This window comes from Brassica rapa, chromosome A05 (genome assembly GCF_000309985.2).
Source record: "Brassica rapa cultivar Chiifu-401-42 chromosome A05, CAAS_Brap_v3.01, whole genome shotgun sequence".
NCBI lineage: Eukaryota > Viridiplantae > Streptophyta > Magnoliopsida > Brassicales > Brassicaceae > Brassica > Brassica rapa.
Genome location: NC_024799.2, coordinates 8406072 through 8516750, shown reverse-complemented (window position 1 = coordinate 8516750; position 110679 = coordinate 8406072). Strand labels below are relative to the sequence as shown.

Below are 110679 nucleotides of genomic sequence, written 5' to 3'. Positions count from 1 at the left end.
AAATCTTCAAAGAACCGGCACAACCCAATATACTTTCGGGTTCGGGTCCCAATCGGTTTTTCGGTTTAAAAGTACCTGATTTTTACCTATTTTAGAACTAAAACATGAGTAAAATCGGTTCTTCAATTTTAAAATATCTGATTTGTACCTATTTTGTAACCAAAAGTTAAGTAAAATCGATTCAAAAATAAGGAACATCAACCTTGATCATTCAAAATCAAACGAAAAGTAAACATATTTACTGATAAAAAGAAAACCAAATAAATAAAAGCATAAAACGAAAACCAAGTTCTCATGAAATGAGAAACATTGTTTAACGAAAACAAAATCTAAATCTAAATACTTAAAGATTCAACGGCCAACTTCAACCATCAACCTTCATGCAATAGAACCACCAACATTCATGTAATAGAACCACCAACCTTCATGTAATAGATAAGTATTTTAGATGTTCAATATTTCTTAGTGTATTTTGGATACATATTAGGAATTGAGATCATGTTTGGTATAAGATCTTTTCGAGGTTTTAAATGTTTCGGGTTCTATCGGATATCCATTTAGATTCGGGTTCGGTTCGGATAATACCCATAACCCAAAATACCGCAAAACAAGATCCATTCGGTATTTACATCGGGTTCGGATTCATGTTTATCGGATCGGATTCAGTTCGGGTTATCGGATTCGGTTTATTTGCCCAGGCCTAATTTGCACCTATTAAAATATACCTAATGGATAATAAACTTTTTAAAGTCAATAATACATTTTTAACCCAACTAAAAAATCAATAATGCATTTCTAACCCAGCTAAAATTGGATATTGCAATGCATAACTACAATTACCTACTTTTCATGTAATGAAAAAGTCTTAGGTTATCTCAAAACATACCATGGTATTTGGCAGGATGAGCCCATCTCTCCCTACATCTCCATCTTGTGTAGTAAAATCTTCTATGGACTGTGTAAGGAATCTCAGTTTAATGGCTCTATGACATAAATCAGAGTTGCTGGAAAATGTCCACGCATTAACCACTTATTATTCACTGATGACACCATATTTTTCAGAGATCCAGTCTTTAAAGCTATCTGACCCTGAAAACATACTATTAAAGTATGAGAAAGCATCTGGTCAGATGATAAATACTTGTAAGTCATCAATCTTTTTTAGGCGCCAAAACTCCACTGGAGAATAGAATCCGTGTCAAACAAACTCTAGGTATTGAAAAAAGTGTAGGCAAATATCTAGGCTTGTTAACCAAGCGCTCATAGCTTGGTGGTAAAGGAGGTACAGCTGTACTGTCCGCCACCCAGGTTTGAGTTTTGGCCACAACGGATTTAACATCTCTTCCGTTGGGGTGCTGGACCCCTTTCGGGAGAATAGTTAGGAATGTGGCTGCTCAGATACCAGAGTTATCAAAAAAAAAAAAAAAATCTAGGCTTGTCGAAGCATTTTGGCAGAAAAAGAAATTTATTTGCATTAATTGTAGATCGAATTAAACATAAGGCTGTCATCTGGTCCTCCATGTCTTGCTTATTACTTTATAATAGATTTACGCAATGGACTCAACAAGGGATCTCCAACACTTCAACAAGGTGTTTCTGGGAAAACTTTCCTCGAAAATCCTTACAAAGCCTACTTGTCTGCTATCCTGGCCACATATATATATACCATTATTTTGGATATTAAAATAGATTTACGCAATGGACTCATATATGTGTCTCCACATGATAAAGTGTAGTGAAGAAGTATATTAAAATACTTTGGAATTCAGGTTGATTAACAATCCAAGTTTATCTGTCACTAGACTATCATGGCGTGGTTATATTTAAATGTATAACTACATTAACTTTTAGTTAAAAATATAATTTATTTATTCTAAGTTTGTATAAAATTATAAAAATTATGTACAGTTTAATATGAGTATTTTCTTAGGTGAACTAAAATTAAAAAAAAAAATGAATTAATAGACCCACATTATTAGTAATTTATTTAATTAAAAAGGTTTACAGCTGATTTTCTTTTAATAAATTCAATTGAAATAAGATAATTCATAGTTTTTATATACAGTCTCGTCTTAGCAAATTTAAACTATATCTTATAATAAAATTTATGTTAATGTGTTAGTTCAATCGGTCTTATTCTTTTTAAAATCATGATTTACTTAATTTTAAAAATAAAATATATACTTATTTTCAAAACAAAAATATTTTAATTGGTTTTATTAAAATGCAATTTTAGAATTAATATGTAGGTGTCTCTTTTCAATTTTTTTTTGAATGATCTAAATATTTTATGAGCTGTGACCAAGTTTAATATAACAATTAAAAATTTATTCTGATGAATATATGGAAGTATATTTTCAAAGTAGAAAATTTTCTTAAATTTAAAATAATTCAGCTAATTAAATAAAATAGAATATTATTCAAATAAAAATAACACCTAACAACATCTCTATACATATAGTGTAAATGCGAAAATAATATGTTATTTCACACTATGTCTACTATAACTAATTATTGGACAAGAAAGATAAAAGCTTATTATATTAAAATACGTGTTTCAATTTTTAGAAAACATATCTTAATAAGAAAAAGTGACTATGATTTAGGTAGATATAAATATGGCTTTTATGATGCAAATAGTCATAACACAAGTAAGGACTATACACCTGTAAATGTTTTATTTAATTACACAAATGTAAGACATATTTTTCTAGTGATAACAATGTATTATTTGCTTATATGTGGACGTGGCATCTTGATTAAGTGCGTAAATTGTTTAGCTATTTAATTAATGAATAAATTTGTTGGGATTTTAAGACAAATGAATAAACCAGTATCCTTTTTTTTGAAACACTAATAAATCTGTTATCTGTTATTTAAGAATATTCTCTTATTTAATTAGTGTTTTTTGTAAATTAATTAATTATATTAAGATAAAATATAAAAATGACATAGCATCGTAATTAACTTAAAAACTAATGGCAAAATCCTAGTACTGAATATTGAGATATTGGTATGCTTGAATAGTTTTATGAGGCATAGTTTAGTTTTTAGAATTTAGAGTTCATATTTAGATGATATGTGATGTTGTCAGAACATGTTGGTATATAGAATGTATAGTTTATAAATAATATTATGGGTTTTATTTTAGTTAGGGAAAAATTATTTTTATAGAGCAAACAATGATAACTATGTCCCTGTAGACTAATCTCATATACTTTATGTCACATTAGGCTATTTATTTTCAAAATGACAATAATGCCCTTAAAATTGTAATTTTTAAATATAATAAATAATGTGTTCGATCAAGCGGGATCGATCGATCCGAAATTACAAGGTCGAACGGATCAATCGATCCTGATCATTATACAGAACAAAAGACGCGGAGCATATACTGATCGACCTGGTCCATTTCACTCGATCGCCAAATATCGATTTCATAAATTATAGACCGATCGATCCGTGGAAGCATAGATATGAATCATGGTAGAAATAATGTGAAAGTTTTATGAAAATTTTGTGAATAATCAGTGAAATATAGAAAATGGCGTGAGAAGAAGGTTACCACTTTTTTTTTCTTTTTTTTTTGTTTTTTTCAAATCATTTTTTCAAAATATTAAAGTGAATTTCCAAATATTTTCTTTCCATATTTTTAGAAACTGGTTTCTTATCTAAAAAATACAACTAATATGTAGAAATATGTTTCTATAGGTTTTTAGAATTAAAGTAATGTGTAGATTTTGATTTTTATATGTTTTAGATTTACAGTAAATATGTAGAAGTCGGTTTTTATGTGTTTTAGATTTATATTAATGTGTAGATTTTGATTTTTAAAGATTTTAGATCGGTAGGTTAAGCGCAGAATGTGTATTCTAAATATTTTTAGAATACTTTTATTTACGTAGATCATGTATTTTAAACATTGTAGATTTAATGAAAAAAATGGATTTCTTTTTCTACTTCGTAGAATGTCATTTCTACTTTATTTAGAACATAATCTGAAAATTATGATTTAAACATTTTTAGAACTGAAAAAATATCACTAAGTTCATATAGGTATTTTATCAATAGTTACTATTTTTTCATTTTTTTTGTTTGTAAAACTATTTATTAAATTTATTTTCAAAAAATTAAACGTATTTTAGACAAAAATGACAAAAAATAGATATTAATCTAAAAGAAAATAGTTATCATTTTTTTGCTCTAATTAAACAATTTTTCCTTTTAGTTTTAGGAGTTCAAAACCTGATTTTTTTGGGGCTTGAAAAGGTTATTGTGATATAACCATATTCGTTTGGTCAACGCGCTTTTGGGTATTACCATAACTAATCAAACCGATGTGTTGGCCCTTGGAGGGCCACATCTTCTCGTTTGTCCGAGATAAGACATGTAGACGCGTATTATGTGGGCAAATCCAAAATGAATGAAAATTTTGTCAACAGTTTTTTAGGAAGATTACCGTACATATATTTTTTAATTGCAACGATGAACGACCCATATACAAGTACGTAGGTCTTCTTTCGCAGTTTATGGGGATGATATTATAAAATATTGAGACTATAGATTTACATTGAGTTACAGAACTGATCAATTATTAGTTCCAAAAAAAAAAAAAGAATTGATCAATTACATGTATTTGGTCCGGTTTTACGGTAAACTATAACCAAAGGACGTCGAGTGGTTTAGCTTGGGTTAAAGGTTGAAGAAAGAAGACTCCCTTTTGAGTGAGTTTGAAAAAAAGAAAAACACTCTGTTGAGGGAGGGTTTGGTTGTGCATAAAACATGTCGTTTTAATTTTAACTGTTACGCTTCTTCTTGTAGAGAATTGTTGAATCTTGTAGTTGAGACGTAAGGATCACTCAAAACGTGAACATGTAGATCATCGAGTCGTTTTCTGGACTTTGTTTCTTGTAATAAAGAAAACCAAAACCAAAACCAGTAGTTCGAGTCTTAGTCCATCTCCAACAAAACACCAAAACACCAAATTTGGTGTAATTTTATCTTCAACAATATATTAAATTTGACACCATTCCACCAAATTTGGTGTAACACTATTCATCACACCAAAATTTTAAAATACATATTTAATATGTTTCATTTAAAAATATAGTTTAATTACTATCAAATTTGTAATTAAACATAAATATATTGTATTATTTTTATTTTAAATTTATTTTCACATTTGCTGTAATAATATTCATCACACAAAATTTCTAAAATACATTTTAATATGTTTCATTTAATAATATAGATCAATTACTATAAATTTGTAATTAAAAATAAATAATATTATATAATTTTTATTTTTAATTTATTTTCATATAATTAAAAATTTAATTTATTTTATTATTATATTCATAAATTAGTAAATAACTATTACTATTTATCACTTACAAATAACAAAATATAAATATAATATAGATTTAACATAATTATTATTTATCAATTACAAATAATAAAAATATAAAAGTTTTAAAAATGAAAACATCAAATAATATATTAATATTGCTTTCGGTGTAAGATTTGGTGTTATTGTTGGAGATGATAAAAACAAAATTGATACCAAAACACCAAATTTGGTATTGTTTGTTGGAGATGCCCTTAGAGATCGACATTTACAGTTTCAATAGGTGAAGTCTGAACGACTGTATCAGAACATGTTGTAGAATCAATGTCTCACACGCACACGTCAGTACAAAAAAAGATCAGTTTAAATCATTTTTTAATATTTGCATTGTTTATAAATGGTGTAAAAGAAATTTACATCACTTATATAAGTGACTGTGACTCTAAAAATGGTGATGCAAATAATATATATCATTTTATTAATAATTGATGTAAAAAATAATAACATTTTTAATGATTTATTTTAAATGATGTAAGAATATATCATTTGCAAGAAATGATATCTTAATCGATTTAGTTAAGTGATGTTAGTATTAGTATCAACTAAACTGACCGATAACTTCTATTTTCCATTTGAATCTTTTGCATTCTGGAGCAAGTGTAGGAGGCATGCTGTAGTCAGCTTCCAGATGTGGTAAATCTTCTGGTTGTTGTGTTTCTGAATCCATGAAATCCATAGTCCTAAAATGATTGAAATTCAGGAAAATAAGAATCATGATTCAACTATAATATATTTTAAACACAGAAAACGTTAAACCTGAATCAGTAAGTTACGCTACCTTGAGTAGAAGCTTTAGCTTCTGTTCTCTAATAGAACTTCCACGGTTTTCTGAGAGAGAAGATTGTTTAGGATTTTACACTACAAGAAAAAATCGTTTTCATAGCACTAGAGTATAGCGTTTTTTGTCTTTCTGCTACGGTTAATATACCCCTTAATTTTAGATAGCGTTTGTATATTTGAAAACGCTATGATAGAATGATATATTCGGAAACGCTATGATAACCTATTTTTAATAGCATAATATAATGAAATGCTATATTTAGCTTTTTGAATCCCTAAACCCTAAACAAGTTTTTAATCCCTAAACTATAAAACACAACTTAAAACTCTAATATTCTCATACTATAACTTTAGATCTTAAACATAAACTCGAAATTTACTCTTTTTAATATTAATATATAACTTTCAAAATACAAGCCTTAAATCTCCAATCAAACCCTAACAATATAATCCCTAAACCACATACTTTAACATATATCATAAGAACATTAAACCTCAAACTTTAAATAAAATATAATTTTTATAATATATATCTCAGACTATGTATAATATTTCAAATTTACATTATACAATTCAAAAATAAAAATAAAATCATTAAATAAAAAACAACACAAAAAGATGATTATAGATAAATGAACATAAATTCTTATTAGTTTTATTTTGGGTCTTTGATTAGTTTTGATCCAAAGGCTAAAAATCACTCTTTTGTGAGCTTCCTCCTTCGTTTTTATTGGTCCATTCTTCAAAATTTGGATTAATATTTCTGACCATTGATTATTTGTAATCCAATGGCCAAGAATTCATCTTTTTATTTTCCTTCTTCTCGATCTCTTCCTCTCTGTATCATTCCCTTCATCTCCCTCACTGTCTCAAACACACACACACACACACGATTCATGTAACACACATCTCCTTTCTCTGTAACACTCTCCTCACACACACACGAGTCTGAAGGTGGAGTCCCCCTTTCGCCACCGTCTCTCTCACCACCACTGGTCACCTCTCTCTCTCTCTCTCTATTTCTCTTTTAAATCTGGTTTTCTGTTCTCGTTGAAAGTGAGGAAGAAATGGAGAAGCGATGGAGAAGCTGGTGGTCGTGAGGAGAGGTGGTGGTCATGGGGCTTGCGGCGAGGAGGCGACGGAGAAGCGGGTGGTCGGAGCAGAGTGGTGGTCATGGGGCTTGCGGCGAGGAACGGAGAAGTTCTTGAGGAGGCTGGCTCAAGAAGATTAGGTTTTGATTAGGTTTAATTAAAACTAGATTTTGACCCGCGCAGGCGCGCGGGTGTATATTTTGAAAAATATGTTGATATTTGTTTTTCATGTAATTATTAAGGTTTTACAAAATGAATCCAAAGAACAGAACCGATACCGATCCGAAAATATAGTACCAAACCCGAACATAAATTGATTAAATATTCGAATTATTCAAAATTTTGTTATTTAGAGAACCAAATCTGATCCGAACCGAAGTATTCGGGTACCCGAATTTATCTAAAAATAGATTTATATACTTATATATATATTAATTATTTTTAGATTTAACGTATATAAAACATTAAGAATGATACTTTTAAATTGGTTTAAATACTTGAAAATATATATATAGATAGTCAAAAGTAAATATCTGCAATAGTTAAAGTATACTCAAATCACCAAAAATACTTAAAATAATTATTGATTCCGTATCCAAAATTTTAAATCAAACCAATTGATATGTTAAGCTTAGGTATTCTGACATATGTTATTCAAATTTATAGGTAATATATTATTTTATTTATAGATTTTGAGAAATTTAAAATAGATAATGATTTAAAACTTTAAAAATAATTTAAATGGGTTATCCAAACGCGAACCAAACCCGCAAAGATCCGAATCAAACTCAAACCAAAATTTAGAAACATCCTAAGAGGGCTTAAATCTTTGACTCCGAAAACCCGAAACACAAACCGATCAGAATCAAACCCGTATGGGTGCCCGAAATCTCATCCCTATTCATTATTATATATCGTATACTGTCATCATATAATTAATTGTATTTTATACGTACCATCATATAAGTAATCATATAATTAATAGTATTTTATACGTATCATCATATAAATAATTACATATATTATATTTATAAAACTTAATAGGAAATATAAAAACGATAATTTGAGTTGGTATTTCAAATTGGGCTTTGTATTGTATTTTTATTATATATATTGACAACATTTTTGTATAATGGTTATTGAAAAATAGTTTAGTAAAAATCCATTTTTGAATATATGTATTAGTTTTTAATCAATTTTTGATATAAATCAACTTTAAACTATTATTTTGATTTGAAATATGTGTATAAAGTTTAAATTTTGTTTTATGGTTAGTTTAGAAAAGAAAAAGTTTTAGGCGATTAGATTGACCCGTTTTCGTATATTTTAAATCTCGCCCAGATAGATAGTTTTTTATAATATGATGGACTTTTAATTTTTCTTAAAAACATAAGCCCATTACTTTTTTTTTCTTAATACTACTATCCTTGTTTCCAAACAAAATTAATTTTTTTTTTAAAAGACTACAATTTATGTTTCCAAACACTCCAAATTTTTTTAATAGTCCTATTCAAGTCTCCAAACACTCCAATTTTGTACCTGAGTTTTAATAAGATAGATTAGGTTAGATTAGATTTAATTTTTAAAACATTTGGTTTAGTGTTAAGTGTAAACCGATTCTTATCTTCTATCAAATGTAATTTATAATGTTTAATAAAAAATAATTTATTATGTTTTTAATTATTAAACCTACAAATAAATAAATTTTAAATAAATAAATTTTAAATAATTAATTCTAAAATAAATAATTTAATGTAAATAATAACAGTAAAGATATGCAATTAAAACATATTTAATTGCATACAGAAAAACGCTATAATATATAACAATAAGATAGCAATGCAAAAAACCGCTATCTAATGTGTTTGACCTATTATGACGGGCGATGATACAACATTTCATAAACCGTTATCATATCGTTAGATAGCGTTTTCCGTCTGCTAAGAAAAACTTTTTTTCTTGTAGTGTTAGATAACAAATCATGTAGTTGCTATATATTAAAAACAGTTGTTTTAAAGAGTTTTTTACACCATACGATAATTTCTAAGTTTTTATTACATAATATGGCAGTTTCAGCTACTAGAACAGTTTATTTTGGTTGTTTACTTTGATGTTCTCAACTAAAATCAAACCAAGTTACATTTTCTAATCATCTTCTCTTTCCTGACTTTCTTCTTCATTCATCTCGTTCTTTCTTTTTATTTAAATAGAAAATTGATTTTAGAAAACTTAATGTTCTTCAACCCCTCTACAACATAAATCTATCATCTTTTGATTTTTTTTTCATATGTTTTCTTCTCCCAATTTAGATAAGTCAGTTATAAAAAAACCAGTAAATCATGAGTCACACAGTAATGAAGATTGCATGTTAAAAATAATATAATATTTATAATATTTGTAACTTCTGGAGGTAAAAATACAAAATATAATGAAGATTGCATGTTAAAAATCAATGGTGGCTTTGAGATATATTTGCAGGAAAATCAGAAACCCTAATACGAAGAGGATGATATTATTACAACATTGCCGCTCATTGAAAAAAAAACTTAAGTTAAATTTAAATGATACAAATGTTAATTGAACGAGAAACTAAGAAGACTAGAAACAAGCCCTTTACCATTGCACTTACTTGTACACTCTCACATAAACAATATATTAATTGTACACATTCACTTAATTATACAGGAAAATTTAATTGTATTATAAAACTTAATTGTACACATTCACAAAAACACTATATTACGTATAAATGAACAAGATTATAGAGTAGGATTATAATCCTACAGATGCCTAATAAGTTGAAAGTAGCTCGACTTAAGGTTTTTATTCAGGTAATTAGGATTATAATCCTACAGATGCCTAATAAGTTGTATGCATGATGTTATAGAGCTCAACACTTATAAACAAACATTTAGGCTCTTGTTTTCTAGGTTTTTCTAATGACCAGTGTCGATCGATGATTCTAGAAGAATATCGATCAATACACTTGTTGCAACGTCGACCGATTATTTGATTAAAATATCGATCGATGCTTTTGGTCAAAGCATTAATGTGCGGGTTGAATGTGCTCACTAAGCTTCCTAGATCAGCTCTCGCCTTACTCTAACAATCTTAGCTCAGTTAGGATGGATTTAGGGTGAGATGCAAGCTATCGCTTTTGTCTACAACTCCTAGGGCAAGTTCTAGGTAGCTAATCTAGAAGCAGGCATTAATGACAATCCTAAAGATGAGTATCACAACTTAGCAATCTATAGTTGGGGCTAATCCCTCATAACCTATTGACACCCTAAATCTAACAAATATAGCTACTCAGACATGGCTAAGCAATTCATAACAGCAATAAGGTATAAAAACTGCATAGATAAATAAATAGATATCAACGGAGTTCCAATCACAAATATCTTTGGATCTTCTCTCCAATCTACTAAAAATCTTAAAAAACCTTTGCTATGAAAATAGTAAAACAAGAAAGCACACTTTATCTCTAACATGTTGGCAAAGCTTATATAATTAGGTTAAAACTCGTCAGAGGTAATATTGTAAATTGGTGAAGACTTGGGCTCTAAGTCGGCTGAGACCAAACGGGCTTTCTGCGCGTTTCGCTGTCGATCAATGTCATGATGTGAACATCGATCGATTATTCCTCTTCAATGTCGACCTAAGATCGTGCTTGATGGTCATCTCGGATGCTTACTCCAAATATCTCCAAAATGCTCCAAAATCATCATTTTCTTCCAAATCACTCATGATCCTATAATTAGACTCTATAATATAATAAATAGTAGTTAAAATACTTATAAACCATGGATAAAAGTGGATCAAATCCATAGTCTATCGCAGCCATATCTCAACCATCCCTTATTTATAGATTTGACGGAGAAGAAACAAAGAGGTCAGGATCGTTACAGAGTTTAAGGTGGTTATCAGTTATTTCCTAATTTTACGAATCATTCAACTTCAGGGAATGTGAAGAGATGAGAACAGAAACTTTGAAGATTTAGAAAAACGGAGACGGTGAGTTCATCTGTGGAAGAGGGAAAGCGATGACGCCCCAGTCAACTAAAGTAGAAAACACTGCGTTTTCATGTTTTTCTTTTCAATCATACCAAACACTGAGAACTGACCAACAATTATTTCCTTATTTATCGAACCAAACACTGAGAACTGACCAACAATTATTTCCTTAGACTCAAACCAAACAAATCAGTCGCCCAAAAAAACTAAATGTACGCGGACGTCACTATCATTAAAAAATGCATATGTAGACACTTTCAAAAGAGAGGAAAGTGTCATATTATGTATACTAGAGTTTTTTACTGCGCTACGCGCGGTTTATATATTTTAAATTGTTAACTTATTATTTTGACAAAAATGTAAATTTCTTTTTTTGAGTTTGTAATTTTTAAAAATGTTTTACCCGTTAAATAATTTTCTTTATTTTTTGTTATTTTTACAGTAAATTTGGAGTAGGATTTGTTAATTATTTTACTAAGTATCATATATATATTTACATATTACACAATAAGATTATAATTTTTGAAACTAAAAAATAAGTAGCATAACTAACACACTATATGTGAACAGTTAGTTTGATTTTATTTTAGCTTCGATGACCTTATACGTGGTATGATGTATATTCTTTTGTATTTTATTTTTTTTGTTAATTTTTATTTTTATTTGAAATAGTATTTATATAATTGTTAAAGCAAAATCTTGTTAATGGTGTTATGACAATTACTAATTTTTCTACATTGTTTTAATTAATTTTAAAATTATATGGTATATGACTAATATTTTTTGTCATATGATATATGACTAATTAATCTAAGTTTTTGATCTTTATATATTTTAGAATTTATGTTCGTTAACAATATGATTGTCCTTTCCACTCTTTGGTCTTCAATAAATATATATATATTCATCATATATAGTTAGCTGCATAATGTGAACCTACAATAAATTTAAATATAAAATCTTCATTTTTCTTCCGAACAACATTAAATCTTCATTTATGTTACATATTTTTTTTTATTATGTATCTACCTAAGTGTGTAAGTTAATCTCCACCTTCGTTCCGCCTCTCTATTTTGGAGCTTTATTCTTTGATGTGTATTTTACCATTTACAGTAGAAATTCTATAAGTTAATATTCAAAAATTAATAATTTCTATAAATTAATAAATTTCGTTGGTTCTAATTTGGACTGGTTCAAAATTTTACACAAATCGATAAATAATAAGATAATAACTTTGTATAAAATTTTATGTAAATATATGGTTCCATTAAGTTTATAAATTAATAATTTGTATGTATACATAATTTATATAAGTAAGAACCTATTATTATATTGTTTGTATTATATTCACAATGAAATTAATATATTTTTTTTATACTTAATATATTTTTGATGAGATTTAGTAATAGTATACCTAAAACCACATTTAAGTTCTATACAATATATATATATAGACCAAATAATATAATAAAATTAATATAAATGTCAAATTTTAAAAAATGAGAATTAATGTCTATACACTAAAATCAACTATTTTTCTTATCTTAGAATAAATATATCTTAAAATAAAAATCTAAATAAAAAAACTTTTGTAAATTAATATCTCTATAAATTAATAAAATTTTAAAGTTTCAACATTATTAATTTATAGAGGTTCTACTGTATATGTTTTATTCATTTTATATATGTTTAATTATAATAATTTCTGTATATCTCTATATGTTTTATTAATTAGTTATTGCTGTCTTCAGTTTATCCTTTTGGTTTTGTAACTTGGCAGTTTTTTTATATTTGTGATATAAATTTTGATAGATTTTTCGTTTTATAAATGTTAATCACTACCCAATGATTTTTAAGTTTATATTGATAGTGATTTTACATTCTTAGGACACTATTTTGTTAGTTAAAATATTTACATGATTTCCTAAAAATTTTCTAAATTCAGTTTCATGCATATGAAAGTTTTATTTTACAAAATTTCACTTAAATAAATTTAACTTAGATATTAAAATAATTTTAATCTGAATTTTTCTTGCTGCTAGTAATTTAATATTGATTTTAACTTTATTCTGATAATTTTTTTTTCTGAAAATTTCATACTTTTAAAATGTTTTATGTTAGTCTAAAGATCTATTTTTAGTGGTTGAAAGGAATAAAACTTATCGTGTACCAAATCAACAATCAAGCATTTGGTTTTTTTCTCAACTCAGAAAAAGTGATGTACACATCTGTCATCTTCCGATCGTAATCATATAAATGCTGATTTTATTATTTTAGCATTAGAAATAACAATTTCAAGAACATATGTATAAGCATAAACATTCTTTTGCTTGTGAGCTTGTGAAAATAATCGAACATTGTAAAGGTCGTAGTAGTGGAGAGCAAAGAGGGATCAACAATAATCCAAGCTTCCTACAGTGCCGGCCGTTGGGTAAGCTAAGGGATTGTATTAGATAAATATTTCAGCCGATTATCTCATACATATGAGGTTCTGATAATGAACCATGGACTGGAACATACTCGTAAGGTGATACATTTGCAGAAGTTTGTGGGGGAGTTAATAATCTTATCACTGATATTCACATGAGACTTAGGTATGTAGCTCCTCACGCTGCCACAATAGACGGAGCTTCTGATTGGAGGATTGTACTTGGCTTGTACTGCCTTTCGGGTTGTTTGTTTATGAGCAGTGTTTGTGACAGACTTCTTTTGACGTAATTGTTGAAGCTGCACCAAAGTTAAGAGACCTAGTGATTAACCAAGGCAATCAAGCAACCATGTTATCAATTGTTCCTTCTTAGCTATGAACTTAGGCGAAAAGCTGTCATGACAGAAAACATATTATACTTGCTGATGGTTTATAAGAAGGAAGTGAAACAGTATATTCCTCAATGACATTAATCAATAAAATGCAAGTTCAACCAAAACGTAAGAGTAACCCTTTAGTACCCAGTAGCGATTGGATCAACACAATTCTGTTTTCTTAAATAAGTTCCATTTCTAATTTTCTTTATTGCTCCATATACTTTTGCACCCTATGTACTTTTGCACCCATTTTCTTTATTCATCTGCTCAATTTAGAAGAAGTGCCTTATTCAGTGGAGCGCAACATTTACGCTCAAATCCCATTGTATGACAACCAAAAACTATAAATGGAATACCACTGTATATCTACCAAAGTTACAGTCAGATCTCTGCAACCTCTATTGGTGACATTCTTATCATGTATAGACAATTTATGAAGCAGACATATGAGGATGCCTTATGAAATTATTCTTCTCCTTGATTAAGCCCACCTGACTCCGCTTGGTCACAGTCTCAGGCTTTGCAGGCTGAAAAAAAAACATAAATTGGAACATAAGAAACACACAATCTTTGTCACAGAAATATGATTTACAGCACAACTCAATTTACAATATAAATCATATTTCAATCGATCTGATAGTACATCTGATAGTACAAAGAGCCTCAGTTCGAATCATAACATATTTTCTCTCCATATACAGACGAAAGTGCAGGCCCAAAATAAATAAACAGACTTCAATTTTACAATAACAACTAGTATTAGCTCCCATGCTATGCATGGGTCAATTTCATTGTTTTCTAAATTATCTGATCAAAACTTAATAACTAAAAAACATCAAAACAAATTATTATTTTAGTTACCTATTCACTGTAATAGATAAACCAAGAAATATAAAATCTCACTTATATAAGTCAATATCAACATGATTGTTTTTTACTTTAAAAGTTATATGAATTAGAATCTGTTCTCATTTTTTTCTCAATATTTCTAGTAAAAAAACCAAGAAATATATAATTCCTATTCAAATGGCCTTTCAACAAATCTAAGAAGTTGTCGTATATCAGTGTCATGGAAACCATGCAAAATATGATCATTCGTTAGGACAAAAAAGTTAGTAAATACTATAATATACCTGTAATTTTAGTTTGCTGATAGTTTTCTCAATAAAGCGTTGGAGTTTCTCTCTTTTTACATTTTTCAGTTTCTGCATCAATCAATACTAATTAGTAATAGGATACGATCTCTTCAAGCATATAAACGTTAGAAAAAACCAGAATAGAGATTTTTGAAAGGGAGCAAAATAGAAAGTAACTTTTTCATATTTTCAGAATATAAGCTTGATCTTTTGAAGAAAACCTTGAATGCGAAAAGTGACACTTGATTAAAGGCCGTAGAAGAAAATAGATGAAGCAAGAGCATAAAAATGACACAAATTAACTATTTACCTCTGGGAAGAATCAATCCATACCCACATCAGATTTGTGATTAGAGAAAGAGACAAAATGTGTCAGTTAACAATCGGTCATTGGATAACTTCAAAAAGTATTTAAAGGAAATAGAGATAGTTATTAGGAGAGTGAGTGGTGATCATGGAGTTTAGAAAGAGGAACTGCTCCGCAAAATGGAATGATAATATTTTTGATTTTTGTCTCTTGCGTAAATATTTTTGTTTTGCATTTTTTCATTTTTGTTTTTGTATTTAAACTCTTTTATTTCTTGATCTATGTGGCAAAATATTATTGGTGTAGTGACTTGTGATTTAGTATATAAGAGATATGAACTTACAGTTATTTGGCGTAACAGAATTGAGCAAACTCAACTGTAAACATATTTGTTGCTGCACTACTCCCAGATTTTCTACTTCGAAGATTTCGCATATTCAATTAATAATTTTATTGGATTGAACCCGATGGTATGAATAACAGTGTGTTAATTTAACAGCAGGTGTCGGGATTAGTAGCAGAAAATATGAAAATAAAGAGTAAGAGGGTCAGCAAACAGATGATCAACGAAGGAACTTGTGAGTATCTGTTCGAAGGATGTCAACTGAAGTTCAGCTTCGCCCCCCCTAAGCCTGGGACAACAGCCTTGAAGATTAGAGAAGCCAGAGCCATCTCGTATATTTTGACGTTTTCTTTGATTGATGCATGGGATTTCTTTTGGTGGCCCTGTGGAGTGTGTTAGAGATAAACATGAAGTTAACTTAGAGAAGAAGTTAAAGCAATCCTAATGTATTTAGGAAAGTTACTTCCTAAGAGTTTAGGAAATATGGAAACATTAATCTCTATATATAGTATATCCAAGAGTGTTGCATAACATATAAGTTTTAGAGATTGAGATTGAGAACTTAAGTTTTGAGAAATTTCTTAAGTTAATAAAGAAGAGTTTCTTTATATTGAGTTCATATATAATCTAAGGCTTATATTTGGTATCAGAGAAAAATCGATCAAGAGACATGGGTGATTTGGTTACTACAACGGTTAAGAAGGATGGCGGATCATCCTCTATCAGTTGCCCGATGCTGACGGCAACGAACTACACCGTGTGGTCAATTCGAATGAAGCTCTTACTTAGGGTTCATAAGGTATGGGAGATAATTGAGAATGAATCTGCTGAGAGCGACAAGAATGATATTGCGACGGCTCTTCAGTTTCAGTCCATCCCGGAAACAATGATCTTACAAACTGGAGGACTCGACACCGCAAGGAAAGTATGGGATGCGATCAAAACTCGTTATGTGGGAGCTGATAGAGTTCGAGAGGCGCGACTACAAACCCTAATGACTGAATTCGACCGCTTAAAGATGAAGGACACTGATAAGATTGATGACTTTCTGGCCAAGCTATCAGAATTATCATCAAAGTCAGCTGCATTAGGCGAAAGTATGGATGAATCAAAGCTCGTGAAGAAGTTCTTATCGTGTTTACCACGTAAGAAGTACATTCACATCATTGCCTCCATAGAACAGATGTTGTATTTGAAGACTACAAGCTTCGAAGACATTGTAGGTCGTCTGAAAACATACGAAGAACGTATTCATGATGAAGAAGAAGATACACAGGAGAGTCAAAGCAAACTCATGTACGCTAATTCAGAACAACAAACACAACGCGAGTATGGAGAATACAGAGGGCGTGGTCGAGGTTGCCGATATTATGGGACAGTCGAGACGCGACGAAGATCACTTGTTACAGATGTGATAAAATATGACACTTTGCAGCCTCATGTCCTGATAGATTACTCAAATTACAAGAGACAACTGAGAGTAGGGATGGAGACGAGACCCAAGAAGCCGATAGGCTCATGATGCATGAAATCGTTTACCTCAATGAACGTAATGTGAATCTCAAAGAATTTGAATCCAGTACCGATGGCGATAGAATATGGTATTTAGAGAACTGAGCCAGCAATCACATGACTGGAAATCGAAGCTACTTCAACTCTATCGACGAAACAATCACTGGAAAGGTTCGGTTTGGAGATGAATCAAGAATAGACATTCAAAGGATCTATTTTGTTTATAAGTCAAGACGGGAAAAGAAAAATTCTTGCAGATGTCTACTTCATCCCAGCACTTAAGAGTAATATCATCATTCTCGGACAGGCCATGGAATCGGGATGTGACGTAAGGATGAAAGAGAACTACCTGACCTTACACGATAAGGATGGTAATATGATTGTGAAAGCCTCAAGAGCAAGGAATCGATTATACAAAGTGGTGATGGAGATAGAATAATCAAAGTGCCTACAAACCCAACTACAATGTGAATTCTCTGTCTGGCATGCACGTCTAGGACACCTTGGAAACAATGCTATGAAAACCATGGTAAGAGAGGAGCTCGTTACCGGACTCCCTCAGTTGAAAGTCGAGAAAGACACATGTGAATCTTGCTTGCGTGCAAAGCAAACAAGGCGACCCTTTCAAACTTCAACCTCATATCGTGCATCTACAATCCTGGAGATCGTACACGCTGATCTCTGCGGGCCAATAACACCACCCACTGCAGGAAGAAGCAGATATATATATTTGTGCTCATAGACGATCACTCGCATTACATGTGGTCTATTCTCTTGAAAGAGAAGGGAGAAGCTTTCGACAAATTTGTGCGGTTTAAGAAGATTGTGGAACAGGAGACCGGTGCAACCATTAAGACATTGAGAACAGATAGAGGGGGAGAGTTCACAAGCTCAGAGTTTCGAGATTTCTGCGAAGTATCAGGCATACAAAGACACCTAACCGCCCCATACACGCCATAACAGAACGGAGTAGTAGAGAGACGTAACCGAACCTTGTTAGAGATGACAAGGAGCATCTTAACTCACATGCAAGTGCCAAACTACCTATGGGGAGAAGCGGTAAGACACTCAACCTATCTCATAAACCGATTAGCGACGAAAACATTGAGCAGTCAAACCCCGTATGAAGCGTTCAAGAAAAGAAACCTAATATCCAACATCTGCGAGTGTTTGGATGTATTGTGCATGCTAAAATAGAGTCAAAGAGCTTGAGAAAAGTGGATAGTAGGTCTCGCACTCTAGTACACCTCGGGACCGAGCCCGGCTCTAAAGCATATAGGCTATTTGATCCCAGATAACAATGAATATTCGTGAGCAGAGACGTAGTATTTGAAGAAGATAAAACATGAGAATGGAACAAAACTGGTAGTGAAGAAGCCAAGAACACAAAAACACTTACAGTTACGTTTGGAGAGTATGGGAATCAAGGACTTGAGGAATCAAGCAACATTTAACCTAGTAGCAGTGTTGTGCACGAAGATGGAGTCGAGGAAGATAAGCACAACTCTCAAGAGGAAACCGATGAAGAAACAGAGCATTACCAACCTCGAAGGTCAAACATAATCAGTAAAACACCTGCTTATCTCGATGATTATATCCTTCTTGCAGAAGAGGAAGGAGAGCGTCTCTTACTTCTGTTAAACGAAGAACCGTGGGATTTCGAAAGCGCAATGGAAGAGAAGGTATGGCGTGATGCCTGTGAAGAAGATATCAAATCGATTGTGAAGAACAAGACATGGGATCTCGTTGATCTTCCACCAGGAGCCAAACCAATTGGTTTAAAGTGGATTTTCAAGATCAAACGGAACGCAGACGGGAGAATCAACAAACATAAATCGAGACTAGTAGCAAAAGGATATATTCAACGTCATGGTATTGACTTCGAGGAAGTCTTCGCACCAGTTGCGCGCATTGAAACTGTTAGGTTCATTATTGCTCTAGCTGCATCAAATGGATGGGAAATCCATCACTTAGATGTCAAGACCGCTTTCCTCCTTGGAGAAATAAAAGAGGAGGTATATGTCAAGCAACCTGAGGGCTTTGAGGTAGAAGGAGAAGAAGATAAGGTATATAAACTTAATAAAGCCTTGTATGGTCTGAGACAAGCCCCTAGGGCATGGAACGAGAAGCTCAACAAAGTTCTTGGACAGCTGAAGTTTACGAGATGTTCGAAAGAACCTGCATTGTACCGCAAGCAAGAGGAAAATCGTTGTCTTCTCGTGGCCGTATATGTTGACGATCTTCTGATAACTGGTGCTGATCAGGGCCTGATATGCGAGTTTAAAAGGGAGATGTCAAGTAACTTTGAGATGAGTGGTCTCGGGCTATTGAGCTACTACCTTGGTATTGAAGTGTATCAAGAAGAAGGGAGGATCACGTTGAATCAGCGAAGATATGCGAACAAGATCCTAAGTGAAGCAGGTATGGCCGAGTGTAATGCCACGCAAACTCCTATGGAATTTGGTCTGAAGGTATCAAAGGCGGCAGATGAAGAGAGCATCGACGAGAAAGACTTTAGACGTAAGATTGGGTGCTTACGCTACCTACTCCACACTCGCCCGTACCTATCATTCAGTGTAGGACTTCTCAGCAGATACATGCATGATCCTAAAGCATCACATGGCGCAGCATTAAAACCCGTTTTGAGATATCTAAAAGGGACGACATCGTTAGGCCTCGTGTACAAGCAAACAAGCGGGATTGTACTCAAGGGATTCAGTGATTCAAACCACAACATCGACGAATATGACGGAAGAAGCACTACAGGCCACATATTCTACCTGAATGATTGTCCAATCACTTGGTGTTCTCAAAAGCAAGAGAATGTGGCTCTGTCATCATGTGAGGCTGAGTTTATGGCTGCAACCGAGGCTGCCAAACAAGCCATATGGCTTCAAGAACTCCTAGAAGAATTTCTTGGAAAAACGAATGAGAAGGTGGTAATATGGCTTGACAACAAATTAGCTATAGCACTCACAAAGAACCCGGTCTTCCATGGTCGCAGCAAGCATATACACAAACGATATCACTTTATCCGAGAGTGCATTGAGAACGAGCTAGTCGACGTCCAACACATACCAGGAGCTGAACAAAAGGCAGATATTCTAACTAAAGCATTAGGAAGAATCAAGTTCAAGGAAATGAAAGATCTTGTGGGAGTTCAAGATGTTGAAGAAGCTAACTTCAAGTTTAAAGGGGAGAATGTTACAGATAAACATGAAGTTAACTTAGAGAAGAAGTTAAAGCAATCCTAATGTATTTAGGAAAGTTACTTCCTAAGAGTTTAGGAAATATGGAAACATTAATCTCTATATATAGTATATGCGAGAGTGTTGCATAACACATGAGTTTTAGAGATTGAGATTGAGAACTTAACTTTTGAGAAGTTTCTTAAGTTAATAAAGAAGAGTTTCTTTATATTGAGTTCATATATAATCTAAGGCTTATAGAGTGGTGAGAATCAAAAAGAGGATAGATAAGTTTGGGGGAAGATAAGGGATGTGAAGAGCTACATTAATTAATTCGATTTGATGAATCATTGTTGTGGATGGGAGCCTTTATACGGCGACTTGGAACGTGCGGTGAGGTTAGGATAACAGTAGACGAAGAGACGGGACACCGCCTGTAGATAGAAGATAAGTTTGTTCGTAAATTTTTGTGGGTTGAGAATGGGCTTATGTTACACAAACAATACTTAAAAAACTCGGGCCTGAAAAATGCATACGGATTGGTTTTGCTTTGTCCAATTTGTAAAGGACGTGGAGTTTAAGCAAACGTGGCAACTCATAAGTGGTGTGAATTAAATGCCGACGTGGAGGGCCTCCTTGATGAGGATATTTTCTTTTTAGTTATTGTATGATGATATGATTTATATAAATAAATAATTTAAAATACAATCACTATTTTTGTGATACATTTTAAGTGATTTAATATGCACTTCTTTTGTAGTGCGTATACAGTGTTTTTTCAGCCAATTTTTGATATGAAAAGCCCATCAAAACGATATAGATAACGAAAAGGAGGAGGAGGAGAATTTTATTTATATTCTCTAACAAAAAAGGCGACGATAATGGCGATTTTCTAGGGTCTCAAATATGTTTCATGGATGGGATCCTGGTACTGATGGGGAAATTGGGATTTGCAGGGAGATCTTTCTTCCTTTCGCGATCGGCAGGGTATGGAATCAAGATGGATTTGTGGTGATACGGATTTTGGGAGTTATGGAGGTTCAATTGGGTAATGATTTCGGATCGGTGGAAATCTGGAATTGGGAGACTCAATCATGGAAGATTCGAGGTAAGGCTCTTGTTATCTTCACAACGAGAACCTTCCTTCTCCTAGTGGGGGATTTTTTTTTCTATAAGTCGATTCTGTGACTATGGAGTTTGGAAAGTCTGGATTTGGGTTTTCAATACTGATGGAAAGTTGGAAACTTTGATTTCGTTAAGCAATCGGATGATTACGATTTTACGAATCAAGTGGAATGGAGGGGTTATTTATGGCCTAGATTTCAAGATCAATATCGATTCGAGTTTGTATCAATATATAAGGGAATGGGTCTTGAGCTATAGATTCATATTTTCAAAGTTCTTTTTTTCTATCTTACGAAACTGGTGGGTGCTTATTCCTTTTCTGGCGACTATGAATCAGGGTCAACTTGTGGGAAAGGGGGGCGTTTCAACGACTGGAGAAGGGGTCCGCAAAAAGCTGAAGGTTTCTGTTCCCCACTTTGACAACTCTGATTTGATCAAGAGTTATGCTATGACCTTGATTGGGCGGTGCATGAACCCGGAGAAACAAAAGATTGGTGCGCTATTGGTGATGATTCCGAAGATATGGAAGGTGGAGGAGAGGGTGACGGGTGCAGATTTGGGAAAGGGGATGTTCCAGTTCCATTTTGAGAAGGAGGAGGACATTGAAGCGGTTTTGGAGTCACAACCATACCATTTTGATTACTGGATGATCTCAGTGGCTCGGTGGCAGCCAAGAATGTCAAGAACTTTCCCATCAGAAATTCCTTTTTGGATCAAAGTGGAGGGTCTCCCAACAGAGTTCTGGTCAACACCAGCATTTCAGAGCATCGGAGATGCGAGTGGCGAGACAACGGACGTGGATTTGGACTATGGAAAGATGCGTGTCGTGGTTGATGGCTTTAAGGAGCTAACATTGGAGACAACTGTGGAGTTCAAAGGGGGAGAATTTTATGATGAGGAAGAGGTGTCGGTTTCTCTTAAATACGAGAAACTGTTTGGCTTCTGTAAACTCTGTTTTAGTCTCTGTCACGAGGAAGATCTATGCCCACTGAATCCAAAGAGCACAGAGAAGAAGAAAGATATCAGAGATGAGCCGGTGGGCAGGAGAGAGGATCGAGCCAGGAGCTACAGAGGGGTTGTGATTAATGGTGAATGTTAGGGTTAAAAACGGTTACGACAAATTTAATATCCAAAACATCCGAGGAAGAAAGTAAGAATTTCTCCGAAGAGTACTTTTCGAAAATAGACTCTTTCTTACGAAAAAGCTTTACGGAAGAAAGAATCGAGATGTCCGACGAAGGCTCGAAACAGGTCGCTACGTAGCGACCAAGCTCGAGTCAAAGCTCGGTCGCTACGTAGCGACCGAGCGACCGTCCCGCTCGGTCGCTACGTAGCGACCGAGCTCAGCCAAGCTCGGTCGCTACGTAGCGACCGAGCGATCGTCCCGCTCGGTCGCTACGTAGCGACCGAGCTCGAGCCAAAGCTCGGTCGCTACGTAGCGACCGAGCACTCGTCTCGCTCGGTCGCTACGTAGCGACCGGGCTCGAGCCAAAGTTTGGTCGCTGTGTAGCGATTGAACCTTTCCGAACATCGATACGACACCAGTCCTTGCATTCTCGTCAAACCTTCGAATGCTATCTCCCGAAGACCGTAGCAAGCTCAGTCCATGTTTCCCGCTATTCTAATTCATCGATCAAACTTCGCGGATTAGAAACCGCGGAAAACTCGTAGTAAACGTGTCGAGTCGGAAGACGGCCCAAAGGGACCTAAAACACGACTCGAGGCCCATCCTACGATTTTTCCTAACCAAAAGCCCGTGAACCACAGCATGGTTCACGCTTGGCCCACGAGAAAGGATAAATGTCAAGTTTCCGCGGATAAATACGGAAGTTTTGAAGATAATTGTGAAGATCGGGAAAAATGGAATATCTCCATTTTTACGCTATGACGGCTTAAGGGCAGAAGAGTAAAAGCGTAAACCGACCTTGGAGCTAGTATATAAGGAGTCCTAGGCGAGGAGCAAGGGGAAGAACTTTTTCAGAGCAAACTTAGCACTTAGAGCAATTTAGGCAATTTTCCGTTTTTGTTATTTCGAGCTGCGACTCAATTAGGTTTAGCCGTCTTAGGGTTACTAGAACTAGGAATCTCGCCGACAGCTCTCGAGCCCAGGCTTATACCTTGTTGTAAACGCTCATACGCAAATTCGGAATAAGATCTTCTTTGCTCTCTTTCTCGATTTATTATACTTTATCGTTGTTATTCTCGTGTTCTGATTGCTTGACGTGTGGTAATTAACAGATATCCGGGTCCTCTGGGAAATTAGGGTTTTCCTAGTTTCCTTATTTAAACGGAAATCGACAGTGTGAATTTCGGTTCCCACAGTGAAGAGAATCATCAGGACAAGGGTAAAGATCAGAGGAGTTACCAGGGGAAGGGGAAAGGAAAAATGTATGAGGAAGAGTCACAGTGGGTGCGGGTTCCTGAGAGAGGGCACAAGCGATACTCAACTTACCGTGGCAGCAACAGAGCTGATGAGGGAAACATGAGGTCTCGGAATTCTAGGTGGGAGCAACCTCGGAACCACACGCAAGACGCAAGAGAGAGGGGTCATCGGGGCACACGACGTGAGAGGAGTCCTCGGGAGGAGCCAAAAGAAGAGGGCGAGATACAAGACACGGGTAGTGCTAACAGGGGTGTGACGAGGGAGGGAAATACTTCTGCATCAAACAACCTGCAATTGTCACAACAGGAGGATCGAAGAGGCTATGGCAATGTGGTTAAGGTAATTAGTAAACCCGTGGGCGTGGTGAATAGTGAAATTACTGCAATGGTTTCGGAAAATATTGGTACTGGATTAGAGCTGGCTCAGAAGCAGATAGGAGTTGGTAATGATAGCTTAGTGAATGAGGGTATGGATTTGGAGGAGACAGGGAATCACATTGATGGTGAAGTGGGGCTTATGTGCGATGATGATGGCTTCCAAAATTTAACTGATGGAGAGATGGAGGAACTTACTGGGACACAGGAGGTGGCCTTAGTGGAGGTTGCGGAAGATTCACACGCAAAGGAAGTTGGAGAGAAGGGTACTCAAGCAGGGGAGGATGAAAAGAAGAAAGGAACTCGTAAGTTGTTGCTTAAACAGACAGTCATGGCTGCTGGAACCTCCAAGAAGAAGTTTGTTCAAGCGCTACTTTCACAGAACAAGAGTGTTCAATCTCGACAAGGCAAGCGTCAGGGAGAAGGTATAAGATCGCAGGAGGAAAAGGGTCCCTTACACCCCAAACCAACCTCTTCCAAACCCTTAAATGCGCCCCATGGATAGTAAAATTTATGAAGATTTGAGGAGTGGTTCTTTTGGAGTTTCTGGTTTTTCTTATGTTTGGTCTTTAATAAGCTCTGTGAGCATTTCTTTAAGATTTTATTTTGTGGTTGTTTTGCTTGTTATCTGGCTATGTGGTGGCTATTTGCTATTTGTTTTATCTGGTTATGAGTTTGGTTTATGGAATGATATTGGCTTTTTTGGTTGCTTTGGCTTTGTTTGGATGTGTTCTTGGCTTGGGATGAATGTTAATATTAATTATAAGGTTGGTATGTCTATCGGAAAATGGATAAAATGGACTGAGAGGAATACTATGGTGATGCGTTATGGAAATAGGGGCAAGGAGGATTGGTGTTCGGTGGGGATACATGGGGTCTTCGGGAGATCAATAAGGTTCAACATAATGGATGGACATAAAGCATGTTCTCTGGTCTCATTAAACCAGAAAGAGAGGCTATATTATTCATACAAGATTGGAATTGGTTATCCGGATGGCAATCATTTACGACAGGCTAAGGTATTGATCACACTTTGGTCTCTGAGGAAGGTTGTTGGTACACGGTATACGTGGATGGCAATTCCACGGACTACAGGTCTTTTATTGTATCGAAGGATCAGCCTGAGAGTTTTGGGGAGAGTGACTATATGGGAGAGTATTAAGGTTTTAAAAACATTGGTGCCGTATTTTTGTTTGTTTATTACAGAATGGTGGTTGAGTTTTTCGGATATCATTAAACCCAAATTACATAGCTCTACAGAGTTTTTTTCACATTTTTAAAATGAGAGTGCTTAGTTGGAACTGTCGAGGAATGGGAAGCAAATGGACTACAGCCTATTTAAGGGAGATATGGCATAAATATAAACCGGATTTTTTATTTCTATCGGAAACAAAGCAGGATTTTGAGTTTGTTCAAAAATACCAATCACATTTTGGATTTGATAATTTAGTCACAGTTGACCCAGTAGGGCGGAGTGGTGGTCTGGCGCTTTACTATAATAATGATTATCAAGTTAATGTTTTATATTCAAGTAATCGAATGATAGATATGGAAGCAGTGATGCTGGAAAAAACAGCTTTTTTTACTTTTGTGTATGGGGATCCTGTCAAAGATTTGAGGGAACAAGTGTGGGAACGCTTAACTAGATATGGACTGTCAAGATCGGAACCGTGGTTCATTATTGGTGATCTGAATGAAATTACAGGAAATCATGAAAAGGAGGGTGGAGCTATCAGGAGTGCGGATTCATTTGTACCTTTCAATAATATGATCAGGAATAGTGGATTACTGGAATTTCCGGCAAAAGGTAACAAATTGTCATGGCAAGGGAGACGAGGTAAAGGAAAGGGGGCAGTAATGGTTCGTTGTCGATTAGATCGGGCACTCGCTAATGAGGAATGGCATACGCTATTTTCATGCTCTCATACTGAATATTTAGGGATGGTGGCATCTGATCACAGACCTCTGGTGGCTTTCCTCGATGATAAAGTTCAAAGGAAAAAAGGTCAATTTAGGTTTGATAAGAGATGGGTTGGTCAAGAGGGTTTAATGGAATCAATTACAATGGGATGGTCGAAATATAATGAAGGCAATGCAAATGGCATAGTGGAAAAGATTAGTAATTTTCGTCGCCAAATTGGAAAATGGCGGAAAAATAATCCACCTTATGGAAAGGAAAAAATTGCAGATTTGCAGAAGGCATTAGAGGAGGTACAAACTGATGATACTAGGTCTCAGGAGGATATATTAGAGGTATCCAGGAAGTTACAAGAGGCATATAGGGATGAGGAGGAGTATTGGCACCAAAAAAGTAGAAATATGTGGTACTCATCTGGGGATCTTAATACAAAATTTTACCATGCTTTGACAAAGCAACGAAGAGTACGTAATAGGATTGTAGGACAACATGATGTAGCTGGAAATTGGATTACAGAGGATAATGGTGTCGAAAAGGTAGCGGTAGACTATTTTGAAGAACTTTTTAGTACCACATCTCCATCGGAGTTTGACGATTTTCTTTCGGAAATAACACCGGGGATTACTCCTCAGATAAATCGATGGTTATTGAGGACGGCAACTGAAGCCGAGGTTAGAGAGGCGCTATTCATGATGCATCCAGAAAAAGCACCAGGACCGGATGGTATGACGGCGCTTTTCTTTCAACATTCGTGGCATATTATTAAAAAGGATTTGGTAGAGATGGTGAATAACTTTCTGGTATCGGGTGAAATGGATTCCAGGTTAAATATTACTAATATATGTATGATTCCAAATATAGAAAGGCCTACAAGGATGACGGAGCTGCGACCAATCAGTTTATGTAATGTGGGATATAAAATTATATCGAAGGTTTTGTGTCAACGGTTGAAAGTCTATTTGCCCTCTCTCGTCTCAGAGACTCAATCGGCTTTTGTGGCAGGGCGGTTGATCTCCGACAATATTCTTATAACTCAGGAAATGTTTCATGGATTACGGACAAATAAAGCGTGTCAGGGGAAGTATATGGCAATTAAAACGGATATGAGCAAGGCGTATGATAGGATCGAATGGGATTTTATTAAAGCATTACTGCAGAAGATGGGTTTTCATCAACACTGGATTAAATTAATGATGGAGTGTATATCGTCAGTTCAATATAGGATTCTCCTCAATGGACAACCACGGGGACTCATTGTACCACACAGAGGTTTACGACAAGGAGACCCGTTGTCCCCTTATTTATTTATTCTGTGTACTGAGGCTTTGATTGCCAATATAAGGAAAGCGGAGCGAGGGAAACAATTAACAGGGATTAAGGTAGCTAGAGCTTGCCCATCGATTTCACACTTGTTTTTTGCGGATGATAGTTTGTTTTTCTGCAAGGCTCAAAAGGAGGAATGTCACACTATTCTCAGGATTTTAAAGGAGTATGAGGTAGTTTCTGGGCAATTGATAAATTTCGACAAATCCTCGATTCAATTTGGACACAAAATTGAGGAATCGGTCAGGCAAGAACTAAGAGATATTTTGGGGATTCAGAATTTGGGGGGCGTGGGATCCTATCTAGGATTACCGGAAAATTTAGGGGGTTCCAAGATTCAATTTTTCAGTTTTGTGCAGGATCGTCTAAATAACAGGGTCAATGGTTGGAAGTGATTATTAAGTCAGTGATTACGGCATTGCCGAATCATACGATGTCATGTTACCGTTTACCTAAGGCCATTACACGAAAATTGACGAGTGCGGTAGCACAATTCTGGTGGAGCCCTGGGGGTAGTTCAAGAGGTCTGCATTGGAAATCATGGGATAAAGTATGTGTTAGTAAGGAAGAAGGAGGTTTAGGTTTCAAGGATATAACTGACTTCAATACAGCGATGCTTGGTAAATAGTTATGGAGGCTGATAGAACAGCCAAACACTTTATTCTCTCGCGTTTTCAAGGGGAGGTATTTTCGTCATGCCTCACCTCTTGATCCGATCCGTTCATTCTCCCCGTCATATGGCTGGAGGAGTATTGTATCTGCTAGATCTCTGGTAAGCAAAGGACTAATCAAACGGGTGGGAACAGGATCTTCTATCTCTGTATGGAATGATCTTTGGATCCCAACCACTCGCCCGAGACCAGCCAATAAAAATCAACATAATTTGTATCCCGATCTCACAGTGGATTCACTTATTGACCCCACTACGCGAAGATGGAATTCGCAGGTTCTCCGGGATTTGGTAGATCCTCAGGATGTGGAAATTATAGAAAGAATACCACTGAGCAGGAATCAGATGGTTGATAGAGAAGGATGGCATTTCACAAATAATAGAAAATTTACGGTTAAATCAGGATATCAAGTGGAACGGATCTATCCGGATAGGGAACGATTACCATTATTGGTGGGATCAACAGTTGATGTACTGAAGGTATTTTGTTGGAAAATCCGGTGTCCACCTAAAATAAAGCATTTTCTTTGGCAACTGGTTTCAGGGTGTGTAGCAGTTAAGAAGAATCTGAAGGCGCGAGGGATGCAAGGTGAGATATGTTGTGCAAGATGTGGAGCGGAGGAGGAGTCGATTAATCATGTATTTTTTGAGTGTCCCCCAGCACTTCAGGTTTGGGCTCTTTCAAAGATTCCAACAAATCCAGCCATCTTCCCCACGAGCTCTCTCTTTACGAATATGGATCATCTCTTCTGGCGGGTTATCCCACAGCTGGAGGATCATCAGTTTGCTTGGATATTATGGTATATTTGGAAGGAAGGAATAATAAGGTATTTAGTAATTTGGATATGGATCCTAAGGATACTCTTAAGTTGGCAGAAACGGAAGCAACACTTTGGGCAGAGGCACAGCTGTTGAACGAAAAGAAAACGGACACACACGTACCGGTTACGTCTCTTCCGGCAATTCCCGGACGATGGTGTTTTACAGATGGATCATGGAAAGAGGGCGATCTTTTCTCTGGTCAGGGTTGGTTCAGTACTCTAAAAGGATTTGAAGGACTGTTGGGAGCTAGGAACGTACGGGCATCTCTAAATCCCTTGCATGCAGAGATGGAGGCATTACTATGGGCTATGGAATGTATGAGAAATTTAAGACAATCTCAGGTTACGTTTGCAACGGACTGTTCTCAATTGGTGAAGATGGTTTCGAAACCAGAAGAATGGCAAGCTTTTGCAAGCTATTTGGAGGATATCAAGAGTCATACGCTCAGAGATTATTCATGTCCCAAGAACGCAAAATACGAAGGCGGATAGCCTAGCACGCAGTGTCAGGATTCAGCCGTCTTTCGTCGTTCACATGGATCAACATCTCCCAGTTTGGTTTACAGGGTCAATATGAGTCTGTAATGTTGTCGACAAAAAAAAAAAAAAAAACGATATAGATGATGCTTTGGAAACTCAAAGTCTCAACACTTACATATATTTGATAAAATAAGAGTTCCGCTCATATGAGAACTATCATATTTTGGATATAACTGAAATCAATATCACAGTAAACTACCTCTTGAGCGTAAAAGTCAACATATTTTTATAACATACATATTTTTGAAACATTTAATTTAGAGTAAATGAAAAGTATTAAAAAAATAGGTTAACTTACCAATTTAATATAATTTTCTATATTTAATTTTATATAATACTCCTATTTAAAAATAAAACATACTATAATTATCAAATTTATAAAAAGTAGTATATAGTTTTATTTTTCGGATTATAAAAAATCTTAGTTCATATTAAATTATAATTATGAAACAATTGATGCTTTATTTTTTTTAAACAAATTAAAATTCTTGGCATGATTTTGTTATATTTTCTTAATATTTTTTGTTATAAGAAAAAATAAAATTTAAAATATATTGGTAAAATTGATTTGTCACTAATATTTTGGAATGTGTTTTATGTTTTTTTTTAATTTAATTTTACATATGAAAATATCAAATATAATACATTGGATATTGAATACTAATTATTGGTATCCATTTTAGTTCGAACATTACAACTCTAATGACGGTCCAAAAACCAGCTGATCAGATAATTAAGATTCTAAATTAATTGATTAAATAAGAAACCAGTGAAAAGTTGCCAACGACTTCTTCTTTGGTCTTTTGCCATAAATAAAACTGTTTGTTTCCATTGGAGGTGGACAAAAAACGAATATCCGGTTTTTAGAGGTATTTCGTATGAATAATTAATTATTCAATCCAATATCCATACGGATATTTGATGTTCTGGAAAATTTAACCATATATCCAATTCGATCTGTACAAATAAAAAAAATTAATAGAATTTTATTAATTAAAGTTATTAACTTCTTATGACTCTAATAACTCAAATAAAAATATTTTAAAACTTACTTAAATAAAACAGTTATATAATTTATATATATACTTTTGAAATATATGTACATACATACATATAATGGATCGGATCGGATATCTATCCTTAAAAATATTAGTATTTATAATTTTTTTTCTTTTCTCATAGATATTATATATTAGTATATTTGCTTTTCTGTAAAGTTAGTGATATTTGGATCTTTTGGTTTCAATAAAAACAAGTAATGAGTCGAATCAAAACTTATAGCTATTTTGCTCATCACTAATTTCTAGATAATGAATCCTACTATATAAAAGGGACTAAATTTAAGGCTTTTGAGACTATCCACCTCATCCAAAATATTTTCATCCAAAAAGAATTAAAAATAAATATCATTTAGAAAATAATTAACTAACATACAACTTTTGATATTTCTAGAAATTTCAAATTTGTAACTTCTAATTTATTAATAGAATCATATATCTATATTGAATTATGTTCTATTTTTAATCGTTAGACTTCAAGGATAAATAAATTATTAATTTATAATATATATAGTTTATAACCTTATATTGTAGTTATAAATAAAGAGAAAATAATTAAAATTGTAAGTTTTGAATCATAGAGAAAATATAGTGTATATGATTGAAGTTGGTCCATTCTGAAATTAAAGATGGCTAAAATTCATCTTTGTCAAAATGCATAGATGTGAATCTTATATGAATAGAGTTCTCCATTGCTTATAGTAGTGTAATAAACTCCGTGTGTAATGGAGAAAAAATGTTATATAAGTGAAAACAAAAATTATGATTTTTTTTCTTGTGCCTATAGGCTCTTCGTAATTTGAAGAAGAAAGAATATATTGTGTGAAAATCTTTGGCTCGGTCAAATTTTATCCAGTTGTTTATAAAACTGTTGTTATCTAATTCATGTAATTTTTCAGTGTTGATTTAAAAGCCTAAAAAACCCATCTATACTGACTTTTTGATATTTTTAGTGATTTGAATTTAAAAAGAGATAAAATTTTCGATAAGTTATGTAAACTCTGAACAAGTATTTACTTTTAGAAAGCATTTACATGTTTCAAACTTATAATATATACATATATAATGTTTAAAATTATGCATATAAAAGCTGTGTAAAATGTGTCTGAATATGTTTCTGTTCTTTAATGTGTTAATCGTACTATATATAACATTATTTTAAAATTTCAAAAAGTTTATGTCACTGTCACATACAAAAAACCATCAATAAAAAATATAATTCTCCATCTACGACAAAAAAAACAAAAAATTATCAACATATAAATTTAAATTAAGAAAAACTAACATTAGAAAAACAAGAAGTTAATATAAAAGAAAAAAACTGACAAATAATACTATAAATAAAATAAATTTATAAGACACAATCCGCGCGAAGCGCGGAAAAATTCTCTAGTCACGATAAAGAGCATTGCGGAGTTTTTGCCAGTGGGTTTTTTTCGTTGATTATAATAATTACTTATTTGCGTCAAAATAATGTACCAAGAAATTATTACCGCGAACAAAGCTCTTCAGTTCACTGATCTTTTTACAATAAAAATAGAGAAAAAAAATAAAATAAAAACTCAGAATTCTCAGGTGGTGAATCAAAAACACACAAAAATAAAATGAAAACAAAAACATATATTGCACAATTTAAAGAAATATCAATCGACAAAGGGAAAAGTGATGTGGCAACGGTATAGGCGTTGGATTGGTCAGAGTCAACATGTAGGGAAATCCGAGGGAGGAGGAGGGAGCTTCTGGTTTGGAAGGTCTCCATCCAGAACCACCCAAGCCATGGTCAAACCCCAACTCAAATGAATCTCAATGTGGCAATGCATAAACCACACACCTGACACCATCAAACAAAAACTATTAAGAAACGACAGTTTTAATAAACATTAAAATTATCACAGTCATATTCAAAACCGCATAATATGTGTTGCAACTTGTAACACGCATTTAAAAAAAAAAACTTAAACCAATACCAGGGTTATCAGCGAGGAATCGGATGGCAACCCAACCACCGGAAGGGACATTAATAGTGTTTCGTTCAACCGGGTCAACTAGGTTATACTGTTTTGGGTCACGGGTCGGGTCAAAATTACCGAAGCCTTGACCTACCACATAAAAGTTGTAGCCATGAAGATGAATAGGGTGTGCCTCGATTCCCAAGATGCTAGTGCCCTGCAAGACCAATTCGACAGTTGTGTTGTACTTCAAGACCACGACTTTGGTCCCTCCTGAGACCATTGTGTTGTTTGGTGGCACGCCCGTGTAATTAAATGGGAAAACAGGGGCACTTGGGAAATTGGTTGTGAAAACTTTCTTAGACATGCCAGAGAAGTATGATTGTAATAAAGAAGTAGTGTTTGGTAAGATGAAAGTCACATTGTTGATAGCTGCTGCAAATTTTGTGGTATTAGTTGGTCCTTGACAGGTCTGGTTTTTAGGACAAGGGTTGGTTCCTAAACCGACCGTAAAGAAAAACTTCTTATCCACGATTTTTGGAACGTTTGCCGGGAATCTAGAATTTGCCAAACTTCTAAACATTTTTGTAAAGTTCGCTGCATAGCTCGTACTGTTGATAGGAGGTAGAGAAGGATTAATAACAGGAAGGTTTTTAGAAGAGTTAAAATGGTTTGAAGTAGGTTTGTGATGGTATTTGAGAATCCCTGCGACGGTTGTATTATCGATTGTTCCTTGGCCCGTGAAGTAAGGTCTTGCTAGCATGTAGAAGGTTGCATTTGGGTAAATAGGTTTGGTTTTGAGTAGAACGTTGGTGGTTTGTCCCGGACCGAGAAGAACAATGTTGGTTTGGAATGGTTTAACGTAGCTAGCGTCAGCTTCGACCACTGTCAATGTGTGATTGGCTATGGTAAAGAAGAGTTCATCATCGAGTGCAGCATTGATCAGTCGTAGTAGATATGTCTTTCCAGGTTTCACAACCAACTTGTATGTGTCTGAAAAAAATAGATATATTTAATCGTTGCAAAACTAAATCAGTTTCTAGTTTTAGACAACAAGAAGAAATATGATAATTACCTTTTGTGGAGCAATTATATAATGGGCCTGGTAACCCATTAAAAGTATGAGCATCTGACGCATTTGGACCTGCACCAGTCTGAAGAGCTTGTTGTACAACTGCTTGAGGATCAGCATTAAACCACTCACCTATACTCAGATTAAATACATCAATCCCTTAAACAGAACGCTAATCTTGTGGGACATATATAAAATTTATGTGTTCAGAAGATAATTTACCAAAGATAATAGGGACTTGTTTGTAGGGTTTGGGAAAAGGATAATGTTGATAGAGTTTTGGGAGAATGATCAATGGTCCGTACACGGTGGCTCTCATCCATTGAATGTGTGCATGCCACCACAAGGTTCCTCTTTGTCCAATAATCGTGAAGTTGTAAACATAACTTTGTCCCGTCTGAATTGGACATTGTGTCACATACGACGGTCCATCCGCCCATCCGCTCCTTAGCTGCCGGATCCCATGCCTACATTTTATACATTCATTTATTTATTGAGGCTTAAAGAAAATTAAACAAGAGTTTAAAATTTTATTATCATTGTAAGACTAAAAGCAACTAATAATTTACCAGTGTATGGAAATGTTATTGGATACATGATTAACAACTTTTATCTGGAGATTATCTCCTTCTCTTGCAGTAACCTTCGGTCCTGGAAATTTTCCGTTGACTGCTACAATTGATTTTGTCTTGCATAATCGTGTGATGTTTTTAAGTTGAATCTGCCAGAGGGGAATTGGAGTAAGCGACTAAAACATATCATATATAAAAAACAAAGACTTTAACTAATATATATGGACTCAAACTGAGACTAATTTATTATTACATGGAAGGTGTAGTGTCGCGTGATTCCTGCAGATTCTGCGTTGATGCCGTAAGTTATGGTGATCAGAAATGCCACAAGAAGATAATGCAAACCCCACATAGCCATGTATACTATTTATTTGAATATTGAAGGAAAATCTGTTTTTAAATTTCAGAACATTTATGTAAGAAGTATGATTTTCTTGTTATATCGTTTTCTGGTGAAGCTCTTAAGTGGTGTGTGTGTAAATAGAAGTCGAATGTTGTTTTTATATAAGGAAAGAGGCGAATGGTAAGGTAGTGGTTGGTAACAAAAGCAAGGAACAAAATATATTTGTGATTTATTAGGATAAGTGATGAATGAGATGATTTAGTGTTGATGTTATAGTTGGTCCAATTGTTGACGGTCCGAGTGAATTCTAAGTTAACTAATTGAGTGCATAAACAATGGTAACCATAGCTCTACATCTAAATTTGTGTACCAACAAAATGATAATTTTATCTTTAATAAAAAAGATACAAACAGATAATCGAGATATTAGCTAAATATCAATTATCTTTCTAAAGAACTCATGTTTTGGTATTTACTAGAATGTATATTTATCAAAACTAGTAAATTCAAAACTATTCCTATTTTTTTATATATTTTTTTTTTGACAGCAAGACATTCACAAACTCATATTGACTTTGTAAACCAAATCGGTAACTTCGTATCCATATGAACGACGAAAGATGGTTGTTTCCTAACACTGCGTGCTAAGCTATCTGCCCGTAGGTTCTCCATCCGAGGTACATGAACGATGTATGAGTTGAGAAAACTTAATCGTAAAAGCTTGATATCTTCCAGATAGCTTTCAAATGCTGGTCATTCTTCTGGTTTCGAAACCATCTTCACCAATTGAGAGTAGTCCGTTGCAAATGTAACCTGAGACTATCGTAAATTCTTCATACATTCCATTGCCCAAATCAAAGCCTCCATCTCCGAATGAAGAGGTGAAATACATGCCGTTACATTCCTTGCTCCTAATAAACCATCAAAGCCCGGTAAGATACTATACCATCCTTATCCCAAAAATAGTTCCTTATCTTTCCACGGACCATTTATAAAACACCATCATCCTGGAGGTACTAATGTGGGTCTGGTCTGTACCTTACGCTCCCTCTTCTGATCAGTGAATACCCGTGCCTCACTAATTAACGATCAAACAGTACTTTACTTATTGCCTTAATAAAATTCTACAATGAAGATGACTAAAAAAAAACTTCTGCAATGAATATTGCTTATAGGATACAAAAACTCACTAAAACATAGTCTAAAATAATATAAATAAGATTATTAATTTCATACAAAATAGCAATTCAAAAATACAACACTTCATATCAAATTTTAATTTAGGAACTTATAAATCTAAAAGACTAACTTTTTCGTTTTTGCTTTTCGAGATATGAAAACTTGATAAGAAATATAATCATATATATATGTGTGGTTAGACCAAGTTAAGGATACTAAATAATGTAATGAGTAGACTAATTAATTATAGTAAACATGGAATATAACAGTAAGTACATGGGACGTTGCCGGTTGGTTGTTTGAAAACACATGTTCCAACAAAAAAGAGAGTGTTGAGTGGTTCTAAGCTTAAGGAGGATCTTCACAGTCTCCTGGAAGACTCTCTCTTTGACACTTCACCCAATTCATCCATTCCTTTCAAGCAACATAAGACAACGATTGTTGGAATAATCTTCACTTGGCCTTATATTCTACCTTTATCTGCCTCATCTACTTTTTCTAGATATTTGGTAACTACAATTAAGATGTTGCATCCAATGTTTAATTTTGGTTAAATGAGACACTACATTTTCTTTTATCTCATTTGACAGCATGGAATCTTTGGATTTAATTAGGAATGTTTTAACTGTAAGTTAAGATTGGTGTCTTGTTCTTAAGCAGGAAAAGAGTAGAGAACAAATAAGTGAGACCAAATTTTTTAATGGGTTTCGTTTTTAACTTCTACCTATAAAAAACATTGAAAATGAATATAGTTGAATAAGTTTAAACACCATTTATAACCGTGTAAATAAAACATAACCTTCTCAATGTTTTCCAGATCCAACCAGGGATCCAGAATTAGATTTCACCATACTACATCCCTAATACTGCCAAAACAGACAACCTTCCCGTGGGTTGATCAATGAGTTAAGTGATGAGACTATTAGTATCCATGTTACGCAATCTGCATAAACGATTTTTGTAGGTTTGATTACATAAAACAATAGGTTTGACTTATTGTGTCAACACACTACACGTAACTCATTCGATAATTTTTTCTGCGTTCTGTCCTTCCATTTGATTGTGGAAATTTTCAAATTTATAGTCACACTCTTACCTCTTTTTTTGCTAAGATCTCATCGAATTTTTTTTTTATCTCATCGAAATTTTAAATACCAAGTTTAGTAAAAAGTGGTTGTAAGAAGTAAGTTTCAAATTGGAGCTAAATCTTAAAAGTTTTAAGCAACAGAGATTAAAATCTCAATTACAAGAAGAGTTGCAGACTAAGCAGCATTAGGGTTCAGTTCAACTTGAAAGAGGATATTACAAAATTGACTAGCATTGTTAGTGGTTTAAACTGCACTGGTTAGCTCTTGCTGTTTTTGCTATAAAACAGAGTCGACACTTGGTTTATGTATGGTTTTCTTGTAAGTTCTCTCCAATCACAGGGAATTATTGGTTGTGGATATGGCCGAGACGTTACGAGTTCGTAAAATCGATGCCTCTTCCGTATTATCTAATATCTATGTTCTTCATATGGTATTTTGGTTCAAAACAGCGTTTAGTTGCGTGTTTCAGTTATCATGGTAAATAATGATGATTAAAATCATGGGTTTAGAAAAGTAAGAAAGAACATAATAATGTAGATCGTTAGTTGTAGGTTTACCAACTTCAAAAATTCTCCTTTACTGTTTCATCTCACCGAATTTATTTGTTAGCCAGTAACATTATCCAATAACAATTATATAACTTTTTGTCATTGAATCAAATGAATAAATTTAATATGTTGTAACTTTTGGAAGAGAAAATAATCATTATACTCTTTTTGTAACTGGATTTACAATACTAAAGTTGAAAAATAACCTTTTTACTAACATCAATACAATTAACTACGTTTAATTAACATAATCAAATTTTGTATAAACAATTTTTCTAATGGTTTAATCCGATTAAAATTTAAATTCGACTCTTAATTCTAATCCACGAACCTATTTAGGTTAATTTGAAAAAGCTATTAATCAAATTATTAGTTTAGAAGGATAATTGAGAAGATAAAAAGTCTGGGTGCATCTAATCTATTAAATTAGAGTCTTATACTGTTTTTATGTGTAATTTTTTATTTAGACTATCCTTTAGAAAATTTATAAAATTACATATAATTTAAATATAATATCTTAATCTTTTATTTGAAATAAAAATAAACAATCCTTAATAAAATTATAACAAAATCTTCAAAAATCTATTTGCAATTTATTTTTTTTGTAATTAATTAATTTATATTCGATTATTATTAAAATATAATTAAAAATTAAAATTAATTCAGTTTTGATTTAAAAATTAAAATTAAAATCACATAAATATTTTAATTATATTTTACTGATAATTGAAACTGAAATCAATTGCTTTTTGGAAATAAAATTTTAAAATATTTTGTTAGAATTTAAAAAAATAATATTCATTTGTATTTCAAAAAAAAAATAAAAATATATTTAATCTATTAAATTAAAATCATATTTTGGACTTTACATGTTATATTTTAATTTTTGAACTATCAAACACGGGTTCATCTAAATCATTTAAATTTCATTATATAAAATATTTATATAAGATCTCGTACCATTTAAAACTAGATGGAAAATTGAGATTAAAATTATTAATTCAGGATGACTCATTTAGAGTTAGAGCTGGTATCGACTTCTGGCTTACACTTCATATAAAAAACTTATATTCGTTTCAGATCCCAATGACAACTTATGATCCTTCTAGAATATAAAAAATACGAACTCAAACTATCTTTAGAACAAAATAAATGTTTAAAATGAAACTTAGCCGCACATGGATCATGTTCTATTCTAGTTGAATGTTAAATAATAGGAAAAACTACATAAATGATTAGCTGTTTAGAACGACAGCTAAAACAAAACAAACAAAAATTGTTAATTTCGATAGATTTTTCGTTAACCAAACGAACCGAATGTTGAACTGAACCAAATTTTGTTTGGACAACATAAACTGACCTAACTAAAAATCAAATAACCCAAACCGGCATGCCTAGTCACGGGGAACACTTAGCCAGGGGCGAGTAGGAGGAGAATCAGTTCACGGAGGCTAGAGCCTAGACGATGGAGAATGATACTCGGTTCTCCAACAAGCAAGCCAAGCTTTTATCATTTTCCTCAGCCCATCCCTTATATACTAAAGCACAAGTCACTTGGCGAATCAAAAACCGACACATGGAATTTGTTTTTAAATAAAATAAAATGAAAAAGTCTGACTCCACTTAATTTCTCTTTTATATAATTTAAATTCTTTTTTTTATGTAATTCAAATTATGTGTCTACGGTTAATGTTTAGAATTAGTTAGAAAAAAAGAGAAAAAAAGTTAAAATGTATCTGTTTAACCTTTTCTCAATCAAAGCCACGATCACCACTTTTTCACATAAACTGCTTACACCTAATTCAAGTGAACTTTAAAATCATTTCATCAACATATTTTTTTTTACAAAGCGCTCTTCGTTTCACACAAACATCAACAAATTTCTTTATAAGCTTCACTAAAACCATTTTTCTGAAGTGTTCAATTTTGATGTTTACGAGCCACAATCCAATTGATGCTTTCAGCCGCTTTACGAGCCACTAAAACCAAAATTTCTAGAATTCACAGGTAAACAGAAAATCAAGCATCAATCTTTGTATTGTTCAGTTTTTTTATTATTATTTCAGTTTGCTGCAGACATGTACGAGAAGAAGAAGATCTAAGCAATGAAAGACAAGTTTGGATGAAGTATGTTCTAGAGCTTAAGTTGGGGGAAGTTGGAGACAGATGGATTAGATAGAGAATTAAATAGAGTTGCAAACCATTTGACCATTCAGAATTTCAGGTAAACAATATTTTTTTTACTTTTCAGTATTTATAAAAACAATTTTTTTTTACTTTTCAGTATTTAAATATATATTTAATTATATACTTGGATAATAATTACATTATTGCTTCTATACTAAAGAATTATTGTTGTACACCCTTCCCCATCCTCTTTACAATTTTGAAATTTGAGACACTGTTATTTAGGTTCATACAATATTTGACAAAAGAAAAACTTATTCTTACTGAAAAGTATACATCTATCTTATTAAAACTCAAGTACAAAATTGGAGTGTTTGGAGACTTGAATAAGACTTTTAAAAATTTGGAGTGTTTGGAAACATGGATTGCAGTCTTTTAAAAAAAAATATTTTTGTTTGAAAACAATGATAGTAGTATTAAGAAAAAAAGTAATGAGCTTATGTTTTTTTAAAAAATTGAAAGTTATCTAGGCCACTTTTAAAATATACCAAAATGGGTCAATCTAATTCCCTAAAAAAATTTTTTCTAAACTAACCATAAAACAAAATTTAAACTTTATATACATATTTCAAATCAAAATAATAATTCAAATTTGATTTATATCAAAAATTGATTCAAAAATATACATATATTCAAAAATGGATTTTTACTAAACTATTTTTCAATAACCATTATAAAAAAATATTGTCAATATATATAAGAAAAATATAATACAAAGCCCAATTTGAAATACCAACTCAAATTATGGTTTTCATATTTCATATTAAGTTTTAAAAATATAATATATGTAATTATTTATATGATGGTATGTATAAAATACTATTAATTATATGATTACTTATATGATGGTACATATAAAATACGATTAATTATATGATGATAAAATACGATATATAATAATGACTAGGGATGGGCTTTTGGATACCCATACGGGTTTAGTTCTGATCGGTTTGTATTTTGGATTTTCGGGGTCAAAGATTTCAGTCTTATTAGAATGTTTCTAAATTTTAGTTTGAGTTCGATTTGGATCTTTGCGGGTTTGGTTTGGGTTTGGATAACTAATTTAAATTATTTTTAAAGTCTTAAATCATTATATATTTTAAATTTCTCAAAATGTATAAATAAAATAATATATTACGTATAAATTTGAATAACATATGTCATAATACTTAAACTTAACATATCAATTGGCTTGATTTAAAATTTTGGATACGAAATCAATAATTATTTTAAGTATTTTTGGTGATTTGAGTATACTTTAACTATTTCAGATATTTACTTTTGACTATCTATATATATTTTCAAGTATTTAAACCAATTTAAAAGTATCATTTTTGATGTTTTATATACGTTAAATCTAAAAATAATTAATATATATAAGTATATAAATCTATTTTTAGATAAATTCGGATACCTAAATACTTCGGTTCGGATCAGATTCGGTTCTCTATAGGGGTGGGCACTTTACCCGATATCCGAAGTGGCACCCGAATCCGATCCGAAAAACCCGAACCGAAACCCGAACCGAAGTAGCAAAATACCCGAACGGGTATTGAATAAGGAGAGATTGGATACCCGAACCCGAACGGGTAATACCCGAACCCGAATGGATATCCGAAGATAACCGAACATATGTATAATCAACCTTATATTTCTAGTTTACATCTCTCATTTTATATAAAATATTTATATTGATACTACACATACTTTAAGTTCATATGATATACATACAATTACGGAAAAAATGATTTGCTACTCACTTAAAATGCATGTCAAGTTTTTTATTTCAAAAATTAACAAAAAGTTACAACCAAATTTTTTTTAAAAAAATAACTAAATTAGTGTCTTTTTAGTTTTAAAATGTTATGTCCAAATCTATTTAACCATTCAATCTATTAAAAACAAAAAAATTAGTTAACTTAATGTTATACTTTTAAATACAAGAAACTTGAGAAATGAAAATTTTAATTTTTTTTTTCAAAATCTAAATATCCGAACCCGATCAGAAATAACCGAATCCGAACTAAAAATACCCGAACCCGACCCGAAGTACAGAAATACCCGAACGGGTTCTACACCTCTATACCGAAATACCCGAAAATCCGAAATACCCGATCCGAACCCGAACGGGTACCCGAACGGGTACCCGAACGCCCACCCCTAGTTCTCTAAATAACAAAATTTTGAATAATTAGAATATTTAATCAATTTATGTTTGGGTTTGGTACTATATCTTTGGATCGGTATCGGTTATGTTCTTCGGATTCATTTTTCCAAATCCTAATAATTACATGAAAAACAAATATCAACATATTTTTCAAAATATACATCCGCGCGCCTGCGCGGGTCAAAAACTAGTGATTAATTAAGAGACAGTAAAATTAATCCATGCGTAGCATGGGCAGTAACACTAGTAGTCTAATAATTTTGTTACGTTAAAAGCTTGGCCATAGTTCGCGGTAGCCTCCGTAACCAAATTCTCCAGCTCCGAGGCGAATTTTCTGGCTCTTCGTCAGCTTGGCTTGCTTTTTCACGCATGTTCACATTAGTATGGGCTTATGGGCCTGGGCTTCTACTACTTTCTTCAGCCCATAGTCTTAATAATTTTGTTACGTTATACGATGTCCTCCAAAATGGCAACAAAGTCATTTAAATACAAATCTGAGGGTAAAAATGGAAACTAAAACTTCAGTAGAGAGTTTTAGGGTTCGAAAAAACTCCCAAGCCCCTTCTCCATCTTTCTCATCATAGGGAAGGGAAGAAAGAGTCGCTTCCACAAAGATGTCTGGCGGATTCTTCCGGGTGAGTCCCCGATCATCTTAGATCCAGATCGACGCAATTCGCTCTGTTTTTTTTTTTTATCTGATTCCTCTTTTCGATTCAGGGTACTACCGCGGACCAGGACACTCGGTTCTCCAACAAGCAAGCCAAGCTGATGAAGAGCCAGAAATTCGCCTCGGAGCTGGAGACTCTGGTTTGTTAGTTTTCTTGAATTCTAAAAAAAATCAGATCGGATAGGGTTTTGATTGTTGTGATTATCCTCAGGTTGATGTGAGCAAGGTGAAGATGGATGTTATGAAGCCTTGGATTGCGACTAGAGTCACTGAGCTTCTTGGTTTCGAAGATGAAGTCCTCATCAACTTCATCTACGGTCTTCTTGATAACAAGGTCGTCAACGGTAAGGAGATTCAGATAGCTATCACTGGCTTCATGGAGAAGAACACTGTCAAGTTCATGAAAGAGCTCTGGACTCTTCTTCTCAGCGCCCAGAGTAATTCTAGTGGTGTCCCGCAGCAGTTTCTTGATGCTTCTGTCGCTGAAACCATCAAGTTTAAGGTATTGTTGTAGAAAAGTTTGGATTTTGATGATGGTGAATGACTCTCTTCTTTTGTGGCAGGAACAAGCAAGGAAAAAAGCAGAAGCAGATGAGAACAATAAGTTAGTTAATGAAATTGGGAGGAGGAAGTGCTATGAGGATGACATACAGGGGAAAATTGTAAGACTAACTTGTTCATGCTAGAGTTTCGGTCTTTATAGATGTTCCTTTGGTTTCTTAACCCCTCTTCTTTTCATGTTATTTAGAGCTTCTGCAATTATAAGGGTTCATGTGCTTTACCTCAAACTACTGTAGGACAGCGGCGTTGAACACAAGGTGACAAATGCCATGGAGGCAAAACCTTCAAGAGATCGTCCAGAGGATGAGAGAAAGGTTGATGAGAAGGTTGGAGGAGCCAACGAAAGGAGGAGGTAGAGTTCTCTTAATACCTATATTGTGTTATCTTATTGAAGTTCGATAGTGCACCTCAAGTTTTAGGTCATCACTGTTTGCTCTTTGTGTTCTTTGTTATGGTGTGTACTTGGAGTCTTAATTTAGTCTAGCCTTCTAGCATATGCGAGTCTAACTAATTGGTTTCTTTGTAGAGGTTCACGTTCGAGGTCGATCAGCAGAACAAATTCAGGATCAAGAAGTTCTTCTGGGTATGTGCCTTCTGTAGTTACTTTTCATGAATCCAGTGAAATTGTAGCCTCTGTTTTTCAACGCGTTGGTTAATTTATAAACAACTGCAGTTTTTGCTAATAGCTCATCTTGTACAACAGTGGACGGAAATCAAGGAGCCTGTCTCGATCGTCAGATGCCTCCATCTCACCTAGAAAGCGGAGACCATCATATTCAAGGCGTCGATCCAGGTCACGTTCCTTGAGTAGGTCTCTGTCTCCTCGGCGGCGTAGGGTACGCTCTCCTTATGGAAGCAGGTCGCGGTCACCGATCAGACGTCACAGGTCACCATCACCACAAAGGCGCCGCCGTGTATCTACACCTGAGAGACGCCGCCAATCATCACCCCCTTCAAGGCGTCGCAGGTCACCATCCCCACCTGTTAGGAGACGCAGGTCACCATCCCCTCCTGCTAAGAGACGCAGGTCACCATCCCCTTCTGCTAGGAGACGCAGATCACCATCCCCTCTTGCTAGGAAACGCAGATCACCATCCCCTCCTGTTAGGAGACGCAGGTCACCATCACCGCCTGCTAGGCGTCAGCGGTCCCCATTACCATTTAGGCGGCGCAGGTCTCCTTCACCTGTAGCTAGACGGCGCAGGTCTCCATCTCCACTCTACAGGCGTAACAGATCACGGTCACGATCACCACTGGCTAAGCGGGAAAGGTCTGATTCACCAGGGAGATCTCCGTCACTAGTGGGTAGCCGCAGGGCACCCGCTGGTCAAAGGTTACCCTCTCCACCCGCTAGGCCAAGATTGCCTTCACCACCCGCTGGGCAAAGGTTGCCTTCACCACCTCCTAGGCGTGCAGGATCACCATCACCAATGAGGCTAGGAGGACCTCAGTCAGCTAATAATCTTAAATCACCATCATCAAGTTCACTGTCCCCTCCTGGTAGGAAAAATGGGTTACCATCTCCACCTGTTAGAAGGCGCAGGTCACTGACACCTGCCAGAGAGCGAGGCTCCCTATCTCCAGCTGGACGTCCTGTGGCAAAATCCCCTTCACATGACAAGCAGGGTGGATCTATGTCCCCTGTCAGAGGTCGAGGTAGATCTCCTCCCTCTCGACATCAAAAAGCGCGCTCTCCTGTTCGGCGTAGATCACCAAAACCTGTCACCCGGCGAAGTCAAAGATCTCCATCTGGTTCACGATCACCTGATGACAGCCGAAGGAGACGGTCTCCATCTTGGAGCAGATCTTCGTCTAGGTCTCCCTCGCCTCCTGTTCGCCGTAGACCTCCCTCACCTAGTGGAAGAAAACACCTGAGGGACAGAAGATCTCCGGGACATCCATCTGAAATGCGAGATAGGTATGCTCTTGGTGACTCCTTTCACCCTTTTATTTTGGTAAAGGCTTTTTATCAATAGCTGTTAACTCCTTGACCCATCTGTCTATTGCCTGTAGAGAGGATAGGGATCAAAAGTCCAAGCTGTCTAGGAAACAATTACCAGAGACGGTACAAGAAGTTGGACGTGTTGAACATGCTAAGGCGCAAGAGAGAAAGAGGTGCATTTTGATCTTTTTTCAAATGATAATCTTTTGACATAATATTTTATTGTAAGCTAAATGTTTGTCTATTCAACTTCTTAACAGTGAAAAGTTGCCAGAGAGACGTTCTAGTCACAGAATGCACCACGGTTCACAGATGTCTCCAGTTTCAGATAAGGACTTCGGTAGAGTAGAAAATGTGGAAGGAAAGAGACAGCGTCCTTCGCAAGTTGAGAAAGAGGATAACAGCGACCTGGATGCAAAACTTAATTCTGATTCTAAGGATAAAAAGAGAAGAAAGACTAAAAGGTCTGAGAGGGACGAAGCAGCCTCAGATAGTAACGGCAGTTCCGACTCTGACCTTGAGGATAGGAAGGAAGCTAAAAGGAGAAGGAAGGAGGAAAAGAAAACGAAAAAGGAGGAGAAGAAACGCAGGCGAGAGGAGAGACGTCGTAAAAGGGAAGAACGTCGGGGTGAGAAGCAGAAACTTAAGAATCGAGAGTATTCTGATTCGTCAGAAGGCGAAGCTGAGAAGAGTAAAAATGGGGAGGAGTCGGATCCAAAGAGGCTTGAGATTGAGTTGCGAAACAAAGCACTGGAGTCACTGAAAGCAAAGAAGGGCATCAGCCACTAAATCCTTATCTCGTTATTGAGGAGTATCCAGCGTCATGTGAACATCTTTTTTCTGAAGATACAATGCTTTACTATCTTTTTCTATGTTTCATGTGGTGCTACGTCTTACATGTTGCAAACTTTCTTATGTCAGTCTGTTTGTTGGTGGCAGCAACTTGATGGCTGATATTACTATGCTGCTATTCTTGAGTACAGACTTTTGCAGACATTTGATGGCTCTGATCTTCGGGTAAAAGTTTCTTGCATTGAGTTATATATTATTATTTGGTATTGTGATTGTCTGGGAATGTGCTTATTCAGAGCTTTGAGTTGGGGTTTGATATTAGAATGCTCAACCATCTTCATGCGGTTGCTCTATGTAGTAATATTGCATAAATAAACTGTCACATACCATTTGATACTGAAACATGCTTGTCCTTTGGGATTTTGTTGTTAGATGAGTAGTGTCAACTACAGGACTTGGCTAAGAAAGTGGCTTATCTCATTTATGTCTTGACTTGGTTAAGGTGAAGTACACAATCTCTTTTCTTGTGCGTCTTAGATTAGCATAGGCCTGACCTTAAGCTCTTGCAATTTTCCCGTCTTGATTAGTTCTGGTGCTGAATGTCCTGAGCTGTGTCTGCTTCATTGTCCATAGTCTCATACTCGAGAGTTTAGCTCTTTGTCTAATAGTATGTTGCTATCAATTGTCTTTATGATACATAACCGATCTAACCATGTGAGAATCGGCAGGTCATGGCTTTTGTTTGTTTGTTTTAAATCCTAACATATTTTCAACCTTTTGTTCTGTTCTGTCAGTTGTGTCTCCTATATATATTTTTTCTGAACAATGGTAATTTCTATGTTTCGTTACCAAACTGCAATATCTTGTAACAGAAGTATTTAATACGTTACCCTTTTAAATCCAATACTTAACACAAGCTGAAGCGCTGCTATGTTGCCCATTACTTGATCGTCTAATCTGAAAGTGCTGTCTAGAAATGATGAAGATTTAGTGTGAGGAGTCTCTGTGGCTTAGGTGTAGCGTAAGATCCAACACCTTGGATATTTTGTTGTCGTGTTTGTTTCCTTGCTTTGTCTAAAGACTGCATTTAAAATACATTTGGTTTCACACAGTTTTTTTTTTCTTGGGTCAAATTTTCACAAAGTTTCTTGAGACTTGTGTTATAGCCACACACACTACTTATTGTATCCATTATTCAAGACAAAGTAATGTATTATCTTTCTTATTTTCAAATTTACAAATGGAGTATACAATTCTTGTTTTATTCACATGCATCATGCTTAATACTTTTGGTCATATCTTTAAATTCACACAACCACAAAACGAAAATGCTTCAAATACAACAACCTCTTTTAGTCGTCATGAGGGAGACGTTCTGTACCGTCGAGATACCCAACTACTTGCTTCATCATTGGCCTAGCTTCCTGAGACCGGTTAGCACACAGAAGTCCGGTTTTCAGAACCAGTAACACTTCTCTAGCCACCAACTCGTCTCTGTTCATTCTCGTGTCGCATCTCTGTAAAAGATCGCCTTTCTTGAACCCTTGAAGCACCCAGTTCACTAAACTGATCTCTTCAGGTGGTTTTGTCGGCTCTATGGCTTTCCTTCCACAGACTATCTCCATAACCAACACCCCAAAACCAAACACATCTGTGTCACGTGTAGCCTTCCCTGTCTCGACTAGCTCCGGAGCCACGTGTCCCGTGGTGCTGCTATGCCTGATTCCTTGTCCGTAGTCTCCTAGCCGAGCGTGTAGCTCTTCGTCTAAGAGTACGTTGCTGGCTTTCACGTTTCCGTGAATCAAAGGTCTTTGACCCTCGCCGTGAAGGTATTGAAGTCCTGCCGCAATACCCTTTATGATACAGAACCGGTCTGACCATGTGAGAACCGGTCGGTCATTGCTGAACAAGAACCGGTCTAGGCTACCGTTGGGGACGTACTCGTAGACGAGATAAACCTCGTTACCTTTGCTGCAGTAACCAAGTAGGTTAACAAGGTTTCTTTGTCTTAGCCTTGAGATAGAAGCTATCTCCGCTATTAGGGTTGTCTTCTGTTGCCTTGTGGTGCAAGTAATCTTCTTCACTGCTGTAATCTCTGTAGGAGTAAGGTTCCCTTTGTAGAAACTTCCTGAGTTTCTCTCTCCGAGAAGTCTAGAGTTGTCGAAACCTCCCGTCGCGCTTGATATCATCTGGTGAGAGAATTTTCTTGCGCCTGCTGTGAAGAATACTTGCCTTCTACGGAAGAGCCAAAACCCTAAGAGAGCCAGGATCATGATTACACCTGTTGCTGATGCAGCGAAGATTATGATGAGCTTAGTGTTGTTCGAATCCTTCTTGACTGAAACTTGAGGAGTTGAGGATGGAGACGGTGGAGAAGGCGGTTTTGGAATAGAAGGAAGCTTTGTTAGGTCAATCTCTGTGGCTTTCCCTTCTATGCTGAAGCTCCAGCCTAGAACAAGATGCGTGCTCGTGACGGTTCCTGTGGCTGCAGAGAATCCAACATAGTTTTGTTCGGATAAAGTCTCGGAAAGATTCATTTTTCTTGAGAGAAGAGGCACGTTTGACTTTGGACGTTCTAGAGGAGCCAACGTGACATTGAGCAACATCTCTGTCGCGTTGTATTCGATCCAGACTCTGATTGGTTCTCCACTTGCCAGCCTCAAGCTTATGTTCTTCGCGTCTCGGTCATCAAAGTATGCAGCTGTTGCAGACTCAATGGAGACCACTCCGTTTAGGTCGATACCAACATGATTATCATCAATATCGCTCAACTCAACGGCCTGCACGGTGTCGAATTCAACTGCGAGGATGCGGTTTAAGGAGTTTCCATTGTTGGAGGTGTTGAAGAGGCCTAGGTAATTGCTGGGAAGGGCTCCGCTAAAGTCCATAGAGGGTGAAATGACGAAAGCCAAGCCGTGGCCTGGTGCGCCGGGTCCTGGAGTGATGGCGAAGACGAAACTTGTGGAGAAAGAAATCGAATTCGAAGTGTTAGGTTTCGAGAAGGGTATGGGAAAGCCATGGAAAGCTTGACCAATTTGCCTCATCGAAGTGTTTGTCAGCTCCAAGAGGCCACTAGGGTGGACAATGGAGGAGCCGAACTTGAGGAGGTTAGCACCAAGAAAGCCATGGTTAAGAAACTTGGTTTCTTGTTGACTTGAGGCGCAAGAAACAGAGAGTAATAGGAAGATTATTGTTAGAGCTATGGATTTGGAGGTAATGGCCATTTTATGTTGTTTTAGAGTTTGAAGTTACTTGTGTCAGTTGCTATATCTATTTATAGCTTCAAGAAAGCTCGACTATTTCATATTCAAACCTTTTTTGTTTATACCAAGACGCTACACAAACCTCAGGTGAGCATTTGACTTCTTATAAATTGGCTAAACAAATATTTTTGTTAATATCCTTGAAAATTTCATTTGGTCTTTCCTCCAAAATTCCTTTCTAACAAACAAGGCATACTATTCTTTCTAAAATGACGAACACATCATTCTAAATAGAGTAGAGAAGTACTTTGAATTATTATTATTATTATATTATCATTATTATTATTATTATTATTATTATCACTCTGAAATATTAAGTTTCTCGGAAGAGTAATAAGGTTGTCAAGCGACCAAGAATATTTTTCAAAGACTTATTCTTGGGTTCACCCCCTAGGGTGAACCTTTAGGTTCACCAACCAATAGAAAATTATCATTTTAGATCTAATATCTTTTAATTAAGGAAACCAAATAATTTGGTAAATTATATTATCTTTTCAAAATAAAATTTAAAAATAAATAAAAATAATATATAAAAACGAATTCAAAAAAGAAAAAATGTTGTCAACAAAACACTAAACCCTAAACTCTCATACTAAACCATAAACTCAAATCTTAAACCCTAAACCCTTGGATAAACCCTAAACCCTTGGAAAAACACTGAACATGTTGTCAACAAAACACTAAACCCTAAACTCTAATCATAAACCCTAAACCCTTGGGAAAACCCTAAACCCTTGGGTAAACCCTAAACCCTTGGGTAAACCCTAAACCCTTAGGTAAACCCTAAACCCTTGGAAAAATACTAAACATTTGGATAAATTCTAAATTATAAATCTTAAACACTAAACTCTAAATCCTAAAAACAAATATTTTTTTTAAATAATCTTTTTTTTAGAACTATTGTTATTTTTATTTATTTAATCTTTTATTTTTTATTTTAAAAGCATAATATAATTTGACAAGTTATTTTATTTCCTTAATTAAAAGATACTAGATTTAAAATGACAACTTTCTATTGGTTGGTGAACCTAAAGGTTAACCTAGGGGGTGAACCCAATAAAAAGTCTTTTTCAAAACCATAAACTATTGCTCACCTTATTTTTAGGCCACTCTTATAATTTTTATTAGGTTCTTTTATGATCCTTTCTCTAATCTCTAACAAGTATTATACATCTTTTACGCACGCTTAATAGCTTTTCATGAAAATGTAATAGGTCCCTTTGGGGACATCCAATAAAATTGAAACCATAATCCAACATTGTAGTTATTAGTCTAATAAACTTGTAAAATTTGGTTCCGACAAAACTTTGTTCACCGTTCAGACTTTCTAGGTTCGTCGTCACAGAACGACAAATTTGTTTACGTCCAAGATTTTGACTAGTAACATTACTTTATTCACGGGACGACGGACTTTTTGGCATGTTGTCTCACATAACATTCCCACCACACATCCAAACATACTCATTTATTCACACATATCTGATCTACACTATAATATCTGCCATTTCTGACCATTGCTAGCCACATTAAAAAAAAATGGATAAAAGATGGAGTCTTGAAGGTACGACTGTTCTTGTAACTGGTGGAGGCAGCGGAATCGGGTTCGTCTTTCTTCTCTCTATATTGTCATGAATACCAAGATTTCAAGTAATTTAATTTTTTGGAATACGTCTAGGTATGCCATAGTAGAGGAGTTAGCTGGTTTTGGAGCTAAAATCCATGTTTGCGACATATCTGAAACACTGCTTAATAAAAGTTTAAGCGAATGGGAAAAGAAAGGGTTTAAAGTGAGTGGTTCAGTCTGTGATGTAACTTCTCGAACCGAGAGAGAAACTTTGATGCAAAAGGTCTCCACCCTGTTCAATGGCAAGCTCGATATTTTCGTAAGTAAATGACCTTTGATATAGAAACAACTAAGCATTTACATCCAAAGAAAACTTTGTTTATGTGCACGATAGGTGAACAATGTGGGTGGAGGTCGTCTAAAGCCAACGACAGAATATGATGCAGACGATTTTGATTTCCATATTGCAACAAACTTGGAACCTGCTTTCCATTTTTGCCAGCTTTCACATCCTCTCCTAAAGGCTTCAGGCTATGGAAGCATCATCTTCATTTCATCTGTTGCTGGGGTTGTATCTTTTGAATGTGGATCCATTTATAGTCTAGCAAAAGGTAACCAAAGTACTACTAGAGACAAGATTAAGTGTTTTTCTTTTTTTTGTTTCTTTTGTTGAATCCACATAAGTCTTTTACAGGAGCTCTGAATCAGCTAGCAAGAAATTTGGCATGTGAATGGGCTAAAGATGGCATAAGGGCCAACGCTGTTGCTCCTAATGCTATCAAGACTCCTCTGTCTCAACCAGTAAATCAACAAGACAACTTTTACTTTTTTTTTTTTTTGGAATTACCAACCTCATTTCCTCTAATCTCCTCTCAAATTTTGTTTCTTAAAGTATCTTGATGACGTCAGTTTCAAGGAGGAATTGTTTGGTAGAACTCCACTTGGTCGTGCTGGAGAGCCAAATGAAGTTGCATCACTGGTGGTCTTCTTGTGTCTACCTGCGGCGTCTTATATAACTGGTCAAACAATTTGCGTTGATGGAGGCCTCACCGTTAACGGTTTCTCCTATCAACCACATGCTTGAGAATGCCCTTCTCGTGTTTTATTTCATGCAACTTTCTGTAACGATCCGAATTTCGATCTCGGAACTCGTTAGCCGGCTAAGGCCCAAGCAATACATCAAAACTAAAATGTTTGTTTATAAATACCCCATTTTCACATTGTTTTCTCCACCTGCATCAAAAAGAAATCAGAAAAGTTAGAGAGAAGAAGAAGTGAAAAAGAGAGAGTGAGAGAAAGAAAGATAGGAACCACTGCATGCTGCCACCAGGAGTCCTCGCCGGAGCCACCGCACGCCAGGACATCGTCAAGCTCGTCATCACCATCAACCGCAGCTGAGTATCGTCGGAAACCGCCGCCTCTTAAGCTTTGTTTTCGTCCGTTCAGTATATCGGCCATATCTTCTTAACCGTTGAGAATCTCGCGCATGCAGAGCCACCATCGTGTTCCTCTCGTCGAGACGAAGCCGTAGCCACCGACCACGCCGCAATCGGAGTCCGGACGAAGCCGCTAGAGCATCCGGAAGTTTCGCCTCTGTGCGCGCGTGAGTTACACGCGCCGCCGCCAGAAATCGTCTCCGCCGCCAGACCACCACCGGAACGCCGTCGCTGTCGCCGTGCTCCGCCTTCTGTCGCCGCCGTCGTCCGCCGTCACCACCGGTAAGCCATCGCCGTCGCCGTCGGTGACCGTCGCCGGTGACTCGCCGACGACTCGCCAACTCGGCTGAGTCGACCCGGTGAGTCAACTCGGTTGACTCGGTTAACCGCTGGTTTGACTGGTTTGACCGGTTTAAATTGATTTCGTTTCGGTTAGGGTAAACCGGTCGGTTAGGACAAATTGATTTCTGGTCAAGGGTTGACCGGATTGACCTTTGACCATCGAATTGACTTTTCCATAAACCTTGACCAGACCCGTTTTAAACCGTTCGAAAGGCGTTCTGACTCGATTTTTCGCCCTGATTTCAGATTTGGAGTCTATTTGAGCATCTGGAGTTCATAGATACCACATTTCCCTATTGCTAAGGTGAGGGCTACTCCGTTAAATCCCGAGCTAGTTTAGTACTACCATTATGGAAAGTTTAGTTTCGAAACATGATCCGTCTCTGTGAATCGAGTCTGTTTGAGAGTCTTGCTTGTTCATTATTGATATTGATTGTTAACCGGAATTAGGATAATAGAGGATTCAACGATTGTGTGAAATGATTGATGCTAAGAACTGCTATATATATGTATATACATAGTTATGAGTAGGGATTATGTGATGAGGGCGTGAGTTCAGAGATGTCTGAGCTTCGACGCTACGGTATGGTATGGGCGTGAGTTCAGAGACGTTTGAGCTTCGACGCTACTGTTTGGGGCGTGGTGCAGAGACGTTTGCATTTGACGCTACGATGGGCGGGGGTACAGAGACAGACTGTACTAGCGACGCTTCGAGTATATGTATATATCCTTATGAGGAGATGCGTGGTGCATAGAGTAGCTATGTACTATAAGCGCATGAGTTGTAACGGCTAGTCCTCTAGCCGCATATTGATTGTTCTGTGTGGTGTAATAGGCACCGTGTTTGTTTCATGCTAGAGCTATGCCTACATTTTAGTAGTGCTATGAACTCAGTCTGTGGTTTGCGGTTTAGCATCCCATACCTCGCTGGGCAACTCCCCTGTTGCTCACCCCTCCTTCTTTCCCCTTTCAGGTGAGACCGACGAGCAGGAGTGATTATCGGACCGGTGCTATTGGACTTTTGGGCTTCTATCGCTTTTATCGTTATCGGGATTTTAGGCCTTTGGGCTTTTATCGTTTATGTTATTTCCTATTTCAGACTTACGAATTTATGTTGTCTTTATATTTCGGACTTATACCGTTATCTATATTTCGGATGTTATTTTATATTATGGATTTACAGCGTGGACGTTGACTTTTATATTTATAAATGAAGATTTCAGAAACTATTATTTATCGCATCATTTTTATTATTATTTCGAAAGTGACGGGCGTCACAGTTTTGGTATCAGAGCGGGGTTCTGTCCCGGCTCCGACCCGGGATGGCGATTTTTGGAGACCTGGTTTTATTCGGTTTTATTCGGTTTTAGACGGTTTTAGATGATTTCAAATATTTTCGGGGATTTGGGAATTTTGTAAACGAAAATAAATAGCACCTTTCCGTTCGATATCACTTCTCCTTAAATGTTGGTATCGAAAGTTGAGCGTAAGTTAACATTTCGCTTTCCTTTCAGATGCCGCCAAGGAGAAGAACCACTCGTGCCCAGACCGCCAGAGCTGTTAGAGACGATTTAGATGAGCATGAGCAGCCCGCAGTTCCGCCACCCGCGGCTCCACCAGTTGATCAGGATGCATTGAGACAGATGGTTCAGGATGCCGCTAGACAGGCCGCTCAGGAGGCACTTCAGCAGATTGCCCAGGAGGCAGCCAGGCAGGCCGCTCAGGAGGTTGCCCGAGTAGCTGCTCAGGAGGTTGCTCGTCAGATGGCTGCAGTTCAGCAGGCTCCTCAGGTTCAGGTGCAGCAGGGTCCACAGATTCAGGTTCAGCAAGTTCCACCGGTTCAGGTCCAGCAGGATCAGCAGATTCCCGCTCAGCATGATCATCAGGATCCCGTTCAGCAGGTTCCCCTTCCTCAGGTTCCACTGCAGCACGGACCAGCTCAGCAGTTTGCTCATGGTGTTCAGGATCTACCACCACCACCACCGCGACCTCATGTTTACCCGGTTTATGATGAGAGGTTCTACAGGCTGACGCGTCAGATGAGGAACATGGATATGGAGCATTTTAGTGGGACAGTGGATGCTGTAGCTGCACATGATTGGAAGTTAGCCTTGCAGCGGAAGCTGGAGATTATTGAGTGTCCACCAGAGTTGTCGCTCAGATTGACTATGCAGTACCTTCGTGGAGATGCTCTTATATGGTGGGAGGGAATACGATTGAGTCACCTTGGGCCAGAGAGGCTTACCTTCGCAGACTTCATCCGAGAGTTCGATAGGAAATACTTTCCGAAGGAAGCTATGGATAGGAAGAAATGCGAGTTCGAGCATGTAAGCCAGGGTGAGATGTCTATCAGGGAGTATGAGGTTGTGTTTAACCAACTTCGCAGATTTGCTGGAGAGGGCATTTTAGAGGAAGACCTGATGAGAAAATTTTTGAATGGGATGCGAGTGGAGATTCGCAACAGGTGCCGTGTCGTCACTTATCACAGATTGGGAGATTTGGTGGAGAAGGCTGCCGAGCAGGAGGCAGGTTTGGCAGAGGAGCAGAAGTACTCCAAGGCAGTTCAGCCTAAGTTTGGAGGGACTTCAGAGGCACAGCAGAGGACATGGGACAAACCGAGCATACAGTGCTTTTACTGTGGAAAGATGGGACATAAGAGTAGGGTTTGTCGGAGTAGGCTATTTGATGCTCAGGTTGCGCCACCAGTCAGACAGATTGCAGCACCAGCAGCACCAGCAGCGGCACATGTCTGCTTTGGCTGTGGTCATCCAGGTCACTTCATCAGAGATTGCCCGAGGAGGGGCAATGCGGCACTTCCACCACCACCGAAGCGTCTAGCCATCGCTCCACGTGCGTTTGCGGTTGGAGATCCCCATGGAGCTGAGCCGATAGCGGGTATGTGTTCTTAACATACTTGCTTGTGTTAATATTTGTGGTTTTGTGGTTATCTTGTATAGTTCGAGATTAGTGAATCTCGTGTATGATTGGTTGTGGTTGGTGTGAGTTACCTCACACCTTATTTGACTTAAGAGCTTTTTATAGTTTTGTGAGTTCGCGTTTGGTTAAGTTTTAGTTTTTTTTTGGGGGATCTTCTAACCGAAATATAAGCAGATTCAGATTGTTGTTATGGAGAGCTTGGGAACGATCAAGATTCATCGCGATATACCTGTTATCATTTGAGTATTATGATGGTATCGTCGAGGTTTTTATGGTGGGTCTAGTCGTACACCACTTTGTTGGACCAAAGTGGGGGAGAGACGTGAGATGGAATCAGCAATGATTCAAGAGACGGTAGAGCAAATGGAAATGCTCGAAGCTTAGGTTAGGAAGCCCATGACCGTCAGAAGAGTTACGTGGATAAGCGCCGTAAGGATTTGGATTTTGAAGTTGGCGACCTAATAAATCTGAAGGAGGATGTTTCAAGAAGAATCAAAGATTCGGAATCTAAAGAAGCTTAACCAAAATATATGGGAACATATCTCTTTATTGGTCAGCAAGTGAAATCAGTCTAGGGAGTGGTGACCATGTATCTAGTGACGATGTTGGTCAAGGTTCGTTGGGAGGAATAAGATTCAAGAGGAGACCTGAGCCGAGCAAGGATTATTATTCGAGGTTTTGTTACGATGACATTGGACATGTCAGATTATGACTTGAATTCGGGGACGAATTCCTTATAAGTGGGGGAGAATTGTAACGATCCGAATTTCGATCTCGGAACTCGTTAGCCGGCTAAGGCCCAAGCAATACATCAAAACTAAAATGTTTGTTTATAAATACCCCATTTTCACATTGTTTTCTCCACCTGCATCAAAAAGAAATCAGAAAAGTTAGAGAGAAGAAGAAGTGAAAAAGAGAGAGTGAGAGAAAGAAAGATAGGAACCACTGCATGCTGCCACCAGGAGTCCTCGCCGGAGCCACCGCACGCCAGGACATCGTCAAGCTCGTCATCACCATCAACCGCAGCTGAGTATCGTCGGAAACCGCCGCCTCTTAAGCTTTGTTTTCGTCCGTTCAGTATATCGGCCATATCTTCTTAACCGTTGAGAATCTCGCGCATGCAGAGCCACCATCGTGTTCCTCTCGTCGAGACGAAGCCGTAGCCACCGACCACGCCGCAATCGGAGTCCGGACGAAGCCGCTAGAGCATCCGGAAGTTTCGCCTCTGTGCGCGCGTGAGTTACACGCGCCGCCGCCAGAAATCGTCTCCGCCGCCAGACCACCACCGGAACGCCGTCGCTGTCGCCGTGCTCCGCCTTCTGTCGCCGCCGTCGTCCGCCGTCACCACCGGTAAGCCATCGCCGTCGCCGTCGGTGACCGTCGCCGGTGACTCGCCGACGACTCGCCAACTCGGCTGAGTCGACCCGGTGAGTCAACTCGGTTGACTCGGTTAACCGCTGGTTTGACTGGTTTGACCGGTTTAAATTGATTTCGTTTCGGTTAGGGTAAACCGGTCGGTTAGGACAAATTGATTTCTGGTCAAGGGTTGACCGGATTGACCTTTGACCATCGAATTGACTTTTCCATAAACCTTGACCAGACCCGTTTTAAACCGTTCGAAAGGCGTTCTGACTCGATTTTTCGCCCTGATTTCAGATTTGGAGTCTATTTGAGCATCTGGAGTTCATAGATACCACATTTCCCTATTGCTAAGGTGAGGGCTACTCCGTTAAATCCCGAGCTAGTTTAGTACTACCATTATGGAAAGTTTAGTTTCGAAACATGATCCGTCTCTGTGAATCGAGTCTGTTTGAGAGTCTTGCTTGTTCATTATTGATATTGATTGTTAACCGGAATTAGGATAATAGAGGATTCAACGATTGTGTGAAATGATTGATGCTAAGAACTGCTATATATATGTATATACATAGTTATGAGTAGGGATTATGTGATGAGGGCGTGAGTTCAGAGATGTCTGAGCTTCGACGCTACGGTATGGTATGGGCGTGAGTTCAGAGACGTTTGAGCTTCGACGCTACTGTTTGGGGCGTGGTGCAGAGACGTTTGCATTTGACGCTACGATGGGCGGGGGTACAGAGACAGACTGTACTAGCGACGCTTCGAGTATATGTATATATCCTTATGAGGAGATGCGTGGTGCATAGAGTAGCTATGTACTATAAGCGCATGAGTTGTAACGGCTAGTCCTCTAGCCGCATATTGATTGTTCTGTGTGGTGTAATAGGCACCGTGTTTGTTTCATGCTAGAGCTATGCCTACATTTTAGTAGTGCTATGAACTCAGTCTGTGGTTTGCGGTTTAGCATCCCATACCTCGCTGGGCAACTCCCCTGTTGCTCACCCCTCCTTCTTTCCCCCTTTCAGGTGAGACCGACGAGCAGGAGTGATTATCGGACCGGTGCTATTGGACTTTTGGGCTTCTATCGCTTTTATCGTTATCGGGATTTTAGGCCTTTGGGCTTTTATCGTTTATGTTATTTCCTATTTCAGACTTACGAATTTATGTTGTCTTTATATTTCGGACTTATACCGTTATCTATATTTCGGATGTTATTTTATATTATGGATTTACAGCGTGGACGTTGACTTTTATATTTATAAATGAAGATTTCAGAAACTATTATTTATCGCATCATTTTTATTATTATTTCGAAAGTGACGGGCGTCACACTTTCTTTGAACTCTTAAAATCTGCTCTCAAATAAAAATTGTCACACTGTGAGTTTATATCCAAAAAAAAAAGCGTGTCTACATTGTCACTGTTGTAATTGAAGATTCAGTTACACACGAGAACCTTAGCGAGCACCACTCTTTTACCCGGAAGCCACAGCACCAACAGCCTTCAGCAATCTCTCTCATGCATCACAAAGTTTCTCCTCTATCCTCTGTTTTGTACTTGCAAAGAAAAAGACAGATAGTGTCTTAACTGAGCAAAACATGGGTAACACTCATACATGTTCCCTATTTAATCTCAAAACTTCGAACTCATACTATTCGAAAATGACGAACACACATCATTCAAAATAGATAGAGAGATACTTTGAAATATTAAGTTTCTCGGAAGAGTAATAAGGTTGTCATGAAGCGACCAAGAATATTTCTCAAAACCATAAGCTATTTGCTCACATTATTTTTAGGCCACTCTTATCATATTTATGATATTTATTTGGGATCCTTTCTTTAATCCCTAACTAGTATCTCGTTTCTGTGAAAGACAATTCTTCATATGAGATCCTCAATATAGTTCATGAGATTTAAGTTGTTCTACTAATTTAATAACTGTTAATGTAAATGATTACCATCTGATAACTTTCTATGTGGTGGAAAGCTGCTGAGAAACTTTTTCATGCTATAACCTGATTCCGTGAGCTTTCATTGGTTTGTTCTCTGTGTCATGATTTCTGGATTCTGACTTCATTTCTGGTTCATACTCATAAGGGATAAACAATCTGTAGTTGATCTTGTGAAGAAGTATCTCATGGCTTTGCATTGGGAAGCAGTTGATTAGCTCACTAAAAATCTGCCACTCAAAAACTACTTTGCAAAGGAACAAAATAAATTAGTCTAGCGTCCTAAAATTCACCGGGTAACATGCAGCCGTCCAAATATCTATGGTGAACTCCTAAAAATGTATTCTACAACTCGAGATCCATCTTTTTGCAAGCCCACTTTTTATGTTTGACCATGATTTGTTTTCCTAAAGGAATTATGCACATGGGATGATGATAAAACTTCATTCTCTTTGTATGTTGATGTAAGTAATTTTTATATATCAATATATATTTTATATTATACTTTTATTATACTTTCGATATCTAAACATTGTCGTAAAATACGTTTCAGATATCCCAAAAGATTGAGAATCGTCAAGAGACTAAAGTCAGTCAGTGGCATCAATATAACAATATGATGACATTTACACACAGAGAACAACATTCAGTCAATATCCTTTATGACCAAGATAAATCCAAGTTTATGGATTGGATGGAGAATAACAAACTTACATTCAGAAGGTGTAAATCTAAAGTCTTCATATTGCTGTGCCGTTCGTAACTTTGTTTGGGATCCAAAAACTAAAACATGAAAACCGAATTTAAAGATTTGAAGATTACTATCAGATTTTTTATGTCTTTGTCTTAATTTTCTTTTTATGTTTAATTTTTCGATAATATTTTGTTTAATTTTTTTTGACAACAATATCTAAACTATTTTTTTGTTTTATTCTTTCAGCTTTTTTAGTTTTTAATATTATAATTCTTTATTTGGATTACTTATAATCCATTAAAAAGAAAAATGTCTACATTATATTTGTATCAATTTCCTTATCATTAACACCTAATAAATAGTTGGGAAAATCAGATTATATCACTTGACTGTCTATTTATGTAAATTGTGAAAGATAGTTTAATTAAATCTATTTATATAAAATAGAGCTTCTTTTTCTTTTAGGATGACATGCCACATCCAAAACCAGTTCTTAAACAGGGTACGGGATGATCCATCTTCCTCACGGTTTCTGAAAAGGAGTGTGTTATGGTTTTGTACGAGTTCTTCAATGTGTCGTTTGCATCGGCGAGGATCTGTGATATCATGTATAAATAAGTCAGTATTTCTCTTCTGATCTCTTCATCGGACCTGAAATCAATCCACCGTCTCTCACCTGCCATCATTGCGTCTGCGTGAAGACGGAGTCGTTGCCGTGACGTTCGATATTCACTTTACCACCTCTGGTCAATCAAGGCGTGATGGTTTAGGGGCAACTTAATTATGCTTCTGCTCCTTACCTCTGTTGCCAAAACTGTAAAGGAAAGCTTCTGCGAGGGATCGACTCTTCTGCGTTTTTAGGGGCACGCATCAACGGATTAGCGATAGTCCTCCTGATCCAATCAAGCTTTTATCCACTTCCGTCTACAAATGGTTTCTCAGTTCTCCTGATCCAATCAGGATTACCTTCACTTCATCCTACAAACGGTTTCTCAGCTCTCTTAATTTAGATGGATAGGTGAAAACATCAAATCTCATCATTCATACAATGTTTTTGCTGTTCAAAAAAAAAAAGAAGCTCCCATTCTGTTTATTGTGTTGTGCTATTGTAAAGAAGGAGACTTTATGAAACGATTTTATATGCAGAAACCGTTTGGAGTGTAAGGATATTGAAGAATGGGTAAACTATTAAAGAGGTGACGGAGAAGTTCGTTGAGAGATATATACAGTAACGTTAAATTTCTGCAAGGCTATGGCTTGACTGAGATGGCGGCTATAGTTGCTTCTATGTTTACTAACGAGGAGACTGAGAGGTACGGATCCTCTGGTTTGCTTGCTCATCCAGAGATTTCTGATGCAGCAGTAATACCGTAAGGAATTTTTCTTTTAACATGATCCACCACTAAATTCTTCTCTTTTTAATGACCTTTTTTCTGTAGCTCTTTACTTTTTCTTTCTTATGTTTTTTGAAGCATCCCTGACTTGAAAGCTGGGCAATATCCAATGGTATATATCGTAAAAACAGCTGGAAGTAACTTATCCGAAATTGAAATCATGAGCTTCGTAGCAAAACAGGTTTTTCCAACCAATGCATATACCCTTTTTGTCGTAATCCAGTGTGGTTCCTACGATTTATTCTAAGTTTTTGTTTAGATTACTTAGGTATCGCCGTACAAGAGGATACATAAGGTCACATTTTTGGCTTCAATCCCCAAAAATCCCTCTGGCAAAATTTTAAGAAGAAAACTTATAAAGCTCACAAACTCGAAGCTCTAGCAAACCACTCTATCTTACACTTCACCGTTAGTTAACTCATTTATTTGGTTAACCAATTATTTATTTCTCTTACAGAAATCTCTGTCAAAACTGAATATTGATTTACCAAACTGCAAGGCTTATACAGAATCTCTGTTTCTCTATATATATACAAACATAAATAAATTTTCTTTGTAAAGGTGCTCTCCACAACGCATAAAAGTGTTAAAAAAACTAGAGACTGAAGCTTGATCTGATCTTGGGCTGCGTTGCAACGAAAGAGAGGGAAGAAATATGAAACCGATGAAGCTTCTTTGCTTGACACATCATGGTTCTTCTTCTTCACATCATCATCATCACCACCATGGCTAGACAAACTCTTCTTTCTGAGCAACACGAGGATGTGATCCATCAAACCTCCATTGCAAGAAACATTTAAAGGGCCACAAATTGTGGAACCGAACTCTTCCTCCGCCATCTCCAATAAGACCTGAAAGATTGGACGTTTCAGATAATCCAACGGCAAAACAAACCTCCTGCCTTCTCTGGTGTACGCAGAGAAGTGTCCTTTGTTACACTGCCTCCACTTCTCCATCATATTGGTGAGTTTAAGATTCTTGCAAGATCCTTTCTTCATATGTTTCGACTCTGATCTCTCTGCTCTTTGATCTGTTACCAACATAATACCGTTGTGTATACTATTTGTTAGACTGTTACTGTCTGAAGCTATACATTCATCTCTCTCCGTGTATATATACTACAAAACGTGATTAGCGTTTGTGAAAATATCTCAAACAAAAAATATGATTCTAAAAATAACTAATAAAAAGAATATGAATTTTTTTTAAAAAATAATTCAATAACATAAAAATAATTCTGAAAATAAGAATTTATTTTACAATAACAAATACTCCGCGTGAAACACAAGAAATACGAGAAACTAAAAAAAATATTATAAAAAAAAAGAATAAGTCAAATAATTTTAAAATTTTTTTAAAAATTAATTGAGAAAAATATAATAAAATAGAACTAAAGAATTAATTATAAAAATAAATGAAAATTGTATTTATATAATAACACATTAAAGAAACCATATGCAAATAAATGTAGTAACTTAATGAATGTCAAAGAGAGTTTTAATACAACTAATTTAATACTGATATGAAAATACTTTTTTAGTAATTATAAATTTTAAATTGAAGCGTAATAATAACAATAAGATATAGGAGTATAAATGAAAGTAGAAAATATAAAATAAACCAATCAAAATATTTATATTACCAAAATAAAGAAGAACACATTTCTATTGAAATCATCTCAACCATCAAAGTATAAATTTACTTAATTCCAAAAAATAGTGAAAAATCATAATAAAACCCTATAAAATAAAGTAACCACGAAAATAATTATTCAACCCACATATATCCAAAATTTCTCAAATAAGAACAACTATTAAACCAAATACATACTTAACCAATGTGTTTTTCTTTGCTTTTAATTTTAACTGTAATATAAAGAATTTAAAAGATCCCAAAACCGTTCAGTTCAGATGAATGACTCTAGAAGTCAGTGTATGAGATTAAGTAAGAAAATATTTACCTAATCTATACAAGAATTATTATTAGAAAAAAATTATTTTTGACTTTGAAACAAAACCGCCACAAGACTAAAACATCTTCACATATTAGCAAACAACAACTGTGGTGAAGTAACTATCTTTATACCATAATTTTGTTATGCACATGAAAACATGAGGAATGCATGAAATTTATGGAACGTCATGAACAAAAACCAACATGTCTCGGGCAGACAAATGCTGAGACTAATATGATCTTTACAATGCCACCACATCTCAATAATCTTGAAAAACAATATATTGATTGTTATTACTATAAACAAATGGAGAAATTCTTAGTGTTGGTTTTATGGTGATTGACAAGTGCCTACACTCATCGGCCACTACTCAGTTTTCACATTTTCCAGTTTCAATGTGTTCTTATTTTGATTAGCTTTGCATTAATACATTCTTCTCATTTAGTTTAACATTTTACTTTTAATAAGAAATGCAACTTCAAATAATATGTCCAAAATCTATGATTTCAACATAAAGGATAATTACTTTTATAACATACATAAAAATTTACCCACAACCAAATCCTTCTCAACCTAAATGTTACAAATCACAAATAACATACCAAATACATAATCAATTTTTTTTTTAAAGGAAACATCATGAAGACCATTTGAAGCCCTCACAACATAACAATGCCACAACTCTTTAATAAAGAAACAACTATTGCAAACAAACAAAATATATTTAATCACATATAATTCCTCTTCACCTACAACTTTCAAAAGACAAAAATCATTATCATATACATCTATTGCAAATGTAAACCAAAAACAAAACCCACAAAATCATATAAAAAATAGTAACCTAAATCACAAGTAAAATATATCTAGCCGGGCCGACCCTAGTTGTTAATAATGAATAGTTACATGTCTTTCAAGGCAAGATGCTTGCTAAACAAGCAAAACATTTTAACCTAAGGAAAATTTAAACATAACGACTCTTTTTTTTTCCTCGGCTATAACGACATACTCTAATTTTTTTTCTTAATAAAAGATCATATAACGACATACTCTAATTCCTTTAAGATTTAAAATTAAATGTTAAATTTATGATGTATCAAATTTCGAAAATTGGAACAGTTTTTCCTGTCACGATACTGAATATATTCCAAGATACCTGACCATATTACATACCTTTTTCCCTAAGTTGTATTACCTTAACCAATAGTATTGCATTTTTTATTACCTTCCAAAAAGTAAAAACTATTATGCGAAATTAAACCAATGTTCCAATATATAGGAAGATCTCCGCTCGGAAAGTGTAATAACTGTTGCAGTCAGAAATGAATAATATTGATATAGTAAAAGTAAAACAAATACTTGACCAATACTCATATCCTTATATTTTTTTCATCTTACATATTTGAATATTTAGTTGCTGAAACTTTTGTATATACTTAATTTTATATCAAAAAGAGAGTTATTAGTGAATCAATTATATGCCTTATATGTACAACACTTGAAGGTACCAAATATATAAAATATTATATATTTCATAGCTCATTCATATACAATGAACTCAGAATTCAAGTATATTGTACATATAAGGCATTTTTAAAAATTAGAGAAGGTTAGAGTCGACATAGAAGAAAATGTGGTATATCCTATAGAGTTTTTGAACAGTGTTAAAGTCGCTGGACTTTCTAGACACTGTTTGAAGCTCATGGTTGGTGCTCATATCATGTGTCTTCGTAACATTGATGCTGCAGATGGTTTATGTAATGGTACTAGGATAATTGTTACTCAGTTATTGTCCCATGTCATACAAGGTAGAAGTATAACAAGAAACAATATTACCGAAGAGCCAGTTTGGATCCCTAGAATGTTTGTCACACCACTTGATACAAAGTTTCTCTTTAGAACGCATCGAAGACATTTTCCAGTTACATTGCCTTTTGCGATGACTGTCAATAAAAGTCAAAGTCAAACGCTGCAAAATGTTGGTTTGTTTCTACCTAGACCAGTGTTTTCTCATGGGCAGTTAATTATATGTTGCACTTTCAAGAGTAAAGTCGAGATCTGGATTAAAAATTCTAATAACGGATAAACAAGGGAAGTTGTAGACAAAAACAATGAACGTTGTCTACAAACAAGTTTTTCAAAATATTTCATAGTCAATGGTACGCAATTTTAGTGTATTTTATATTCTACAAACAAGTTCTTTTGGCTTCAACACTTTAAAAGTGAGAGAGTTCTTAGAGCAAGCTCTATGAGATTCAGATAAGAGCTTTGCTGAGAAGTTCTTAGAGTTGAGCTCAAGAAGGTTCACTGTTATCAACAAAGATCTAGCAAGAGGATAGTTTAGATGAGGGACAAACAAGTATAACTATTGGGCATATGCTTACCGGTGCTGCAGTGGTGGTGGACTCCGGCCCTCCGACCCGGATCGGAAGCTGAACCCGGTGGATAAAAGGCAGAGCAGTTTATTATCCAGGGATTCAGATAAAAGAGGTAAAATTTTAAAAACATGAAGGGACTTTCAAAGCAGGTTGATCAAAACGAAAAGGAAAACAGTGGGTAAAAGGAGAACACAAAAATAGTCAACTAGCTTCGAAAGAGTAATAAGGTTGTAAAGCGACAAAGAATATTTCTCAAAACCATAAACCATTGCTCACTTTATTTTTAGGCGAGTCTTGTCATATTTATTAGGTTTTTTTATGATCCTTTCTCTAATCTCTAACTAGTATATCCTTCATGTGAAAAGACAATTTCGTCATATTACGCTTAATAGCCTTTCATGAAAATGTAAGAGGTCCCTTCGGAGACAGCCAATAAAATTGAAACCATAATCCAACATTTTAGTCAGGGTATGACTGGATTTTATGCTACCACCTGCAAACGCAGCTTTTGCGGTTGGTAGCGGTTGTTGGTGTTTTGCAACAATCATCCAAACTGTTTTAAACCGTTTTAAACTGTTCTAAACCTCAAAAATTCAAAAGCTGGTTTCAGGTAGCGTTTGCGGTTGCAAACGGTTGCGGAAAGATAATTTCTTTTTAAAATAATATAAATACAAAAATAAATATTTTCAATAAAAAATTTAAATGAGAATTATAAAAATACTAAAATATATCTATTATATTTTAATTAATATTATAAATTTTAAAATAAAAATATTTTCTATAATTTAAAAAAATTTAAAACTATAACTTTCTAAATATAATTTTTATATTTAATATAGAATTATGATTTTTGATATTTTTATAATTATATAAAATGTACATATTATATTTTTTATTTAACTCATGTTGCATTTGATAGTTAACCAGTCATAAGTATCCCGCAAACGCATTAATTTTTGACCGCAGGACCAGTCGTACAAATCTCTTAAAACCGATAGAACCACAACCACCCGCATCCGCAAAACTCCTATAACCGCAGCCGCCACGTTTGAACCGGTCAGGCCCTAGGTCTAATAAACTTGTAAAATTTGGTTCCAACAAAACGTTGTTCACCGTTCCGACTTTCTAGGTTCGTCGTCACAGAACGACAAATTTGTTTACGTCCAAGATTTTGACTAGTAACAGTACTTTATGCACGAGACGACGGACATTTTTGGCATGTTGTCTCACATAACACTCCCACCACAACATCCAAACATACTTATTTATTCACACATATCTGATCTACACTATAATGTATGCCATTTCTGACCATTGCTAGCCGCATTAAAAAAAATGGATAAAAGATGGAGTCTTCAAGGTACGACTGCTCTTGTAACCGGTGGAGGCAGCGGAATCAGGTTCGTCTTTCTTCTCTCCATATTGTCATGAATGCCAAGATTTTAGGTAATTTAATTTTTTGGAATACGTTTAGGTATGCCATAGTAGAGGAGTTAGCTGGTTTTGGAGCAAAAATCCATGTTTGCGAATAAAAGTTTAAGCGAATGGGAAAAGAAAGGGTTTAAAGTGAGTGGTTCAGTCTGTGATGTAACTTCTCGACCCGAGAGAGAAACTTTGATGCAAACTGTCTCCTCCCTGTTCAATGGCAAGCTCGACATTTTCGTAAGTAAATGACCTTTGATATAGAAACAACTAAGCATTTACATTCAAAGAAAAAAAATTTATGTTCACCATAGGTGAACAATGTGGGTGGAGTTCGTCCAAAGCCAACGACAGAATATGATGCAGACGATTTTGATTTCCATATTGCAACAAACTTGGAACCTGCTTTCCATTTTTGTCAGCTTTCACATCCTCTCCTAAAGGCTTCAGGCTATGGAAGCATCGTCTTCATTTCATCTGTTGCTGGGGTTGTATCTTTAGAATGTGGATCCATTTATAGCCTAACTAAAGGTAACCAAAGTACTACTAGAGACAAGATTAAGTGTTTTTTTCTGTTGAATCAGCTAGCAAAAAAGTATTTTACAGGAGCTCTAAATCAGCTAGCAAGAAATTTGGCATGTGAATGGGCAAAAGATGGCATAAGGGCCAACGCTGTTGCTCCTAGTGCTATCAAGACTCCTCTGTCTCAACAAGTAAATCAACAAGACACCATTTACATTTTTTTTTGTAATTACCAACTTCATTTCCTCTAATCCCTCTCATATTTTGTTTCTTAAAGTATCTTGATGACGTCAGTTTCAAGGAGGAATTTTTTGGTAGAACTCCACTTGGTCGTGCTGGAGAGCCAAATGAAGTTGCATCACTGGTGGTCTTCTTGTGTCTACCTGCGGCGTCTTATATAACTGGTCAAACAATTTGCGTTGATGGAGGCCTCACCGTTAACGGTTTCTCCTATCAACCACATGCTTGAGAATGCCCTTCTCGTGTTTTATTTCATGCAACTGTCCTTGAACTCTTAAAATCTGCTCTCAAATAAAAATTGTCACACTGTGAGTTTATATCAAAAAATCTTCTCGTGTCTACATTGTCACTGTTGTAATTGAAGATTCAGTTACACACGAGAACCTTAGCGAGCACCACTCTTTTACCCGGAAGCCACAGCACCAACAGCCTTCAGCAATCTCTCTCATGCATCACAAAGTTTCTCCTCTATCCTCTGTTTTGTACTTACAAAGAAAAAGACAGATAGTGTCTTAACTGAGCAAAACATGGGTAACACTCATACATGTTCCCTATTAATCTCAAAACTTCGAACTCATACTATTCGAAAATGACGAACACACGTCATTCAAAATAGATAGAGAAATACTTTGAAATATTAAGTTTCTCGGAAGAGTAATAAGGTTTTCATGAAGCGACCAAGAATACTTCTCAAAACCATAAGCTATTGCTCACATTATTTTTAGGCCACTCTTATCATATTTATGATATTTATTTGGGATCCTTTCTTTAATCCCTAACTAGTATATCTCGTTTCTGTGAAAGACAATTCTTCATATGAGATACTCAATATAGTTCATGAGATTAAAGTTGTTCTACTAATTTAATAACTGTTAATGTAAATGATTACCATCTGATAACTTTATGTGGTGGAAAGCTGCTGAGAAACTTTTTCATGCGATAACCTGATTCCGTGAGCTTTCATTGGTTTGTTCTCTGTGTCATGATTTCTAGATTCTGACATCATTGTGTCTTATCCGCATTATACACAAAAGTGGTTGAGAAAGATGGAAGTTGCATATAGACATGAGTTTGGTGCGTACTTTAAAACAAAGATTATACATGTAGTACCTTTGTCCCTTACCCAATATAGAAACATTTCTAGTATGCTTTCGACAAAGCCAATGGTAAGTGGACAGCTTGATTTAAAGTGGTGCAAAGTAGTTGAGGTATTTTTTTGTCAACCAAAGTAGTTGAGGGTTTCTAGGAACACCTGATCCCTTAAGATTAGTAGATATTACTTTTGTCCAATGAAAACTATAATTAAATATGAGGAAATCTGAGCTCAAATTATTCCCATAAGAAAGCGTTTCAAGTGAGCGGGTCAGTCTGAGATTTAATAACTTCACGTTCCGAGAGAGAAACACTCGAGGAAATTGTCTTTATTTGATGGCAAGCTCGACGTTCTTGTAAGTAAAATTTAAAGTCAAGAGATAACTTTAAAAAACTTGGAAAGCAATTTTCTAAGGGTGTTATTGGTTTCTGCATTTTAATGGATTTGTAAATCCAAACTAAATGTAGTGTTATTTGTTCTATTATTTTAAAATTCACATTCAAATCTATAGTTATTGGTTTTATGATTTTAAAATAAATTTTAGAATCATGTGTTATTCAATAATAAAGATTTGTGTATGGATTTAATTTGAAACTGGATTTGATTGGATTTGTAACTATTTTTAAGAGTAAAATACAAAGGATCAAATATTGGGTTTAACCTTGTTATTTTGGCTGGATTTGTTTTATATTGGTTTTTTTTTCATTCTTTATACTTTTGTGTCCCAACAAACATCAGTTGATGCATTACTTCAAATTTTATGCATTGTTTTTGGCTCATGTTAAAAACATGCACTAAGCACATGTCCATATAAACATATTGTATAATGCATACGATAATGAAAAAGAGATGCAACGAGAGATGTATTCCATATGAACGTATCCCCACCAATTGTGTGCGACCAGCTTTTGATGCTTAGCAAAATGAAAAAGAGACAAGAAAGATGATGAATGGTGGAGAAGATGAAGTCGTCGATAAGTTCCGAGAATACTCCAATGAGATTTCTGAAAAGATGACAAGTAAATCTGTTTTGTCAGAAATTTTTACTTTTGATCCGATCAAACTTCCGATAACATGGTGAAAAAATAGTTTGATCCGAAATTCTGAGGAGATGCCATGAAAAGTTTGTTCTGAAAATTCATGTTTTTGGAAGTTGCAGTCGGAGAACATAATTTTCTCTTGTAGTGCTTTATTTAGGTCTAGTTACAAATCCATTGATTTATAACAATTCATTTATTTGATTTTAAAATACTCATATCAATAATTCTCACTGGATTTGAAAATCACTGGATTTATGGAAGATTTCTAAATATAAGGAGAATTTATAAATCCACTAAACTACCAGAACCAATCTATGTAAATTATCTAAACGTATTCTATAAGTTTATAGAAAATCCTAGAGAATGTAGAAAAGGATGGAATTATATAGGGAGTTAATCTCAGCTGTTAAATCGGCTAAAATTCCACCATTGTTGGTGATAAAGTTCTTAAAGCATACAACTTCATTACACTTCTTCCACACATACAAACTCACCCCATTAGTGCAGACCTATTTTTTTCTTCTTCTTTTTTTTTGATAAGTAAATATTCACGCTTATTGATCGACATTCACTGTATATATAATGTCGCATTTCCAGTAATTGCAAATCACATGCATAACACGCACAAAATGGAAAAAAAAAAATTGGAGTCTTCAAGGTATGACTGCTCTAGTAACCGGTGGAGGCAGAGGAATCGGGTTTGTCTTTCTACTGTCTATATCGTCTTGAATGGTCAAGATTTTAAGTTATATTATGTGTGTTGAATGTTTAGGTATGCCATAGTAGAGGAGTTGGGTGGTTTTGGAGCTAAAATCTATGTATGTGACATATCCGAGACTTTGCTCAATAAAAGTTTAAGCGAATGGGAAAAGAAAGGGTTTCAAGTGAGTGGTTCAGTCTGTGATGTAACTTCTCGACCCGAGAGAGAAAATTTGATGCAAAAGGTCTCCACCCTGTTCAATGGCAAGCTCAATATTTTTGTAAGTAAATGACCTTTGATATATAAACAACTAAGCATATACATTCAAAGAAAACTTTGTTTATGTTTACCATAGGTGAACAATGTGGGTGGAGTTCGTTCAAAGCCAATGACAGAATATGATGCAGACGATTTTGATTTCCATATCGCAACAAACTTGGAACCTGCTTTCCATTTTTGCCAACTTTCACATCCTCTCCTAAAGGCTTCAGGTTATGGAAGTATTATCTTCATTTCCTCTGTCGCCGGGGTTGTATCAATTGAATCTGGATCTATTTGTAGTCTAGCGAAAGGTAACCAAAGTACTATTAGAGGCAAGATTCAGTAGTCAACAAGGAGTGTTTGTGTTTTTTTTTGTTGATTCCACATAAAAGTCTTTACAGGAGCTCTGAACCAGCTAGCAAAACATTTGGCATGTGAATGGGCAAAAGATGGCATAAGGGCCAACGCTGTTGCTCCTAATGTTATCAAGACTCCTCTGTCTCAACCTGTAATGAACAAGACAACTTTTACACCTTTAAAAAAAAAAAAATAAACAACCTCATTTCCTCTAATCATCTCTCATATTTTGGCTCTTAAAGTATCTAGATGACGTCAGATTCAAGAAGGGATTGTTTGGTAGAACTCCACTTGGTCGCGCTGGTGGGCCAAACGAAGTTGCATCACTAGCCGTCTTCTTGTGTCTACCTGCAGCTTCCTACATCACAGGTCAAACCATTTGTGTTGATGGAGGCCTCACGGTTAACGGTTTCTCCTATCAACCGCATGCTTAAGAAATAGCCTTGTTTCGTTTTTCTTTTTTCTTTAAACTCTTACAGTATTATCTATAATAAAATTTCTCACGCGACGAATGCATGCGCAAAAATATGAACGACTACACATTGCCATTTGTATGAATAGAAGATTCAATCACACAGGAGAACCTTAGCGAGCACCAACAACTTGAAGCAAAGCAATATCTCTCAAGAGAGACTCTCATGCATCATAAAGTTTCTCCTCTATACTCTGCTTTGTTCTAACAAAGAAAAAGCGAATCAAACTCGAAGAAAACAAGAAAACTGAGAGAGAAACTCGATCAACATGTTTAACTGAGCATAACATTGGTAACACTCATACATGTGCACTTCAAAACTCGTATCAAATCTTTAAAACCTTGTGATGCTTTCAGTGTCTGCGATCAGCTAGGCACTTTCTACTTTGTCATTGTGTTCAGCAACATCTTATATAAACTCAATCCTATCAATCTCCATCCCGAAAACTAAATATTCTATAAAAATATTGTGCTATTTGATCTTTAATATCAAATTGTTTTTTTTTTTACAATATTTGTTGAATTCGGCGTTCTTCCGCCGACTCAGATTTAAGCTTATTGCATGTTCGACACTAGTACTCTTGTGCGTAAAGTTATTGGAAAAGACAAGTGACAAGTTTTGGTTGAAGATCTTGAGTATCAAGTTATATACAGAAGATCTTAGAAAGGTTTGACGATTTTAATAGCAAACCCAGTTTGCACATTTTTGGTGAGCACATCATGCTTTCAACAACGCAATGTCCAAAGATTTATAATATATCATAGATGTGACATAATTCGTTTATGCTAATGTAGTTGGTTATTTGTATATGTTAAGAGTCTACACATGTCAGATTCAGTATAAGCGGTTAGTCACGTAATAAATTTACTTTGAAGGGTACAAAGTATAGGCTTATGTTTAGAGGCCAACAGTGTGGCTTAGTTATAGTAACATGAACTCGGATTATGCATGAGATTTAGGCAATGCAATGTATACTTCATGAGACAATTTTATCCTTGCAAGAGGTCCTCCTATCTGTTGAAGACCGATGGTGTAATCAATTGTAATTGTCTACTATGTAAGTGGAAATTGATAGAATACTGGGTTAAGTTATTTGTGTCAGAGTTGAGCGTTGATTAAGGTAGAGCTGAGCTATCTATATTCAAGGAGAATGAATCTGAAAAAATCTACTTAAACAAGGTTGTTGGACCTATTCACTAGAAACTTAATAATTAATATTTACCTTAACCAAACAAAAATATATCAATATGATATTTCTTAATATTCACTCCTAGAATATTTTCATATCTAACAAACTGATTCCGTTATCAATCGAATTAATTATACTGTGTTTCTATTATTCAATTAATCATCAATACTACATATGTATATCCACGCCATCTCACATACTACATTGTTGTAAATTCATAAGTGGTCTAATCAAATTATAAATTGGTTTACATATAGAATCCATTATAACCATCCGAAATGATTTAGATAGTGATTTAATATTTTTAACTAATGGTTAATATATATTAACAACATTTAATTATTCATTAATATTTCCTAGATTTAATATTTTTTGAGTATGTCATATTTTGACATAAGTAGTATCGATTGTGATTCCTATAAAACAGGGAATAATTCAACAGTTACTTTCATAATTTACATTAAATTCATTTTACATTATATAATTCCAAATATTGACAAAATAAAATTTGATAAAAACACTTTAGCAAACCATTTGTTAAAAATTATATATACTACGTTAAATTAATTTTTATAAAGAGTATCAATAATAAAAATATGTTATTTAAGATAAACTTAAAAACTATTAAAAATCATATAAATCTATACTATTAAATTAGTCAAAATCAAGTAAATCTTAAGTCTCGTAACCTCAATAAATACAACTCTTATAAAATACACACAAAATATAATAAGATAGAGTAGGCATGTGCATTCGGATCTTGGAGTTGGGTACATATTGTTTCTTTTCGATTCCGAGTCTTTCGAGTCTTAGACATTTGGATCTAACTAGGTATTTGAAATTTTTCTTGGTTCATGTTCAAATAGGTTCACTTCATGACCATGACAATTCAGGTCCCATAATTCAGATACATGTAATTTTTAAATATGTAATGGGTTTGGGTATTTAAGACCCAAAAAAACTTAAAGTACCTGAAAACTCAAACAAATACCTGAAAATATTTGAATACCAGAAAAACACAAAGTTTGCCCGAAATCTGATAAAAGAACCAAAAAACACCCAAAATTTTATTCGAATGCCCAACATATATTTTTAAAACTTTGACATTTTAATCAAAATCTGAACCCAAAATTGGAAAAAAAAATAGTAATACTGAAAATTGAAATACCCAAATATACTAATATACGCAAAATATTTTAGGTACCCGCGATTGGGATTCTGGTAGGAACAAGACTCGAAACAAGACCCGCGGGTCCAAAAATACCCAATATGTATTTTTTTTTCTGGACCCGAATCCAAACCAAACATTATGTTTATGTCGATTTCGGTTTGGTTTCTCAGGTCCGGATATGCCATGCCTAAATAGTTATGTAAGAGTGTACATAAAAAATCTTAAATTAAGTAATTCATAAATTATAGTTTTCGACATATTCGCTTTTTCGATATAATATGATTTTTTAACATAATACTGTATAACAATTCTCAAATACTAATTCATATCAAATTTTGTTTATATTCTAGAAAAACCCGTGTTTTTGAAGTGCGAGTCAAAATCTAATATATATTATACTCATTTAAAACATGAACATGACCTATTGATATAGAGTAGTCCAACTATTTTAATACAATTATTAAAACCTATTATTAATCATTTAAGAGAATATTATACAAAAAACACAAATATAACTAAAAACACAAATATAAAAATTAAATTTCTAAAAAATGTAAAACAAAAAAAAATATCCGTCTTTTTTAAGGGCGTGTCAGAATAGTAGTGCATTATTTCTACATAAGAATCACATATATGTAAGCACAAAGTATATTCATGTAACATTTCATAAGATCATAAAGTTTTTGGTCATAAAGAAGTTTTTTGGATAAAAAATGCATACGTCAGAGAATATATTTAATATGTTGATCAAATCCGTTTTGGTATAAATATTCAAAATGAACATTGTTTGGATTTGCTTTGTCTTTCATTTAGAAGAAGAAACCCTCCAAAAAAATTCTGAAAGTGATATTTTATTTTCAAAGAGAAGATTATTGTTTTTTGATAATTGTTTTTTCATAATTGTTTTTTGAAGAAAAGTGATATTCAGAATATAAATTCTTCAAATAGTTTTCGTTAAAGAGTTCTAGTTTGATATTAGTTAAAAAATATATATATAATTTGTACATCAGTTTCTTTGCTTCGGAATAGAGAGGGCATGCTACACAAAATTTCACTGACTTTTTGTAGAGCAACTTCCTTACTGAATTTTCAATCCTATTAACATGTGGTCTAAAAAAGCTGCTTCACATGTTCTGTTCTGTGTGTTCCGTGGTCAACAATAGGCCCTATTGCTAATTAGGAAACGCATCTTGTATTATTTGATTTACTTTGACTAGATAATATGTTATATAACTATATTTATGTGGTATCTCTTGTCTCTGCCAGTCATAAACAAAAAAAAAATGGATAAAAGATGGAGTCTCAAAGGTATGACGGCTCTTGTAACGGGTGGAGCCAGCGGAATCGGGTTAGTCTTTCTACTCTCTAGCTTATATCAAAATTTAGCTAGTTTTCTGCTTTTATTTAATATATCTCTTTTTTTTTGTCGTTAATATTTTAGGCATGCCATAGTAGAGGAACTAGCCGGCTTTGGGTGTAAAGTTCATGCATGTGATCTATCCGAAACTCTGCTCAATCAGAGTTTATGTGAATGGAAGAAGAAAGGGTTTCAAGTGAGTGGTTCGGTCTGTGATGTATCATGTCGTTCCGAGAGAGAAAAACTCATACAAACCGTCTCAACTATGTTCAACGGCAAGCTCAACATTCTTGTAAGTCAAATTTAAGTTTCAAGTAACGAAGGATATTCTTTTCGGAAAACAAAATTTTGTACAATAGGATTTTTGTTACTCTTCTTTTTGTTTTCGTTCTACATAGGTGAACAACGTTGGCTCAGCTCGTGTAAAACCAACAACTGAATATCTGGAAGATGATTTCTCCTTTCATATCTCAACAAACTTGGAGTCTGCTTATCATCTTAGCCAGCTTTCACATCCTTTTCTAAAAGCTTCAGGATCTGGAAGCATTGTCTTCATTTCTTCAGTTGCAGGGGTTGTTTCAATTGATTGTGGATCCATGTATGGTTTAACCAAAGGTACATAGTATTACTAGACGCAATATAGGAGAATTTCAAATTTTTTTGGTAAAAAGAAAAGGTTAATTTCTATCATTCTTGTTTTGTGCAGGAGCTTTGAATCAACTAGCAAGAAATCTGGCTTGTGAATGGGCCAAAGATGGAATAAGAGCCAACGCTGTTGCTCCCAATTTTATCTACACTGCTCTGGCTCAACCTGTAATGAATGACACATTCCAACTTTATTTTTCTCCTTCCAATTAACGTCACGCACTTTTCTCATTCTTGTTTCTAAATCTTGTGAATAATCAGTTTCTTGATGACGCTGGTTTTAACAAGAGTTTGTCCACTAGAACTCCACTTGGTCGCCCTGGAGAACCAGAAGAGGTTGCATCACTTGTGGCATTCTTGTGTCTACCTGCGGCTTCATATATTACTGGTCAGAGCATTTGTGTTGATGGAGGTCTCACGGTCAATGGCTTCTCCTATCAACCACATGCTTGAGCTGAGAGTTGCGTGGTGGTGATGCAGCGTACAAGCCTATTTTCTTCTGGTGTTGGGTTCTGTATTTGGGTTGGCAGTGTATTCGTGCTTTACTTTATGTTTTGTTTTTAACTTTTCTTTTGATCATTAATAAAACCCAAAATGAAGAAACTCATGTAGTTCCCCATCATTATTGATATCCAAGTAGTTTGTAATTGCTTCTAAGTTAAAGAATAGAGCCTTAAAATGATAAATTAGTCTCCAAATAATCAATAATAAGCATATAAACACGATTTAAGAAGGGTGCGATCATACCAGCACTAATGCACTGGATCCCATCAGAACTCCGCAGTTAAGCAGTGTTTCAAAAAAAAAAAAAAAAAGCATATAAACACGATTAAGAGAAATGCTCAAAGACCATTTTGAAATTAGAGAGCATTTGTAACTTTCACTAACCAGTCTCAAAATTCCTTCCTTTAGCCTTTTTCTCTCTTTTTTTCTTTTGATGTTGGGTTCTCTATTAGGGTCAGCAGTTTATTTGCTTTAGTCTATGATTACCCTTAAGTCGATTTGTGTTTTGGTTTTTACCACAAAGTTTTTACTGCAAACTACATCAAACCATAACTTTTATCATAACTCAGATCTAATATTACATGTCACCAATTAAAGCCTATGTTTTGTTTTAAAATTTTGCTTTCGATCGTTAATAAAGCCAAAGTGAAGAACTCCAGTAGTTTGACACTAGAATCCTCCTCATATGCAAGGAACAGTTGCTGCAACCGAAATTGATTCAAGCCAATTATTATGCAAACTAGTGCACGAAAGAGAGGTAGAGAAAATTGAGCTGACTTGATAGACAATTATTATTATATGCTGTTTGGTTTCAAGTGAATAAAATTTCAATATCAAAATTGTTTTGATTTCATCTAACTCACATAGTTATAAAATGTGCAATGATGAAGCAAACTTTGTTCTAACTTCTGGTTTCGTTTTCCGTCAAGGCGAAAACGACAAATGAGAAAATTTGTTGAGAAATTTTTTAGAATAGTCCTTATAAGTTTTTGTTACAAAAATAGTTTCAATGAAAAAAATGACCAAAATAAATTTTATTAAAAAATAAAAATGTGTTTTTATTCTAGGGCTAACTAATCTAAATTTAGGGTTTAGAGTTAAAGGGTAGAGTTTTGAGGATAAGATTTTAAATTTTAAACAATAAAAATTAAAAATAAAAATTTCAAAATAAAAATGAACTATTTTGGTCATTTTCTTTTTTAAATACTATTTTTGTGACAAAAACTTAAATGGCTATTTGAGGAATTGTCCTAAATTTGTTTTAGTCGACAATTTTGACCATTATCAGTATGTTTTTGCATGGGTGATGGGACAACGTGCACAGACATTATTGCCATGCTCTCTCAGATAACATTTCCACCACACATCCAAACGTACTCATTCATTCAAACTTATCTGATCCACGCTATAACACATGCCATGTCTGGCCATTGCTAGTCACACTCAAAAACATGGATAAGCGATGGAGTCTTCAAGGTATGACTGCCCTTGTAACCGGTGGAGCCAGCGGAATCGGGTTCGTCTTTCTTCTCTGTATCATCTTGAATGGTCAAGATTTTAAGTAGTCTATGCTTGTTGAATGTTTAGGTATGCCATAGTAGAGGAGTTAGCTAGATTTGGAGCTAAAATCCATGTTTGCGACATATCTGAAGTTATTCTTAATCAAAGCTTAAGCGAATGGGAAAATAAAGGGTTTCACGTGAGTGGCTCAGTCTGTGATGTTACCTCTCTTTCCGAGAGAGAATCATTAATACAATCTGTCTCCTCGCTGTTCGATGGCAAGCTCAACATTCTTGTAAGTAAATGATCTTAATCTTGAAACAACAAAGCATATCCGTTTAACGAAAACTGAAAAATATTCTCATTCTGTTCAACTTAGTTGAACAATGTGGGAGTACTTCGTGGAAAGCGAACGTTAGAATATGCGAAAGAGGATTTTGATTTCCACATCTCAACAAACTTGGAACCTGCTTTCAATTTTTGTCAGCTTTCACATCCTCTACTAAAGGCTTCAGGCTATGGAAGTATCATCTTCATGTCCTCTATTACAGGCATTTTATCATTTACCGCTGGATCCATTTATAACTTAACAAAAGGTAACCAAAATACAATTATAGAGGCAATACTAGCTAATTATCGCTAGTTTAACTTTTATTTTGTTGATTCCACAAATCGTAAGACAAAGTTTATTATAGGAGCTCTGAATCAGCTAGCAAGAAATCTGGCATGTGAATGGGCAAAAGACGGCATAAGAGCCAATGCTGTTGCACCTAATGTTATCAAGACTCCTCTGTCTCAATCTGTCAGTAAATAAAACAGTTTTTTACATATTATGTGTAATGTGTGTGTACGAATGTAACAACCTCAATTCTTCTAATCATCTTTTAATTGTGTGTTTTAAAGTATCTTGATGACGTCAAGTTCAATGAAGAATTATGCCGAAGAACTCCACTTGGGCGCGCTGGTGAGCTGAATGAAGTTGCATCACTAGTGGCATTCTTGTGTCTACCTGCAGCTTCCTATATCACAGGTCAAACTATTTGTGTTGATGGAGGCCTTACGGTTAACGGTTTCTCCTATCAACCACATGCTTAAAAATGACCTTGTCGCGTTTTATCTGTTTGCCTTCAGTTCTCAGAGTTCTCTCTCTATAAAAATCTCATTGTCCCGTTTTGTCAGTTTGTCATAATAAATGAGTTCTTACTTTCATTGTTGAGACTTGAAAGCTACTTCCAAAGTTAATACATCTTAAATGTACAATCTTATTTAAGATGTATTGATGCTTGTTATTTTTTCGTCTTCTTTTGTTTCAAATTATCTGGACTACCATTTGTTTACATGTTTAAATCATCTTCTCTTTTAATTACAACCACAAATACCAACTTAATCATTCATTGTATATCTATAATCTGTGGCATTTCTGGTAATTACTAATCACATGCAAACAAAAAATGGTTAAAAGATGGAGTTTTCAAGGTATGACCAGGCCTGGCTCTTGGCATGTGCAAGAGGTGCACTGGGTCCAATATTTTTTACAATTTGTTGGTTAGATTTTGGAGCATTTACCAACAAAATTAGGACCTTTTTGCATAACTATTTTAGTTGTTCTTTGACGTAACTTAATATATAGGGCCCATGAAAATAATGAGCCAGGAACCAAGTGGTCTTGTAGGCCTGGGTATTTTACCTGGATCCGAAGATCCGATCCAAAATCGACTCGAAAAAACCCAGTTCGGATAGGAACCGACCCGATCAAATTACTCTATCGGGTCTTGTTGCAGAGGACCCGCGGATCTTGGATCCGACCCGACCCAAATCCGATGGGTACTCGAATTAATAATGCAAATTAAATAAAATGCATGAAGGGGGAATCAAAGACGGATTATTCGTCTAGAGAACATGGAGGTCAACCATTAGGAGACAACAAATTGTTGTTGTATCTCGCATAGTTTAATATATATACACATTTTAATATAATAAAAACACAAATTTTGGATAAATTTTCGAATATTTTCGGATATATAAATATTTTCAGATATTTTTTTGTATTTTTAGATCTTTTTTAAATCGAACCCGAACCGAACCTGACCCGAAACCGAACCGAATCCAAACCGATAAATTCTAGTTACCCAAATGGGTCTAACTATTTAAGACCCGACCCGACCCGGACCGGCACGATACGAATCGATCCAGAACCGAAAATTTAAAATTACCCTATCGGGTCCTAAACTCTTAGACCTGAAAGATCCGGACCCGAAAGGATCCGATCCGAATGCCCATGCCTATGGTCTTGGCCTAGTGGTAAAGAGGTTACAGCTAGAGCTTCTGTCCTGGGTTCGATTCTCTTTGGCCACCCATAGACGTCTTAAGTGGTAAAAAAACTTAGGTTTTTATAGGTCTTTTGGTGATTAGTCCTTGACCTAGAAAGCCTTTGAAATCACACCAAAATTATCAGGAAAAAAAAAAGAAAAAAGCCCCAGGCCTAGGTATGACTTCTCTTGTGACCGGTTGAACCAGCGGAATCGGGTTCGTCTTTCGGTAGAACTCCAGTACTTGGTCGTACTAGAAAATCAAATGAATTTTGCATCCGGTCATTGACATATATATATGCCTCCAATTTGTTAAAAAATTATTGTTATTAAGCTTTATTCTAAAGTATTTTTTGGTCTCCAAAAACTCAAACCGACCTTATGCATGCATCACTAGTGGTCTTCTTGTGTCAAACCTTTGGATGATCACCCGGAGTTCTGGTTCTTTCAGTTTTCTTGCTTTAATACAGAGAGGCATACTGACAAAAATTTGTAGAGAAGCTTCTTTACTGGACTTTCAAACCTAGTAGTATATGATTAGTGATCTCCATCCCAGACTCTAAATAACTACATATAAAGCTTGATTTGAATGATACACTTTTGTGAATAAGTTGGGTATAAAAACATGTTTACACATTGAATTATAATCTGTTTTGTGTGTTTCTGATGTAAAAAATGTGTCTCATTTTTGAGATGTTATGATAGTAAAAAACGATATACGTAATTAACCCTAATCCAAAAAAACTCTCCATTAATTAAAACCTATGAAAACCCCTAACGATATTCAGAAATGTTAGGGTAATCAAAAGAAAACATAATCTTTGGATACATTCCAGGAGCTATGAATCAGCTGACTAGAAACTTATATATAGATTGTGAGTGGGAAAGTGGCAACATAAGGGTTAACTTAGGATGTCGATGGTTGATCGCAATGTAAGATATTATTTTTACTATGTTTTATAAGAAGGTTTTGGTTGATTTTTCGTACTAAGTGAATTTTGATTACTTTACATGAAAAATCTCTCCGATACTAGGACACTAAGTGAATTTTGATTACTTTACATGAAAATCTCTGCGATACTAGGATAGTAAATAAAAAGTGGAGAGTTTGGATAAAAAAAAAAGAAGTGGAGAGTAAAACACCGATGAGACGTGTTAGACCATCTCCGATGGGACACAAAAATTATCTCTATATATATTTCATACTAAAATAAAGTAACTCTATTAAAGAGTTGGATTTATTCCAATGTTCACTCTATAATAGAATAAAATATAGAGTAATCTTGCTTTTTGACTTCAAATATAGAGTAAAAAAATATTACTCTATATTTCATTCTATTAGGGCATCTTCAATTTCACTCTATTTTATCCTCTAAAATAGAGTTTAGAATAAAAAATGCTCCAATGATACTATGTTTTCTACTCTATAATAGTGTAAATCTATTTTTTACTCTATATATAGAGTAATTTCTTTACTTTTTGTTCATACTCTATTTTTTACTCTAAAATAAAATACCATTGGAGCAACGTCCAACTCTATTATAGAGTAACTTTATTTTAGAAGAAAAAATAGAATAAACCATTGGAGATGGTCTTATAGAGTAACTCTATTATAGCATCTCTAATGGAACACTATTTTTTTCTCTATATTTTACACTAAACTAAGAATAACTCTATTATAGAGTTGAATTTGCTCCAGTGGTTTACTCTATAATAGAATTACTCTATAATGGAGTGAAATATAGAAGAATCTTGTTTTTTTATTCCAAATATAGAAAAAAAAACAACATCCCTCTATATTTCACTCTATTACGGAGTGAAACATTGTAGCAAATCTAACTTTATAATAGAGATACTCTATTTTAGTGTAAAATATAGAAGATATAATAGTGTTCCTTTGAAGATGGTCTTATAGAGTGAACCATTGAAGTAAATTCAATTCTATAATAAAGTTAATCTATTTTAATATAGAATATAAAGGACATTTTTGTGTCTCATTGGAGATGTTTTTAGGGAAGCAAACGAAGTCTCATCGCTTGTGGCATCTCTTTTCATGCGGCTTCATATATAACAGGTCAACACATTTGCGTCGACGGAGGTGCCACTAAATTCTAAAGACTCGAAAATATCCTTCCTGCGGGGCTTCGCTTTGCCTTAAATACATTATGCTTCCTTGTTTAAAACTCGAAATCTAAGGCATGTAAACAAAATATTCTGTACATTTTTGTTCTTTTAACTAAACTATGTAATTTGGTGATAAAAATATTTTGTAACTATTTATTGTTCTTTTTTTTTGGAGTATTCTTGAGTTCACCACGTATGGTGAACCTAGAAGTTCACCACGTATGGTGAACCTAGAAGTTCACCAACCAATATGATTTTGTTATTTTATATTCGATATCTTTTAGAAAATGAAACAAAATATTGTCAAGTTACATTATGTTTTTAAAATAAAAAAAATAAAAAAATAATAGTAGTTACAAAACATATTATTTTTAATTTTTTTTTTTTAACATCACACTAAACCCTAAACTTTTAGGTAAACCCTAAACCCTTGCATAAATCCTAAACTCTAAGGTGATGATTGTTTGCATAGTTTTTAGATTTTAGTTTTTGGTTTTTGGTTTTTAGTCTTTAGATTTTGGTTTTAGTTTTTAGTTTTTAGTTTTTGATTTTTCTGTAGATTTTAGTTTTTTTTCAAAAAGCTTGATTGGTGACATTAGATTTTGGTTTTTGTTTTTTGAATTAAAATATGTATAATATAAAATCTTTCTTCTAGACACCATTAATTGTTTTTATTATCACTAAAATAAATAAACTTATATTAAAAGTTTTTAAAATATATTATAGAATAAAAACTAATAGCTATATTTTAAAATAACTTTAATTCTATATCTTCAGAACAATACACAATAAATAGCTAATATAGTAAAACAAAATTAAAAAAAAAATATTTAAAATTTTAAAATATGGTAAAAATAGAATGACTATCTATTTTTTTAGAATGAATCTATTAAATGTATAACAGTTATAATTAACAGTTATAATTAATTTTATAGTATGAAATATTAATTAAATAATTATAAAACTAATTTAGCTAAATAAAACTCCAATAACTTAATTTTTAAAGAATATTTTTGTGGAACTCGAAACTACATGAATATAATCATCCACCATTTGCATTCTGAGTTATTTTAAATTTTATTATTAATTTCTTTCATTTTAGTGCTCTATTGCATAGTTTAACTGATAACATGACGGTGAAACAAATGTGTGGGAGTAGAAATAGGAGATAAACATGGAATAAATATAAAAGGAAAAATTTAAAATAAAATATTTTAAAATAAAATAATTTAAAATAAAAGAACGTTGGCCATAATCTAAGAAAACACAGCTTTTGGTTTTTGTATATAAATAGGTGGTAACTTTAAAAAAACTAGTTTCCCTAAATTTTAAGGAATTATTTTTTTCCAAAATCTTGATTGGCAAAAAAGTGATTTTTCAAAAACAAAAGCCAGAAACCATTTCAGCAACTGAAAACAATCAAGCTCTAAATAAACACACTAAACCCTAAATCTTAAACTTTTGAGTCTTTTAGTGTTTAGTGTTTTTGATTTAAAGTTTAAGATTTATCGAAGGGTTTAGGGTTTATCCAAAGGTTTAAGATTTAGGGTTTAGGATTTAGTGTTTTGTGATGATGTTAAAAATATTATTTTTTAATATTTTTTTAATAATTATTACTATTTTTATTTATTTTTTTACTTTAAAAAATAATATAATTTGACTATATTTTGTTTTCATTTTTAAAAGATTCGATATAAAATAATTCAATCATATTGGTTGGTGAGTTAGAGGTTCACTAAGGTGTACACAAGAAAAAGTCTTTTTTTTTGTAGAGTTATTCTTGGGTTCACCCTCTAGGTAGTGCTGGGAATATGAATCATTATCCGTGGGCCCCGCTCCATTTGATCCGCTGCGGGGCGGGTGTGGATCGAGTAATTTGAAAAATTTGGTTCGCAGGTGCGGGTGCGGGTTGAGTGATTTTTATGTGGGGCAGGTGCGGGTCAGCCAAAATTCAGTGCGGGTATCCGCCAACCCGCAAAAACTAAAAAAAAAAGATTTTTTTTGAAAATATTATTTTTAAATAGAAAATTTTTTAAAAATAATTTAATTTTAATTATAAATAGATTAATATTTATTATTTTTAATAAAAAATATTTAAAATATTAAATTTTATTGTTATTTTTAATAAAAAATATTTAAAATATTAAATTTTATTGTTATTTTAATAAAAAAATATTTAAATTAATAATTTTTAATATTATTAATATTATCCGCGGGTCTAGCGGATCACCCGCGGGTTTTAGCGGAGCGGGTGCGGATTTCATATTTTCTTCTTGCGGGTCAAGCGGGTCAAATTTTTTAAGTAAAAAAAATCAGTTTATCCGGGGGTTGGCGGGTCAGCAGGGCGGATTTGACCCGCAACCCAGCTCTACCTCTAGGGTGAACTTATAGATTCACCAACCAATATGAATTACTTATTTTATATTAAGTATCTTTAAAAAAGAAAACAAAATATTACCAATTTATAACATGGTTTTAAAATTAAAAAAGTAAAAATAAATAAAAATAGTACTAGTCGCAAAAAATAAAAAATACTTTTAACGCCGTCAGCAAAACACTAAATTCTAAAACCTAAAACCTAAACTCTAAACACTAAAATCCTAAACTCTAAATCTTTGGGTAAACCATAAACCCTTAGATAAAATCCTAAACTCTAAATCAAAAATACTAAATCTTAAAAACCCGTAATCCTAATCCTTAAACCCTTGGGTTTAGTGTTTTTAAAATTTAGTATTATTTATTTATGGTTTAGTATTTATCTAAGGGTCTTTGGTTTACTCAAAGTTTTAGGGTTTACTTAGGTGATGATTGTTTTGTTAGATTATAGATTTTGGTTTTTGGATTTTGGTTTTTGGTTTTTAGTTTTTGATTTTTGATTTTGCAGTAGATTTTGGTTTTTTGAAAAACTTGATTGGTGGTTTTTGATTTTGGTTTTTAGTTTCTGGTTTTTGCTTTTAAAAGAAAATAAATTTTAAATATTATAAATAGTAAAATATCTATTATTGAAGAATAAAAAATAAAATACTATCATCAAAGCATACATAATTTTTTTTAAAAAAATATTTTAAAACAAAAAAATAACATTATCATTGTGAAATAAAATTAAAATAGTTATATTTTAAAAAATGGTAAAAATACATATTTATGTTATTCAAATATTTTAACATAAAAACTAATAGTTAGTTTTTAAATAAAAAAATATTATGTAATAAATGTATAATAACTATAGCTAACAAATTTAACTTAATGTAAATTTTATAGTATAAATTATTATTTAAATAATTATAAAATTAATCTACCTAAAACAATTTTTTATTCATGTGTTTTAGGATAAATGTAGCTTTTACAAAGTAGATATTGTTTTTATAAAATTAATATTTTCTGCAAAAGATTAAAAATTAACAAAATAAAACTATTAATAATAACATATTATTTACTATACAATTATAAATAGTACTAAATATTACCACAGAAAAAAGTTACTTTTTTAAAAAATAAACCAAACCAGATTTTAAATATATTTTTTAGAAGTGTATAAAATTTTCATAATTAAAATATTATAAGAAGATTTAATTAAATTTTCCTTGGGGTTTAAAATAAAAATTAAATTTAGAGGTAATAAATATATAATATTTATAACTAACAAATTTAATTAACTTTTCTTTGGGATTCGTGATACAAAATATTAGTTATATATCATGGATTTAAACCATTTGTTGATGTTTTTTTTTTATTTTAGATGTGATTCTTTTATATATAAAATAACTAATGTATTGCAAAATGATGAAAACTGTCGCAAGACTTGGGAAAACCCATAAAATGTGGATTCTAGTTTTTATGTACAAAATGGTTAAAGAGTTGAAAATCTGGATTCCCTATAAAATAGGAAATCTACTTTACTCAAATCTTGATTGGGTGAAAACTAGATTTTAGAAAAACTAAAACTAAAAACTACTCTAGAATCTACAAACAATCAACCTCTTAAAGATTTATGATTTAAGATTTAGAGTTTAATGTTTTGCTGATGGCGTTAAAAATATTTTAATTTTTTTTTGTAACTAGTATTTTTTTTATATTTTCATTTTAAAATTATAATATAAATTGATAATTTTTTTTTAAAGATATTAAATATAAAATATTTAATTTCTATTGGTCGGTGAACCGGTACGTGAACCCAAGAACACATGTTTTTTGTGTGGGTGTATTTGCTGTATTGAGTTGTCACTGAATCATTCATATCCATTAAAAATGTAAATGATAAAATCATTAGCTCTAGAGGAGAACAATGAGAATTCAAACTGTATAAAGCTTAACATTTTCTCTCTCAAGCCAACTTCATCTCGACGACGTGTGGACCAAAAACACATTTTCAAATTAGATTTTTCGATATTTTAAAATTGCTCATAGTGCCATCACAACAAAGTTGATTAACTGTCCGAAATATTAAATTTCCAATGATCCACTGGTCTATGAAGACAATAATAATTGATACAAGGTTATCTTTATATATATTAAGGTTTTCTTTGTTTACGTGTCTACTGCCTACGAGAAAACACAAACATCATCGGCACTGTTAGGTATTGATTGGTAAACATAATTTATATAGAAATTTAAACTTAAATGGTAATCAAATACGAAGTTTAACGTAGTGAAATTCATTTTAGGTATTAAAATACAGTATACAAAAGATGTATTTGGGGAAAAGCTATTCTTGAAGCGAAGAACCAGCACCAGTCGTGGCGCGAAAGGAACTTGCTTTAAACCTTCCTGTCCTATTTTCATTGGACCACGAGTCTCGCACTAGTTCGTGACGCTTACGTGGCTTATTTTTTAATAACCGTACTCTATGTATCGACGGTCCAGATTAAAACATTAAGTACGTGACGTTCTTAAAAAGTAAACCAAAATTGAAAGTAGTTTATGAGGTAGAGCTGTGTATAAATGAGGTAGAGTGGAGCAACGTGTAGTAGTAACAATATTATTGTGTTCAATTGATTCGTTTCCTAGTCTTTCTTAACGTGCAAGTAACCTAAACAGCATTCAACTTTTTATTTGTTCATCGGAGAAACAGTTTCTTGTTCTTCTTGATTTGAAAAGAAAAAAAGATCGAACATATGGCAGATATATGTTACGAAGTTTTGACCGATGCGTCGGCGTATGAATCAAGACCGTTACATTCAGGGAGGAGGCAGAGGTTTCCGATGGATAAGACGGTGGCGATGCAAGAAGAATGGGAGAAGAAAAACTTTAAGCGTAATAAACTGGAGGCTTTAACGGTGAGAAATGAGAACGTCTCCGATGAGTCTCCGGTGACGGAGGCAAGTCCGAGATACGGCGTTTCTTCGGTGTGCGGTAGAAGAAGAGAGATGGAAGATGCGGTGGCGATTCATCCTTCGTTTTCTTCTCATTCGGAGTATCCTCAACACTACTTCGGTGTCTACGACGGTCATGGTTGTTCCCACGTACGTCGTTGTCTTTCTTGTTTCTTCTCCAAACTTGTATGGAACTCACAAAAATTATATTGAGTTGTAGTTCATACGACGCCGTTTTGTTATTCAGGTTGCAGCCAGGTGTAGGGAGAGACTTCACAAGCTCGTGCAAGAGGAGCTAAACTCTGATAGGGAAGAAGAGGAGGACGAGTGGAGAAACACGATGGAGCGTAGCTTCACTCGCATGGATAAAGAGGTTGTGTTGTTGAGTGAATCAGTCGTGAGTGCGAACTGTAAGTGCGAGCTTCAGACGCCGGATTGTGATGCGGTCGGATCAACCGCCGTCGTGTCTATCATTACGCAGGATAAGATCGTCGTCGCTAACTGCGGCGATTCCAGAGCAGTTCTCTGCCGGAATGGAAAACCATTCCCTCTATCGACAGATCACAAGGTTACTATCTTTCTATTTCTGTCTTTACATGAGACTAATCTTGAGACATGCCAAGAATCTAATCTTTCTTGTGACTGAAGGTATCTAGGGTAACCAAATAATACTAATACTGCAGTAGGAAGATTCGAACACTGATCCCTAGTGAATATCCAAGTCATGTTTCTTCATTTTGTTTTTGTTAGCGATACAAGCCAATGTCTACGTAATGGGTTAAACCTAATGAAATATATTTATCTGATTCCTAAATGTTAAAGAGTAACGTTTATAAATTTTGTGATCTCTAAATTATATATAAGAAAAGTTATTAAAATGATTTTTTAAAATATTTATAAATCTTAAGATCCACACTGAACATAGATCACCCTTTTTTTTTAACAAATAACATAGATCACTTGGAAAGCTCTGTTTTGTACTTTCGTGTGTTTTGGTAATAATCAGAATTGTAGATTTGACTCAAAAGTTTGTATGAAACACAGCCTGACCGTCCAGACGAGTTGGACCGAATCGAAGGAGCTGGAGGACGAGTCATATACTGGGACTGTCCGAGAGTTCTAGGAGTCTTAGCAATGTCACGAGCCATAGGAGACAACTATCTGAAACCTTACGTGACTTGTGAACCGGAGGTAACGGTAACAGACAGGACGGACGATGACTGCCTTATTCTAGCCAGCGACGGTTTATGGGACGTTGTGTCAAACGAGACAGCCTGCTCGGTGGCGCGTATGTGTCTCAGTGGTGGTCGGAGACGGCGAGGTACTCCGGAACAAGCGGTGGAGACGATCTCGGACAAAGCGTGCATGGAAGCGTCAGTATTGCTGACGAAGCTGGCGTTAGCGAGACACAGTAGTGACAACGTGAGTGTCGTTGTGATTGATCTCAGAAGGAAAGGACACGTCACTGGACACTAATCCTTTTACTACTTGACACTCCCATCCAGTGCCGTGCGACAGTGGTGAAAAAAGAAACCTTCGCTTATGGCAGCAAAAAATAAATAAAGATCCAAGGGCATCATCTGTTCACTATTACCATTCATAATACAACCATTAGAATTTGAGTGTATACAACGCAATTACTATAATAATTTAGATTAAAAACATGAGCCTATTAAGGAATACATGGATTTCCTAAGTAACAAACAATGTAAACAACTGTTAACGAACTAATATAATTAGATATTAGTGATTATAGGTCTTAATGTATTTTTGAAATACTAAAGCTAAAGTTGGTCAAATTTTATCTTTGTTTGATTATGGCATAAAACATTGAGTAATTTAATAATTTTATCTTAAAATTAATTAGAAAATTTAATGATAAATATTTGATAAATATTTTTAATAAATATAAAAAATCTTGTTATATAATTACGGTTTTGTTTATTAGTTTAATTATTTCATATGTTCTTTTCTATTAAAATATCTATTTTTATTCTTATTGTTGAAATTTTTATGATTCGCTTAGGGCAACCATAGATGTTCGCACGGTTCTGCTCCCATCAAAGACAGCAGTTTTAAGTTAACTTCCCTTTTTTCAGTTCTTTTTGGTTGTTCTTGGAATGAGTGATGGTATACAACAAACAATTTAACCCGGTTTTGTGGCAAAAGGGTTAATAGTTTATAGGGATGAGTAGCTTTTTCTTCTCATTCCTGAAAGTCTTTCGTGTAATAGTAATTAAATTGAAGAAAATCAAATGTTTCTCACACGGATTATAATTAATTTAAGTTATACATGCAAAAAACATTTTGATATTAAAGAGAGCTGCAAGAATTTTTATCAAGAAAAAAAACTACAAAGAGCATACACAAGGAATGGAGTTATACTTTTTAGGATTTTAAATACATGCAAGAGGTGCTGTCTCTGTGCCGCAAGGCAAATACATGAGATTGGATATTATAGACGACTAAATGCAATTACGACCAGTAGATGTAAATACATGAGATTGGATATTATAGACGACTAAATGCAATTACGACCAGTAGATGTAACTAATGATTAAGACAAACGGTAAGGAAGATTCAAACATGAAATTGGCTTTAGATTATCAGAGACCAACAGCTTTGGCTGGTGCAAATGATATTGTTATGACTTAAGATTTTAACATTAAGAGGCAAAACAGAAGAAGGGAGAGTATTTGAGAGTGAGACCTTTCTCTTGAAACCTGATTTGGGCCTTCAGCTTTTTTCTAATCCTTGATCGTGCCAAAGATCCTGAAGTAATATAAACAAACATGTTTACATGTCCATGGGTTGGTGCTGCAAGTCAATTACGTAAGAAACAGAGTTGAGATATCTACCAGCCCATGTAAGCAAAGAGTTGATGAGTAGAGTAATCGATGATGGTAGTCAGCACTGTAAGCAAAACTATTCTGATAGATTTAAGGTGTTTCTCTTTCAAGGAAGCGATAGGTTTGATCTTACCCGCCAATACAAAGGAAGAAAATTAGAGGGGCTGCTTGGGATATGATAACAAAAACTTGCAGCACTAAAGGTTTGTGCGAGAGAGATACAGTCACAAGAGGAATCTGGAGTTTGGGTTTGGTTGTTTCTGTCTGATACAATTTTTTTTTATTGGTTAGATCCCTGTCTTCTTTCCAGCACACAAATTCTTTTCATTGTTAACCCTCAGTTGCACAGTTTTTTTTTTCATTTAACATCATATGTGAAAAAGCTGGTGAATAGTACCCGCAAAAGCTGGCGATAATTTATGGGTTTGTGGTTTTGTTATTATCATACAAGAATCTGGGAGCTATGATGAAGAAACTAAGACTAGTTTTTGGGTGTTTTCATAAAAAAATAAGAGAGGGTACAAATGAGAATCTAGTAGAACGAAGATATAAAAAACACACACATCACAGCAGAGACCTGAGTTGTTACTCTGTTTCGAGACCGTCTCCGTGTTTGCTACACAATGTGCCTATCTTCGCCATTAAATTCTGGCTCTAGCTCCTCAGCTGCAGAAATACCAAAACATAAAATCAAAAGCTGAGAGCTACATCATGAATAGTGTGAGCAACTCTTAATGTATTTGCATTTAAATACTTGTCCCTCCTATCAAATTATAATCAACATGAGCAAAATGTATGCGATAACACCATAAAAGGTAGGTTAGACTTCAAAAATATTTCATTTTTGCCATTAGTTTCACTATCCTAAAGCAAAAATATAAACTGCAGAAAACCAAGAGCCAAATACTGTGAACTGGCTAAACCTGAAGCAGGATATGTAGAAGGAGGTTCACTATAACAAGTAAAACCGTTTTACCTTTTTGGAGTGTTGTTAATTTGAAGCATGGTGGTGACTGGATAATTGTTGTCATTGAAATGGGGATCTCTTATCAGACGGCTTTAGAATCTGGAAGGAGCACATCAAGCTCTCATCAATGCTCATCATCGCGCCAGCATTATCAAACTCTCCGCAATAGTTGGGAGCTGAAAACACAGTAACAACCTGTCTTTCCGCAAAGAACTCATACCCATCTTCAACAACCTAAAATAAAACACACACACACGAGAGCACAAAAACACACTCAGATCAAGCTAGCACAGTTTTGTAACTAAAAGACAAGAGATAACACGAGTTAAAGAAAGACCTGGTGGGCACGACAGATAAGGTCCATATCATTCTTCTGCAAAAACTCCGCAACCGTGTCAGCTCCAAAAGTATACGAAACCCCACGGTCGTTCGCTCCCCAGCCTTTGACGTCTCCGCTAGGATCCGACCAAAGTAGATCACACACCAAACCCGAGTCAGGAATATCCAAGGGACGCGAAATGCTCCTGATCTGGTCCAAGCTCGTCAGCTCCGGGGAGATCCCGCCGTGCATACACAGTATCCTATCGTCGATCAAGGCGGCCACGGGAAGACAGTTAAAGCAATCCGTGAATATTTTCCAGAGCCTGACGTTGAACCTGCGTTTGCACTCGTCGTAGAATCCGTAGATACGGTTGATGGAGGCGCACTCATGGTTGCCTCTCAGCAAGAAGAAGTTCTCAGGGTACTTGATTTTGTAAGCTAGGAGAAGGCATATGGTTTCAAGGCTTTGCTTGCCGCGGTCGACGTAGTCACCTAAGAAGAGATAATTGGCGTCGGGAGGGAAACCTCCGTACTCAAAGAGCCTCAATAGGTCTGAGTACTGCCCATGAATATCACCTGTAAAAGTAAAGACAGAACTCTATATCATGAGAACCAATCAAAACTCAGTAACTTAAACTAGTTAACATATATACAAAAAACGAACCTCAAAAGAACATGTGAAAACTCTTAATCCTGTTTAAGTCTTATATAACATAACTACTAAACTTCACGTTAAAACTCCACATTTTACCACCCATTCGCTTGAATTTTAGAGTTCTGAACTCAAAATACCATTTTTCACCAATTTATTGACTCACTTAAAAGGGCCAAAACAACATTAACGCTCGAAATTACAACTTAAAAACTACCAATTGTTACATCAACATGCACTAACAATTAAAAACCAAAAAAATCAGTCTACTTCAAACCATTTCCTTACAAAATAACAACAGAACAGAAAGAGAACAAAAATTAAAAATAATTAGAGAGGGAAGAATCAGACCGCAGATCTTGATGGGAGCTTCGAGTTCGAGGAGAATGGGCTGTTGGAGAAAGATGTCTTTAGAGACGGCACAGAGCTGTCGGATTTCACCTTCGCTGAGGTGAACTTGTTTCCCCGATCCAGGCCTCGTGTTCCGAAACTCAACCAATCGCCGGATTATATCGTCGAGCACCGCCGGTTCCATCGCTCTCGTCTGCTCCTGCTCCGGCGCCGGCTTCTCCGGCTTCTCCGATTAAAACGAGCGGAGATTTCAAGTGTGAAGCTCTTTGCCTTCGGCGTTGTGGAGCTTGCGAGGAGGAGAGGGAGACAAGAAGAGACGACCGGCTCTGTCAGATTGATTTCATTGGTCCTTTTTTGTGTAGTTATTGATTGCGACACTCTTCCCTTGTTATTACGAGACGAGTGTTTTTTCAGTCCACCTAATGGGCCTCTTCCGAACTTCTAATGGGCCTAATAATTGGGCTTTATTCTAGAAGGTTCAGTCAATTACGGAAATTTTCATGACTTTGCTTTCACCTTTCTAGTAATCCTTTGAATGATAAAAGTGTGTAGGATTGTGAGGAGTCTTTGTGAAATCGTTGTAAGCGATGTAGATGGTAAATCAAAAGCGAATGAATACAGTCGAACATCTTTTGGTTTATAAGAAATCTATTAAACAATCTTATAAGAACATTGTTAATCAGTTATACCTGATTTGTGTTAATATCCTAACACTTGCTACTAAAAGATTCATAATCTATCCAAATTTGTTTTTTTTTTCCATTAAAGGTCTTGTTTCAATTATTAAAGATCTTGAATGTTTGGGCTAGCTCCTCAGAGATTTCTAGTGAGTTTAGTGGAATCTCTTCTAGTTGTTTATTGTCATATCTCTTCTTTGAAAAATATTTATCGTGGGTTCATCGGGTCTAGTTTCATATTCACCGTCTCTAGCGAGAAGCACCTTATACCACCATTCTTCCTGTCCATGAAAGGAGATGTCGTTTTTGTTTCATTATCGAACTTTAAGTCTTGCTTTATCACTGCTTTTCATCTTGTGTAGTCGTTTGTATTGGGCCTAAAGATGCAATCGAGACTAATTGTGTATTTTCCGATGGTGATAGTTTGCTCTCAACGTCGCTTCTTTATGTATCTTAGCTGTCCGGTTTTATTGTGAAGATATTATCGATGCATTCGAGCTTGATCTTGAATTTGCTGTATCATTTTCTCATGAAGAACTATCTTGCTTATCTACTTTCTTGTGTAGTTTATATTTTCAATCAAAGAGAATGGTACATTACCTCTTTTTATTGTAACAGAAAGAATTGAGTTTGAATTAAAGTAAATTTATGTTTCAAAAAAAAAAGTTAAAAGGAATCGATGGTTAGTAGAAAGCTCGATCATAGCAACGCATTAACACGAAACATAAGAACACTTTCTTTAAAAAAACAAAGTTATCCTGTCTTTATTCATTATTATTTTATGGTTTATACATGTATATATAGGAAACAAAGTAAAAAGAATCATCGATTCCTTAACTTGTGGAAATGGAAAATGAGATAATGTTCCTACAGAAGGATCACTTTCTTCTTATTTGCACAGACAAATTTTTCAGACACACACCCAGTATGGCTCAAGGCTTAGGCTGATAGGAGAAACCATTGACAGTGAGACCTCCATCAACACAAATGGTCTGACCAGTAATATATGAAGCTGCAGGTAGACAAAGAAAAGCCACAAGTGATGCAACCTCTTTTGGCTCTCCAGCGCGACCAAGTGGAGTTCTACTAAACAAACTCTTCCTGTAACAAGCGTCTCCGAGAACCTGATTATTCACAAGATTATAGGACATAAGAATGATAAGTACAAAGTGTTAACTGGAAAATAATATATAAGAACAACTACTGGAGGGTGGTATTGATTACAGGTGCAGTCATATCAGTGAGGATAAAATTAGGAGCAACAGAGTTGGTTCTTATGCCATCAGTTGCCCACTCACACGCCAAACTTCTTGCTAGTTGATTCATAGCTCCTGTACAAAAAAAAAGATATTTAATCATTTAGAGGATAAACGACCTATTTACCCACTAGAAGTATCGCATAGTAATAAATTCACAAAAGCCTTCATGCTTGTCTTTTTTGTATAGATTTGTTACTATACGATATTTTTGGTAACTAACAGACATACCACTCTTTATATTATTATATATGTTACACAACATGAGCTATATTTGACACTAGGATCTTTTGTATCTATCTAACAATAATTGTTGCTGTGAACCAAGCGCTCGTAGCTTGGTGGTAAAGGAGGTACAACTGTACTGCCCGCCACCCGGGTTCGAGTCTTGGCCACAACGGATTTAACATCCCTTCCGTTGGGGCGTTGGACCTTTTTCGGGAGGATAGTTGGAATTGTGGCTGTCCAGATACCAGAGTTATCAAAAAAAAATAAAAATAATTGTTGCTGTGTTTAGAATCTTATTTCAATGAAGACGAGATCTAAAATAATGCACACACACACGCATATATATAGTATATCTATCTTATCATTTCAGCTCTGAATTTTGACACACAACACTAAACCAACTTACTAACGTAAATCAACATTAACCTTAAAGATATTCACAAGATTACTATGTCTATTGTTTTTTTTTTTCTGAAACTGAAAAGGTTAAATCCGAGTCTATTAAAGACACAGACCTAATCCTCGGGTGGAGGTACAGCCCACAGATAAACTCTCTCCTGGACATTCAAATGAGCCGAAAGCAATAGTTCATATCCATGTGGCTAGCAGGGTTCAAACCAGGATTCCCCGTATTAGGTTTATTCCCTCAAGTGCCTCTAGACTACCACCACTGGTTTTACTATGTCTATTGTTATTGATTAATATTCCATAGTTCTACCTTTCGATAAACCATAGAGGGATCCGCATTCCATAGATACAACCCCTCCAACAGAAGAATTCATAACAATGCTTCCATATCCAGAAGCCTTTAAAAGAGGATGTGAAAGCTGGCTAAGATGATAAGCAGATTCCAAGTTTGTTGAAATATGGAACGAGAAATCTTCTGCCACATATTCTGTTGTTGGTTTAAGGCGAATTCCCCCAACGTTATTCACCTATGTTGAACAAAAACAAAGAGTAACAAAAATCTTACTATATTTGCCACTACTTAATAGGTATTTTTCCCCTAAGAATATACTTATATTTAAAAAAGTTAAGATTAACTTACAAGAATACTCAGCTTGCCATCGAACATCTTTGAGACGGTTTGCATTAGTGTTTCTCTCTCGGGACGAGAGGATACATCACATATTGAACCGCTCACTTGAAACCCTTTCTTTTCCCATATGCTTAAACTTTTATTGAGCAGTGTTTCGGATATGTCACATACATGGATTATAGCTCCAAAACTAGCTAGCTCTTCTACTATGGCATGCCTAGAACAGTCCACAATTTAACAAAAGGTTATCGACATTACATAGAAAAGGGGACGTAGCAATGGGAAATAAATATGATAATGATATAGCTAGAGAGTAGAAAAACGAACCCGATTCCGCTGGCTCCACCAGTTACAAGAGCAGTCATGCCTTGAAGACTCCATCTTTTATCCATTTTTTTGTTTTGTTTTGCATGTGAGTAGGAATGACCACAGATCCAAATAACATTTATAGAGGCGAAGTATATCAAATATACGTAGGTAATGACGTTTTTGAGGTGTGGAAACATTAAACATTATTTAAAATAATCAAAAATAAATAATGTAAACCAAATTTTTATAGCTTAATAGCAACTGTGTATATATTAAGTAATATGCAAAATACATATTTTTTTTTTTTGAAATAGTAGTTTGGTTAATTTTGGTGTGAACTAGTTTTGAGTTTCGTAATTAATTTGGCTGTCATGATAAATTTTCAAGTGCTAGAGTTTCTACTTCTAGTTTTAGGACTCGATTATGTCGTTTCCTAATATTCTGGTTGATGCACGTTTTCTATATTAATCTGGCTGTCGATCTTGGACTATGTCGAGTCCTTTCCTAATATTCCGATCGATGTCGTTCATCTCATATACTATAAAATTTAAAACGTTCTAATATAAAGCTTAAATAATGTTTGGGAATATTTATAACAAAAATAATGTTAGGAATACTTATAACAAAATAATGTTGGGATAAAATCCTCACCGAATTGTTTTATTTTCCAAGGATGGTTGGCTTCATTTTCGGCGGATAGTATTTCTCTTGCACAATATTATCTTGCAATTTGTACGTAAACCTACATCAAATCAACCACACCAAACGAAAAATCATATCTGGTTTATGGTTATTTGAGTTTATTCCGTGATCTGATGAATCTCAAAATACGTACACTATTACTTAAAAACTTAATGGTATATGTATCACATTCACATTAGTTCTCAGAAAAGGCAGTCACAGTTAAAACTTTAAACACAATAAAATATTATGATTAAAATATTTTAAAATTTTGATTTATTATTAGTCTGAACTAAAATGTAATATGAATTTCTATGAATAGGTCCATTAGGTCCATTTTTCAAAAAATCACACATGAATCAAGGTTGTGATTTCTGTTTTAATATATAAGATAATACCAAAACTATGTTACTTGTTAACTTATAAAGTTATTTACTTAAAAAAAATTATTTACTTTTTCAGAATAAATATTTTTTATAAAAGAAGAAATATTTACTAGTACGATATTTTACTTTACACATTTGTTCTTTTTGTTTGATTTTTTCTCTTCTGGTGTATTCAAATTGCGTATCCTAGATTCTATATGTATTGTACATGTATTTCTATAGACTCGGTTGAATAAGAATCATTGATTCTCTCTCTTGTACCAAATACTTTATAACAATAAGAAAAACATTAAATAATTTTAAGGGAAATTCTTTCAAATAGCTTTTTTAAGATTTTTCATAAAAATAACCATCAAAAAAGAAAATGAACAAAATAGCCTATTTTATTTTAAATTTTTTTTTTTTTTTTTAAATTTGAAATTCTGTCTCCAAAACTCTACTCCTTAACTCTAAAATCCTAAGTCTATATTAGTTAATCCTAGTGTAAAAATACATTTTCAGTCTTTAATAAAACTTATTTTGGTCATTTTCTTTATTGAATGTTATTTTGTGACAAAAACTTAAAAAAAGTTATCTTAGGAAATTTCTCTAATTTTTATTTAGAAGAAAAATCAATATTTAATTTATATATTGTATTATGTCATTTTTTGAAGTGGTCTAACTTAAAACAAATAAATTTATTAATTTATCAGATTTATAAATGTATATTTTAAGTTATATATATATATATATATAAACTATAGTCCGATACTTTGAGATTTCGGAGAAATTGGTTTCAGAAGACATTCTTTTTTTTTGTCATCTTCCGGAAGACAATTATTTTTAGAAGCTTGTACCTCTTTGGCTTTTCGACTCTGTGCCATTTTTTGGACAAAACTCTTGATGTATTTATAGAAATCCATATTAGTTTATAATAATTCATAATTCTATTTATGAATTCAGTTATCTAAAATTTTATGATTATATTAAAATAAATCTTGATCTCATAGAATATCTTTGATTTAGTCTGCTAGGTGTATAACTCTGTGTCGACAAAAAAAAGGGTGTATAAGTGTATAACTCTATAAGACCATAAACATTAGTTATAAGTTCTTAGTCTATAGAATATAAGCGATTTTCAAGAAACAATATAATATAATAACAACATAAATTTCGGGTCGTAAGGTGATTTCTTATGACTTATCCATATCTTTATGTCCAAAACCGTTTTAATAGGAGTAAAGTAAACTAATTTTATACTCATATGATAACTTTTACTATCCATCTCACTCAAATTATGATAGATACCTTGATTTGACAAACTCATTTTATCTATTAAAATATGACTTATTCTTGGGTTCACCTCCTAGAGTGAATCTCTAGGTTCACCATAACCAATAGTACTATGTTATTTCAAATTTGATATTTTTTATAAAATGAAACAAATTATTGTCAAGTTATATTATGTTTTTAAAATAAAAAGATAAAAAAAATAAAAATAAAAATAGTAGTAATTACAAAAAAAATATTTTTAAGAAAAAACTAAACCCTAAATCCTAATCCCTAAACCCTAAACCCGAAACTCTAAACCCTTGGGTAAACCCTAAACCCTTGGATAAATCATAAATTCTAAATCAAAAATACTAAACACTAAAACACTCAAGGGTTTAGGATTTTAGTGTTTAGTGTTTTTGATTTAGAGTTTATGATTTATCCAAGGGTTTAGGGTTTACCCAAGGGTTTAGGGTTTCAAATTTAGGGTTTAGAGATTAGGATTTAGAGTTTAGGGATTAGGATTTAGGGTTTAGTGTTTTGTTGACGACGTTAACAATATTTAAAAAAAAATATTTTCTTTTGTAACAACTATTTTTTTTATCTTTTTATTTTAAAAACATAATAACTTGACAATATTTTGTTTCTTTTTTTAAAAGATATCGAATTTAAAATAATGAAATTCTATTGGTTGGTGAACCTCTAGGTTCACCCTAGGGGGTAAACCCAAGAATCCTTTATATACTAAAGCGCAAGTCGCCTAACAAATAGAAATCTGACACATGTCATATGTTTTACAAATTTTAAAAACATAAATGCAAAAAAAAATACAAAACAGTTTCGTGTGCTTATCTCAACTAATCTTTTCTATAAAAAAAATTAAAAGTTCCTAATATTCCTCACAATACACCATCATCTCACGATCTTTGGAAACGGTAATCTTTCGTTTAGATAAAAATTTAACTCACAGAGCTTTTACTCAAATTCATCTCTACTTGCTTAAATTCCTAAATTCTTTGTAACAGCTTCTAACTCTCTGTCTAAAGTGTGAAATTGCAATTTTAAACAGATAGATTGAAAATTTTATTAACCGTATCCATAGTATCGAATGGTGGATCAATATCAACGAAATCTCTGGCAAACCCACGGTGGCACAACAATAGGCTTCAAACGGGCAGGCCAGTCGTACTCCAAAATTGGCTGATGAACGTTAGTAGTGTCCAGGTTATTTACGCTAAAAACACTCAAACTCTTCCTCCTCAAATCCTAAATTGCGTCATGTTGAATTTTTTTTTTCATCGACCGTTTCTTTTGTAATCTACTGATAGCTTTTTTTTATAAACATTTTGCTACATGCTGGGTGAAAGTGATAACGCAAGTAAACGAAGTCGATGTCATTTTCAAAATAGATTAAATCAATTCTGGATTTTTTGGAAGTTCTTATTTTGTGTGGTAATGTGCACACAAAAAAAAGAGAAGGACACACAAAAAAAAGAGAAGGAGAATAATAGAGACTCGCCGTAAAGCAAGCGTACAAAATCTTTCAGAAATTTGAGAAGTGCCACAAGAGAAAAAATGATGATCATTAGAAGACAACAAATGGAGCTGGAGAAATTCAGGTGAGAGGAAAAATGAAAAAGATTCATATATCACCTACTAATCTGATCAGTGACCAGGTTGGTCTTCATTATTTTTTTATTTATGTGTTTATTTGTTTACTTTTGATCTATATATACTTTTTCACTTTTACTTTTCTTCTAAGCTTAACAAAATTTGGCTGATTTTTTTGGAAACAAAATGTCAAAGCATGTATAGCATTGAAAATGAAGAAATGTAAAAGTTATAGTGAAAGATAACAAAAACATCCATTGGAAAAAAAAAAGAGATAAACACGACAAAAAACACTAATAGAATTTATCTACAAAGTAAGGTTGATACATTAATAGTACTTATGGAAAACACATGTTTTTCTTCAATTTGTGTTTCATATGTATAAATTTTTATTTGGTTTTGAAAGAAGATCAATATTTTACTTTCAGGATTTATATTAGGGCTCTTTATATTATGCAATTGTAAGTTATAAATATCAATTTAAAAATAAAATAAAATGCAAATTAAGATTGTTAAATTTATATCTACTATATTTAGTGTATATCTACATACAAATAAATAATAGCCGTGCATAGCACGGGAGATATACTAGTAACTCTTAAAATAGAAGTCATGACTTCATTCATGTGTGATTTTTTTATTTAGACCATCCTTAGAAAATTTATTAATTTTTACATAACTTAATTATAATTTATGTTAATATCTTTATTTTTATTTAATACTAATAAATATATTAAAGAAATATCTAACAAAATCTTTCAAATATCTTTTAGAATATTTTTTTAAGTATATTTTCAAAATTAGTTATTTAAAAATTAATTCATCACAAAATATAGTTATGAATAAAATTTTAGTTTAGTTTTGATTGTAAACAAAAATTATAAATTATAAAAAATACTTTTAATAATATTTTAATGATAATAATAATTACAAGGGCTTCTTTCAAAAATGACTCAAAATTTCAAGTCAAACACAAAAATAACCTATGTTTTTTTTTGAAACTTTGTTTTGTCCTACTTACCCTAGAAGTTCTAGTTATTCACGAAAATGCCATTACTTTTTTTTCGAAAATAATGTTTTTATCTTATCATCCTCAACTTCACCAAATATTTGCAACTTTGCCATTGACATCAATACATCAACCACCATGAACTACCAAATTGAGAGTATTAATGCCCTAATGTTTTGATTTTTTCTCATCCTTTCTCCTTTCCTATCCACACAAACCATATATCTTACACTTTCTCTCAAAATTCATCAAAAAAACTGAAGATTTTCATTACCAATTAGGTAAGGTTCATAAACTCGAGATTCTTGGTGATTAACGAGTAGGTAGCTGTTCTGGTGAAGTTCTGAGTGATTGGAGAAACCATGCAAGTCATCTCACGAGTTCAAGGTATGAAATCGCGAACCACATTTTATTTTTTAGATCTGTTCGACGAAGAAGACTTCTTTAGAAGTCTTTTTTTATCGAGAAGTCTTCTGGTCAATGCATATATTAGTTTTCAATTGACCTTTTGTGTTTTTAATAGAAGACTTCCCTGGAAGTCTTCTAACTTTCCTTTGTAAAGAAAAAAATTCAAAATTTTCAGAGAAGTCTTCTCCGATAAACATGTTACTTTTAAATTTGACCGAAGTTGGTCAGAAATTTGACTTTTTATAGAAGACTTCCTTAGAAGTCTTCCTGGAGAAAACTTCTACAGAAGTCTTCACTAAATCTTTTCAATGCCGGAAGATGTCTGCGTGGGTTACTTTTGCAATTGAAAAATAATAGTAAAACATTTAATATTAGAAGTCTTCTAGAAAAGTCATCCGACGGAAGACTTATCTAAGTCTTCCAGAAGTCTTCTTTTGAAGTATTCTCTAGGTAGACTTCTGTAGAAGTCTTCTACAAAAAGTTAAAATTCTGACCAACTTCGGTCAAATTCAAAAGTAACTTGTTTATCCGAAAATACTTCCAAGGAAGTCTTCTCTGAGAATTTCAAAAAAAAAATCAATTTTAAAAGTAAGCCAATATTTACAAAGGAAAATTTCCTTAGATGTCTTATGTAGAGTAGACTTCTTAAGAAATATTTCTTCGTAAATTTGCAATTGAAAAAAATGACCTAATCAGAGGACTTCTTTTGAAGTCTACACAGAGTAGACTTCTTTTAAAGTCTTCCGTGGATGACCTCCAAAGAAGTCTTCTACGTAAATATTTATTAAACTTCAAATTTATCCAAAACTAAAATGATTTTTTAATATTTTCTTGCTAATTCATGTTTGTTTGTCAATATTGGGACTACTGAGTCGAATTCTTAACTTAATTGGTGATAATTATTAAGTTACAAACGTTGTTGTTTAATAATGTTTCTAGCTAAACGGAGAAGTCTTCTGTAAGTCTTCGACATAAGTGTTAACTTTCAAAAGTGTTAAGTAACTTCAAGAATATCACTTCATGTGGTTTAATGTATCTTTTTAGATCATAAGATATAATTTTTAACTTACCTGAAATTTTAAAAAAATCTTCTCTCACTTAAAATTCAAGTTTGATCTTTTGTGAATTTGACTAAGTTATTTTTAAGTCTTTTCTCTTAGTTTTAGTAAATTTGACTAAGTTTTTGTGTTGTTGTGTTTTGATATGAGTGGATAGAATGGTTAAAACAATTTGTGGTATGTTGTATCAATAACTTCAATAATATCAAGTACTTTTGGCAAGACATGAACATTTTTAGCAAATTCTTTTGATTAACATTTCTTTAAGTTTACAAAAGAATTCACAACTAAATAGTGCACATACAAATCATAAAACAAACCATAAACAAAACTATTACACATGGAACTAGATATCATTCCTCAACATGGATCAGCTTGGACTCCACTTGACATCATTCATTTGTACCACTTTGGACATAAGACTTTGGAAGACTTCCCGAAGACTTCGTGGAAAGTCTTCTAACATAAAATACATTAGAAGACTTATCACGAAGTTTGCCAAGAGTCTTCCGAGAATTTCTGAGTCTTCCAAGAGTCTTCCGAGAGTTTCTGAGAGTCTTCCAAGAGTCCTCGGAGAAATCTTCCAAAGTCTAACTCATATCTGAAAAATCTGCATATTCAAACTTTGGAAAACTTCCTGAAGACTTCGTGGGTCGTCTTCTAGCATAAAATGCATTAGAACACTTCCCAAGAAGTCTTTCGAGAGACTTCCAAGAGTCTTCTGAGAAGTCTTTCAAAGTCTGATTTATATCTGAAAATTTTATATATTCAAAAGCATTCAAACAGTTTCAAAATAGAGAAAACTTCAAAAACACTTTTTATGCTTAGTAATAAACAAAAATTTGTCACATTAGGTTGAATTTATAACTTTTTAGGATTCAATATATAAAACATATAAAATACATATCCAATATTTGTATCACTTTGTGCAGAAAACTTCCAGAAAATTTCGTGGGAAGTCTTCTAGCATAAAATGCATTAGAAGACTTGTCTTGAATTCTTCCGACAGTTTTTTGAGAAGTCTTTTAAAGTCAATTTCAGATCTGGAAAACCTGCAAATTCAAAAGCATTCATATGACTTCAAAACAGATAAAAACTTCAAAAATATGATTTTATGCTTAAATAATAAACAAAACAATTACAATAGGTTGAATCTATAGCTTTTTAGAATATAATATATAAAGCACAAAATAATACATATCCAACATTTATAGATCTACTTTTGAATGAGTGAAAGATGAGAACCATGTAATGAAAAACGTGCAAAAAGAAGATAAATTAATGAGAAGACATAAAAAAATGAGAAATGAATTTAAATTTGGTGTTTTGATGTTCAAAGATATTAGAGAGAGGTTGGAGAGTTTTAGAGTGAGAAACATTACATTTTTGTTGCAGCCATTTGAGAGGAAAAAAGAGAATGTGTTAATTTTCTTTATATATAGAGACAAAACTTCCAATTAGGTTAAATATTTTCGATATAGAAGACTTCTTGGGAAGTCTTCTAAGAGAAGACTTCTTTAAAAGTCTTCTAAGAAAAAACTTCTTAAGAAGTCTTCTAGATCCTAAATTCAAATGCATGAGAAGACTCCTAGAAGACTTCAATTTAGGCGGGAAACCTATATTCTACAATCATTTAGGCGGGAAACCTAAATTCTAGAAATTTAGGCGGGAATATGTCAGAAGACTTCTTGGGAAGTCTTCTTGTGAAAACGTCTTGGGAAGTATTCTTGTGAAGACTTCTTGGGAAGCCTTCTTGTGAAGTCTTCTGGAAGTTTTCCAAACGTAAACTAATCAAATAACTAACTAAATAGCAAATAATAACTCATTAAACTTATAAAGTGTTTAATATACACAAAACTAAATACATCGAGGTCAAAACAAATTTTTTAAAGTTAAGATTCCAAACTCTAGTCCTATAAATACCAACAATACTATAACATATGTTACCAAACCCTAAACTAAATGCTATCATGACTAATTCTACATTCACCCAACCCTAGAAGACTTCGGGAAGACTTTGATTTAGGCAGAAAACCTAATTTTTTTCTAAATTTAGGTGGGAACCCTAAATTCTACCAAAATGTAGGTGTGATATGTCAGAAGACTTATTGGGAAGTCTTCTGTGAGTCTTCCAGACCCTATAATCAAATAACTAAGCAAAAAACACTTTCCCAAACTTTTAAGATATTTAGAAATTGTTTAAATCAAGTTACTAATCACATGAAGGTCAAATATTTTTTTTAAAAAATAAGATGAGATTTCAAAATCTAACCCTAAAAATACTAACAATACTACAACATATGTTACCATACCCTAAACTAAAGAATATCATGACTCAATCTACATTCACTCATCTATGTTAAAAATAATTTAATTTCAGTAAAACTAAATTTCCATCTTTTAGAAATGTTTATTAATACATGATTTTGACTTTTTCCCTTTGAAATTTTTTTTTATAAAATTTATTAATTATTTTAAAGATCTAATCCATAAGAAGACTTTCTCTGGAAGACTCCTAGATGACTAATGGAAGACTTTGATCTAGGCGGGAAACCTAAATTTTTCAAATTTAGGCGGAAACCCTAAATTCGACTAAAATTTAGGCGGGATATGTCAGAAGACTTCTTTTTAAGTCTTCTATGAGTCTTCCAGACCCTAAAATCAATTAACTATGCAAAAAAACACTTTCTTAAACTTAAAAGAAACTTAGAAAATATTTAAATCAAGTTATTAGATACTTACTAAACATATATGGGTCAATTTAAAAAAACGAAAGTAAGATTTCAGAATCTAACCCTAAATATACATACAATACTATAATATATGTTACCAAACCCTAAACCAATCTATGTTGAAAATAATTCAATTTCAGATGAACTAAATTTACATCATTGAGAAATGTTTATTATTACATGATTTCAATTTTTTACCCATCAAATATATTTTATAAAATTATAAAATTATTTTTAAGATCTACTAAACGAGAAAACTTAGAAAAAAGTCATAATAGAGAAGGGTTATAATGGTAAAACTGAATACATGTTTTTTGTTTGTTTGTAAGGGGGCTGTTATAGTTTCACTAGGCTTTTGGATTACTTTTGCATTTGATTGAATATGAGGTACACTTTTATATTCAAAATCAGGTTTTGAAACATTTTTTGGCAAATCCCCTAATTTCAAATTGAATTTATTTCAAATTTAAATTTAAGAAATATTTTAAAATATTTTTTAAAAAGAAATATTCATTTATATTTCTAATGTAAAAATAAACATATCCTATCTATTTAGCACAAAAAAATATGACGTATTTCATATGTGTTTTTTTTTAAAAATTTAGTTCACTTAGAAGTCATACCTTCAAATGATTTTACCATGTAATACAATTAATTTGCACTTTAAGATGAAACATTTGATCTTTGTTAATATCGTATATATGCAACTTTAGTCTACTGTTATTAACGTTTGTTTATTCTTCTGATTAAAAACCAATTCGGTTTATTATTTAAACAACTATAATTAATTGATTTAATTAATAATTATATATCAAATTCTCTATTATGTAGGTTTAACTTACTTTAATTTCCACATATATTTCAAATTTTAAAATAAAACAAAATTTATGTAAATCAGTATTGTTACATAATAATGTTTTCAAAATAAAGTTTGTTACAAAAATACAAAATTTATAAAATTTATAGTAATAGTATTATACGCCACACAATTATTATTATAAAATTAGAAAATATATAACACCAAATTACATTAATTTATTGATATATTTTATTACATAATCTAAAATATTTTATAACGAAAACCCGCATGGTCGTTAGGATCAATATCTAGTTACTGTATATACTAAAATAAACCTTGGTTGTTTATAAGATTGGATAAAGATCAATTTAAAGTTTTATATCTAATATAAAATAATACACAGGATTTTTTGGACAAGAAACTTTTATATTAAATTAAAGTCCCGACGAGCTTAGGTGGTTATCGGAGGTATACTCAGCAGTGAAATGATAAACGAAAACCACTACAATATGACGAAAGATATATGTGGGAAAAGAGCAAAAAAAAAACCTGTATCCTAAAGCCTGTGTTCCGAAGAACACATTGAAGTCAAATTTAAGACCGACGTTGAAACACCCAATCAATGGGATTGGAGAACGGTTAGTACCCGTCTCGGTCTAAACTCGATGATAGGCCGGCAACAATTGAAAAATCTCGCACTAAATCTTTAAGTTTAACTTATTATGCAATATTTGATATCTCTAACTTCCAATTATTAAACTAACTGTACATAACGTTGAGCCAGACATTTGATTTAAAAATCTAAAAATCACATGCACAATTCAGTCACTATATGTGCTTTCTTTATCTTAACAAAGAAATAGAATATATATGCATAATTCCAGATGACCATGAACTTAGGTGACCAAATTAGTATTCTCATATGGATCATTAATATTCCATGTTCTAAGCAATGATATATACGAGTCAACTCTAATAAAATAATATTTGAAACCCTTTCGCATGGAGAAATTATAATATGATACGTTATAATACAATATTCATAATTTAATCGTATCAAATATACCCACAAACATCATGTAAATTTTTATATGCTGAAACTCATAATTATTAGTATGCATATCACATATACATCAAGGGAAATTTTTATATTTACCATTTTTTTGGTAGCATTCTTCATGTTTAAGAAACATTTTTAAAATTATTTTCGGGTTTTTTGCAAAATTGACCTACAACGTCAAACACAAAACTAACCTCACTTTTTTTTTTAGAAATTAGTTTTCCTCTATTCACCCCACAAGTTCATATAATTCACGAAAATGCCATCAATTTTTTTTTTTTGAAAAATAACATGTTTACTCTCTCACCCTCATCATCTTCAAGTAATTACAAAATTGTCATTGTCATCAATACCCTAACCACCAGGAACAACCAATTTGAAGCTCTTAATGCTCCCAAAATCGATTTACCCTTCTTCTTTCTCCATTCTTATGAACTAAACACAACATCTCTCTCATCTTCTCTCCACATTAAGCTAAAAAAAACCAAGAGTTTGATTCTATATTTTTTATGGTTCATAGAGTCAAAGAAACTAATGATTTTAAGTGGATCACTTTCGTTTGAGATTATGTGTTCTTGGAGAAGCCTTATGTGTGCTAAGGAAGTTATCTCACCAATTTAAGGTACGAAATCGAGTTTTTTTCCAGATCTGTTCGTCCAGACGACTTATAGGTAAGTTGTCTGGCTATAGACGACTTACCTGGAAGTCGTTTGGTCAAGGCAGAGGTTATTTTTGCATTTGACTATGAAATTTGTTTTCTGAGACGACTGAAAGTTAAGTCGTCTGATTTTGTTTGGTTACAAAAAAATCTCCAAAGAACCTAGATGACTTTCATTTCAGTCGTCATAGGTTAGTTTTGCATTGACTAGATTATTTCAGAAGTTTGACTTTCCTGGACAACTTACATTTCAGTCGTCTGGTGAAAAATGAAATATCAATATTTTATTAAAACTAGACGACTTACAATTACGTCGTCATAGGTTAGTTTTGTAATTGAAAAAAAAACTTCAATATTTAATTATACTAGACAACTTACAATTCAGTCGTCCACCCGACGACTTACATGTAAGTCGTCCACGATTTTATTCCGAGATTCTGGTGAAACCTCGTAAATCCTGGACGACTGAATTGAAAGTTGTTTGGGTATAATTAAATATTAAAGTTTTTTTTTCAATTGCAAAACTAACCTATGACGACTTAATTGTAAGTCATCGAGTTTTAATAAATTATTGATATTTCAATTTTTCACCAGACGACTGAAATGTAAGTCGTCAAGGAAAGTCAAAATTGTGAAATAATCCAGTCAAATGCAAAACTAACCTATGACAACTGAAATGTAAGTCGTCTAGCTTTTTTGGAGTTTTTTTTTAACCAAACAAAAATAGACGACTTATTTTTCAGTCGTCCCAGATAACAAATTTCAAAGTCAATTGCAAAAATAACCTCTGCGTTGACCAGACGACTTATATTTCACTACAAGAAAATTGCTATATTAAGACCAAAATTTTAGTCACAATCCCTTATATATTAATTGAAGAACATTTGAAAAGATGTAACCTCAATTTTGTATTAATTAAAAGAGGCCCCAATGCATAGGTGGCACTCAATTAGGTAGTCAATTACATTCAATTGAAAAATAAGTAGGTCCACATTCGATTTTTATATGTTGTTAGATACATAAGTTGGTCAAACTATATGATATAATGATATGATATGATATTTTCTTTCCTTAAAAAAAACCTACAGAATTACCAAAAATGACTAATATATATATGACAATTAATGATTTTAATAATAAAGATTTGATAACAATTTATATCTCCTCCTTCATTTTTTGTTTAATTTTATATTATTAAAATAAATTAAACAATCAAATTAGCTATAAAAATAAAATTTAGATTTTTTCGTATATGTTATATTTTGAATTTTTAAAAACGACAATAAATTACTAAAACTATTAAAATTATTATGTTAAAAATTAATGATCAATGGTTTAAATTTTTATTATAAGAAGATACACATGATTTTAAAACCATATGAGTAAAAAATATCATTTAATAATAAAATAAATATATATATATAGATTAAACACTATATACCATAAGATTACATAAATATTTTAATATCAAAACTTTCAATGCATTTTCAAGAACATTTATAAATTATAAACTTATTAAAGATTTCAGATTGAAAATTTTGTTATCGATGATTTAAATATTTTGTTATAAAACGATATGAATGATCATAGAACCGTATGATTATAAATTCTTATTTAATAAATAACTATACAAAATATACTATTCTTAAAAAAAAATAGGTTGGTCCATCTTAACTTATATTACACTTTTTATTAAACTAACTATCAAATTGATAAATAACGTACCAAAAAATGTTTTGCACTTTCCTTAAATAAAAGCTACGAAATTACCTAATATGATTAACGTATATGTGAAAAGTAATTATTATGAATAATAAATATTTGATAACAATTTTTGTATCTTAGTTATTTTTTTTAATTTTATATTATTAAAATATATTTAAAAATCACATTAAATATATAATAAAAACATTTATATTTTTTCTTATATGTTATATTTTGAATTTTTCAAAACGTCTATAAATTATTAGAAATTTGAAGATTCCCACTCTGAAAATTTTGTGATCAATAGATTATTTTTTTGTCATAATAAGTTACAAATGATCATAAAATTGTATTAATATGAACTTTTATTTAATATTATAAGAAGATACACATGATTTTAAAACCATATGAGTAGAAAATATAATTTAATAATAAAACATATATATATATATATATAGATTATACTATATACCATAAGATTACATAAATATTTTAATATTAAAACTTTCAATGAATTTTCAAAAACATTTATAAATTATAAACTTATTAAAGATTTCACATTGAAAATTTTGTTATCGATGATTTAAATATTCAGTTATAAAATGATATGAATGTTCATAGAACTGTATGATTATAAATTCTCATTTAATAAATAACTATATAAAATATACTATTCTTAGAAAAATAGGTTGGTCCATCTTAACTTACATTATATTTTTTATTAAACTATCGAATTGATAAATAATCTACCAAATATTTTTTTTTCACTTTCCTTAATTAGAAGATACGAAATTACCTAATATGATTAACGTATATATGAAAATTAATTATTATGAATAATAAATATTTGATAACAATTTTTGTATCTTAGTTCTTTTTTTTAATTTTATATTATTGAAAGATATTAAAAAATCACATTAAATATATAATAAAAACATTTATATTTTTTTTATATGTTATATTTTGAATTTTTCAAAACGTCTATATATTATTAGAAATTTGAATATTCCCACTCTGAAAATTTTGTGATCAATAGATTATTTTTTTGTTATAATAAGTTACAAATGATCATAAAATATAACGCATATGAATTTTTATTTAATAAATATTCAAACTAAATAATATATATATATATATATAAATAATAATGATTTAAAGTAACAAGATTGGCTGATCAATTTAGTCGTCCAGTTGAAATCTTTCAAAAGTATGTGAAAGACTAAAGTCAAAGTAAATATGGATTTAGAATAATAGTTATATTTTACTAACCGAAATACCGAAAAAAACCGAACCAAACCGAAACCAACCCGATATCCGGAT

The 110679-nt window shown here is 33.8% G+C and overlaps 11 protein-coding genes across 23 annotated transcripts; 6 read left to right on the top strand and 5 right to left on the bottom strand.

The window, feature by feature from the left end:
- The first annotated feature begins 22036 nt into the window (after positions 1-22036).
- Positions 22037-22807, top strand: LOC103868257. Its single transcript, XM_009146367.1, has one exon. The coding sequence runs from the start codon at positions 22037-22039 to the stop codon at positions 22805-22807; it is 771 nt and encodes a 256-aa protein (XP_009144615.1).
- Positions 22808-32254: 9447 nt separating this feature from the next.
- On the bottom strand, positions 32255-35052 carry LOC103868055 (laccase-2). The gene is made up of 6 exons (XM_009146148.3): positions 34642-35052; positions 34386-34537; positions 34039-34283; positions 33820-33948; positions 32763-33737; positions 32255-32626 (listed from the first exon to the last, which is right to left on the bottom strand). Exons 1-6 carry the CDS (start codon positions 34744-34746, stop codon positions 32496-32498), a joined length of 1737 nt encoding a protein of 578 aa, XP_009144396.1. The 5' UTR covers positions 34747-35052; the 3' UTR covers positions 32255-32495.
- A 7336-nt stretch (positions 35053-42388) lies between these two features.
- On the top strand, positions 42389-46650 carry LOC103868054 (serine/arginine repetitive matrix protein 1). 3 transcript variants are annotated; one of them, XR_632801.3, is made up of 11 exons: positions 42389-42535; positions 42618-42707; positions 42779-43069; positions 43131-43229; positions 43365-43480; positions 43655-43711; positions 43832-45046; positions 45142-45243; positions 45331-45895; positions 46010-46087; positions 46295-46650. XR_632801.3 is itself a non-coding variant. In XM_009146147.3 (10 exons), exons 1-9 carry the CDS (start codon positions 42515-42517, stop codon positions 45857-45859), a joined length of 2520 nt encoding a protein of 839 aa, XP_009144395.1. In that variant the 5' UTR covers positions 42389-42514; the 3' UTR covers positions 45860-45895; positions 46010-46136. The 3 variants fall into 3 exon arrangements, 2 of the variants coding, with proteins under 2 accessions (XP_009144395.1, XP_009144394.1); XM_009146147.3 differs by lacking the exon at positions 46295-46650 and having other exon boundaries at positions 46010-46136; XM_009146146.3 differs by lacking the exon at positions 46295-46650 and having other exon boundaries at positions 45331-46066.
- On the bottom strand, positions 46162-49714 carry LOC103868053 (probable inactive L-type lectin-domain containing receptor kinase III.1). Its single transcript, XM_009146145.3, has one exon. The coding sequence runs from the start codon at positions 49084-49086 to the stop codon at positions 47215-47217; it is 1872 nt and encodes a 623-aa protein (XP_009144393.1). The 5' UTR covers positions 49087-49714; the 3' UTR covers positions 46162-47214.
- An 832-nt stretch (positions 49715-50546) lies between these two features.
- LOC103868050 (tropinone reductase homolog At2g29310) lies at positions 50547-59522 on the top strand. 7 transcript variants are annotated; one of them, XM_033291248.1, is made up of 8 exons: positions 50547-50726; positions 50801-51008; positions 51084-51300; positions 51384-51490; positions 51582-51747; positions 52714-52771; positions 57061-57118; positions 57789-58044. In XM_033291248.1, the coding sequence occupies exons 1-6, from the start codon at positions 50662-50664 to the stop codon at positions 52728-52730; spliced, it is 780 nt and encodes a 259-aa protein (XP_033147139.1). In that variant the 5' UTR covers positions 50547-50661; the 3' UTR covers positions 52731-52771; positions 57061-57118; positions 57789-58044. The 7 variants fall into 7 exon arrangements, with proteins under 7 accessions (XP_033147139.1, XP_033147137.1, XP_033147140.1 ...); XM_033291246.1 differs by having other exon boundaries at positions 57061-58044; XM_033291249.1 differs by lacking the exons at positions 57061-57118; positions 57789-58044 and adding an exon at positions 53441-53699 and having other exon boundaries at positions 50801-50972; positions 51582-52407.
- LOC103868048 lies at positions 57199-65930 on the bottom strand. The gene has a single exon (XM_033291252.1). The coding sequence runs from the start codon at positions 61843-61845 to the stop codon at positions 61225-61227; it is 621 nt and encodes a 206-aa protein (XP_033147143.1). The 5' UTR covers positions 61846-65930; the 3' UTR covers positions 57199-61224.
- An 82-nt stretch (positions 65931-66012) lies between these two features.
- LOC103868046 (tropinone reductase homolog At2g29310-like) lies at positions 66013-73665 on the top strand. The gene is made up of 6 exons (XM_009146139.3): positions 66013-66494; positions 70110-70149; positions 70224-70431; positions 70507-70723; positions 70814-70920; positions 71012-73665. Exons 1-6 carry the CDS (start codon positions 66470-66472, stop codon positions 71201-71203), a joined length of 789 nt encoding a protein of 262 aa, XP_009144387.2. The 5' UTR covers positions 66013-66469; the 3' UTR covers positions 71204-73665.
- Positions 73666-74725: 1060 nt separating this feature from the next.
- Positions 74726-78937, top strand: LOC103868044 (tropinone reductase homolog At2g29330). Of its 5 annotated transcripts, none has more exons than XM_033291251.1 (5): positions 74726-74950; positions 75044-75251; positions 75358-75574; positions 75666-75772; positions 75866-76261. In XM_033291251.1, the coding sequence occupies exons 1-5, from the start codon at positions 74844-74846 to the stop codon at positions 76055-76057; spliced, it is 831 nt and encodes a 276-aa protein (XP_033147142.1). In that variant the 5' UTR covers positions 74726-74843; the 3' UTR covers positions 76058-76261. The 5 variants fall into 5 exon arrangements, with proteins under 5 accessions (XP_033147142.1, XP_033147141.1, XP_009144386.1 ...); XM_033291250.1 differs by lacking the exons at positions 75044-75251; positions 75358-75574; positions 75666-75772; positions 75866-76261 and adding exons at positions 77696-77903; positions 77988-78204; positions 78304-78410; positions 78512-78937 and having other exon boundaries at positions 74871-74950; XM_009146138.1 differs by having other exon boundaries at positions 74897-74951; positions 75040-75251.
- A 6120-nt stretch (positions 78938-85057) lies between these two features.
- Positions 85058-89620, top strand: LOC103868043 (probable protein phosphatase 2C 24). Its single transcript, XM_009146134.3, has 4 exons — positions 85058-87503; positions 87601-87921; positions 88398-88847; positions 89408-89620. The coding sequence occupies exons 1-3, from the start codon at positions 87156-87158 to the stop codon at positions 88827-88829; spliced, it is 1101 nt and encodes a 366-aa protein (XP_009144382.1). The 5' UTR covers positions 85058-87155; the 3' UTR covers positions 88830-88847; positions 89408-89620.
- A 957-nt stretch (positions 89621-90577) lies between these two features.
- Positions 90578-92871, bottom strand: LOC103868042 (serine/threonine-protein phosphatase PP1). Its single transcript, XM_009146132.3, has 4 exons — positions 92494-92871; positions 91507-92066; positions 91179-91403; positions 90578-90868 (listed from the first exon to the last, which is right to left on the bottom strand). Exons 1-3 carry the CDS (start codon positions 92675-92677, stop codon positions 91230-91232), a joined length of 918 nt encoding a protein of 305 aa, XP_009144380.2. The 5' UTR covers positions 92678-92871; the 3' UTR covers positions 90578-90868; positions 91179-91229.
- Positions 92872-93341: 470 nt separating this feature from the next.
- Positions 93342-98654, bottom strand: LOC103868256 (tropinone reductase homolog At2g30670-like). The gene is made up of 5 exons (XM_018658984.2): positions 96021-98654; positions 95703-95910; positions 95373-95589; positions 94395-94501; positions 93342-94294 (listed from the first exon to the last, which is right to left on the bottom strand). The coding sequence occupies exons 1-5, from the start codon at positions 96197-96199 to the stop codon at positions 94103-94105; spliced, it is 903 nt and encodes a 300-aa protein (XP_018514500.2). The 5' UTR covers positions 96200-98654; the 3' UTR covers positions 93342-94102.
- Between the last annotated feature and the right edge of the window lie 12025 nt (positions 98655-110679).

Bases quoted from the DNA above. Each gene is read 5' to 3' on its own strand.
- LOC103868257 (XM_009146367.1), top strand. From the start codon at position 22,037: ATGAATCAGGGTCAACTTGTGGGAAAGGGGGGCGTTTCAACGACTGGA.
- LOC103868055 (XM_009146148.3), bottom strand. From the start codon at position 34,746: ATGGCTATGTGGGGTTTGCATTATCTTCTTGTGGCATTTCTGATCACC. The intron at 34,538-34,641 runs GTAATAATAAAT...CCCCTCTGGCAG, and splicing joins CGCGACACTACACCTTCCAT to ATTCAACTTAAAAACATCAC. The intron at 33,949-34,038 runs GTAAATTATCTT...ATCTGAGTATAG, and splicing joins ACAAGTCCCTATTATCTTTG to GTGAGTGGTTTAATGCTGAT.
- LOC103868054 (XM_009146147.3), top strand. From the start codon at position 42,515: ATGTCTGGCGGATTCTTCCGG. The intron at 42,536-42,617 runs GTGAGTCCCCGA...TTTTCGATTCAG, and splicing joins TGTCTGGCGGATTCTTCCGG to GGTACTACCGCGGACCAGGA. The intron at 45,244-45,330 runs GTGCATTTTGAT...ACTTCTTAACAG, and splicing joins AAGGCGCAAGAGAGAAAGAG to TGAAAAGTTGCCAGAGAGAC.
- LOC103868053 (XM_009146145.3), bottom strand. From the start codon at position 49,086: ATGGCCATTACCTCCAAATCCATAGCTCTAACAATAATCTTCCTATTA.
- LOC103868050 (XM_033291244.1), top strand. From the start codon at position 53,982: ATGCCGCCAAGGAGAAGAACCACTCGTGCCCAGACCGCCAGAGCTGTT. The intron at 55,363-57,788 runs GTATGTGTTCTT...TCCCCCTTTCAG, and splicing joins TGGAGCTGAGCCGATAGCGG to GTGAGACCGACGAGCAGGAG.
- LOC103868048 (XM_033291252.1), bottom strand. From the start codon at position 61,845: ATGTTGGTAACAGATCAAAGAGCAGAGAGATCAGAGTCGAAACATATG.
- LOC103868046 (XM_009146139.3), top strand. From the start codon at position 66,470: ATGGATAAAAGATGGAGTCTTCAAG. The intron at 70,432-70,506 runs GTAAGTAAATGA...TGTTTACCATAG, and splicing joins ATGGCAAGCTCAATATTTTT to GTGAACAATGTGGGTGGAGT. The intron at 70,724-70,813 runs GTAACCAAAGTA...AAGTCTTTACAG, and splicing joins TATTTGTAGTCTAGCGAAAG to GAGCTCTGAACCAGCTAGCA.
- LOC103868044 (XM_033291251.1), top strand. From the start codon at position 74,844: ATGTGGTATCTCTTGTCTCTGCCAGTCATAAACAAAAAAAAAATGGAT. The intron at 75,252-75,357 runs GTAAGTCAAATT...CGTTCTACATAG, and splicing joins ACGGCAAGCTCAACATTCTT to GTGAACAACGTTGGCTCAGC. The intron at 75,575-75,665 runs GTACATAGTATT...TGTTTTGTGCAG, and splicing joins CATGTATGGTTTAACCAAAG to GAGCTTTGAATCAACTAGCA.
- LOC103868043 (XM_009146134.3), top strand. From the start codon at position 87,156: ATGGCAGATATATGTTACGAAGTTTTGACCGATGCGTCGGCGTATGAA. The intron at 87,504-87,600 runs GTACGTCGTTGT...TTTGTTATTCAG, and splicing joins ACGGTCATGGTTGTTCCCAC to GTTGCAGCCAGGTGTAGGGA. The intron at 87,922-88,397 runs GTTACTATCTTT...TATGAAACACAG, and splicing joins CTCTATCGACAGATCACAAG to CCTGACCGTCCAGACGAGTT.
- LOC103868042 (XM_009146132.3), bottom strand. From the start codon at position 92,677: ATGGAACCGGCGGTGCTCGACGATATAATCCGGCGATTGGTTGAGTTT. The intron at 92,067-92,493 runs GTCTGATTCTTC...TTACTTTTACAG, and splicing joins AGCTCCCATCAAGATCTGCG to GTGATATTCATGGGCAGTAC. The intron at 91,404-91,506 runs GTCTTTCTTTAA...GTTTTATTTTAG, and splicing joins TTATCTGTCGTGCCCACCAG to GTTGTTGAAGATGGGTATGA.
- LOC103868256 (XM_018658984.2), bottom strand. From the start codon at position 96,199: ATGTTTCCACACCTCAAAAACGTCATTACCTACGTATATTTGATATAC. The intron at 94,502-95,372 runs GTAGAACTATGG...TTTTTTGTACAG, and splicing joins CCTCTATGGTTTATCGAAAG to GAGCTATGAATCAACTAGCA. The intron at 94,295-94,394 runs GTAATCAATACC...GTGAATAATCAG, and splicing joins TCACTGATATGACTGCACCT to GTTCTCGGAGACGCTTGTTA.